This window comes from Solanum dulcamara, chromosome 11 (genome assembly GCF_947179165.1).
Source record: "Solanum dulcamara chromosome 11, daSolDulc1.2, whole genome shotgun sequence".
Lineage (NCBI taxonomy): Eukaryota > Viridiplantae > Streptophyta > Magnoliopsida > Solanales > Solanaceae > Solanum > Solanum dulcamara.
In genome coordinates, this window is record NC_077247.1 from 56193271 (window position 1) to 56337449 (window position 144179).

At 32.4% G+C, this 144179-nt stretch overlaps 12 protein-coding genes and 1 pseudogene across 17 annotated transcripts; 6 read left to right on the top strand and 7 right to left on the bottom strand.

Moving 5' to 3' along the window:
- The first annotated feature begins 8947 nt into the window (after window positions 1-8947).
- Window positions 8948-10919, top strand: LOC129874323 (probable xyloglucan endotransglucosylase/hydrolase protein 7). The gene is made up of 4 exons (XM_055949583.1): window positions 8948-9205; window positions 9485-9585; window positions 9661-9857; window positions 10252-10919. Exons 1-4 carry the CDS (start codon window positions 9007-9009, stop codon window positions 10640-10642), a joined length of 888 nt encoding a protein of 295 aa, XP_055805558.1. The 5' UTR covers window positions 8948-9006; the 3' UTR covers window positions 10643-10919.
- Window positions 10920-16037: 5118 nt separating this feature from the next.
- LOC129874488 (probable xyloglucan endotransglucosylase/hydrolase protein 6) lies at window positions 16038-18157 on the top strand (annotated as a pseudogene).
- A 12001-nt stretch (window positions 18158-30158) lies between these two features.
- Window positions 30159-31605, bottom strand: LOC129874852 (homeobox-leucine zipper protein HAT22-like). The gene is made up of 3 exons (XM_055950228.1): window positions 30952-31605; window positions 30768-30847; window positions 30159-30671 (listed from the first exon to the last, which is right to left on the bottom strand). Exons 1-3 carry the CDS (start codon window positions 31384-31386, stop codon window positions 30398-30400), a joined length of 789 nt encoding a protein of 262 aa, XP_055806203.1. The 5' UTR covers window positions 31387-31605; the 3' UTR covers window positions 30159-30397.
- An 11419-nt stretch (window positions 31606-43024) lies between these two features.
- Window positions 43025-44658, bottom strand: LOC129872104 (uncharacterized). The gene is made up of 2 exons (XM_055946977.1): window positions 43952-44658; window positions 43025-43854 (listed from the first exon to the last, which is right to left on the bottom strand). The coding sequence occupies exons 1-2, from the start codon at window positions 44279-44281 to the stop codon at window positions 43114-43116; spliced, it is 1071 nt and encodes a 356-aa protein (XP_055802952.1). The 5' UTR covers window positions 44282-44658; the 3' UTR covers window positions 43025-43113.
- Window positions 44659-44731: 73 nt separating this feature from the next.
- LOC129872103 (uncharacterized) lies at window positions 44732-51239 on the top strand. Of its 2 annotated transcripts, XM_055946975.1 has the most exons (10): window positions 44732-45289; window positions 46310-46496; window positions 46631-46764; window positions 47480-47592; window positions 47712-47835; window positions 48056-48205; window positions 48336-48491; window positions 48966-49045; window positions 49133-49182; window positions 50879-51239. In XM_055946975.1, the coding sequence occupies exons 1-10, from the start codon at window positions 44849-44851 to the stop codon at window positions 51019-51021; spliced, it is 1578 nt and encodes a 525-aa protein (XP_055802950.1). In that variant the 5' UTR covers window positions 44732-44848; the 3' UTR covers window positions 51022-51239. The 2 variants fall into 2 exon arrangements, with proteins under 2 accessions (XP_055802950.1, XP_055802951.1); XM_055946976.1 differs by lacking the exons at window positions 49133-49182; window positions 50879-51239 and having other exon boundaries at window positions 48336-48509.
- Window positions 51240-52482: 1243 nt separating this feature from the next.
- On the top strand, window positions 52483-58693 carry LOC129872102 (protein CROWDED NUCLEI 4-like). 3 transcript variants are annotated; one of them, XM_055946974.1, is made up of 9 exons: window positions 52483-52974; window positions 53502-53711; window positions 53779-54032; window positions 55019-55289; window positions 55400-55483; window positions 55566-57082; window positions 57218-57371; window positions 58037-58179; window positions 58277-58693. In XM_055946974.1, the coding sequence occupies exons 1-8, from the start codon at window positions 52774-52776 to the stop codon at window positions 58148-58150; spliced, it is 2805 nt and encodes a 934-aa protein (XP_055802949.1). In that variant the 5' UTR covers window positions 52483-52773; the 3' UTR covers window positions 58151-58179; window positions 58277-58693. The 3 variants fall into 3 exon arrangements, with proteins under 3 accessions (XP_055802949.1, XP_055802948.1, XP_055802947.1); XM_055946973.1 differs by having other exon boundaries at window positions 58037-58164; XM_055946972.1 differs by having other exon boundaries at window positions 58037-58693.
- Window positions 58694-59349: 656 nt separating this feature from the next.
- LOC129873639 (branched-chain amino acid aminotransferase 2, chloroplastic-like) lies at window positions 59350-65720 on the bottom strand. The gene is made up of 10 exons (XM_055948766.1): window positions 65495-65720; window positions 65252-65337; window positions 64312-64489; window positions 63991-64167; window positions 63775-63906; window positions 62959-63057; window positions 62325-62441; window positions 61559-61654; window positions 59989-60101; window positions 59350-59812 (listed from the first exon to the last, which is right to left on the bottom strand). Exons 1-10 carry the CDS (start codon window positions 65630-65632, stop codon window positions 59695-59697), a joined length of 1254 nt encoding a protein of 417 aa, XP_055804741.1. The 5' UTR covers window positions 65633-65720; the 3' UTR covers window positions 59350-59694.
- Window positions 65721-74202: 8482 nt separating this feature from the next.
- On the top strand, window positions 74203-75977 carry LOC129873736 (transcription factor RAX3). The gene is made up of 3 exons (XM_055948903.1): window positions 74203-74613; window positions 74827-74956; window positions 75106-75977. The coding sequence occupies exons 1-3, from the start codon at window positions 74478-74480 to the stop codon at window positions 75836-75838; spliced, it is 999 nt and encodes a 332-aa protein (XP_055804878.1). The 5' UTR covers window positions 74203-74477; the 3' UTR covers window positions 75839-75977.
- Window positions 75978-99804: 23827 nt separating this feature from the next.
- Window positions 99805-101995, bottom strand: LOC129873631 (1-aminocyclopropane-1-carboxylate synthase 3). Its single transcript, XM_055948761.1, has 4 exons — window positions 101641-101995; window positions 101392-101523; window positions 101111-101271; window positions 99805-100985 (listed from the first exon to the last, which is right to left on the bottom strand). The coding sequence occupies exons 1-4, from the start codon at window positions 101785-101787 to the stop codon at window positions 100016-100018; spliced, it is 1410 nt and encodes a 469-aa protein (XP_055804736.1). The 5' UTR covers window positions 101788-101995; the 3' UTR covers window positions 99805-100015.
- A 10532-nt stretch (window positions 101996-112527) lies between these two features.
- On the bottom strand, window positions 112528-117851 carry LOC129872815 (probable pectin methylesterase CGR2). 2 transcript variants are annotated; one of them, XM_055947699.1, is made up of 7 exons: window positions 117349-117851; window positions 116295-116449; window positions 116099-116138; window positions 115783-115818; window positions 114608-114982; window positions 113712-113767; window positions 112528-113031 (listed from the first exon to the last, which is right to left on the bottom strand). In XM_055947699.1, the coding sequence occupies exons 2-7, from the start codon at window positions 116409-116411 to the stop codon at window positions 112879-112881; spliced, it is 777 nt and encodes a 258-aa protein (XP_055803674.1). In that variant the 5' UTR covers window positions 116412-116449; window positions 117349-117851; the 3' UTR covers window positions 112528-112878. The 2 variants fall into 2 exon arrangements, with proteins under 2 accessions (XP_055803674.1, XP_055803675.1); XM_055947700.1 differs by having other exon boundaries at window positions 117410-117617.
- Window positions 117852-118397: 546 nt separating this feature from the next.
- Window positions 118398-125710, bottom strand: LOC129872814 (GTP-binding protein At3g49725, chloroplastic). Of its 2 annotated transcripts, none has more exons than XM_055947698.1 (13): window positions 125221-125710; window positions 122919-122983; window positions 122744-122806; window positions 122445-122534; window positions 122212-122324; window positions 121957-122025; window positions 121004-121148; window positions 120865-120920; window positions 120687-120737; window positions 120007-120061; window positions 119868-119924; window positions 119587-119706; window positions 118398-119478 (listed from the first exon to the last, which is right to left on the bottom strand). In XM_055947698.1, the coding sequence occupies exons 1-13, from the start codon at window positions 125657-125659 to the stop codon at window positions 118963-118965; spliced, it is 1839 nt and encodes a 612-aa protein (XP_055803673.1). In that variant the 5' UTR covers window positions 125660-125710; the 3' UTR covers window positions 118398-118962. The 2 variants fall into 2 exon arrangements, with proteins under 2 accessions (XP_055803673.1, XP_055803672.1); XM_055947697.1 differs by having other exon boundaries at window positions 122744-122809.
- A 1469-nt stretch (window positions 125711-127179) lies between these two features.
- LOC129872736 (DUF21 domain-containing protein At2g14520-like) lies at window positions 127180-130294 on the top strand. Its single transcript, XM_055947653.1, has 11 exons — window positions 127180-127364; window positions 127574-127650; window positions 127709-127812; window positions 127940-128053; window positions 128194-128280; window positions 128458-128597; window positions 128733-128820; window positions 129321-129394; window positions 129624-129751; window positions 129871-130124; window positions 130223-130294. The coding sequence occupies exons 1-11, from the start codon at window positions 127180-127182 to the stop codon at window positions 130292-130294; spliced, it is 1323 nt and encodes a 440-aa protein (XP_055803628.1).
- A 5666-nt stretch (window positions 130295-135960) lies between these two features.
- Window positions 135961-137889, bottom strand: LOC129873349 (receptor-like protein 44). Its single transcript, XM_055948426.1, has one exon. The coding sequence runs from the start codon at window positions 137171-137173 to the stop codon at window positions 136370-136372; it is 804 nt and encodes a 267-aa protein (XP_055804401.1). The 5' UTR covers window positions 137174-137889; the 3' UTR covers window positions 135961-136369.
- Between the last annotated feature and the right edge of the window lie 6290 nt (window positions 137890-144179).

Genomic DNA, 144179 nt, shown 5'->3' on the forward strand with positions numbered 1-144179 from the left:
GCTAGAGACATAAACAGCCTTGAATAATTGAATTATGGGTTTCGATAACAGGAAAGTTTATCCCTCTGATCTTAGTTGTGCCCCCCGATCAAACTAGAGCGTAAGGGTGCTTTTTTGTTTGCATGAGTCCCGGCCCCACAAGTTTGAAATTCGCTGCTGGGACAAAGTAGGCCGGACAAATTCGTTCTTCTTGGCATCTGTTATTTTCACATAAATGTGAGATTCTAAATTGCTAACCAAAAACACCATATTTAATGTGTTAAATTTTATACTTAAATAACAAGAAAATGCTACCATGATACAAGTTATATGCAACATTTAATACATGTTAATCATCTCCTAATTACATATATCTCTTCTTAACATGACTTTTTCTTTACGTTTTAACTTTCTGTTTGTTCATGTGGAACCGTGAATAATACAAGTCAACCAATGGTGTGATTTTATTTGGGAAGGCTTTTATTTAATTGGTCTTAAAAGACAATTATTTATTCAGTTTTGGTTTACGCATGATGTTTATTTGAGTCGGACAAAATTTAAATTTGTGCAGGTAAGTTCCACATTAAAAGGTAAAGTGCTTCTTAACAAAGGTGACGAATCTCACTAACAGTCTTATGCAGTCTTATGCTTTTACTGCAAAGGTGTATTATTTTGGAACGCATTTAAAAATAAATAAATTAGACTTTAGATCCAAAATGAAGTAGGTAGCATATTTTAGCGTACCATTTGACAATTTACTACTACAAAATATACCCACAATGTAAAAGATGCTCAACACCAATTCACCAAACTCCTTGAATTGTGGCGTTCTATCGCTTTCCCTGATAGATCTAATTTATGTGCTACACAAGGTTAGATTCATTCATATCCAAGCTCCAGGACCCAAATGCTGATAATAGTTTTTAGTCTATGAATTATTAATTGGGAAAATTAGATAAAATATCTATTGAATCAAAATTTCTTTACCAAAATAACTCAATTATCATTTTTTATCAAAAGTGGTCATTCAGCACATTTCAATTGCGAGCCATTCGCTGCTTTTCTTCTTCTCTTCATTTGTCAAAATTGTTTGCTCCCCTTTTCCTTTATCTTCATATTTTGCCACGTAAATAAATTATTTTCATCACCAACTATTACCTTGTTTTGCCTTTGTTTTCATCTTTTACCAGGGACAACCTTTTCCTTTACCTTGTTTTGCATTTGCTTTGATTAGCTCAATTGTTTTCATCAACAATTATTAGTCACTAATGGTTGTCCTTCTCTTTCTTTTCTAATATTTTTCCTTTTTAGGTCGTTGAACAAGATAAATTATTACAATGTATAAACAACGTATATGAATATATATATATTTCTGATATATATTATATATAAATAATATACTATTTATACAATATCAATATATATATATATACGCGGTCATTTTTGTTGCAATTTTTTGTTATTGCCTGTACAGTTACGATAAAAGCCGATTAAAAGGCCCTCTTTTTGTAGATCTCTCTAAATTTGTAGACCAAACAAATTCACACGTCTTATGTCCGAGAGAAAAGTAGCCCATCTGATCTTTTCTCTTTTATTTGCTTTCATCCCTTTCTCTACTCGTTATATGGCCCAATTTTTTTTCTTCCCTTTGGGATGTTTAACTATCCAAAAGTTTAGTAGTAGCATAAATGGATGTTCAGGTTATAGTTCTCGTATTTTTTAGGGTATTTTACTTAAATTCTACAGTGAAAAGGCTCAATTATAATTTATCATGAAAAAGACTTATATATTAAATCACGATGTATCAGCATCATTCCTATATATCAGAAGAGGATTTTTGAAATTTTTACAAATAGTAGAGAATAATTGAAAATGTAGGAATATAAGGTGTGGAATTTGATAATTTTTTCTATTTTTTAACCATATGAAATCGTCTACAACTATAATGTTTTAATGTATGTGTTCGTGAAAAGATTTTTTCAGTTTCATAAATATGTTTCGTGGCTACAACATTCATGCAATTGCTTCCTTAAGTTGCCGCCTTACATTTTTGGGTCAATTTCACGTATAACTATTGAACTTTATTCACTATAACAGTAAAGATATAAAAAAATATTTTTTTATTGCATAAAATTAACATAATTTTACCCACTATAGTAATAAAGTCAAAAAAAATCACATTAAAATAACTCAACTATAATGTGTGTGAAATTGAATTGATCAGAAAGTACATTGCAAAGAAAAGAATTAATTACACATTTACACTAGTACTGTTTACGAAAGAAAAATTATGCAATGTTTACGCCCCCCCCCCCCCCCCCCCCCCAACCCAATTCAAGAAGAGAACATTTCAAAAAAGGATATGGACATGAATTAGCAAATATTACTAGTGTATTATTTAATATAGTCTTGTCTGACTTCTTTTTCTATGCTTCTATTGAGCCGAGGGTCTTTCGGAAATAGCCGTCCTACATTGATAGGAGTCAGGTCTGCATACATTTTACCCTCCCCAGACCCCACGATGTGGAATTTCACTGGGTTGTTGTTGTTGTTGTATTATTTAATATAGTCATAGTTTTACATAATTATGAATCGCGGCTACAGTTTAATGAAATTTACTATTATATAAATCTGGGCACTCATTAGGGTTGTTCACAGTTTTGGTTAAGACCAAAACCAAACCGAAAATTTAACCAAATCGAATAAAAAAATCGACATTTGGTTTGGTTTGGTTTGGTTTGATTTTAAATTTGAATAACCGATAATATTTGGTTTGGTTATGATTATAGAAAAAAATAACCGAATAAATAACCGAACCAAATCGATAATTATATACATAAAATTTATAATTATTTATATGTATAATATTAGTTTTTCATAAATAATTAAAGATATTTTATACCTTTTAATTATTAATTTAATATTAATCTACTTATTTTTAAGGCCCAACAATCCAAGCCCAACTCTCAAGCCCAATTATAAATTCTAATAAACACTAAACAGCAGTCCAAGTCCAACAATCCAAGCCCATTAGCCCAACTCTCAAGCCCAATTCTAAATCCTCAATTCTAAATCCTAAATTTCTAATAAGCACTAAGCACTTAAGCAGCACGCAGCAACGTAAGGTAAAAGTTAAAACTTTAAAACCCTAGTATCTGTTTTCCTTTTACATTTTTGTTCCTCTCACGTTGGTTTCTCACAAAGTCACAGACTCACAGTCATAGACTAACAGTGAAGGCTCAAGAGCAACCTCAACTCCTCAACCCCAAGTACAAGATTGTCAAATTTTGAGAAGGTTTGTAAGAAATTTTTCAAATTTTAAATTGATTTTAAGTTGTTTTCTTTTTTGTTTCGAATGTTTAAGTTGTTTCCTTTTCTGTTTCGAACCTTTGTGGGCCGTGAGAAAAAAAAAACTTCGTAAGAATTTGAAGAATGTAGAGGGAGAATATTTGAATTGTTTCGGCTAGTCATAAATCGAATAACTGAACCAAACCGAACCAAATCGACAATAACCAAACCCGTGGTTATTATTTTACTTGGTTTAGTTATGGTTTTAGACATTTAATAACCGATTAAATTGGTTTGGTTATGATTTTAATCAATAATCGATCCAAACTGAACCATGAACATTCTAGCGCTCATATACAAATCTGAAAGCGAGTTTAGAGGCTCATCTACAAATTTCTAAAGTAAATGGCTATTTTCTTTTGTATATGTATATTTCGGAGCTCATGTACAAATCTGTGGTGGCTCATATACAAATCTCTAAAGGTTTGTATTTGTATACAAAGCGAATTTAGGAGCTAATATACAAATCTCTTAAGCAAATTTATATTTGTATATACAATCTCTTTGAAAGTTCAATTTGTATAATGCAGTGAGATATACAAATGGAAAACCCAATTTATATAATGCAGTGAGATATACAAACGGAAAAGCTCAATTTGTATAATGCAGTGAAATATATACAAGCAAAATTTAGTATAGCAACTAAAATTATAGCTATGGAACTTAATTAGGTAAACTTTAGTTAATAAGCCTAATTATGTTTCAGGTCTTTGTTATTTTTGAAAGTTGCTCTTTCAAAAATAATGCAGTGAGATATACAAACGGAAAAATCAATTTGTGTAATGCAGTGAGATATACAAGTAAAAATTGGTATAGCAACTAAAATTATAGTTATGGAACGTAATTAGGTAAACTGTAATTAATAAACTTTATTATATTTGAAATCTTTGTTATTTTTGAAAGTTGCTCTTTTGTGAATGGGCCATATATTTTTCCTTTTTTCGAACTAGAGACCCAACAGAAGAATGTATACGACAATACAATGGTAAAAAGGCAAAGGCTTTACGGGCCATCGTCCCACTTATTGTCCACAAATAAAGTTAGTTTATCTTGGAACATTTCATATTTTCAAGAAAAAATTATCAAATGACACACCTTATATTCCTATATTTTTAATTATTCTTTATTATTTATAAAAAATTCAAAAATTTCTCTTCTGATACATAGGAATGATGCTGATACATCGCGATTTGATACATAAGTCATTTTCAATGAGGCTGATACTAAGGGTGTACATGGACCGGGTTGGTTCGGATTTTTTACAAACCAAACCAAACCATTTGTGTCGGATTATTAAATCTATAAACCAAACCAAATCAATAAAAGTCGGTTTTTTTATATCAATTTTTCTCGGGTTTTTCGGGTTTTTTCGGGTTTCTCGGATTTTTCGGGTTTTTTCGAGTTTCTCGGATTTTTCATAGTATCTAATAAAAAGCACAGAGCAGTGCTTCTTAAAAAGAGTTATAGTACAAAATATCAACATATAAGATGGAGGCAGAACACTGTTTGAAGTTTTAACTTTATAATATACCTTTATAAGATGTTTTTTTTTGTATATTATTTAGATGGACTTCTCAAGTCCAAATCTAAATGTAAGAAATAAAAAAAAATTATGAAACTTTTTTTTTAAAATATTTATAAATTACATTTTAATAAATATTTTCATGTATAACATAATTTAAAAGTAGTATATCTATAATCGGGTCGGTTTGGGTTCGGTTTGACTTTTTTTAGTTAAAACCAAACCAACCCTATAATGGTCGGGTTTTTTTTCCAAACACCAAACCAAGTCAAACCAAACCACTAGTCGGTTTTTTTTTCCGGTTTGATTCGGTTTGTCGGTTTGGTGCGGTTTATCGGTTTGCCCTGTACAGCCCTAGCTGATACATTGCGATTTGATACATAAGTCATTTTCATGATACATCACTAGTTGATACAAACCAAACACAAAATGTAGCAGTAAAACATAAGTTTTACTGTTATTTTTGTTGTGTTCATGATATATTAGGTGTTATAAGTTGATTCATAAGTTTTATTGATATTACAATGTTTGGTTTGTATCAACTAGCGATGTATCATGAAAATGACTTATGTATCAAATCGCGATGTATCAGCGTCGTTCGCATGTATCATAAATCTGAAAAAAAAGAAGAGAAAATTCGGGTAATTATCAAAAAAGTTGGAATAAATTATAATTGGACTTTTTCACTATGGGATTTAAGTAAAATACCCTATTTTCAATCATAAAGATATTAACTGGTACAATTATGAGGAATCTCATCTACTCTCTCAATATTTATTTTTTTCGCGCATAATTAACATAAAAGAAGGAGAACAGATCCAATTGTATACCAATGCTCATTAAATCACAATGATTAATTCGAATTCATTGTGTTAGAGTTTGAAAGCTGTCTTGTCAAAATTCGGAGGCATTGAAGCCACATGGAGGTTTGGTTGTAGGAATTTGGGTTAAAATTTAAAGGCAATAATGGAGGGGCTGCAAATTGCAAGGCTCAGAAGGCAGACACAACTGCAGAAGAGTAGACCTTCAATGAGGTGAGCCTACTCAACATCCATACACTGTTGGAGATATTATTTTGAGTAAATGAGTTCATTACATATTACACGTAAACGATGTTGACAAGGTACCTGTTACTTTACCATTAATCAGAGACGAAGTTAGAATTTCAATTTTATGAATTCTGAATTTTACAATAACTATTTTAAGTGATAATAATTGAGTTCTAAATTTAATATTTATACATAATCAATGAATTTATTAATACAAATACACTATTTAAACAATATCTACTGAGTTTGATCGAACCCGCATACAAGGAACTAACTTTCGCATCTGCCAATAATACCACATATTTTGACAGTTCACACAGCTTTCCAATCGTGTGCTATCATCTTTAATTTTTCAATTTCTAAATTGATACCGTATTTATAATTTTTTGCTTATGTGGTAGGAGTGAAAGTGATAAAGGAAAAGATTGAATAACAATTTATATCATGTTGGTTTTCAGGCATATAGAAGCGGATTCATAAATTAAACTTACTGACATTTTCTACCTTATCAAGAACAAAGAAGCAAAACAAATCATATAAACATTTTAACACCATTATTATGAGGTAATAATACATATCGAAACTTTGTTAGATGGTGAAAGAAATCCTTTCTAATAAAATGTAGCAGAACAAATTTCAGTATCCTTCAGTTGTCATTTGCGACGATACCAGTGATTAAGAAATGGTATCGTTGTTAGGGCACAAAATTCTAACAAAAACATGGTTGGTTTGTGATATGTAATTTAATGATGCCAGGTGGAAGTCGAATGTTTGGTTGGTGGCAGAGCCATCTTGGGTTTAGGGGTTCATCTGAACTCACTTCGACAGAAAATTATACTATTTATATATTATTAGAATAATTTTTTTATGTCTATATAGTAAATGTCGAACGTCATTCGTTATTATCTAATTTTTCAAATTTTAAAATTTCTTAATCAAAATCCTGACCTTAAAAAAAATTCCCTACGAGATTTCCAGCTCTACAGTTCAATTTAAATAGCGACCTTGTTGTCTTATACTCTCCAATTCCAGTCATCAATTAAAGAAGGATAAATTTAGGATTGTTACTAATATAATTGGTGGTCCTATAACTACGTGTCAATATCACTTTTCTATTGGATTTCATATGGGCTTATTTGTGTGTGGTAAATACACACAAATGCCAGATAAGCGCGCTAATAGGCCGTCAAATGTCGTGGACAGCCAATGGCCGCAATAATTACTCAGCAAAAATGACACTCATTTGTTTTATGCTCGGAAATAAAAATACGTGGTAAGACATTTCTTAAAATTTAACTACGTAAATAATATATATTTTAAAAATATTATATAAAGAAAAGTTTTAAAAAAAATTTGTTTGGATATGCTTGAAATGCAAAAATATCACCCTTCCTATCGAACTTATGAGTTAAAATAAATTTTAGATTAATATTAACAGTTAGTAGACTACTCAAAATTAAAAATTTAATATATAAAAGATTATTTGATTATTTTTTTTGTGATAACATTTGTTGGTGATTATTGTAGTTCTATTTTCATTGCACGATATAACGTCCTACAAGGAGATTCAATTCAATCATAACATATGGCTCCTCCACTGGGCTAGCTTCACGGCCTCATTTTTGTGGCGCCACACATAAACGCAAACATACCCTTAAATGTTTGATACAATGTAAAATGTCTGTCATGAGAGTGTCTTAATTTGGAAATCATTTTTTATTATCATATTCCAATGTTTGCTTGAGTATCAAATTATAAGATGATATTTGGTATATGTTGTGGGGATATTTAAACTTATTGAGCTTGCCAAATATTGAGTCCTGATTGAAGCATCTATGAATTAAAAGTTAAAATGTGTGAACAGGAAAATCATTTTATTCTTAAATGAGGATATCATTTTTACAATTTCGATATAAAAATAATTTATATAATTCAATGGTATACATTTAATTAATTGAGCGAGACTTTTGTTGGAGAAAAATCGTATGCGCTACACCACTTGCTAAGTAGAAAAAGCAATAAATCCAACAATTCCACCATGTTAAGGGTGTGATTTTTTTTTTGGAGAATATTGTGCGAGCTTGATTCAAAGCAGACAATATCATACCATGTTAAGAGTATCATTTAGTTGTTTTAGCCCAATAATTAATATTTGAGTCATATCCATCTCAATTTATTGCTTATATTGTTTACGTTTCAAATGCACAATTCTAAACATATGGTGGTGTTGAATCCTATATCTATTGTGAGATTAAAGATTAAATCTCTGTATTAATAATATTGGGCAATTCTCACAAACGCATCGCCATTTTTTTTAATCTCAACAATATCAATCACACCTTTTTAGAGGTCTTCAAAAGGAGAAGGAGCTAGTAAGAATGCATAATTGGGCATCCATACATTGGGTACACCTAGCTAGGTGTTATTTGTGGCACCTAAGTTCTAATTTTCTAATAATGAAAGGTTTATTTGATGACCAAAAACTCTACCCCTTAATAAAAGTGATAGAGACACCATTCAAAGAGAGCAAATTCGGTCCATAGATTGTCCCCGACGAAAATTATAATCAACAAGCTTTTTGGACAATACTTGGTTGACGTTCAAGAAATAAATATTTTTAATCAAAAAGAAATTTAAAGTTAAAATTGTGCTTGAAAATGGATTTCAGTTGAATTTTTTAGTATGTGCAAATATTATTATTTTTTGTTGTTGTATTTGCAAAAAATGAAATTGATTGATCACGTAATTCCTGAGGCAATGAAGAAGTCAAAAAGTCATTTATAAAAAGTACTCTTAATTAGAAGGTAGATTAGATAGGACATCTGGCTTAGTTGCTACAAATTACAATGAACCTGAAAGGAAAAATATGGGGAAGCCCTTTAAATGATGATATGACAGAAGAAGTGAAGTATTCTGGATTAATTGATCGGGTAGGGTTGGGCACATAGAGAGGGTCCACTGACGGCTTGCTATTAGCTGTAATATGTAAATTCGAATTTCCTATCGTCGTTTTCTTCTATAATTACTCATATATAAACCTCACAAACTTCCACACTATCACCACAACATCCAATTGTATGATAATCATTATATACAATTAGATAAACGATGGCCACATTCACTTCCTCTTCCTTAAAAAAATCAGCTTTCGTTCTAATATTACTATATGCCTTGACCATTTTATTCTCTGTAGTGAGTGCACGACCAGCCACTTTTTTACAAGATTTTAAAGTCACTTGGTCTGACTCTCACATCAAACAACTCGATGGCGGCAGGGGAATTCAGCTTATTCTTGACCAAAATTCAGGTATCATCCTATTAACCTTTTTAAAACATTATCATTGTTGACGGAGTCATGATTTCAAATTTTAATACTTTTGGTACTGAATTTGGTGTGCATTTTATAAAATTATGGTTTAAAGTAGAACATACGTACTATTTATTGAAATTGTACAAGGTTTTTATATGTATATTTATATCTTGGTAATTAACGAAAATTATAAGTTCATAGGAACCATAGTCGCCTTTGTTTTTCATGCTCATGCATGATCCACGATAATGATGAAATATGGTTATTTTATTTTAGGATGTGGATTTGCTTCGAGAAGCAAATACCTGTTTGGACGTGTTAGTATGAAGATCAAGCTCGTTCCTGGTGACTCTGCAGGGACCGTCACTGCCTTTTATGTAAGTATATATATATATGGAGTAGTTATTAATTTGAAACTTGATATGACATTTCTTGACATTCTTTTTTTAAAGATGAATTCGGACACAGATAACGTAAGGGACGAACTTGACTTCGAATTCTTGGGAAACCGGACAGGGCAACCGTACACTGTTCAGACGAATGTTTATGTCCATGGAAAAGGTGACAAGGAACAAAGGGTCAATCTTTGGTTCGATCCATCCGCTGATTTTCACACCTATACCATTTTTTGGAACCACCATCAAGCCGTGTAAGTACACATATATATGTTACACATTTTTAAAACAAGGATAAAAATAAGGACCGTACAATTCTTTGTTCCAATTTAGGTGCCTCACTTTTTTTTTGTAGTTTGTTTTAGAAAAGAATATCACTATAATAACTCTTTTATTACACTATCTTAAATAACATGTCTAAAATCATGAGATTCAAACACCATTTTGATACATTATATGCATTTTTATTTTAAGACAAGATGATTCTATTTTTTTTTTAACTCCATACCAACTCAAACATATTAGTTACCGTTTTCACTACAATACAATTGATTAATGTCTATCCCAGAAACTTACATGTATAATTGACTAAGTATTAGTAGTAGTACTTAAATTACTAAAAAAAACCAATTGTTTGTAAATTTGAAGGTTTTCTGTGGACGGAACACCCATTAGAGTGTACAAGAACAACGAAGCAAAAGGAATCCCTTTCCCCAAATTCCAACCTATGGGTGTTTACTCAACCTTGTGGGAAGCCGACGACTGGGCCACAAGGGGTGGCTTAGAAAAAATAAATTGGAGCAAATCCCCGTTTTACGCATACTACAAGGACTTTGACATAGAGGGTTGTGCAGTGCCAGGACCAGCAAATTGTGCTCCGAATCCACGCAATTGGTGGGAAGGAGCTGCTTACCAACAACTCAGCCCAGTACAAGCAAGGCAATATCGCTGGGTTCGAATGAACCATATGATATATGATTATTGCACCGACAAATCGAGAAACCCCGTTCCCCCACCAGAATGTAGGGCCGGAATTTGAAAATTTTCCTTAATTGTGTATACATAAGGGGAGAAAATTAAATTTGTGCCCGTAGATATGGACAGTCCCGCGTATGTCCGAATGCTCCGTTGTTATATATATGTACTAAGATTATAAGGAGTGGCCAAAAGTTAATTGTCGTTTTATTGCTGTAATATATTGTTGTCTGTATGTATTGTACACGGTACGAGAGCCAATAATGTTTCTTCTTGTTTGATTGAGAAATGAGTAATCTGATGATACCTCAGAGTAGACTGTAAAGCTACTCATCAAGTGATCGTACGTATCTCGCTTTTCTTACTCTTGCTTGTTATAATATTTCTATATTAATAATACTGTTCGAATACTACGTACCTGTCATACAAAACAAATTAAACAACAAAAAAACATGAGCTACTAGGAGAATCATAAAATCTGCCACAAGATCATATTGCCTTAATCTTAAATCATGAATTATCAGAGGCCTATGTTCAAGTATGACAAATTAACGTTACGCGATTCAGCTACCTAGAGAGGAAAACTAAAAAAGAAACATATACAAAAGTTGAAAATTTGTCGAATACTTTTCTAACTTTTTTTTTTGGGCGATTATATCGAAATTCTAGTGTTCCTTATAGTGTCGGTAATACACATATATTCTTTAAATTTGTTAGATGGTCAAATCTCTCCTCTATAAGCAGTACTGGGAGGGTAATTGAACGTCAAACTACCTCCCTAAAAGTGCCACAACACCAACCTTATCTGTATTGAGGGACCGCAGGCTATCTATGAGAGTTGAATACAACAACAATCCAGTGAAATCCCACAATGTGCTCTGAAGAGGGTAAATTGTACGCAACTTGGTAGGATGACTGTTTCCGGAAGACCCTCGGCTCTATAAAGCATAAAACAAAGCATAAAAAGACGTTAGATAAGAATAAAAAATTAAGAGGTTAATAAGTTCAAAACGATATGAATCTATCAGAGTTGAATACTAACTCTATTTTAGCTTTTGTTAATCTTATTTTAGCATATTCTTCCTAGCATATTTTGATCACTTTTAACTTGTGAAACTTTAGTCGGCCTAAAGTTTGGTATTATATATTATTAGACATTTGAGGTGATTGGTTAAAGTGTACCAGACGATAAGGTTGGCATTATGCGGAAGAGCTCATATAACTCGGACTGGTAAAGTTATCATCAATCAATTACATTGTCCTGCAAGCACAAAAGCAAGAATCGAACATATTATTGGAGTATTATTATGGCGTAGCAATGTCGCCTAGAATAGTGACCAGTTAAATATTTTTTGCCAAAAAATTAAATTATATATATATATAAAAAAAAATCTGCCTTCATCTCCTAATACAAATCACGTTCGTTTCCTCTTGGGCCCACTGACCCAATAGTCATAAACTAGTCGGTCTCATTTGTAAGCCAAAACTTTACTTTTTATTATCATTGCAATCCTCCAATAATGCTTTGGCACGACAACAGTGCTTAAGGAATATGGGCCTTTTTATGTGTCCCAAATTGTACTGCGGCCTACTCTCTCATCGGCAATTGTACTGCGGCCTACTCTCTTTTAATCGCGTGAGAAGATAGAAAAATAGAAAAAATCAAATTTCAAGTGGATATTTTTAACTATTAAATGCCATATAATTAATATAATGATTTATTTGTTTCAATCGTATTTCTCTATACTTTTTATTTAATATATATTGCATATTTTATTCTGAATGTATTTTAATTCTTTTTCAGATGCAATGATTATTTGTTGATATATATTTCTTTTATTTTTCAAGGCCCAAATTTACAATATTTAGCTGAAACTTTATTTATTTTATCCATATTAAGAGAAGGTTTAGCCAAGAAAAAGAAATCAGATATTTTCTACAAAAAAAATTGTGTATTTTCTTCGTGCAAAGTTTATTTATTTCAATTGTGCATTGTTCCTTTTTTGGGTCAAATAAATAACATATTTTGTTGAATTTTTCTTTAGTTCTTTTTTAGATACAACAATTATTCTTTCTAATTGTGTATTTTTTTTTTCTGGTCTTGATTAAAATATCATTATCTTTAGTCAAATAAAAAAATATTTAGTCAAAATATCATTGTTTCAATCTTTTTTAATACAAAATTGGCGTTGAAAAAATGATTAAATAATTAATGAATTTAAAAAGGTAAAAATATAAATTTTATTCTAAAAAAAAGGCACATGGACAAAAATAATTCATGTGGCAGCGCATGTATTACACACCCATGAGTTGCCAGCATTCACGGGGGTCGTGACTATCAAATTACCAAGTTGAGAGAGGTAATTAAGCTAACACAAAATTTAGATGTACACCTAATAAAAATCAACAAATTTAAGAGGATCATGATCTATTTTGCCTTATATATTATGTATGGAGACTTAATTATATACGGTGAATGATGAATCATACTAATATGTAAGTATTGTTAATAAAGATTGTTAAACGGTGGAATACACCAAGTTTTATATGACTGATCTTATTTCAAATTTGAGTTTTCTATGTAAATTTTTTAGCATGTGTATATGAGATCTCTGTCGTAATTGTATGTATAAAATATCTATCAAATTTTTCTTTGACGGTATAAGAAAGCTTTTGATTAATGACCTGTGTATTAATTATTATAAAAACTGATCTTACATGTATCATTTTGAGATATTTGTGCGATCACTTTGTGTATCAGTGTAAATGATATAACTATAGTTTACAAAAATATTGAAAACTGATGTGTATCGTTAGAATGTATGCTTCCATCAAAATAGTAGGGACCGGGTCCCTTATCAGAAATTAGTACAGAAATTTAAGGAACTGAAAGATAAAATAGACACAAGATTTTTTACGTGGAAACTCCTTGCTCAAGGAAGAAAAACCACGACCTATTCCACATGATTTCAGCTCAAATATTCACTAGAACAACTGAGCCAAGATTCAGATTACAAGCTATTGTAACCTAGGAATTGTCTCACAATCCCTCTCCATCCTTGTAACAACTCTGTTATAGATTTGAAACAATAACTCTATGACTTTCTAAATCACTAACCTCGGAGATGATTTAGAGTTCAGGTGGTCTCCATAACTACCTCTAGTTACTTCGACAAGATGAACAAAAGAGATAACAAATGAGAGCTGATCTAACTTCCTTTAAAAATTAGAAGTAGACCTTACAAGATTAAGAACAAGAAATTACGATTCTAAAACAAGAACAAAAACACTAATAACTCTATTAGATTCTTGGTCTTCTTCAAGAGCAAATTTTCAATACTTTATGAATTTGTCAAATCATTAAAATCCAAGTGAGAAAATGTTGTAAAGAGTATATATCATCGATATACCATGTGCTGGACGATTTGTATTGGTTAGACAACTGGCCTTCTCCACAGGGATTCGGCCGCGTACACACAGGCCTGCAGATTTGGCAAGATCTGTTATGTACTATTTGTCTGCTATCGTTATCAGCAAGAAGTCCTCAAAGGGACCAAGTCCTCTACCTGTTCCCTGAGTTTGTCAAATCATTAAAATCGACTTCAAGAGCATTATCATGTTTAAATTTTTTATGAATTTTAATCTATATCAATATTGAGATATGTGTGGTCAACTGTACATGAAATGTGTATATTCCTTATATATTAGTCTTAAATATATTGAAAATGTTTCGTGTCTAAAAACATTAGTATCAATTGAGATGTATGTAATTTGTATAAATTGAGATATATACATACATATATACATAAGCAATTTTGAACTTGACTGTATAATTATGATCTTTGAAGTTTGTTTGAGCAAAAAACGGAGAAATCAAAGCAGGTGATAATATTGATTTGAATGTGAGAGAGAATTTTTTGATCCTAAATAAAATAGAAAAGAAGATTTCAGTCATAATATATGGAAGAAAATCGCTAATTTTCAGCTGTAATTGGGTGGTTCATTATTTTTATATAGATTTTATAAGAAATTTATTACTATAAGTTGTAACAGAAATCTCCTGTTATGTTATATAATTATAGATCTTATTTTGTATATATAGGAAAATCACTGATTAACAGAAAGAGGCTAGCTGCGAGAAGTGGCTTCTATATATCTTAACAAGTTATATCCTCAACAAACTTGAATTAGGTCCTGAGCCTATTTATAAGCAATAATGCATGATTGGTCATCCATCCAAACAATGGGTACATGCACCCATTATTATTTATGACAACTAATGTAACACCACTGCCTAATGAAGTTTGTTAGTTGATAATTAAATGCGCCTACTCTCAATGTAGATAGAGACCTCTTTAAAACACTAACAACAAAGGCGGAGAAAAATAAAAGCAAAAGCAAAAATATAAAAACAAAGAAGGTAAATTATCAGTGTTTTAGTGCACTTAATTTCATGATCAATTATATTACCTTCCTAGGGATCGTAAACCGTTGAATACTAATTTAACAAATCAGGACATTTAACTGCAAAAGTAAAGCTATATATTTAGAAGCTAAGATCATGATACTTTGATAGAAACATGCATATATAGAAGTATCTCTATGTCTAACGTGTATCTATATCCCTATAAAGTATAAACGTAGCCTAGGATGTGATAGGAACGATTTAAGGCCGTATCCAAAGTCAAAGTAGCGTAATAACATTAGCTCACTAAAATAAACTAGCTCAATTCATCCAAATTGATCCACCCATATAATATTAGCTCAACTCATCTAAAAATGCGGTTGATTTGGACTAAGTACGCGCGTATTAATTAGTTCGAAACAAGAGATACTTTATCAAAATATTAAAGAAAACATATAAAGAAATTGAAATGCATTGGGAATTAACTCATTGTTTAGCCCTGCTTCATCCAGCTCAACTAGTTATTTACATTGAACAATCACCAATTTATTGATTCAGCTCATTTTATTTTGCCCTACATCAGCTCAAACTGTCCATTTATCAGCCCTAATTTCTAAAAAAGAAATAAGGAGAAAGGGGTTTGGGGACAGATTATATATAGCAGAGGGAGTAGATTAGATTTATAGTACATATCGCTAACTTATTAGAGGAGTAAGAGTCCTGAAGGAAAAAATATGGGTAGTTGTTAAATGATAATATGATGATCATCAAAATTAAGTTTAGCACAGAGAGATAGGTGCAATAATAGATGGTCCATGTTATGGCCGGCTTGCAATTAGCTGTCAGGAAAGGTAATAATCCTTTTGATGGAGGCTTTCCATAATTTGAATTCACCAGTCTCCATCATCTTCCTTTCTTTCATTTCCTTCTCCTCATGTTACGCATATATAAACATCTTAGCATTAACACAATCACATAGGATTCTTCTATTTTGTATAATTCATATAATATATACACTTCTTTTAAAATAAAATTCCCTAATAGAGAAAAAACTATGGCCACATTAGCTTCCTTTACCTTAAGAAATTTAGCTATCATTTTAGTATTGCTATATGGCTTGACCTTTTCATTCCTAGTAGTGAGTGCACGACCAACCACTTTCTTACAGAACTTTAAAGTCACTTGGTCTGACTCTCACGTCAAACAACTCGATGGTGGCAGGGCAATTCAGCTTGTTCTCGACCAAAACTCAGGCAAAATTTCACCATAATTTCCCACCTATTTTATGTTAATTTACCATTCACTACAAGAAGTTAAACCTATGCCGACATTTTATAAATTTCATTAGGGGTGTCAAATGGACGGGGTGGATTGGAATTGAAAATATTAAAATGAGTTGAAATAAAAATCGGGTTGGGTCATGACCCGCCCAAGTTTACTTTGGGCTCAATTGGGGTAAAATTCGGGTTGGGTAATGACCCGCCTAATTTGACCCGCTTAATCTCAACAATTTTAACATCTTATTATTTATCTTTTATAACCACAATTTGAATTTCAACTCAAGAAAATAAAAATAAAAATCCACAAATTGATAGATTAATCCTAAAAGATATAAAATAGATAGTAATTCATACCTTTAATATGAGAATATACGTTACACCAATGCAAATAAAGAGCCTTAAAATGGGTTGAAATTGAAGATTAAGTTGGGCTCAATTGAAGATTTTTTAAAAATGGATTAAGCTTGAATGGGTTAAAATTGAACTCAATACAAATTATCTTGAGTTCAACCCATAAAAGTTTGGACGGATTGAACGAATTAGCTCATTTTGACATCCTTAAATTTCATATTAAGTGCCCTAAAATCACTTAGTGACATGTCACTTAAATAAATGTTGTCATCGTATTTCCATTTTTCTGACGGTGATCCTTGGGTTTAAACTGTGTCATGTTCATGCATGGACCAAGTAAATGAAATATCGGTGTCATTTTATTTTAGGATGTGGATTTGTTTCCAAAAGCAAATACCTATTTGGACATGTTAGCACGAAGATCAAGCTCGTTCCTGGTGACTCCGCAAGAACAGTCACAGTCTTTTACGTAAGTGTAGACTACTTAATTACTTACCACTAGATTTCATTTTTAGACTACTTAATTAGTTATCACTAGATATCATTTATTGGGTGAAAAAGAGGAATCAAAATGAAAACAAAGAAAATGTAAAATAATTTACACTATAAAGATAGTTTAATCGATTATGACAGATTATTTATTTTACTTATAGACAGTTACTTGTAGTGATGGTGTAAAAAAAAAATTATACATTGTCAACGGACAAAAGTTTAGCTTGTGGGAATAATACTATCGTTTGTCGAATTCTTAGGAAACCATTCGGGTCAGCCGTACACTGTCCAGAGGAATGTTTATGTCCATGGAAAGGGTGACAAGGGACAAAGAATCAAACTTTGGTTCGATCCATCCGCTGATTTTCACAGCTATTCCATTGTTTGGAACCACCATCACACCGTGTAAGTACACATAATAACGTAACATCATATCTCTTACATCTTTTAATTAATCTATATAAAAAAACAAAAATAATAGTGTAAATACTTTGCTGTTTGTAATTTTGAAGATTCTACGTGGACCAAGTTCCCATTAGAGTGTTCAAGAATAACGAAGCAAGAGGAATCCCATTCCCCAAATCTCAACCGATGGATGTCTTCTCAACATTGTGGGAGGCCGATGACTGGGCAACAAGGGGTGGCTTAGAGAAAATAAATTGGAGCAAATCCCTTTTTTTCGCATATTACAAGGATTTTGACATAGAGGGATGTACAGTGCCAGGACCATCAAATTGTGCCTCGAACCCACACAATTGGTGGGAAGGAGCTGCTTACCAACAACTCAATGCTGTGGAAGCAAGGTGATACCGTTGGGTTCGAATGAACCACATGATCTATGATTATTGCACTGACAATTCGCGTAATCCCGTTACACCACCCGAGTGTGCAGATGGAATTTGAAGCCTCGATCAAGTGTTTTCGTTAGGTATACATGTTAAATGTTGCATATAGTCGAATAAGTGAATAAAGTAAAAAGAAAAAGATCTAAATAGAAATCCTACATGCATGATTTCCATCGTTACTGACCCTATGTTATTTATAATTTGGTTGATATGGTCATGGGGCGCTTATATATGAAAGTTCTGTGTTGTGATGATTTGTGAACTTGAGATCTACTAGAGATCTAACGGTAAAGAGTGGGCAAAAGTCAAATATATCATTTTATTGCTTAAATTGATATTGAGCCCGTTTGGATTGGCTTTAAGTTGGTCAAAACCAACTTAAAGCCCCTTTTTAGCTTTTGGACGTGTTTGCCTAATGCGGACTTTAAGCCATAAAGTTCTTAAAGTCAGTCAGAAATGAAAAGTTAGGATTTCTAACTTTTTTTTCCAAAGTGCTTAAAGTCATTTTCTTTGACCATGAAAATTACTTTTATATCCTTTATATTTTAACTAAATTCTCAAACTACCTTTTTTTATTCTTTTAACCCTAAAATTCACATCATAAGCACTTTTATCCAAACACTCAACTGCTTATTTATAAAAATAACTTTCAGCACTTCAAAGTTCTAAAAGCACTTTATACATAAAAGTTACTTTTTTTAAGCCTATCCAAACGGGCTCATTGTCTGTATGACTATCAAATGTATGATTGAAAAATGTGCATTGGGTATTGAGATGTTTATTTTTTTCTTGGCAAAAAACTATTTTCAACCTTAAAATTAGGGCTACTTGACGTCTAATTGTGAGCGTACTCATTATTGCTCTTTCTCGATAACATCGATTGTACGTGTCTGGTTTTCTTTTGCCAACTACCAGTAGAGGCAATACAAATTAAGAAAAGTCAAGGAATAAGTAGAAAATCAGCCCACATTTTAATTTATTTACAGGCAGACTTATTTTATATATTTGACTAACGAATTTTGATCGAGTGGCAATATGTAACTTACCCTTTAATTATTTGTTCTAAAAAGGTTCAAAAATGTCATTAATGAATTAAAAATAGTTTTAAAATATTCTCCTTCCACTTAGTGAATAAAAAATGTCCATATAAAAATAGTTTACAAATGTCCTTCTTTCACCTATTGGATCAAAAATGCTCTTAACCTATTAGAAATTATTCAAATTTACCCTCCTTCTACCTAAGAGTATATTTATCAACTATTAAATACTATTTTAAATGCATGCATTTTGTGCGATCTTAATATATTTTATCAATAAATATAATATTTTTATAACATCAAAATATTTTTAAAAATTCTTTTTAGACTTCAGATTTGAATAAATTAAAACTCAACTTTTTAATTCATTTTACTTCTATTAGCATCTTAGTTATATGTCTTTTTCCATTGTCTAACAATTTTAGTCTTTTAAAACTACTGAAATTTTTGTATATAAATTAGGTTAACTAATATTGTGTATACACTCAGGAAAAAATTCAACAAAAATCATCTTTTTTATGGGCATACATAATGAAATTTCTCTTTTCCATGACTAAGACAATATTTTTATACAATATACATTCGTGTTAATTCATACATTAGTTCATATATTTTATTGAAATCAAATACTTCAATTAGGTAAGACAAACAAACAAGATTTTGTTTTAAAAAAATACAAATAAAAAAAGCTAAATAATTGTCAAAGTACTGTTAAAAAAATTATAAACATATAATTAATTAGAATTAGTAAATTTTTGAGTCATTTCTAATACATTGAGAGGATTTTTTATCTTATAGGGAAGGACAAATTTGAACCATTTCTAAATGGTTAAGGATATTTTTAATCCAATAGGTGGAAAGAGGGCATTTTTGAATAATTTTTAATATGTTAAGGATATTTTTGACCCAATATGTGAAAGTAGGATATTTCTGAATCATTTCTAATATGTTAAACGGTATTTTTGAACCTTTTCACTTATATGTTTGATCTCATCTCGAATCAATTCAAGGGATTGAGCCCAAACTGCTTTAAAGCCCAAGGGTAACCCAAGTTAGCAAGACTTAATATTCAGTCCATCTTAAAAGTAGGTGATGGTTAAGAAGTTGGGTAGGACTACTATGGACTCGAAAATCCATAAAAAGTAGATCAGGACTTTACTAGTCAAAGGCTCAAAGCTAGTTGAATACTGGGCTATTTATTTTAAAATAATGGGCTCTCAATTGGGTTATTGGGCTGGTAAGATGTTTCCTAGACATTCTTTAAGTTGCTTCTTCCTTCCGGTATAAAATTTAAATTGTTAAGCCACTCAGTTTTACAAAAATCCCATAAATTAGGTGGAATCCGGATATATCCTAAAACTTTCAGATATATTGCGTAAAGTGAGATATTCGACTGATACATCAAGTAAAGTCATATATTCTACGTCCCGATTCATCGCGTAAAGTGATGTATCCGATTGATACATCGTGTAAAGTTATATATCCGAAGTCCCGATGCATCACGTAAAGTGATGTATCTGACAGATACATTGTTTAAAGTGATTTATCCGAGAATAGGAGAGAGTAGGAATTTTTGTAATTTTTCAAATGATAGGAAATTTTAGAGAATACGGTAAATAAGTTGTGTATTTAGGTAATTTCCAAGCAAGACCTATTTTCTGTCATTTAGTTCGTTCGCACTTATGAATTGATCTTAAACTTAAATTTAAAATTGAATTCAGAAGTTGAAGTTTATGAGTTCTCGATAATCTCAAATTGTGAAAATAAAAAGTCATAATATGCGGTCAAAGGAGAATCAAACCCTCATTAAGAAGGGCAGCTAACCAAGTGATTGTTTGTTAATAGATTCCACAAATATTTCTTATATCTTTATTTGATTTTTTATTATAAATATAGGATCTGTGCAATTGCTTTCTCCAGAACACACACCAGATATCTTAGATCTGAACTTGTCACACAATATACAGGAAAAATATTAACTCTATAAAAATAGGAGTAAGATCTACGCAAATTTCACGCTACTCAAATACAACTTGTGTAACCATATTAGGTGTGGTATTGTTGTTATTTGTTATTGGAATAATTTGTACCACACTAGAACAATCATGCTTGAGAAAAGTCATATTTAGATGTCTGTATGTAGAAATAAAATATTTTGATATCAGGATGATAATGAAATTATGAAAGAGCCAAACTTACCATAAAGTTGGACAGGTGCTTTTGAACTTCTAGCAAACTAACGATGAGACAAGAAAATACAGTTTATTGTTACAACTATTAAACTACAAACGGAATTGTGAGACTGATATACGTCCGTAGCAGTTGCTTGTGAAAATGGAAGAAAACAATTGTAGCCAAATTGCGTAATACAAAAGTTATAGTATTTCCAAATCTGAACATACATTATATTAATTACGTAATGGGAAATTTTTTCCTAATGTGGGGCTGCCTTTGGATGTAAAGTGGCAAATGTTCAGTGACTCGCGAGTTGAACTGAATTTGAATCGATTAAAATACTTTTAAATAATAAAAGAACATGTTTAAAATCCAGACAAAGGTTATTAATTTGAAATGAGTTTGAGTCAAGACGAGCTATCATTGGATCATACCCCAATTCCACCTAATTTTTATTAAGTTTATTTTCTTTATTTTTTAGTTCTAGTTTATTTAAGTATCGATCAAAGGTAATAAATTATTTATTTTTATTATAACTATATAGCATATTAGCAAAAAGAAATTAAATATCTTAGTAAGGTCTCTCATGGATCAATTTGGATTGTATCAATTCAAATCGATTTAGGATAAATTGAATTGGACATGTTGAAATAAATAGATTGAGCGGATCATATTTCCGTGGGCTCTTTATGAGGTCCTATTTTGGATGTAATCAATCAATAAAGATAACGAAAGCCTCACATGCACTCGTACTTCCGAAAAAAACCTTCACATGGCATAACACTAATACAACTAATGAATGTGTAGATACTCTATCTTTTGAAGGTCAATAATACAGAGAAAGATTTTAAATCATGAAATAAATCGGTTCGATATAGCTACTTTATTGATTATTACACAGTGAACGAAATTGAGTCACGTCTATGCTTTCTTGTGAAAGGATTTCGCACTAGTACTAAAGCAGATACCCTCATATTACTACTTATGTGAAATGTTATTATTTGTTGTACACATGTGATGTTTAAGGATGTGGACTCGTCAACAAATAGTGGTGAATCATGACGCATAGTAATTAATTCTTGTAAACTTAGTGTGGATAATAAAACAGAAACAGTAACTGATTGGCCCTCTAATTTGTCTAATTAAGGCAAGAAAATAACAATTCCTTCAGAGAAAGGAAAGCGAAATCAGAATTGAATACTCCTTAACTTCAAAATTTATATGACATTATTTATTTGGGGATAAAAATTAAGAAAAAATGAATTATTGGACAAAATATCACATCATTAAGAGCTAAATAGACACTTTAAAATAAAAGTATTTTTAAATATACAGAGACGTCATTATTTTAACAATGGATTAACAAAAGAAATAATATCACATAAAATATAGAGATGAATAAATATTAAGACAATCATTTATTGAATCTATCGATGGTCGAATTAAAAATGTGGACATGTGGGAAAGCTACTGAATAAGAATCTGTTCTCATGCCTACACAAATCTTCTTCTGTTACGGCAGTTTGTGGTTTGATGGTATCTAACTTTTCTTATTTATTTATTGCAGTGGCCTATCCTCTTATCCACACCTTTTTTCTTTTAAATTTGTAAACCCCAATATTTTACTTGTCTTCTTTTTGCAGGAAGATGACAAGTAATAATAATGCAGTTAGATCCAGACAAATATGAGGAACCACCTAATGATCGAGACAACATTAATTAGCTATGATGTATGAAAAAAATTATGCAGGATTGGATTATAATCAAAGCGATTTCTAGATTGACAAAAGATCATAATTTCCCCGCCTAAGCTAAGCGTGGACATCTTAGATTGAAATAATTCTCTTAATTTGATTTTCCATTTTTTTTGAAAAAGGATTGGATTATAATCTTATTCGGAGTTAGTTTTGGCTTTAGAAAAAAATATCACTCTATAAATATGATGATTTGAGAGAATTATGCAATTGCTTATTGATAGTGTCTCTGAGAGACATTAGACACATAAAAGAGGTTTTTGAAAGAGCTTTCAACAAGAGAGAAGAGAGAAAAAAATAGTGTTTTCCGAAGCAGTTTTGTCTCTCTAGCCAGCAACTTTCAAATTGTTTGTCGATTTATTAATCGTTGGATCGAGATGAATTTTTTTTTGAGTATTCCCAACATCATAGTGTTTGATTTGAACGATGGAGATCAGATTTGGTGTTCAACAACATCCCATTTTAGATCCCGAACAGTAACTTTATTTTGGGTGGTTTTCTTCTTATTACTTTTGTTGGTATAGCTATTGATTTTCCTTGCTTGGCAATTGTTCTATAGACATTTAGGAGAAAATTTATAACCCTCTTATTATTATAGTGAAGCAATTCGAATCTCGAAGATTCCGTAGTTGAAACTTTCAATTTGAAGGGTTTTCCACATTAAATTTAATGTTATTTATTTATTTTGTTTTCGAATTTACATCCTTCTGCCATAACACTTAGGAGAAAGACATCAGCTGAAAAGATAACTTACACGACAGTGGCATATCCAAACAAAGATTTGTGAGTTTGATGGTTGAATTCATTTTATCAATTTGAAATTTCTTAAATTTAAATTTTGAATCTGTAACTAATTAAAATCAGGGATTTTCATTACTACGTTAATAGTTGGTAACTGATTGTTCATTTATTTAAAAGCCAGGTGGAAAGTCCTCATTAGCGATAGTGATGTTCCAAATTAAACAGAGGAGATCAAAATGTATATGGTCCCCTATATATAAATGTCTTTAGAAGGATTGCCTTAACTATCGATTTATTCTCTTCCTTTAGGATATTACACATCCGTCGACCTCCAATTGATTGAGTTTTGACTATCTCGAGTTATCTTTACCCCTTGCGTGATAATATTTAATTCGATATTTATTTTAATAAAAAAAATAATTTTCAAAATAATTGTCTGGCTATAAAAGATATAGAAGTTTATAATAAAATATTGTAAAAATATAAGACTATTTAATGCAACTGATAAATGAAGTTGCCACCGGGCAACACTACACATCATGACCTTATAGCAAATAAGCAACACATACTTGTCAGCGCTCAATTATTTGAGGTTTGGTTTTCTCCTTGTAGCTTTCTTAGTCAACTATGACCCTCTCCTTTAGCCTTTACAATCGATGAAAAATGCCGTGGGAGGAAATTAAATAATGAACCTTGTCTAGTTGCATTTGAAGAAATTAAATCCGATTTTAATTTACTAATTATCTAATAGTTGTTGAATAGCAGACCTACTTAGACATGCTGTTGAAATGGTACAAAGCCTGCCACTTCTCCAGCTTCTCTAATTTCAATTTATTTATCTTACTTATTTTTAATTTATTTTAAAAAAATGTCATTTTTTTTTACAATTTCTTCATTCTAACTTTTCACATTTTATGTTTTAAAATCACAAAATTAAAAAATATTTTGATTTATTTTACATATTTTGAAGTATATACAATTATTAAGGGTGTGCAAAAATCAAATCGATCAATAAATCGAATCGAAAAAAAATGTTATTGGTTTATTGCTATTGGGTTAATGGGTTCTTAATGGTTTTATAAAAAAAAAATTATCGGATTATCGATTCATTATCGATTTTTAGTATTGGTTATTGGGTAAATCGATAACCCATTACGACAATAGTATTGTACTACTTTACTCTTCATAAATATTAATTATTACTAATAATTTCACATAATAGTATGCTGGAGTCTTCAAAGTACTTCTACTTCACACTACATCGTTTTAGTCTTTACACAAAACCTAAAGATTAAATTAAGAACTAAGATTGTTCAAGACTGTCTTGTTTGATTGCTTGGTTTTAGTTTTAGTTTTACTTTGTAATTATAGGTTTTGCAAGTTCGTAAACGTATGTAATTTGATTGTCAGAAATTCCATATTTTGTTTTGGTTGTAACATGTAATTGTAGCCTTTGAATTACATATGCTCTTATTGATGCAATTTCTCATTATCTTTTTTGTTTCAGTATAACAAAGCATTTACAGGCTTACCGAAAAAATATTAGAGAAGTATGAAGTCATATATTTGAAGGGGAGCCTTTGAGTAACTGGTAAAGTTGTTGTCATGTGACCAGGAGGTCACGGGTTCAAGCCTTGGAAACAGCCTCTGGCAGAAATGCAAGGTAAGGCTGCGTACAATAGACCTTTGCGGTCAGGCCCTTCCCCGGACCCTGCGCATAGCGGGAGCCTTAGTGCACCGGGCTGCCCCCTTTTTATGAAGTCATATATTTATTTTATGAGCATTTTTTTATTGGGTAAACTAAAAATCGAACCGTTAACGATCAAAAATCGATAAATTAAAAATCAGTAAAAAATATCTTATTGGTTTAACGTATTTAAAAATCGACAAATCGATAAATCGAACCGATAATACATAAAACCGAACTGAACCGACCAATAAATTATTGTTTCTAAGAGATGATGCACGCTCGTTCAGGACACGTGTCAAAGTAATACTTGTTATTATATTAGTAAAAAGAAAATAAAATGGAATCAAAATAATGACAAGGCTTCCATAATTGGTAGTACAATCATTAAAGTAATATATCCTAATACTGCTTTTGTATGCGTAATTAGCTGTTGATTAAGGGAATAAATAAGAGAGTTTCAACTTTCATGTCATGAAGATTGAATCCACCTAATCAGTTGGTTTGGCCATGATTGATCAAACCAAATATATTTTATTTTAATACTACTAAGTCACCAAGGCCAGTATTGGCTTATTAACAATTTAGCATTACGTTACAAGGACATGACAGGCCGACAATTTTGCCTACGTTTGACGTCTGTCGACCTATTTTGGTTGTTTCTCTAATAATTTTTCTGTTTTGTACAGTTGCGTGTGCATATCTTAGCAATACATAATCTCTTATGTGTCTCAAAGAGGCATTCTTAAACACTAATTCCAAAAGAAACTATCATATGCTATTTTCACACTTTCTTCTTCTAAACATATTTAACACTTATCCAAAAAAACAAAAAACTATCATGTGCTACTTCACACGTAGCTCACTTTCTTCTTGTCCAACCTTTGTTTAATTTAATCCTCAGTCTGTCTCACTATGTCTATATGATATGGTGTTTCAATTATGATAAGGAATCATATCGCGTAATACTAATTATATTCAAAGAGGGAACCTTTTTTATCTGAATTTTTTTCATTATAAAATCTCATACACAAAAAATATAGTTAAGAATGAAGACATCTTATCCAATATTTCATTGTATTCTTGATAGTTAGAATATTATTCAAATACTAGTTGGATCAAGTAAAAAATATAATGCTAAATTTTAAATTAATGAATTCAAGTTCTTGAAATTTTTGAGAATGGTTTAAATTAAAATGATATCAAAGATTCAAGTAGTATTCGAAAAATGGAAGGGAAGTGATATAAACTACGAAGAAAACAATACTCCTACTTAATCTTCCTTTTTGTTATTAATTTATTCTAGTTAGCATTTGGCCATTGAATTTGGATTTGGATTAAATTTTAAAATTTTATCTTTAAATATTTATTTGACCATTAAATTTAATTATATTTTTAAAAATTATCTTCAAACGAGTGTCTGTTTGACCATGAAATTTGATCAGATTTTAAAAATTTATTTTCAAGATATTTTTTAAGTTTTTAGGAGAGATTTCAATTTTACTCACAAGACTTCAATTTTTTTAAAAGTAAAATATATGTCCAAACATAGCTTCAAATTCTAAAAATTACCACTTCAAAAACTCAAATTTTAATTCAAAATCTATGTTCAGGAGCTAGCTTAATCTTTTGAAAATTTTGTAGTTGAAAAACACAGATGGGACAGTGACAGCGTCGAAAAATTTGCCGCCGGAAGAAAATTGTTTTCATGCCAAAATGTGCAGGAATTAGGCAAATATAAGAAGTATTAGTTACATGATAAAAGTGTTATACTTAATTAAAATTAAAAAGTAAGAAAATAGACCCTTTTTGTCTGCAAATACATAATTAAATTAAGAATAACATATTCATGGTTATGGATGATGATTAAACCACCAAGACATTGTTATTTTTTTTTGTTTAAATGTATTATTCTGAAAAGGCTACAAACATGGACATTTCTAGAGAAACCAATAATGAAATTCAAATGTGGACCACAAAAAAAGACCCATGATAGATCTTCCCAATGATTCACCTTAGGACTTTGTCCATGACCAATCATCATTACGTGTTTCCTAATCTATTCTACCTCCACATGCTTTTGCTCCCTTGACCTTTTTGGCCCTTTAATCTTGACCCATCATCCCCTCTAATTATTTCAACTTTCTATTTTTCTTTTTGGAAATACCAGCCAAATTAATTTCATCAAATCAAAACGTGTTTTCACTTCTATGTAATTAGTAGGTGGTTGGTCTCTAAACGGTTGTGAAAATTAAACCAACTAATTCATCTTGGAATCGGAGTTTGATTATTACCAATCGTTTGGACAATATTATGAATTATGGTAATATTTCTTCTCTATTAAAATAAGTATCGTTTTAATAAAAATAATATACATTTTTTAAAAAAACAATAAATATATTACTGAACTGTCCATACTTAAAAATGTCTCTATAAAATTGAATATTATTAAGAAGATGAAATATAAGGATATAGTTGGAATAAACATACTCTCTTTGTTTACTTTTACTTGTCATAATTGAACTTGACACACCAAAATAATAATTAACATAAATATTTTGCAGCACTATCCTTATTAATTGATGATTATTACTTCCTCCGTTTAAAAAAATGATATGATTTGGCTTGACATAGAGTTTAAGAAAATAAAAAAAACTTTACAATCTTGTTATGCTAAATTAAAGTTATGTCAAATGTACCAAAATATCCTTTAATCTTATGGCCTTAAATTAAAATGTTACCAAAATAGAGGGAGTATTAGATTATTTGGGAAATAAATAATTAATGATGAAGGTAAAATATGAAATGTTAAAAGTGATAAACAAAAATTAAAATTTTATTATTTAAAATAATAAATAAATAAAAGTAAATAGAATAAGTGTTAATTTTTTGTTTTAAATTTCTAAAATCACACATATTTTGAAATGTTATTTCTCGTAGCGTCCAATAATTTAGGTGTTGAACGAAACATTATTAATTAAAGAAAAGGGTGGGATTTTAGAAGGAAGTGATTGTTAGAAAAGACACATCAAAAGAGGTTGAGTTGCGGAGTCGACCTGAATAAATCATGATACATGGAAGTCTCGTTGTTCATAATGGAAGAGTTTTATTGTTAGAAACTTGGTCCAATGAGCGTGCATTTCACGTGATGTATGACCCACTCTTCTTTCTCTCTCACACACATTATCACAAATTCATGAATCAAATATTACGTCCAAATAAACAAAGAGAATTGTAATTCGAATATTAAAATTATCACAACTTTGAATTTTCAGGTCAACCAAAACTCAGACGTTTAACCATATTCCTACTTTCATTATACTACAATTTTTGTCTCTCAAGAATAACCGGTTATTATTATATATAATTTTTAAATATCTTAAATTTAAAATTTAAAATATTAACTTGATTAAATTTAAATTAATTCTAAAGAAAATGAAAAATATCAAAGAAGAAAAAGTAGTCGATAATTTTGATGGCTCCCTTTCACCTCAAATTATTTGTCATGACTCTCTTTTCATATATTTCTAAAAAAAAAAAAAAATTAAAAGGGGGATTTACCTTTTTTTTATTCTTCATTGATATTTAAACATTCACAACATCACTTCATAATTGAAGTATTTGTGGCCTTCGAGAACAGTAACTACTTATTCCATTTTGAAATAATTGATATCTTTATCTCGGACTCAATCTCTCTACTCGATCACTTCCAGAAAATAAGAAATGTTATACCCTCTTAATCTTAATTAAATGCATTGAAGAAAGAAGTGGTTATTTAATAATGTAAAATTATTTATTTTAAAAGAAAATAAAAAAATATTATTTATTTTGAAATAAAGGTAATATATATAAGGGTGGAATGAATTTTTTTTATCTATAAACTTTTAAAATAATAAATATTTTAAGATAACAAAGTGAATCATTAATTATTTGGGCATTCCTTTCTTTCTGTACACGCCTCTTGCAGGCAGGTAGTGCCCCCCGCCCACCCCACCCCCTTGCTCTTCTCAATTCATTTAGACGCTTACTCTATCAATTAACTAACAAAACTAGACAGATACACGTGAGCTGACCCCCACACCTACATATTAATATCAACCCCTCCTTTTCTCTTTCCCTACATTACACATCATCTCATCATCATTAAACACCTCCAACTGAATTATCACTATCTCTCTTTTTGTTTCCTAAAAGATTACTTTTTCTCCGTTTTAATTTATTTATTCTATTTTAATTTGATATTAAAATTAAAAATATTTTTAAATTTTATAAACTTAACTAAAAATATATTAAAAATTAAATAGATTAAAAAAATATATAAAACGGAGGGACTACTGTATATCCTTTTAACTATTCTTTCCTTTAATTTCTTTTTCAACTCTATACATGATGGATAATGCTTCAAGCATGCACCTGTCTAATCATTTATTATCAAAACAAGTGGCGCAACAAATAATATTCATTTTTGAACTAAGAAAAAAATACATTATCATCTCCATCTTCTCTTATCCAGAATTTTTCGGTCCGTCCAGATTTAATTCCTTTCTGATAATTATACGAATCAAATATAATTCACAAAAATCGTTTGGCGATAATAATACTCGAATCATCTTCTCACTCTTTTTATATTTTCCTTTTCTTTTATAACCTTTTTACCTTTTTGGACCTCTACTTTGTTCAAATCATGAGACCCCAATAATTGAGAAGATTACGGAGAGACAATAAAAAGGAAAAAATGTACATGACGAATTAAATAGAAAACGACGAAAGTAAGAATTGAAGATCAACAGATTGTTGTACTATGTATAAATAATAATAATAATAATAATCATAATCCATCCATATGTATATATTTCCTTAATGATTTACAGACTTATAATATGGACCACAAGAAAGAAACAAATTAAAAATATTGATTAGTGACCTTAATTCTAACTCTACACATACAACTGCACTAGTTATACAAGCCCTTTAACCAAAAAAAGTGGCGGCTTTGGGAGATCTTTCTAAACATTATGGATACTACTATTATTTATATATATGACCTTTTAATTAACAAGCTGCCGAGGGATTGGTGAATGGACTGTAGAAGTGAGGCTTTTGAGCTATAGTAAAAGCATTTTTCGACGGATTTTCTCCGCCGATCCTCTCGCATGAAGGACACATGGTTAAGGTTGCCGCCGGCAACTGCATGTACAAAGGTTGTGGTATTTTTAGAGCTTTCAGTTCCTGCAATTCCTTGTGAAGTCTTCTGTTTTCTTCTGTCAGTGTGTCACAGCATTTTTTCAGGAATTCACAGTCTACCTCTGTTTGCTTCAGCTTTGTTCTGTAAAAAGAAACGATCCCATCAATTTTATTTTCTCCACAAAATCGCAGAAATAAAATAAGAAGAAGAATATCATTATTAGTCCTATATATGTACCTGGCTCTTCTGTTCTGGAACCAAACTTCAACTTGGCGAGGCCTTAAATTGAGTTCTCTGGCTAAATCCTGTTTTTGTTTCTGCATAATTAGAAATTAATTAATTGTGAGTGCAATAAACAGAGGTAGGTGGATCTAGAATTTAAATAGAATAAATAGTGATGAAAAGTAGATTTGGAACTTACAGGATTGAGAGTGCTGTGTATCTTGAAGCTTTCCTCTAAAAGAGCGGATTGCGCTTTAGTGAGCCTAAGTTTCTTCCTAGCGTTAGAGCCATCATCATCTTCATCGCTTATAACTCTGGAGGAAACTCTTTCTATTTCCGTCGTTGTCTCTTCACTACCAACATCTCTCTCCCTTTTCACACTAGCATTTGAGTAGGAAGAGGCACCAGTACTATCTTGTCTGTACAAATCAGCCGATTCGCTAATTTTAATCGGCTGTTGTTCGTAGGTACGATCACCGGAAATTAGGCTTAAAGTTAGTGAAGGTTCAAACCCAAGAGACGGACCTTTGCTTACTACTACTGGTGCTGTTATTTTCCTTGATTTCTGATCGGCCGTTGAGGAAAAGCCTAATCCTAAAACTAGGCCAGTGTTGCAAATATCATCAAACCCCATCTATGTATTAGAGCAAAAAAGAAAACAAGCTGTGTATTGTGAACTTTTGTTGTGAAGAGGAATGGTGGAAAAGAGCAAAAGGGATGGTGGGTTATATATGAGGAGAGAGTTGGGGGTTTAGCTAGTTAGGCGTAGCTTCGGTTTGTTGAAATGTATAAAGTGAGAGTCTTTCAAGGGAAACTGAGGAGTAAGACTTTTGTGTCTTAACGTGAGGTGCTGTGGTGGGTTGGGTGACTATATATCTATCTATGATTAATAATAATCAAAAGAGTGAATGAGTAATGTATAGGAATTATTAAGTCTATTTCTTTCTCTTCATAGATTGACCATTGGAACCCCACTACTATTATCTCCCCAGTATATGCAATAACCAACAATCGCGGCTCTCACCCTTTTTTCCCGAGGATACACCTTAAGAAAATTATTTATTTAAAAGAATCAAATAAAATAAATATCATTAATATCTTCTTAATTTTATAAACATTACTATAATATATTTAGAAATCAATAAAAAAATTTAAACACCACTTATTTTAAAATTAAAAAAATAGTATTCATTCAATACTTACTTTTAGGTCAGAGTGATTAATTGAAGTTAATATCGAGAAATTGCTCTTCATGATTATATATTTAAATTTTAAGTTTATAATTTATTATTAAGAATGAAATAGTAGTTACAAGGCTCTTTAAACCCAGCAAAGATGCGCTCTCCCATACCTTGAACTTTTGGAATACCAAAAGAATAAATGCATATCATGAGTACGTGGATTCACATGGAAATGTAGAATCATTCGTCTGCCCTTCGCCACCCATCACCATACCAAAATTTCTCTCTTCTTTAATTACCACCAGCATTTAATTTTTTTTCTCTTTCGTACGATTCTTTGCCAATTCTTCACTTATTAATTATTCTTTTTTTCTTACTTTATCCACTATTTACTTATATCATCACATATATTTATGATTAATTCATCGATCATTCATTTACCAACTTGTGTGACAGCAGCCATGATAATGGTTGTTAGGTATAGCTCCATAACCATCTTATAATTCACTTATAGGAACTATTATTTCTCGGAAAATTTCCAACATGTACCTTATATATGAAGCGGAACATAATAAAGTACAGTTCCCCAAGATATTTAATTTCCCTTGAAATCCTCAAAGAATAATTCTTATTATTTCCAACAAAATAACATAAAGAATTTTCCTTAAGTCCAATAATTAAAGCAAGTGTATATAGAAGGAAAGATATGCATGGTTTAATTAATCGACTGCTTAAAATACCTTCATTTATTGGTTTATCCTTTTACTAGCTACCAGATTGAATAAATTAGTTGTATGATTAATATAAAATATAATTACTTGGTACAATATGAATATTGTGCGTGAGGTGGGTATAGTAAGGTTGGTTTGAAGATGAGATAGAGATGTGCACTATGTGAAGTGTAGAGCATGATGTCTTCATTGTTTGGTGTGTGATGAAAGAGGCAGCACATAGAGGAAGAAAAGTAGGTACAAAACACACTATAAGGGAGTTTCATAAGTGTCATAATGCTGCCAGAATATGATTCATCGACAAGAATCCGGATATTTTCTTAACTAGAAAGTTGATCTACCTTGTTGCTTTCACGGAATAAAAATATTTATCATATTAATTTCGTGCTTATATCAAATCAATAAATATATTTTCTTGTGCATGTATATTTATATCTATAAATGATCGATTTGATAAAGGTTAAATGAATTTATAATTTCATTAAATATTGGTTGCAAAGAAATATTTTTGAAGTTTCTATGTATGTATATTGGGACCCCCATGCTAATTGAGCTGTATGCTTATAAACAGATAGTATAATAATGCATTGTCGGCTGAGGTGATGAGAAGTTAGGTCACCCATTAAACATGATTTGATCTAACTTTTAATATATTTCTCCTATTCTTGGTTCTGTTTAGATTATTCATTTAACAAGCTTTGCTTTGGAATTATACCCCAATAAGGCATATAGGGTCCCGCCTGACTAGTCATCACTCACCAACATGGTGTGGTGCACCCAGTTTTTTTCTACAAATCCACATGATCTTGAGTTTATCTATTTACTTTTTAGCACTTCATTATTTATTCTTTTCAATTTTTGACAAATTAATACAAAAGCAAAAAATTATGTGTTGGAGTTCTTTCCGCCACCTCTTTTGATGTCCTAATTTATACAAGTCAATTTGTTATGTCATCTTTGCATTTTACATGCAGCAGCCAGCAGGTAGACATGCCATATTCTTAAACCAACCAATTGGATCAAAATTAAAATATACTCAATCAAAGGTCTATTTTCTATATGAATTAACTGCAGCTTCTTAATTAAGCAAAATAAAATTTATAAAAGTCAAGGAAAGACATATGAAAGTGGTACCTATTTGGGGAAATAATTACTCCCTCTATTCCAAAATAACTGAATTCTTAGGATTTTATCATAATTCAAAATAAGTGAATTGTTCAAAGTTTAAGATAAATGTTTAATTTTTTTCCTTTCTTGCCCTTCATTTACATTTTACTTTAAATTATTTATACTTTCAAGAATAGTTTCACAATTACTAAAAGGAAAAAAAGTAGAAAGTGATATTCAATTAATGCCCTAAACTTTTTTTCTGAATAAGTGTGCACTGTCTCACAAAATCAGTTAATATGGAGTAGAGAGAGTATTGTGTTTACTCAGAATAATACAGTTCTTTTGTTTCATCACAAACTATTTATCCTTACATTTCTCTATTTTATTTTATGAACATTTAATTAACTAGGTAGAAGCTTAAAATGTTAAGTTGACCCGTGCCTGATGTCATATTATTATAATTGTTGAAGAAAATAATTTTTAAAAAATGTATTTGTTGTAGAATTTGACCATGGTGAGTGAATTTTGACTTAATGAATGTTTTGTTAAATAAAATCAATTTTAGATTTCGGTTGACGCCCAACTAACAGGATAATTATTAATCATTATATTTAATTAACAGGGAAGATGCAAAGCATTTTATGAAGGCATATATTTTGTTCAATGGATTGCAGATCATATTCTAAGACAATGTCAACTTACCATTAACGTTCAAAAGAGAGTGAGTGGCATGCTGTTTTGAGTTTTGACTTGTGCTAGTGCAATCATGAATGAACCACTTAGAACAAAAAAACTAATCTTGTTCTTAATGGGTTTAGCATCGATCATATAATATGATTAATTTAATGAATGAAATTAAGGTATAAAAAAGACGCTTGTTTAAATGATTGTCATCCAAACCTTTTTGTCTCTAGTGGACGAATACCAAAAGCAGCTTGCTAAGCATTTGACTTTGATATGGTTGGAGAACTTTTATATTTCTTTAATATACACCATTCATGGATGATGTTGTTTTTTTTCTTTAATCAGATATCTCAATTTTGAGTTCTGAATACGAAAAAATTCATTGTAGAGAGTTTTTCCACCCTTAAATAAGCTGAACTCCAAATTAATTAAATTTTAATATAAATATCAAAGGCTGAATAAAAAAAAATTAAATTTTTTTCTTTAATACAGGTTCTTGATATGTATATGTGCTGTCCGTCCTAACTTGAACCTTATCAAAGATGATTGGGAATAATTGGAACCCACCTAATAAAACAATCAACCAGTGGATGGGAAAATTTATAAATAAAAAGAAAGAACAAGCGATAAATAAAAGTATGCAGAGAGTGATTTAGACTTAGATTATTATTACAACCCGTAATATATTTTAGAAAAGTAATTTCCAATTTGTCATCCATGAAAGCAAATCGTGACTCTAGTGGTGGAGAACCCTTTTTTAATTTCCTAATTTGTTTTATTTTAAAAAGAATAAATTAAAAGTAATTCCTTCTTATATATCTTTTGTTAATCAAAATAAGCACGGGCGTTTCAATATTATCTCCATAGCTACTGTATCATTTCGATTTGAGAGAATAATCCATTCATTAAAGGGAGGGAAAAATATGAAAATCAAACGTGATAATCCTTTTAATAGTTTATCATATGAACAACAACTTGTACACATATATATATAATATATGATCTCAAAATCAGTATGAAAAGGAATACGTTCCTTGTCGAATTTGTGCCTAAATCCAATGCATATAGAGGATTTTCATGTACACGTAGTTGAATTTTTAAAAAATAAATAAAACTTGGAATCTATGCAAATAGTGAATACATACAGTATTATTTTAATTTTGCATAAAATTGCCCCCCCTAAGTGAAAAAGAAAATAAAAAAGAAAAAAGAGAAACATATTTTCACGTGCAAAGGAGGTGGATAGAAACAACATAGGGACCCGCCAATGATTTGGTATTATGGGTATTCGATTCCGTGGGGGATTGAGGAATTTGGAGCTTACAACTTGCCAATCAATGTTACCCTCAATTTTAGGGACCTGGATAGCGTATTTTCAACTTTTCTTTAATGAATATTATTACTCACTCACTCCTCCCTCCAATTTTATTTTTTTACTATTTCAATTTTTTATTTTCATTTTCAACATATAAATCATTTTTTTTATATTATTCTCAATATTAATTATTTATTTCATAAATTATTCTTAAACTATACATTAATTAATATAATATTATGAAAAAAAGTTTATACTAATATATTTTTTAAAAAAACTGTACAAATTCAAATTGGACAACGGGGTGAATACAATTTAATAAGTAGCTTATTTGGTCGTATTTTTAAAATTTGTTTATTTTGAACAGAAAAAGATATACCAAAATTACTTTTTGAAAAAAAATGTGTTTTTGAAGAGTGAAAGTTAATATTTGGATAATCATTTTAATTAAAATGTATTCTTATCAATATTAGACAACAATTTTATTTCACAAAAGTTCCAAAAATGATTTTACGAAAAAACTAATATTTCAACTTCTTAAAAATAACTTTTGTTACAATTAAAAGCACGTGTTTTTCAAAACAAAGATTGGCCAAACATCTCAATTTTATGAAATAAATATATTTTAAATTAAAAAATAAATATTATTAAGCAGTCTATACATCAGATATTATTTATAACAAAATTATTCTTTCATTTAATTAATAAATAATATAAATATTTTTTCATGATCCGTTAAATATTTTATCAATGAAAGTAGTTTTGCTAATATTAAAGCTGGCAAAGTATATCAAGACTTCTGGAGTTTTTTTGGGGGGAAAACTATAAGTAATTTTTATTTTTTTTAGCTTTTGATAAACAGAATTTCGCTATGTAAGATTGAAAAATATATGGTAAGAATTTGATTAAATACCTCAACTCTAAAATAAACACTTAATAACATGAATAAATACTTGTATCATTAGAAACTTGGCCAAGCGGGCTATAATGAGCATATATAATTTAGTTGTCACGATTCATTGGTTGTTGCGGTATTTACGGCCAGCCAATGGATGTTGGTTTCAGAAATTAAGCTTCATATAATTTGTATGTATTGTTGCATGCACTGTGCTCCGTTGAGATCTCATCATCTCTAGATCTATCTTTTTATTTTGTGCCGTACCTTACTTAAATTCTTGTCATCAATTTGGAATATTTACTTGTGAGAAATAATAATGCATCTTAATTAGTGAACATGAAAATATCATGTTTATAAAAGGCAGAATATCTTTTCTACTTTATAAAGATTTCGTCCCTGCTATAATCATTAAGGAAAAGAAAAATACTCTTCTATTGTTCATGATACAAAGTGATACGTTTTGAGATAAGGTGAAATGATAGAAGATTAGAATCTTTGTACTGTTATGAGAAACAAATGGAGGTCACAAATTTATTCTTCTTTCTTTAATCTTTTTTTCTTCAAAAAGAATGGTCTACAAAGGAGTTGTATAATGTAAAAGTTGTTAAAGGTATCTCATGTGTACATATTTGTCAATAAATCCCTATGTATTTAGCACATTAGTCTATATGTTGAACACTTGTTGTAATACATGATATTCATCGTTAAAAAATGAAGATATATATCAATCACAAAGTCAATTACGAAAAGTTAAATATCAATCTGAACAACTAGTTTGATGTTAATTTCAATAAAGTGTTGTGATTAGTAGACCATTTAGTTTTATGTTACTATTGGTATGAGACAATCACAAAGTGAAGCAAATATATTCTGTTAAGAAGGTAGGGAAGTTAGCACTTCTCGTCCAGAAAGCACAAAAGGAAAAAATATATAGTTGAGATTCTCCAAATTTTCTATATGGCAACTAATTTTTATTCCCTTATAGACTAAAGAGATTTGATTAATTAGGAGGAAATACATTTTCCCTGTTATTTTGAAATGTATTTTTATACTCACTCTTTAAGGGAGCATGAAAAGTTATGAGTACATGAGGAGAAAAGTACATACTATGTGCATCAGGTGTGTGATACTTTATTGATATGAAAGTACAACATAACGTGGTCAAAGAGTTGAAAAGAAGTAGCTATAACGAAAGATAATCATCTAACAAAAAGTGATTAAATTACAAATATTTTCTTTTAATATATATACATAGAAGTTGCAATTTAACTTATACCATTTTCTTTAGAGTATTAATATTGTTGTTATTCTTCTTAAATTTATAAATCTTTGCTGAAATATTAAAGAACAGAAATGGCGAATCCAATAAACATCCGCAACTTTAACGTATATTTGTAGAAAAATAAATATAAAATCTACTCTATTGTATTTAAATTTATGAATCTACTGTTCATGTTTTATTTTTCTGACGATGATATTAAAAGCATAATACTTCCCATATCTCAATTTATTTCTAATTTTGCTAGCTAAATAATTTTTATTTTAATCGTAAATTCTGAGCTGAATTTTTTTATAATTGTTTGAAATACAATTAACAAATTTAAAAATATATGAATTTCGAAATTTTGAAAGACGGCAAAGAGAGAGGGAGTATTTGATTTCATGGGATGTGGATGGCAAAATGGGAAGTATAAATAATGATGATGTGGGGGTTGTGGCCAAGCGTGAAGACAAGCGGCCAAGTAAGAAAGTAGGACTTAAGTGACTTGTCGGGGTTTCGTCTTTTTCAACAAAAGGGCAAAAGATAAAAGGAAATGAACATGATCAATATTCCACCGACTTTCACAAAAGCAAGGGACGACCTTTCTTATCTTTACCCTACTTTATTTTATTTTTATAGGATATCTATTTTTTGTATTAGAATTCGATTAAATTTAAATTATGTATTACAAAATCTATTTTTCAAGTGAACCCTTCTAAATTGTTTGTTTTTTTCAATTCTAAATAATCGAATATAACATCTCTAATTAAAGACGAAAAAATTTCAATCATCACCACGAATCAAAGTTGATATCCTTACCCCACTTATGACTTTTATTTTTTTCTAACAAAAGACATGTTTGATGGATTAGGATTTCAGTTGGGAAGCATCATTGCTTGCGTTTAAATGTTGGAAAAGGTAAAAAGTAAAACCTGTTTCTTCTCTTCCATTGTTTTCATTTTCCAATAAGGGTTCTTCGCCATGTCATAACCCCACTTTCCTGACTAACTTTCTCGTCATCCATCATGACAAAGTGGGCCTCAATTAAATAATTTGGTTACATGGATTAATCAAATAATCCTAGAATAAAAGAAAATTATTTTATTTGAGTTTGGTTGAGCTTTTGATTTCAATACAAGCAATTCTGAAGTTGGTTATACGATAATTTGTATACCGTACTTTATATGAGATGATAAGTTCCAACTAAAATCACACTACTTGTCAACAAAAAAAATACCTTTGTATTTTTCCAAAATCTTTTAACAAAGCTAAAGTTAAAATTGAAAATAAAACTTTATTCAAATTTGTCTAGAATAAAATGAAAATATTTTAATAATTAATTTGTATCTTTCAATTTCTGTCCAATAAATCAAAATATATTCACAAACAGGATGACAAAATTCAGAAACCAAAGGCAACCCCTAAGGGTGCGGACAAACTAAGTTAAAAGATGATTGCCAAATTACCATGATTGTTTGTGGGAAAAAACACAATTGAGGGTTTGCCGGCTCCAATTGTGGCACAAAGTTGTGGCAACTTGTCTCCTATCCTACTCATATTCACTCCGATGGGAATCAATATTGTGTTCTCCACGTGTGTCCATGTCATATGAAGATGCTTCTTGTATGAAAATGGATTAATTTTGGGGGGATTTTCTTAATGGATTCTTTATTTAATTACAGCTCAGTAAATATTTTGTTAATTAAATTGTTTAGCTGCTACAATTTTTCTTTAATTGCCTTTTGCATTAACCTCCCTTAAATTAGGCAATTGTCACTTACATGGGAGATATTAGCCAAGCAATTGCATTAATGAAATTAATTACCTTTAGTAGTATCGTGGTGACGTGGAGGAAACAAAGGACAGAAGATGTTTAAACTGAAATGATAGGTGATCAAACTTCAATAATTACTTGTAATATTTTCAGTGAAAAGATGCCCCCTTCAAATTATTTATCGCAATTTCTAAAAATAGTTATATCAAATTATTGGCAATATTAGAAGTTCAAGACAATTTTTTGTCCCAGATGTTCGAACTTTGAAGGTTACAAACACTGCAAGAAAATGGCACATATTTAGAGTAAATATTCAATGAAGAGAGATTATATCTCAAGATATAAATAAAGATAAGATAGTCAAAAACATCTCCTGATTAATATTTTCTTAAGAAGAGTGTAAAAAGAGAAACACGATAAATAATTTGAGACCACAAGAATATAAATCTGCAAAAAGGAAGCAAGGAATATATAATATCTAAAATACTTTACAGGTTACAGTGTTCTCCGGTGGGGACTCTCTTATGTTTGTTTGCTCTCTTCTTTCTTTTTGGATATGATGGGGAATAAATCCCTTTTGATTGATAATTATTGACGGTCTACCAAAATTGTAGCAGTAACACCGCAATATTGTTGTAGAAAAGGAATTTCAATTGCTCATTCATTTCTCTATAGATGAATTCGTTCCCATAATAATCATTGTAACAGAAGTACACGGGTAATTTTGTGGATGGACAAATGACTTTTATTTTACTGAACCGAAGTAAATTAATTATATCTTGTACCGAAAAAGTCACTCAACTTCCATAAACGCCATTCAACTTTCGACATTTTTTTTCTAATAGTACTATTGTTTTGTAAATAGATTGACCAAACGTTATGAAAATAGTAGTGTCAATAGTTTTCTTGCGGATATAGTGTGTTTCGTGACGTCGGACCAAATCAAACGTGATTTTAGGCCTAAACGAAGACAGTTGCAGCCCAGAGATCACACATATATGCTGGACAAGACAGTTCATTTACTCGAAGCCCAGCAACCTTTTGGGATTGGATCAGGTGCTTTAGCGTCACCCAATTCAGTGTTTTTCCAATTTTTGAAGAATAAATAAAGGATAATTACGCCACATGGTCATTTGACAAAAATAATCACCAAAAAATGGTCATTCACTGTATAGGCATATATAGTCAGTGTATATTTCATGTATAGTCAAGCTATATTCAGTTTTTGAGTGTATCATAATGTATATTCAGTGTATAGCTCATGTATAAATAATGTAAATAAAACATGACTATATTTGTTGTAAACTAATTAGTTTATTGTATATATTTGAAATTGTCCAAATAAGTAAACCCATATATTTACTAGTTATACGAGTAGTAATTTTTTACTTGCGAGGTCGTAATGATTTTAAGAATTTAACTTGATGTAACTAATTAAATTTGAATTTTAACTTGAAAACTAATTATTCAATTATTACTTTAATCTCCTCTACAGTCTACTGTCTCTGAAACAATTTTTAACAATATCAAATGAATATTCTTAAGATATAAGGGTTGGGTTACAAGTTTTACATCAGAAACTTTTCGTGCCAACATATAATGTTATGGGCCTATAACATCTTCATGATAGAAAAATGATCAAAGCAGAATTAATAAGTGTTAGTGGAATTATATAGAGTTAGTGCAGCAAATAACGCAAGCTGGTTTTGTAGTTTGTAGTGTCCAGTCCTTTATCTATATAGTAAAACTAGACATAGTTTAATGTGGCAACTCAAGTAGGAATGTATACAGGGTCTTGGCTAGCTAATACTTGATTAAGTTACCCTTTAATTCCAAAAACTCATTTTCGTCAACTTCAACCAAATAATGTCTAAATGGGCTTAGGCAATATAGGGAAATAATGGGTTTTACCAACTAGTTGAGAGCAGGATGCATTTCATTTTTCTTTTTTATACATGTTCAATGCATAAAATAGCTTCGATATCAATGTATGTCTCTATGTATCGTTGGGAAATAATGTCCAGAACAAGAGGCAGTCTTGTAGAGTAGAAAGATATGGACATTAATTATTGGGAGGACCTAATCACTGACAAGGAATGTGATTTGGAGAGGCAATCAGGAACACTAGCTAATCATCAGGAGTAAGAGTTGGAAAACAGGGGTACGTGTATTTGAATAAAGAGAAAGAAGTCTCCAAGCTGCTGAAAAAGAGGTAAGAGTTGCAGAGAACAGTTCTGCAGCAAGAAAGGGACTGAATCAACACAATGAAAAATGATCTTGAAAAGTCTCTGAAAATGCTGGATGAAAAAAAGAAAATACGTCGACCATGAGAAAGAAAAAGTGGAGACTATGAAAGATGAAACTCAAGAGTTGCTGATTCTGGAAACAAAGCTAAAGCAAGAGATTGATATGATTAGAGCAGAGAAGGAAGAAGTTGAAAAGGAGGCAGATCGGTTGAAAACAGAGGAAGAAAAAATTGAGACTGAATGGAAGGTAATCGATGAGAAAAGAGGAGTCGCAGAAGGAAGCTGAACGTGTGGCTGAAGAGAAATTGGTCATCTCTAAGCTTCTCACGGATAGCCGTGACAGCCTGAAAGCAGAGAAAAATGCAATTCAAGAAGAATATAAGCAAAATCTGGAGTCACTTTCTTGTGATCCTTAAACCACCTTCATGTATGAGATTGAGAGTGAACGTGCAGAATGGTTTAGCAAAATTCAGAAACAACGCGAAAACCTTTTGCTGGATGTTGAGATGCAGAAAAAGGAGCTAAAGAACCGCATTGGAAAAAAGGCACGAAGAAATAGAAACTTGACCTAAATGAAAAAAGAGAGAGCCTTTCAAGGAACACAAGAAAAGAGCTTCCGAATATTGCACCTTTCAGGAAGACTACGGAAAAGAATTGGAGCATGTTGGCTTAGAGTTGAAGAAACTAGATGCTGAGAAAAAAAGAGATCTATTTGGATCGTGAGAGAAGGGATAAAGAGTGGGCAGAGTAAAATAATACTATTGAAGAACTGAAGGTGCAAAGACTGAAATTAGAGAAACAAAGGGAATTACTTCATGCTGATAGGGAGGAGATTCTTGCTCAGATTGAGTAGTTGAAATTGGAGGATGTTAATATTATCCCAGATCGTATTGTCACACCCAAAAACTTACATTCTAGTCAACAATCCAATGAACATAAACTTTCTGCAAAGAGATTTTTGAAGAAGGGACAGAAATCAACATAATGAAAATAACGGAGGGAAGTCACGTAAGATTCTCTTTAAAGTTGTGTCTTCAAGCAATGCAAGTTCATGATGATTTGAGATCAAACGTTGAATGAGAAGACTATTTTCAAAAAAAAGAAGACAGAACACAAGAAGACTATTTTCAAAATGAATCACACACAAGTGAAATCAAACATTTAGTCATCAGTATCCATCATAGTGGCCCTAGTTCTATAACGTTTCCCAGGCTTATTCAAACTTCCAGGTCTAGCTCTGTCGGCTGCAATAGACGACTCATCTTCCTCCATGGCAGCATTATTGGATTCCATGGTAACAATGCTAAGGGGAACTGTTTTTCTCACTTGCATCTGCTCTGCCTCAACGCCCTCGTTGGTCAAGGTGCCAGGAGGCTGCTTCATTCTCAGGTTAAATGTGGGCGATTTCTGAAAATTAGTGGAGCTATCATTGTCCAGCGGTGATCCCTTCTTCACGAGACTCAAGAAGTCCATGTAGGCTTTTCTATTGGATTCTTCATCCATATCATCCGAGACATCAAGTGTATAGCAAGTATACTTGGATGGATTCCTTATATAATCTGGAATGGATGAACTAGGGAACATGTTAGAATCTTCCTTCAAGTTGAGTTTTTTAGGAGAATGTGCATCATTCTGGCCTTGTGTCTTGGACGCAGGAGGTAACATGGAACCTAAATGACCTTCTCTCAGGGCAGCCTCCGCATCTTCCCTGAGCCTGAGCTTGGCGGCCTCGTGATTAGCACGAGGATCTCTCTTAATTTCCTGGAGAGTAAGAGGAAGCTCGTGATAGGTATCTGTAGAAATTCCATAATCAGAGACCTCCCGCGTGTACAAGCGGTCACTAGGCTGCTGCTTCTCCTTTTCCCTATCGACGGCCACTTTGTCAAACTCATCTTCTTCCTCCTGGCAAGTATATAAAAAAAAAAGAGCAGTTGTAAGACCACAAAATGCACAATTTCACCTGGAAGAAACGTAGAAAAGAGGGGAAACAAGTAGTTACCTCATAGTCAAGGGTGCAATCTAAACCAATGCCGGACCGGATATCCGATTCATTATCATTATCTGGTTCTTGACCGTCGCTGAGCTGTTCCAGATCAGACTGGAGCTGTTTGGGAAAATCTAGGGTTTGAGGGGGCTTAGCGAAGTAACCGTCAATATGAGGAGGGCAGGGTTTGGAATCAAAGTCGAGTAGCTCGCGGGAGGGGGTATCTCTATTCCATTCCCTTTTCTCAATCTCATCGTCGGTTAAACACCAGAGAGAACTCAAATTGGAGGTCGCCGTCAGAGACCCGAACACTTTGTCCACACGTACTCTGAAACTGTCATCCATTGTTTGACGCTACCTTGCAAACAGTGAGCCTTGCCAATCACTCGCACTTCGCCTCTCCCTTTATAAGCGTATGTGCTTCTTTAGCAGGTAAATCGGGACTGCCGTGCCGTCGGTTGTCCTTTGTCTAGGGCCAGTCCATGGCTCGGTCTTTATTTTGAAATATTTTTTTTTGTTGGTTTTTAATTTGGTGTTTGGATTGAACGTGGCACTTCAAAAACATTTTCTCCATATGTTGGCTTAAATTTAATTTCTTATATATATATATTTAATTTCTAATTAAGTGTGGACAGTGTCGTACCATAAGCCATATTGGTGAGAGTGTATAATATTGCTCCCTCTCTTCCTTTGCAATTTATTTGTTGGTTTTTAATTTGAAAGTTTTAGGAAAGTAAAGAAATATTTTAAATTAAAATAAGTTAATATTAATATCATATATATTTGAAATATGTTGTCCTGCCGTGCCAAAACATAATGCCATGGGCCTTTAACATCATCACCTAAAAATGATCAAAGCAGAACCAACAAGTGTTAGTGGAATATAAAGTTATTGCGACAAATAACTCAAAGATGGTTTTGGAGTATGCAGTGTTTCCGAAAACAAAACCTCCAGCAAAAATGTCAACTCCTTCACCATCTCTCTACCCTATTCTCATACTGATTATCTCATTTTTATGTCAAGCATCAGCCATTCAACTGAATGGTGCTCGCTATCTTGGCAATTTCTGGAGTTCAAGCAGATCACTTCCACTTATTGCTAAAAGCAGAGCCCCAAAATACCAGTATGAGACCAAATATTTCCAACAGAAGCTCGATCACTTTAGCTTCGCTGATCTACCTTCGTTTTCACAGCGTTACCTAATCAATACCCAACACTGGGTGGGTCCCTCTCGCTTGGGCCCTATTTTCCTCTACTGTGGGAATGAAGGTGATATAGAATGGTTCGCTGCCAATACCGGTTTCGTATGGGAAATTGCCCCTCGTTTCCGCGCCATGGTTATCTTCCCCGAGGTAAATTACTTGTCATTCTTCTTATTTTTCCTCATAAAGTTTCCATCTTTGTTGTTTGCAATGAAATAGTTGCTTGAATAGCTTCAGAACAAGCCCCATAATGGTAGATTCCTTTGAACATTAGCCTAGACAAGCTTATGTTGAGTGTCGAAAAAAGTCCTATATCAGAAATTGATTAGAAATAGAAGCTAACATACTCTTAAATGACAAGGTTTTTGGGAAAAAGTGCAGGCTTTGTCCAAAAAGAATAATATCATACCATGTTAAGGGTCACTCTTGGGCTGGCTAAGCACAAAATTTGGGAGATTCTTAGGACTCCACAAGAGGAGATGCTGATAGATGAATGCCAAACCTACAGCTTGGAGGTCGTTAAGACTTCACAAGAGGAGATGTAGTTTAATGAATTAGAAAACCAATAAGAGCATTAGATGATTACAACAACAACAATAACAACATACCTGGGGAGGGTAGAGTGTACCAGACCTCACTTCTACCTTAGAGGTGAAGTAGAGAGGCTATTTCCTATAGACCCTCAGCTCAAGACAAAAACAACTTAAAAAAAGTCATAATAGAAGTACAAGAGACAATAGATAATAACAAAATAACAGATAGTAGCAGAACAATCTACAACAATAATCCTATAATTGAGCTACACGAAACAACAGATAGTAACATAAATCGAAGAGCTAGAAACTACAAGAGTAGTACTACGACTACTAGTAAGTGTAACAAGACAATACATTCCTACTTACTAGTGTAGATGCACTTCTACCAACTAACCTTCTACCTAATTTTTGCCCTCCACACCTTCCTAAGGTAATGTCCTTGGTAAGCTGCAATTGCGCCATGTCTTGTCTAATCACCCCTCCCCAATACTTCTTCAGTCTACCTCGGTAAGAGCATTAGACGATTAATGGAGAAAAAGTAGTACATTTCCCCTCAACATTGTAGACTAGTTGTAATTAGAAAATTTACTTACATTGTTATATGATTGAAAATTATTACAATTTGGTTTTGCAGCATCGATACTATGGGGAGTCAATGCCATATGGAATTAAGGAAGAAGCATATAAGAATGCTACAACTTTGTCGTATCTAACAGCTGAACAAGCACTAGCTGATTATGCTGTGTTAATCACTGAGCTTAAAAGAAATTTATCTGCACAGGCATGCCCTGTTGTGTTATTTGGTGGATCATATGGTGGAAGTAAGTAATGTAGCAGTTAGTAGGTACATCAGTAATTTTAACTCTGCTAGTATGTGTTCTGGGCACTTGTTTTTAATCAATGTTATGAGTTGTGCTTCACTCAGAGTTTTTCTATTTCCTTGTGTTTGAAACAGTGCTTGCAGCGTGGATGAGGCTCAAATATCCCCATATATCCATTGGTGCACTTGCTTCTTCTGCGCCAGTTCTTCAGTTTGAAGATCTTGTGCCACCTGAAACCTTTTATAACATTGTCTCCAATGATTTTCGGGTCTGTAAGACTCAGTTTTTATCTCTAGTGACGTCTAAATTAACTAGTGTCTATTTGGGAAACTTTCAGAGTAGGATCAGATCTTATTTGATAAGTTTTAACCAAATAAAATCTCTTATTGAGGTGGGAATCTTGTTAGGTTTGGTCTACTTCATTTCTTTGATTTGAATTTGATAAAATGAAGGCATTTAGCTAGCTTCCATTTATAGAGTGGTAGAGTAATCTTGCCGTGTGCCAATAATGGATGGCAGGCACAACTCTTACTAGTTTTTACACAACTTTTCTGCAATTGAAGACTGTTATGCTGTCAATATATGCCTAAAATTTGGAGATAAGTAGGACTTAAATTGATCCTAATTAGAAAAGTTTTCCTATGATTCAGATTTAGAGCACATTAACCTATGTAAATGTTCAATGTATAAAACTAAATTATGCATTGTAATTTATAAACCATAAAATAGATTTACAAATCACTGCAAAGTTTTACACCATCCACCTCAGGACTAATACTTAATTCATATTAATATCAATCTCAACCCCATAAATTGATTCTAGTATGGGCTTGCCTGAAAATCCAATCACATTTGACTGACTGGATCCAGATTTTTGCCTTCCCAAATTAGGACAAGGATCCTTCACTAATCTAGTTCTTGTAATTCCATTCCTAAAGCTCTAGTTTAGCATTTATGACTTCTTGCTTTATCCCCTTTTGTAGCGCGAGAGTGTGAGTTGCTTTAACACTATCAAAGAGTCTTGGGATGTGATTAACAAGGTGGGACAGATAAATGGTGGACTTGCACAACTAACGAAGACTTTCCACATTTGTAGGTAAGATGCCTCTGCCACCATCATTTGCTGTCTTACTAACTAACAGTGTCATTGACCAATAGAATATCAAAATTCAAGTTTCACGTTGAGGCAATTTGATCCGACATTATGAGTGGCAGGGAACTGGAGAGTGTTGACAGCCTGTCTAACTGGTTAGAATCTGCCTATAGTTACTTGGCAATGGCCAACTACCCCTATCCTACCGACTTCTTGATGCCTTTACCTGGAAGCCCCATAAAAGAGGTTAGCACTGGACCTTATACTCTCTGCAAAGCTACCTATATTTTCAAGATTACAATAAATCATGCAGAAGCCATCTTTATGTGGAAAAGCATTTACGTCTCAATTAATACTACGTAGCAGATAACAGCTGTCTTTTCTCTGCATGATGATCAACAAGTAGTCAATTGTGTGGAGCAATTTCTTTCCTGTGAATAACATCCTTCCAACCCCTTTGCTTCAGGTATGTAGGAAGATTGATAGTTTGCCTGATGGTGCTAGTGTGTTGCAGCGTATATTTGAAGGAATTAGTGTCTATTATAATTATACTGGAAAAGTTGACTGTTTCGATCTGGACGATGATCCTCATGGTATGAGTGGTTGGAATTGGCAGGTATCGTGATGATAAATATACACTCTCTTGCTTAGTTGTTCATAATTTGAGTTCTTAAGTCAGAAAAGGATGTGCTCCCATAGAAATTCCTCCTGACTAGGTTGCTTATATCTTTCTACAATGTCTACAGGCATGCACTGAGATGATTATGCCTATGGCAAGTAACAGGACGACTAGTATGTTTCCAGAGTTCTATTATGACCCAAAGTCGAATGAAGAGCAGTGCTTGAAAGATTTTCATGTCAAACCCAGGCCAACATGGATAACAACTGAATTTGGTGGACATGTATGACAATGTGCAAAAGTTTGTCAATGCTCTGTACATCCTTTAGAGTTCTATGGAAATTATATTTCCCATGTGTAGAGTTAAAAAATAAGAGCTTTTGAGGTCTAAATAATGTGATCAATTGGTGACTGCACTCTGTCAAAGAGCTTATGACAGATTCACATTCTTGTAGGTGTGGATTGGATATCAAGGGAGATAACTATTTTGATACTTTTTTAGTTTTATAATAAAATGAGGGTATTTTAAAAAATTTCTAAGGATTGAATAGTTCGTTTGTGTTTGTACTGCTCAGTGAATAGTAAATTTGCTTATTTGGAGGATGCATAGAATATGGATCTCAATGGTATTTCCGGTGGTTGGATGTTGTCCAGGATCTAGAGTGTAGTAATGGTTCTAAACTGCTTGGTTTCTTGATTATTATTTTCTTTCAGCTCCCTTGTTTGAGTAATTTGATCTTTCTTTCTTGTGCTGAAGGCATTCAAGAGTGTGCTAAAAGCTTTTGGGAGTAACATCATATTCTCAAATGGCCTGTTAGATCCCTGGAGTGGTGGCAGGTATGCATTTTTCTTTAGTTTCTTATGAAGACTATGGAACTGAATCCAACAGTTACAACTAAAATTATATGTCAAACATTTTTGTAGTGTTCTGGAGGATGTGTCACAAAATATAGTTGCACTAATAACTGAGAAAGGTAATTCTCTAACTGCTTTTTATATAATTCCTCATTATCATCACTCTTGGATATAAGTAACAGTGTAACAATTTGTCATCTTTTCTCTTAAGCAATCACCAATTTTATTGGATATGCTGCTGTTGTTATTTCTGTCTGCTGAGTTGATGTGTAAAGTGCCTGTGACCTCATCAGCTCATCCTCTGATTGGTTATTCAAACAATCATGATTGATGCCAATTATAACCATCTCTTCCTTTCTTCTTTTGGTTTAATTTACTAGTAAATCCTGCTAATGGCCCAGGATGGGGTAAGCACATTTCTACCATCTTAAGCCCCACAGCCAACATATTTTTCAGTAAGAATGACAATCATTTGGAACACTTGCTTTCTTCTTTTTATGGTTTCTTCTATTTTATATTTTGACCTCAACTTTGTGATGGCTTCCTTCTTTCCTCTTTTCGCCTTTATAGCTAGTGAGCTGGCAGCCATTTAGGCTCTTAGGTCTTTTTATTGAAATTCAACTTCATGAAGTTGCACATTCAGCTACTGATACTCTATTAACTTCTCCACAACATAGCAGTATAATCCCACAAGTGAGGTCTGGGGAGGGTGGTGTGTACGCAGCGTTACCCTTATCTTGTGAAGGTAGAGAAGCTGTTTCTAATAGACCCTCGGCTCAAGTAAAGCATAGTAAAATCGTGTATAGAAATGAATAAACAGTAATGTAGAAGAGACAACGCATAATACTATTAACTTCTCCGCTAGTAAATATTACGTTACCATGGGAACACATAATCTCAACTATTTATATGTAATGAAAGTTTTGACAATGAGAGTGCAGGCTTAGTAAAGTTTATGTGAGCAGGTAACAAAAATCCCCTATAGAGGGCACTCCAACTTCTGGAGGAAATCATTTGTCTTTGAGAGAAGGAACTCCATTCTGAAGTCTCTTGTCTTTTGTTTTTATCTATCCACCAATTGTATCTGTCATCTGTGTTTCTACTCTCTGTTATTATATTTGTTTACCCTGAATGTTACATCACAGAAAACATTTGCTAGTTGATGAGCCATTGATTGAACATAAGATCATGATTAACTTTATGCTGATAAAAAAAGATCATAATCACTTTTATGTCGTTCATAGTCTTTTTTTTCTGGTATGCTCTGGTGTTTGAGAAATATCCGGTAATCATGCCGCATACAGGGTCTTTTTGAGTCTATTGATTTTTCAGGTCATATCACTGCTTGTTCTATATCACTTTCAAATGATGAAATATTATTTGCACAGACAAAGTTTTGTTTAGCTTCGTCACTTCAACTTAAAATAGAGAACTTGAAGCTGAAAAATTGGTTTGAGGAGCATTTCAAGTGAAATAATGGATTTAACTCACAAATATTCAACCTTTTTTTTTCAAATGAAATTCATGTCAAAACACAAAAACCCTTTCAACTTCAAGTCCAAATACTCATTTTCTTCAACTTCAACCAAATAACGTCTAAACTGGCTTGCATGTAGGAAAGTAGTGGGTTTTACCAGCAAAACTTGAGAGCAGGATGCATTTCATTTTTCTTTATAAATGTTCCATGGATAAAATGGCTTCGACATCAATGTATATGTTTCTATGCATTGTTGGGAAATGTCTGAAAACCACAATACGAGCAGTTGAGCAGTACACTAAAACTTGTACAACTTCAATTTTTTGGTTATGTTTTAGGTGCCCATCACTTAGATCTGCGTGCTGCAACTGCTGAAGATCCTGATTGGCTTCTGGATCAAAGGTCAAGTGAGATTAAGCTGATCAGGGGATGGTTGGACGAGTACTATGATGTAAAGAAGGCAATTTCAGCGAGTAGATAATGTTTTCTTCATCAGGAAACTGTCAAATTTTACTTGGTGTTTTTGTCATTGTACATATTGCATTTAACTTTTAACGGATAAGTGACCGGTTGCAGTGCAGCATATGGAACTGTATTACCTTTTGTTTCCACCGACACATGATCACTTGTGGTATTTCTTGTACTCAACTATCTAAGGTAATTTATGGAAGTGTTAACAGACAAAACTTTATCTTTCTACTTCTAGCACCAGCTACATATGCAAGAAAAGGGTGTAGGAGTTTGAAGACTAAACGCTGTTAAGTTCCTTTTGCAGTCTAGTACTCCTTTTGCCCCTTTGTTTTATGATACCATTACCATTTTTCTGAACAATTTACTATGTAGTACCATTTGAGTCCTGCTATTCTTTTAGGACGGAGGAAGTACTGAATAGTTCATCCATCAAAACCAACTGTATTACTAGTAAGAGTTGTTTTGACTTTTGAGTGTCATTTGTCAGTCTAATGAAACTATTTAGCTCCCGTAAGGCAAACAATGCTAATTAATTAATGACCTTTTCAATAAACGTTCTGGATCAATTCTTTTTGCAAGCAGCACATGTTTGGCAGCAAATCATGCATGTTATTCTAGTTGATGCATTGATATGAATTGGAGTACATTATTATATGGTAACAGGTCAAACTATAATTTTGGTGTAATTATAAATTTCACTAACTATAAAATGTAATTGTAATTAAATGCTTATAAACTTAACGTATATTGCGATAGGTTAAAGTGGTGGTTTTGAAGTTTATTTTATTCTCAATGAAATCGCAACTCGTTATTTACTTACCTTTTCTTTTTTACAAAGATTATAGATTATAGGGTTGTAAGTTCTTAGTTTGAACTCTTAACATTAATTTGAATTTCACTTAGATTTTTCAAAATTTAAAGGTCATTGCAAACTTTTTTTCCTTTACTGCTAAAGTAAGTAATAAAAGAAAAAAAGAAAAAAAAGAGTACAAAAGAACGAGTAGAATGTAGATCGATGCAATATTCACACTTCCGTTAATCACCTCAGTTAACTTTGGTTGACTTTGGGGTGTTAGATTTTAATAATCCCTTTTGGAATAATTAAATATGGAAGTTATACACTTGATAATGGCTTTAATTTATAATATCAGACAATATAAATAAATTTTTATTTACCAAAAGATATTTATAGGTAAAATTCATTATTTTAAAATTAAGATAAATTTACCCTCACTAATCTGGATGAGGGACGTTGCCAGCTAAGGTTCCATTCTCAAACGAAAAAATTCTAAAACAATCACAGTTTTAAATTTCAAAATTAGCTGCTCATTAAGGTAAATACAATTTCCTCTTCCTTTTTTTTTAAAAAAAAACTAAGCTGTTTATTCGACCTAAAGTTTACTATAAAACGCTGCCGTTTGAAGATGGTATTTAGCTTATCACATAAGCTAAAATTCCAGTGCAATTTTCAAGAAAGTTCAAATTAATTCCAACTCGTCAAACGGTGGAGCAGCCAAGTCCACTTTACATAGAGAGAGAGAAAAAAAATCAGAGCCAACAAAGCAAAGAGTGAGTGAAAAGAGAGAGAGAAAGGCAAAAAAAGTTTGTGTGGAGTCCACCATTGGCATAGCATACCTCCATTGTTCTTGTGAAGGGATAATTAATTCAAGAAAACTCAAGAAATTGATCAATTTCTCAAGAAAAAAGTGAAATCTTGGATTTTTGTTTTTGTAGACTTGTCAGTTGTGTGGTGAAATCAAGAATGGCGAGTCCTGGGTCAGGGAGATTGGCTTTGACTCCGGTGAATCCGACCCCTATTTCTGCTTTAGGTAGGGTTTCGAAAAGCCCTTTAACAGATGAAGTCATATGGAAGCGACTCCGTGAAGCTGGATTTGATGAGGACTCTATTAAACGCAGAGACAAAGCAGCTCTTATTGCCTATATTGCCAAACTCGAAACTGAGGTCTGTTCACTTTTGGGACTCATTTATTTACATTTTGATAGGTTAATTATGTACCTTCCTTTTTTGGGGGGGTCGATTTTACTGACCTATGCGCTTATTGTTTTTGTTGAGGGATAGTTCTGTTCTGTTAGTAGACGCCAAAAGGGAAAATCCTTACCTTAGTTCATGCGGCTTTAGCGTTGTGGTGTGTTTGTTATAGCAAAATATGTTTTCCTGGAAAGTGTTTCATCGACGAAACATGTTTTCCAGTATTTGATTACCTTGAATTGTAGAAAATGAAATAAATTTTCACGGATACATTGTTTATGGAAACCATCTTCTATACTAAATGCATCTACGGTTCAATTTGCACAAGTTCCCTTCTAGTAATGTTCTTTCTGCCCCTTAAGGAATATTGATTTGACTGAACAGATGGACCAATCCTAAAAAGCTAGGGTTCTACTGTCTATTTTTGTCTTTATTGCACCTGAATGTTTTCTATTAATTTGCTAAATTGGTTCATGATTGCATCTCTATTCTGGATGTAGCTGTATGACCATCAATATCAGATGGGGCTTCTCATCCTGGAAAGGAAGGAGTGGGTTTCCAAGAATGAGCAATTTAAAGCCGCTTCTGAGTCAGTTGAACTCTTGTACAAGCGTGAACAAGCTGCACGTCTTTCTGATATGGCTGAAGCTAAGAAACTTGAAGCTAATCTGAAGAAAGCTCTTGGAATTGAGAAAGAATGTGTTGCAAACGTATGATTACTCCGCTTATTTGTTTTGCCAAGTTCTTCCATTATCTTGCTGACATGTTTGTAAACAGATTGAGAAAGCGTTGCATGAGATGCGAGCAGAATGTGCTGAAGCAAAAGTTGCCTCTGAGAATAAATTGGCTGAAGCACAAAGCATGATGGAGGATGCTCAGAAGAAGTACGCCGATGTGGAGGAAAAGTTGCGTAAAGCAGAATCTTTGGAAGCAGAAGCCGGCCTTTATCATCGTACCGCAGAAAGAAAATTACGTGAAGTTGAGTCACGAGAAGATGATCTTAGGAGGCAGACATTATTATTCAAGTCAGAGTATGTGCTTAAAGTTTATTTCGAGGATGTTCTTCTGTTTGTAGTGTGGTTTGATGGGTGCTGAGTTCATGTTTCCATAGCAGTTAGGTTGTCAAAAGACCATTCAGGTTCAACTTCTTGCATGTGTTGTATTTTGTTCTCTAAGATGCTATTCACTTTGAGCTCGTCAGGATTGTGGTTCAATGGCAAAGGTGTACGATCCGGGATGTGTGGTTGACCCGCGTCATGGATTTGAATCCTACTATCAATCAAGTCTGTTATTTAAGTGGAAAAGGGTAGAGGAACGGGCCAATTATTCTCAGATTTTGAACATTAGAAAGAGGATTTCACTATTGTCAGGAAAGAAAAAAGATGCCATCCTCTTTGATATAAGATTTTCAGGATTGACTGCATTATGAATTTTGGACAGTCTGGATAGAAGGAAATCATGGATGTTTTTTGAGAATAATAATTTACCTTTGTCTTCTGTATAATTTAGGTGTTCACGAATATGTACTTTTGATATAGAAAGACTGTTTTAAATAGTTTTAACTGTGGACTGAATTTTATAAAAGTAGGGGTAAGGTCTGCGTACATCCTACCCTCCCCAAACCCCACTTGTGGGATTATTATGGGTATGTTGTTGTTGTTGACTGGATTTCATAGATTAGTTGCTTAAATTAAGGGAATGAAATTCATATATATATTAGGTGTATTTTTTTGTATTTTGGTAATGTTACTATCTTTACCCCTCTTGGTGCTAATTTTTATTGATAGAATTTCTTATCCTAAAAAGAGGGATTATGCCTTCATGTTTATTGACACTTAGTATGTAATTATGTGAATTTTCCACACCTAAGGATCAATTTTGTTATTCCTCTCAACTAACAGAAGAATGATCATATCTTTTGATAGTGTAGGTAGGAATGAAGATATCCTCTATGGAGGCACTTGTGCTATTATTATCCTCATGCACATGATTAAGTTGCTTTCTTTTGATCTGTCAGTTGTGAAGCTAAAGAGAAAGAGATCCATCTGGAGAAACAATCTTTATCTGAAAGGCTAAAAACTCTACAGCGGTCTCAAGAAGAGTTACTTGATGCTCAGGCTTTGCTAAATAAGAGAGAAGATTTTATATTTAGCAGATCTCAAGAACTGGACAGATGTGAGAAAGACTTAGAGGATGAAAAATCAAACTTGGAAAATGGCGTCAAATCCCTAAATGAGGAAAAACGGAATCTGGAGGTGAAACTGAAGTCTCTATCAGCAAGAGAAGAAGTGAGCCTCTTTCTTTTTTTGTTTCATAATGTTGTACTTATTATGTATATGATTTTTTCCTGATGAAAGATATTGAGGAATTCATTATTCAATTTCTGTATGTATCATAGGGCATAATCAAAAGGGAACACAAACTTAACAAGAAAGAGGAAGAGCTGCTGCTATTACAGGGGAAAATGCAAAGCAAGGAGATTGTAAGTTTTGGAACAAAAGAAAACTATAATTTTTTCCACTTACTTTGATCCCTTTATCTTCTTACTATGATGTACCATACAGGATGGCATTAAGCAGGTTGTGGCTAATCAGGAGGCCACATTGGTAACTAAGATATCTTCTATCGAGGCAGAGTTGGAAACAAAACGGAAATTGGTGGAAGATGAGATCCAGACCAAGAGGCGGGCTTGGGAGTTGAAAGATATGGATATTAAGTCTCGGGAGGACCTAATTACTGACAAGGAATATGATTTGGAGAGGCAATCAAGAACACTAGCTGAGAAGGAGGAGGAGTTGGAAGACAGGGTACATGTGATTGAGGAGAAAGAAAAAAACCTCCAAGCTGCTGAAAAAGAGGTAGAGTTGCAGAGAACAGTTCTGCAGCAAGAAAAGGAAGGGGTCAGTAAAATGAGAAATGATCTTGAAAAGTCTCTGAAAATGCTGGATGAAAAAAGAAAATGCGTCGACCATGAGGAAGAAAAAGTGGAGGCTATGAAAAATGAAACTCAAGAGTTGCTGATTCTGGAAACAAGGCTAAAGCAAGAGATTGATATGATTAGAGCAGAGAAGGAAGAAGTTGAAAAAGAGGCAGATCGGTTGAAAGCAGAGAAAGCTAAATTTGAGACTGAATGGGAGGTAATTGATGAGAAAAGAGAAGAGTTGCAGAAGGAAGCTGAACGTGTGGCTGAAGAGAAATTGGCCATTTCTAAGCTTCTTAAGGATAGCCGTGACAGCCTGAAAGCAGAGAAAAATGCTATTCAAGAAGAATATAAGCAAAATCTTGAGTCACTTTCTCGTGATCGTGAAACCTTCATGTATGAGATTGAGAGTGAACGTGCAGAATGGTTTAACAAAATTGAGAAAGAACGCGAAAACTTTTTGCTGGATGTTGAGATGCAGAAAAAGGAGCTAGAGAACCGCATTGAAAAAAGGCGTGAAGAAATAGAAACTGACCTAAAGGAAAAGGAGAAAGCCTTTGAAGAACATAAGAAAAGAGAACTTCAGGATATTGCATCTCTCAGGGAGACTGTGGAAAAGGAATTGGAGCATGTTGGCTTGGAGTTGAAGACACTAGATGCTGAGAGAAAAGAGATCAATTTGGATCGTGAGAGAAGGGATAAGGAGTGGGCAGAGCTAAATAATGCTATTGAGGAACTTAAGGTGCAAAGGCTGAAATTAGAGAAACAAAGGGAATTACTTCATGCTGATAGGAAGGAGATTATTTCTCAGATTGAGCTGTTGAAGAAATTGGAGGATGTTAAGATTATACCAGATCGTATTGCCACACCCAAAAAGTTACATTCTGGTCTACCATCCAGTGAACTTAAACCTTCCGCAAAAAGATTTTCGAAGCATGCCTCAGTTCTGGATTCTGGTCTGGATGGGAATTGTAATAATGGTGTTAGAAAAGATATTTCTTCTTTCACGAAAGAGAATGAAAATTCATCTTCAGCTCTCTCTACTCCATTCTCATGGCTTAAGAGATGTGCTGATACGTTGCTTGACCGTACACCAAATAACAAAAGGCGGAGGGAAGATGGGGACTTCATATCTCAATTGACTGAGAATGGTGCCTCGAGGTATATCTCTGCTCTTAACAACTGACATGTCAAGTAGCACACACTTTTCTCTTATTTCACTTCCCATTCTGTATGTCATTAAGTAGTAATTGAACATTGGTTTGTTGACTTCATTTATTATCTGGTTCTTTCTAGTCCATTATCACCCTCACCAGATGTTGAACACCTGGAAGTACCACCTGACCAAACTCCCATTGCTGCAGAGGAAACCACTGTGTATATTGATAAAATTGTTACAGTTCATGAAGTGACGGAAATCGACGTAAAAAAAGTCATGGAAGGAAGTCCGGTAAGCTCTATTCTCTTTAAAGTTATGTGTTCAAGCAGTGCAAGTGTTGCAACACCTTCATGATGATATGAAATTATCAACTTTTGTAATTTCATTTATGGAATATTTTCTGTGTTTGCACTGCATTTATTTTCTGCATGTATCCTCACTGTCAGCATACATGTGATGTCAATTGGGAACCCTCATGGATAACAGGTCCCCACATATGTCGAGTCAATATATATATATGAAGTCCGAAGGGTTGGGAGTTTTCTTTGGGGCTTGAGAGGGCAAGCCTTATTTTGTCGTATGCACTTAAAGTAGGTGCATCCTATTTTGAGTTATCATTACTTTCTAAAAGTAAGTTGTCTTACATCACACCCCTTAGTCTGCGGCCCTTTCCCGGGCCCTTAGTCTGTGGCCATTCCCCGGAACCTGCTTAGATGAGGAATGCTTTGTGCATTGGGCTGCCTTTTATTTTTCTCTTAAATTAGGTCCACTTAAATTGGGAGGAAAGTATGGTAAATACTCTGCTTTCTTTGGTTTGAACATGCTATCCTAGTTGTATCAGGTTTTGCTGTTCAATTTAGCTTTGGAATTACCAACACCCCCCTCCCTTGTCACCCCAGCATACTTTTTTTTTTCATGTTCTATTCAACACGAATCATAAAAGCATACTTCTGCAGGAGACTCTCACTGGGGAAAGTGGTAGGAAGGTTGGGAACAATGGTAGCTTGGAATCAGATCAAAATGGAAAGCCTGAAGGCAGAACCCGAAGAACTAGGGCAACAAGAAAGTAGTGAGATTGCCATATGTAAGAAGAATAGAAGTTGAGCCACTAATTTGCTGTTTGTTTTCTTCATTTCAAACTTTCAGGCTTCCTTCAGTTGAGCCTCTAATTTGCTGTTTGTTTTCTTCATTTCAAGCTAACGACTGATCGTGACTGGTGGTATGCTATGTTTGGTGACTCGGATGTGCTTCCCAAACATGTAAATGTCTCAGGCTAACTCATACCCTTCAAGTATTTTGTAAATGGTATGAATAGGTACTCTTAAGTAGTTGTAGTCTTTATCAAAGAGCTGTGGTTGTAAGTAAAGATCATATCGAAGTGGCTTGTGTTTTGTCTGCTAATTTCTTTTGCTTATTGTGTTAAATTCAGTTAGTGCTGAACGATTTTGGGGATTATCTAGGAGTGAATTTGAGTTATTTGTGCTTTTCCCTCAGTTCTGTAAGTTTCTAGACCGAGGCATTATATTATTCTGTTGATTTATTTCATCCCCATGTTTGTAATAGCTTATGAAGTTGTTTGGGTATGCCTATATGCACTTTTTGGGTTTCAAATACTATTCTTTTTCATGATTATCATATTTTTTAAATTTCCAAACGCCTACTAAAATGTGAGATCATTAATCTTAAAACTTAGGCAAATATTCTAGTTATCATACGTTTATTGCAGAAGTCCCGGAAAACATCTCAAGTTCTTCGCTAACATTTATGGATTTACCGAAATGTTAATTAAGAGAATTTGTTGTAGTTTAATGGGTTGACTGCTTTTACTTGGTTGGTGAAGTTCAATAGCTCTGTTAATTAAGACTTCATTTGCAATTTAAAGATCGCGTCAGGCAATTCATTCTTTTTTCCTCCTATGGGGAGTTACTTGCCTCTTACCTATTTATTCTTAGCATAGTAGTTGCTAATTAAATCTTGTCTAGTTTGATGGAATCATCACCGGAGACTATAGTGTTCCAGTAAGCAACCTGCGCAAGTCAGCTTTTCAAACTTATTTGAGGACAAATTTCTCTGTTTTCCCATTGATAATTGTAATCTATCACATTTTATTGCACTGAGATTTAGTGCCTTAAAAAGTATCGGTCTTTCAAATGGAAAGGATAAGAGTATGGATTGTCATCCCGCTTATGTGTCGCGCAAATCTGAATTTTGTAGAGAATTCATAAATTCAAGTCACTGTTAAGCTGTCCTTTCATTCTACACGAGAAACTTGAGTAATCAAAATCACAACATTTTACTATGAGTAAATCACCAAATTTGGGGTGAAAACGACTATTTTATAGATGGAGGATACATATCAAACACAGATATACTTGACACGCATCATGGATGAATGATCAATGATAAACTCTAGGTCACAAGTGTCTGAAAACTTCCAAGTCAAACATTTTTTCATCAACGGAAAGTATAGATGGAGGATACATATCAAACACAGATATACTTGACACGCATCATGGATGAATGATCAAGGATAAACTCTAGGTCACAAGTGTCTGAAAACTTCCAGTCAAACATTTTTTCATCAACGGAAAGTACTACCGTTTGGTTGGACAGTTCATTTGAGCTCAACAATCCAACCCATCTTATCCTCTGAGAGTCCCATTTGTAGGCTGGTAAGTGCAGAGTATAACTGCTGCGACACAAGACCAACACCATCATTTCCATATGTTACCCTGCACGAATAACTCTCTAATAAGAACTTATATTACAGCAAAAAGATGCACCCGCAAATAAGAGAACACATATTAGATCCACGCATTCACAATCAATTACACAAGAATCATCAACTGATGCATTAGTTCATCAGTCAGCAACAGCAGGGTAAAACAAAATCACAAAATATGTATACCTTCTCCCTTGATGAGTAATGCTACCAACAGGAGATACAACCACTGCAGTTCCCGTACAGAAAACTTCATCAGCATCGAGCAATTCGTCCACAGACACCTGTCGTTCCTCAACCTACATATTGACATTCTAGCGTCAGAATAGTAGTAATGCAACACAAAAGACCTATTATGTATACCAATTACAAGGAAAAATGCAGTGGATATCACATTCTTTTCCCAAATTCAATTCTTAATAATAAGGTGAATGTTATTATGGCAGGAACCTAATCTTCCAAGTGTTCTCAGATTGAATCTCACAAGATAGAAAAAAATGACTTTTTTTTCGATAACTGAGAGATCCCCAATGGTCAACGACAAACAGTTCCAAACTCAGTGGAGAATGAGCCCATTCGCTATCCTTCTCCACTTAAATTAGAATAATCCGTCAAAGGTTTTGACGGATGAGAAAATGAAGGTAGATTTATCGATGTGATGAGAAAAACACGGCATACCAGGTGTTTACATGAGACAGTGATTCTACTGGCAAACATGGTTCTCCATGAAGGATATTCAACCATCAACACTCCATGTAGAATGTAGAGTTACTTCACTCAAATATTCAATCCTCAATATTTCTAATGCTTGTATACCATTCAACCTAACATGCTTGGGATTGAGGCGTAATTGTAATATTACTAATGCTTATCCATTTAAATCTTCCTTGATATACATTTCACTGATCTCGATTGTATTTGGTTTTGTTTATGTAAGCACAATAATGCTTCAGAGCCATCTAGACTATGGTTTATCGCAAACATAACAGAATAAGTTCTGATTCATCCTGGAATTAGAATTCTTAAATCAATAAAGGTCAAAGGCACATTGGGAAAATTGAATAGGGGAAAAGAGAAGGCATTAAAAAAGAGGAAGAAAGACCATCCCTCACCCACCCCACTGCCCCCCCACATAAAAAGGTGTGGAGGGCGTCATGAACCCCAGGAAAAAAAGACAGCGGAGACGAGAGGAATAGTGATAAGAAGGATGACGAACAGAGATTGCAAAGCAAGATGGGTAAGACGGATCAGGAGGAGAGCAGCACTGGTACAATGTAAGGAAGACACTGATGGTAAGGAAGGATTCAGGGGGGGGGGGGGGGAGGGCATGGCGACCAGATGGTAGTGGGGAAGTGGATAGCTGGAGCCTGGAGCTAAGAGGAAGAGAAATTGGAAAAAGCTACTCAATGCTAACTACAGTGAAGGATAAAATGGTACTCTTGCACCTAATTTAGAGGGAAAATAATCAGAGCAATTTACCTTTTTAATACCATCAACCAGGGGCAAAATGCTCCCAGAAATGGTGGATAACAATCCAATAGGACCAATACCATGATAATTTTTATCACAATGGCCATTTCCTAATGACTTTCAAACATCTTAATTTCTTTTATAAAGATGGTGACTGGGACAACTTGCGCAGACATTGATGTCTTAATTCTTTCATACCAAAATCACTAAATAAATAAATAAAACAACACTTAAACCAGCATTAGCATAAGCACCAAACATATTATGTTGAAGACAAACTGGGTACCTGGAATCCTTGACTAATAGCTACGTCGATTATGCTCTTTCGTGTAATTCCCGGTAGAATGGTTCCTTTAATTGCAGGAGTTACTATCAGATTACCCTGTGAACATGATATCGAGATAGTTGTTTTCATTAACGTGAAAGTCTTGCATCATTTTAAGTAAAGAAGATTCATCTACACTTTCAAAAAAAAAATTAAGAAGATTGTTCAAATAACTCATAGTATCCATGTATGACAAATGAATAAAATAATAGTAAGTCATGTGAAATCTTTAAGATATTTGAAAAATATTTTGCACACAGAAGAAATCTAAGATCATTATTTTGGGGTGATCCGTCGAGCAAATTCTTCTTTTAAGACTACCAAAAAAAATTAAATGGATTACAAATAATAGCTCCACGTATCATAAGACTTTATTTTCTTCGATACCAAGTTTATGTTATAAACGATCATATGCTCAAGAGTTAAACTTTCAAATACAAGAATCAAGATTTATGAAAAAAGATAGTGAAAATTGAAATGCTAAAAAATTACAAAAATCCATCTAAAGCATAAAAAACACATGTTCATAAGCAGTACATAAAGAATAAATATAAAAAGACATAAAAGTATTCTTTGCAAGATAAGTTTTGAAAAGAAATTCCTGTCTCATCTTCAAAAATAAAGTTCTTATGTCATCCTTCAATAAAACAAGTGTCACATTCTCATTCAGCCACCACTAGCAAAATATCTTACAATGAGGACACACAATATTTGTTTAACTTTATACCTTCACAATAAAGACATTGCAAGAGGAAACCTCTTCGAGATATCTTTTCTGAACACAGTCAAGGTACAGAACATCGGAATAGCCTTTTGCTTTAGCAACACTCTGTGCCTTCAGAACCTACATTTATAACCCAAAGATGAAACATGGAATCATTCAGGATGGCAGATTGGATAAAATATCAAATAATTAGTGAAGGGTGCAAGTAGCATTTCTTCTCATGAAACTATCTTTCATTTCTTTTTACATGTATTAGAATAATGTTCTTCACCTTGGATATATGTGAATAAATGACATAGAGTGAAAATTTAAGAAGCATGAAGGAATGAGATCGACTCCAGTTAGGTCAACTAAGTAAGTGATCAAACAATTCTAGAAAATGACTTCATAAACTTGTTCGATATATAAGTGTAAGGGAAAGCTAATTGCAAAATATTTGATCATATGTCTTGGTGAAATACAAAGGGATGATGATGACATGCAGAAGGAATAGCAAAGCTCAAGTGGGAACTCAGGGATGTTTATTCTCATCAACCTCTAAGAAGGAAATGCAACTAAGGCTCCAATTAAGGCGTCAGAAGATAAAACTTGTACTGCAACTTAAATAAACTAAAGGTTGTCCATAAGGCTAGCTTACTGCAGCATAATTTCCAATAGTCTTGACACCTCCAGTACCGCCAGGTGTTGCACGGTGCATTTCAGTCTCAACTACCAAATTTATTGGTGCCAAACCTTCCTGCGGAAAAAGAAAAAAGGGAAAAGGAAAAGAGTGATCTGAGAGAGGGACCTGCCGTACAATATGATCATCGAAAGGTCTGAAACATAGACATGAAAGTTTATAGCAAGAGACTACCATGCACACTTGAGTTTTGATGTTCAACAACAAATCGACAATCGTTCGGTACTTTCTAAATTCTGGACCATGGACACCAAACTATTTGGTGTTTTCGGTTGTGATATTGTCTTGCAGTCAACTTTTTCACATTTGCATTTCTCAAAAAGATAGTATTACTTTTGATAAGTTTCTCACCTCTTCAAACACTCTCTTCTTGGCAGTCCCTATTATATGCTAGAATCCATCATGTTAAAACTTACATACCACACTAAAGTTTCTTTTCTTTGTTTTGAAAAGTGGTACACCACACTCAAGTTCAAGATCTCAAAGCTAGTTGAAGTTATTCAAATGACTAATCTAATATATCTTCATAAAAAATAATTATTCTGATATAGTATACATTCTTACATAATAATTCTAGCTTTTCTGATGAGCCTTAGTAAAAAATTATCAAATTAATGAAGACATATTAACTACATTTCAAACTTTGAATAGTCTACACACTGTACTTCGGATATTGACATGCAGAAACTAGCAAAAGCAATCACTAAAAAGAGAAGATACAACAATAGCATTAGTAAGTATAAATTAAAAATGGCAGGGATTTAGAGAAAATACCTTAAAATAATTTCCAACAGGTGATACATAAATCAGAAATGTGTACTCAGGAGCTGGAGCAAGACCAAGGACAGCTCCACTCCCCATAAGCAGAGGTCTTATGTATAATGAACCTTTACCGGGAGGAGGAATCTGAAGTAAGCAAAGTAAATGAATCTAGTGGGCACAAGACACTCAATAACATAGTTTCTAATTAAGATTGAAGGGACATATTACCCATCTTTCATTCGCTAAAACAGTGGCTTTCACTGCTTCCAGAAACTGTTCAACAGAGGGTGAAGGCATACACATACGTTCAGCACCCATCTTCAAACGCGTTGCATTTTCCTCGGGTCGAAACAACAATATATTGCCGTCATGTTTTCGATATGCTTTTAAACCTTCAAACAATCCCTATTAATATTTCCAACCATTTTCAGTAAGTCTGACACATGAAGTAAAACTGTAATCATTCAAATGAATAGCAAACAAGAAATATATTTAAGACTAAAAAAGGTTTCTTCAGATGCCATCATAATACAAAAGGGAAAAACTAACCTGACCATAATTTAATATTCCAGCAGATGGACTCAACTCAATGTTACCGAAACGCTGTAATTCACCCTTAGAAAAGTTTTCACCTTGAGAGCATTTCATGCTATACATATAATCAGTAGGCATAAAGCCAAAGCCAAGGTTGTCCCAATCGATGTCGGCTAATTCAAATGCTACGTTGCTGTTATAAAACAGAGCTTTTATCAATTATTGGGGAAGCAATGCAAGGGATCTAGAGCCACTTCATAGTTCATAGATTATCTGTACATTAAGAACTTTACAACCCACGGAAACTGCATTTGACTTATCTAAGTCAGCAAGCTCCAACATGAAGTTGTTGTTTTCCTTTTAATTGATGTATTCTTGTGGTACTTGCATTAGAGGGAAGGTTTGCCCAGATTGGGAAACATTACATCCCTTCCTATATGTGAATACATACAGTCCATGAACGTTGTCCTTTAGAGCGTTGATTAACATGTTAAGGCATTTTTGCCCTTCAAAAAAAGTATAATCTTAGACATCTACAGTGATATAGCATATTCTGAGTCCAATCTCTCTTTCTCTCTCTCTCAAATAAATCATATCGAAGAAGGAAAAAGTGGTTGCGTCTTTGTGAAATGTAGGTTGTAGTCACTTCAATGCAGCTTGAGAACACACAATACCTACGAATTTCTATGTTTTGGCTGGTTCTTACCAATGTGGTAACTAAAAAGCATCTAGGGAACAGACATAACCCAAAAATTTATAACTGAGTATCAACAATTCGTGACATGATATTTTTCTATTTCCTAGCACTAAAATCAAATAGTCTACAATATTTTACAACAATTCACCATTAACAAAGTAGTGAACAGCATAACAATTTGGTATCTATGTTTTAGAAGCAGGGCATCTGAATCCTAAAACTAAAAGAAATAAAACTGGTCGAAGAAAAGCTAAATACCTTGCAGGAGAGGCCACACGAAATGAATTTCCACTGTTTATGGCACTATTATCAATATAAGAAGTAAAATGCGACTGCTTCTGAAGCTGCAATACAAATTCCAACACACAAAGTCAACCAAATCTACACAAAATCTAGACGCATAAAGCTAACATCATACACACAGGTAACCATAAAGAAGCATCAGTTTCAATCAAAACAAACGAGAAAATGAGATTTGAATAGCTGAAGGTAAGAAAAAACCTTGAGATGGAGCGGACAAAAATGGCTTTTATCGATGGAAAGAGGAAGAAGCTTAATAGCAGTTCGTGATGAACCAATAAGGTGGTTATGGTGACCGGGATTAGGGTAAAGGCCCGCAAACACGGCGGCGCTCTCCATTTAGCCTTTGTGTTATCTCTCTGCTCAGCCCTCCTTGCCCCGTCCGGCGTTAAAAATTGACAAATGTGTTTTGTTAACTCTTGCAAAATCCCAAGTTCCTTACTATTATATGTGCTGACTAGGCTTTTTACGGATCTATCCGCCAAAAACTTCAATCATAAAAATCAAGAAACTTATATAAATATATAATATTAAAAAAAGATTTATCATTTTTAGCAATAAAAAAATAATTTTACTGAACACTTATAATACATTTATAATACAGTTTTAATACATATTGTAGAAAACTATTTATAAAACATATATAATATAAATTTTATAAATGGATAATACATTTATCACATATTTTAATAGACTTATAATATATAATAGACTTAGTTTCTTACTACACAAACATAATATATATTTTAAAACACTTATAATACATTTATATTGTATGCATAATTCACTTTTAATACAAGTGTAGATTTATCATAATATTGTTATATATTGTTATAAATGGTAATAAATAAAAAATATCGCTAAAATCAATAATTAATTTTTAAAAAGCACTCAATTAAGTAATTTTTCCAAAAATTAATTAGTAGTATGGTTTATTAAAATCTAGTTTAAATATTTAAATGGAGACCGAGTGGATCAATTAGTCTGTTGGGGTCAATGAACCGGATCGTGATGCTTCAGCGGCCCAACTCGGGGATTGGACCTTTTACGGTCAGGGGTACACTTTAGAGGCCCAATACTATTTTGGAGTAACTCATTTTGATTATAAAAGTTCTCCGAATATATCTGGCAAACAAGGGGAGAAAAAGTACTACTACCTCCGTCAATAAAACCAAACTGAAAATCGCATTAAATCAAAAATTAATTAGTGATTTGATTTGGTATTGAAGAAAAAAATTCAATTATATTAGGTTCGTTTGGTTTTAACTTTAAAAAGTCAATTCGAGATCAAACCAATCCGATATCATATATATAATTTTTAAAAATTATTTTATACATAAATATATTTATTTTGATATAATTTATAAATATACCTTTTACTTTTTCATAGTTTTATATTTTAACAATATTATTTCAAGTTTAATTTAGAATTTTGAATAGTCCAATAAAAATTATAGATATTAGTAACTCTGATAAAGCTCAAATCAAAATAAAATCAATACTACTGTTGATATAGAAAATCAACTCAATGCAAAGAATGACAATAATTAATGTTAAATATTTTTTCTTTAATTATATACTAGTGAAATTATTTGCGCTTCGCGCGGCTATATTATATATATATATATATAATTCTTAAATGATATAAAATAGTATATAATAGTTAAATTCAGATTAATGTCGGATATATAAATAATATTGATATTTCTGTTCATCTGCGATATGATAGATTTTTTTGTCTTTTTTCAATATACAAAATAGAATATATTTTTTGCATCTTTTTAAGTGCAAACTATTCATATGTATATAGTAAAACAAAATATTTATTGTGGTAAAGTAAATGGAATAAGAGACCATATTTTGAAATAACAATATACTATTCTGCATTAAAATATTGTATTTTAATTTTCTCTATCTTTTGTAAGAGTAATTAATTCTATATACAAATTCTGATTTCGTAAAAAATTAAATTTCATCGTTGTGTCTTTATTATAACATTCGTTTATAATAATTTCTAAACATTAATTTAATATTTAAAATACTATGAAAATAAAAGACACAAAAATTATAAAAATATTTAAGAGTGGAAGTTACAAGTAATATGAAGAGATATGAATCATTAAATATATTACTAATCATGCATTGATTTTATTTGTAATAATAAATTAATGAATGTGAAAATAAGGAGATGGGGGAGTGTGGATAAAAAATGAACAAAAATAATAATAAGTGATCGGTGGATGTGTCACCTTATTATTTCAAAAACTCCAATTATATAATATATAGATGATGGATTTTTTTAGTTATGTTATTAAGACATATAAAAAATATATAAATAACTTACGCCGTTACATTGACAAAGTAATTAAAAATAAAAAATATATATAAATACATTTCAAACAAAAAAGAATAGTGATGAAAATAAATTGTAATGTACGCAAAACAAAAAAAATGAATCATAGAATTAGTATTTTATTTTATAATATATTTTTTTGTGAGCATAATAAAAATGAAACTCCTGATCATTATAGTTTTTTTTTTATTGAAATTGAATAATTATATTAATTGTGCTTCATTACAAAAAAAAAAGTAGGTTAGTAAAGACCAAATGAGTAGTATTTTCAATACATTCAGCTAAGTTATTAATACAATCCAGAGTTGAAAAAAAAATATAGCAAAAGTAATTCCTAATTAATCGTCAAAAACAGTTTTTCTTCTACCATTTTCCTTTGCAAGTATATCCATCACCATATTCTGCTCCCTAGCTATGTCAAACTCTTCATCATATGCTACAAATGGAATAAGAAATTTAAACATAGTTATGAATAAATAATATATTATACCATTAAAAAATAATCATATCAAAAGAAAGGAATCTAAACTATACAAAATATCTACAAATTATTTTTACAATTGTACTGACAATAAACAATAATCATCTCTTTGAGTCTAATAAATATTGTAAACAAACTACAGTATGTGACTATAATGTTAGTGTAGAGTGCAAACTGATTGTTAGAGAAAACAATTACTATGTTACTTGCTTGTAGGATGATAATACATAAAATAATAAAATATTAAGAAAGCATAAAAGTACATAAAGATAAAAAGAAAGACTCGAGAATAAAAATTTTCTTACCTTCACGTACTTCTTTATTGTTGTACGTGAATTAAATCACAAACCAATATATTGAATAAGAGAAAGGATAATCTTGAATGTGAATTTCCATGAAACTAGATATGAATTTATATAGGCAAAATAGAGAAAATAAAAAAAAAAAGACTTGAAAAAAAAATATTTCTTTCTTCATATAATTCTTTTTTGTTACATGTTATTCCATTCACAAATCAATATGACGAAGAGAAGAAATGATAATCTTGAATGTGAATGTTCATAAAACTCAATATGAATTTATATAGGTAAATAGAGGAATACCACAAGACACCATAAACTTACAAATTAAAGTTTGGAGGTTATGAACATGAAAATTATGGGGATTATGAATATTATTAAAAGTAAAAATTAAGGAGGTGTAAATGATGGGTAATTATTAAGAATAGAAATTAAAGATACGCGAGTTATGAATAATTACTTCTTGTAAATTGACATATGAAGAGTATCTGTTCTAAATGTTCCTTCATCAATAAAATATTTATTTGTAATAAATTAAATAATTTACTTTAACAATATAATAATTAATTTAAATAAGAAAAAAAAGCCCCAAAGAGGAGAAAAAAATAAATGCAAATGGAGGCCATATAGAGGTGCCACGTCACTTTGTCTATGTTTTTCCTTTATATTATACATAGATTGGTTTAGATAATTGAAACACATAACCTAATTTTAGTCTTCTTTAATGTTTAGTCATATAATTAATACTTATTAGACTTATTTTTGCATGATTTAGTAATTTAAAATTATAACTATTTTCATCTTGACTTATCTATTTGCAATATTTGTTTTATGTGATTACATTATTATTTTTGTTGAATATTTTTGCATCATCAATCATATTATATTTGTGCTATTTTCTTAAGAGATACATTAGATAATTGTATTTGGCAGGATTAAAGAAGTATTTGAAACACAAGTTAATTATATTTTTGTATAAATACTTTACTGGGAAAACTCAAAAAACCCGAGAAATCTGGAAAAAAAAAATCCAAAAAATTTGAGGTCAAAAAACTTAAATTTCATCAGTTTAGTTTGGTTTATGGATTTAAAATTACGAAACAAATAATTTGGTTTGGTATTTAAAAAATCCGAACTAACTCCGTCCATGTACACCCCTACTACTACGTTTGTTCCTTCCATATATTCAGCACAAGAAGGCGATTTATCAAAATCATACTCTATTTGATTCAATTTATTCGTCTGATTTCGATTTGAGATGAAGTTAAAAAAAGAAGAAGACTTTTGAACATCATGATCTTAAACCAAAGATATTTAGAATGTATCAAATATCAATTAGTCTCATGGTCATACACATGTCATGTCAAAAATTGTAAAAAGAAAAAAATATATTCTTCTTTAAACAAACTAAATAAAAAAGTAAGAAACATAAATTGAAATCTCTGGAATAATAATTTAAACGAGCTGGTGGAAGGTACAAATGGGTGTCTAAGTTTGGGTTTGGTGAGATGATTTTCCAGAGGTAATACACCAGGGAGCCCAAGGATATTGTGAATTCTTAAAATGGGACGAACCATGCAGATGGACAAGCAAATAATGCAGGGTTTGTCCTGCCTAGCAACGAGTGTGAGCCTATGTAGTTGCAGAAGACAAGTTGGATGGATTTACACACACACAGCGTTAAGAATCAAGCTGCAATTTTTTTATATGAATAAGTTATGTAGTTATTACTATATTTCTAGTCAAATACGAATTATTAAACTGGAAATTTAACTATAATGATTCTCAAAAACTAGAAATTTTTAGTACGATATTTCAATTCCAATCACTAGAAATTAGTTATTCTAACTTTTAACTTGTTTCTATGAAAGCAGATAAAGTGTCACTCGTTTCAGCAATTAAATTGAAATGATGGAAGTTAAATACTTATTATTAAGCTTTATAATTTTGAGAGGTTTTCTCTCAATCTCTTTCGACCTATCTGAACAAATCACTCTATCTATGAATTGATTTGAAAATAACACGACAGTGTAATAGTTGATGTCTCGTATTTAAAAGCTTAGCCTTTTAGCATATTCATTTGTCTGTTCCAAAAGAGTGAATCCGTAATTTCCTGTTAAGTTGTTCACTAATTGAAAACGTTGCTATTTACAAAATGAAACAAAACAGACCGAGCTCGATCCGAATTGGCGCTGTAGTCCAATATGAAGTTAATTGGGCTCTCCTTTTGGGAAGTCCACATACATTCCACCCTTAATTCTCCACCAAAAGGCCATCATATCGTTACACTATCAAACAGGTAAAATTCTCAAATAAGTGCTTGAGTTTCACTTGTAAAATTTTAAACTGTTTGAGTTTACTGTCAATGTAAAATTTCATCTATGTAATTTTATCTTTTATCTCTTCTTCATTTTTTTTCGCGTGAGCTAAAATGATCTAAAAACTTTACTATCAATGTAGATCATATTCTTCTTACTTTTTTAAAAAAAAATTGTATACACCTGGATCATTATTCCTTTCCTCATTATTTTTCTTGCTCCGTCTAGTTCATGTTTTCTTTTGTCTTTTCACCAATACAATGAGGACAAACCTACACAAATCTTCTCACTCATCTATCAGCTCCTCCTCTCGTAGATCGGTGCGATTTTACGAAACCTCCAACACAGTCCCTTAACTAATTCTGAAATCTCCGCATACAAAGTAAAATAAGAGCTTCACTCGCGTTGATCAATCAATAGGGTTGCAGCCACATAAACTTTTGCAATATTTGCGTTATTTGACACTAATATTTACTGTTTTAAAGAAGAGAAATAAAATAACGTTGGAACTTGGAAGCTTGTGAAAAGTCCACTCCAAGTCATAACAAGAGGGGGAAAAATCAAAGTCATCTTCACCAAAACCACGAGAAAACAAAATGTAGAAAAAAAAACTATACGTACAGAGACAGACTTATAAAAGGTGTATGAACACCAAATAAGACTGACTTTGGGCGATGAAATTACAACAAGTCAAAGGTGGCTTTTTATTATATCATTTACCTAGAAATGACTGTTGAATTTCACTGTTTTGAAAATATTTTATGTACAATAATCCAGTTCATAAAGTTAATGATTCGTGAAAATTAAAACATTGTTAAATAGAAGATTAAGGTTTTTCAACAAAGAAAGAAGGAAACGGTCTATGGAGTGGGCGACCACCATATATTCTCTCTCATGTTTGAGACATTCTTATCCAATGTTTATAGTATGGAAACCAATAATTATATTAATTACTTTTAGGATGGACTTTTTCTTACTCCTTACCTTTGTGTGCAGGAACCATGTACCGAACAACTTAATTTCCATTGTTTTATAGCTGCACTCCAGGTGTTACGTGACTTCTTCCCTTGATAATACACTATATTGTAGAAAGGAAGCAACTGACGTCTTGACGGAATTTAACAATTATAATAATAAATTGGACGATAAATAAATCAATATCAAAAGAAGCATAATCATTAATATGATTTGATCAATTGACCTACATACGAAAAAAATAATTTAAAAGAAAGTATAAAAACTATTGGGAGAAATATCTCCTCCTAAGCAAGATTTTATAAATGACTACACCACTTGTTTTTGTATGAAATAGAAAATTACAGTAGGATTCAGTTAAAATAGAAAATTCACGACAAACTCTAACGTTGACCTTACGCAAAAGAAATGTTGCTACTAAGCTCAGATGTTTTAAGAGACACTAAGAATTAAATTTGCAGTTTATGACATCCTTGATTAAGGAAATTACTCAAAATTGTGACTAGATAGAGGAATACTAATTATAATCAGTAGGAGTTCTAAGATTGTGGTTGATCACCTAGAACTCAAATTAAAATTGTTCTAATTGGAAAACGAAGTACAAGTCTTAAGACAACTAATACTTCTTAATTACTAATTTCCTATACATTGTTTTCATCCTCTGCTTTTGACAAAGTCGTATATTTGACTCTTCCAGAGTAGTTTTTTGTTTTGTAAAAGTTGATTTTTTTCTTCCTTTTCTTGGCTTTTGATTGATATGATTTATTGTATAAAATTTCAAACTTTTCTTTTCGTTAAGCCATTAATCTTGAGTTCAATTCAACTCCAAAAGTAAGCTAACTTAAGATATGAGGATTGCTCAAATCATATTAAAGAGACCACTCATCTTTTGAATAGCCGATGTTAGACTCTTTCACATCTCCTCAATGAAAATTGAAATAAATTCTACTCTAATACCATGTTAATCAATGAATCTTTGTACAATCTCAAAAAATGAATGTTGTTCAAACTATATGATTACTCATTTCTTGAATTGACCGATGTGGAACTCTTTCAAAAATGTGCAAATGATATTCTTCAAAACAATTTAACCAAACTCCACCTAATTATTTTTTCCCTTGTTTTAAAGTTGAAGATAAACATCTATACCGACGTACAGTACTGCGGGAAAACCAAAGATTGGTAAGCTTGAGTTCTTCATTTTATAATCTTACTTTGAAAAAAATGAATCACTTTTTATTATTGAAGTTTAAAACTTGAAAGCTGAAGACGACGTCCAAGAAATTACCACATCAACCATAGGAAAGTAGGGACAACAACGGTCAATTTCGATGACGGCAATTCTGGCATAAGATGTGTTAGTGGACAGTATTTTAATCTTAAATTCCTTTTCGATCGCCTCTTCTAAAATAAGAGGATATGGACATTCATATATACAGGATTAATTGTGATGTATCTTCCTTCCATTATCAGCTTGTCTCAGATTATTATTGTTCCTAAATTAGAGGCCTAGACAGAGCATCATGCAATTGTTTCTTTATGTCTTTACATGTACCATATGTTCTGAGACAAAAGTTTCGCAGTTCAATAGGAGGTAAATATTCAATTGGATGATGAGTGGAAAACACTGTATTACTACTAGCTTATTAGACTTGTCTTTAAAGCTTGAGATTCAACTGTTTATCCTAGGAACATCGGGTGTATATATGTGTTACGTTGTGTCGTATCATATGTCTAAGTCCCTTTATATGGATAACTAGCAAGGTGTGAGGTATCAGAGGAAATAGATGTACCTCAAATATTCATGATAGGGACAAAAAAGGACTTTGCAAACAGTAGCCCCCCATCGAAATGTTCCTACTAGAGTTTGAAGCGAACGGGACTAAACGACCTCATGTTGGAGAGAATTCAACATATTACTATTTGGCCCCTTAAGATATTCTCGAATATAATTAGTACTCAGGGGAAAGTCTGCATGAAAATCACAGCTAATTATGACTTAAATAATAGTAGAGGTAAGTAATATAACAATAAGAAAGTTATATAACATACATACCTTACTACTCCGCTACTCGGCCTTAATTTTAGATAAAATTGAAATCATAACTTTTTGAGATAATATTAATTTTTCTTTCTATCTTTACTTTTCAACAATAATTAATAGAATACAAGAGTTAAATAAATTACCATCTTAAATTTCCACACACAGCTAGGATGACATTCATTTTTAGATCATTATATGCATACACTACTAAGTTCATATATACTATGTACTCCATTGATCGGAACCGTATATGTCCAAGTATTATATACACACCAAATTAAAAAATAAACGTTCAGGATCTAACTTTACATTGACACCGTACCAGTGTGTGTGTGTGTGTGAACAATAGGGGGATCATGAATTGCATGATGGTATATATATATATAAATATATGTATAGATTCGTATAAACTAAGTAAGACAATGAGAAAACATTTGATACTACTCTTCTGGCATTCAAATTGCGTTATTATTTTAATCTCAAATAAAGACTACTCTCTTTTTCCATTTCCACTTTATTGAAAAAGCCGGTAATCATTCCCATCCCCATGTCTCTCCTTCTCCAGCTATTATAGTCTCTCAATATATCTTTTCCCTCTTTCATCTATCTTGCTACCTTCTATATATATATATATATATATATATATATATATATATATATATATAAAGAGATTAACTAATATTCAGAGAAAAGAGTCAGCAACTAGAGATCAAAATGGGTAGAGCTCCCTGCTGTGACAAAGCCAATGTCAAGAGAGGACCATGGTCACCTGAAGAAGATTCCAAACTCAAGGCCTATATTGAGCAACATGGAACTGGTGGTAATTGGATTACCCTTCCCCAAAAAGTCGGTGAGTAACAACGAAATTATGTGATCAAATTCATCTAAAAGCTTAAAATGACAAGATAATATACACTAGTTTTATTTTACTTAATTTTATTATCATAGTCGTAAGTCCTACTAGCTACCATTCGAACATTAATTTCTATATGATCATGCTTCTATTTGAACAAATTGAGGTTTAATTTATAATTCATATTGTTTTTATTTGATTTATAATTAGGTCTCAAGAGATGCGGGAAGAGTTGTCGGCTTAGATGGTTGAATTATCTCCGGCCAAACATCAAGCACGGAGAGTTCACCGATGAGGAAGACAACATAATCTGCACTCTCTACATGAGTATTGGCAGTAGGTAATATCTATGCATCACTTATTTTTCAATTCCAAGGCTACCCTCAGTCAAGGCTATTGTATAAGTAATTTATTCTCTTTCTATAAGGTAATTAAAGCATCTTGATCGATAATTCATTAACATGTTACTACAATTTTTCAATATCAAAGATGGTCAATTATTGCTGCACAATTACCTGGGCGAACGGATAATGACATCAAGAACTACTGGAACACAAGGCTGAAGAAAAAACTACTACTATGCAATAAGCAGCGAAAGGATCATCGGCCACGGACTGGATACATTAATCATAATAAGCTAGAGATGATGAAGGAACACGACAATTTCTTTGCTACTCATCAAATTATCAATAATGCATATACTTGGCCTTCACAACAAATACTCTTCTCTACACTAATTGCACCACAAAATCATGACCTGGCAGAAAGCAGCAGTGCAAACAGCCACAACTTTCAATATTCCAGTACTGATCAGGTTTATTTCTCCCAAGATCAATTGTGTCAAATTAGGTCCAACAATCAGCTTGCATCAATGAATCTCGTAAATGGCAATACTTGTAATTCTTCAGTGATGATAAGCAATGGCTGTTACCCTAGTAACGGAGATATCAACAACGGTTTGCCAGAGTATAGTAATTACAATATTTCCGTTGGGCTGGATCATGACGCACTCAACAGTACTAGTACTACTCATTCTCAGCAAGTAGATAAAAGTGTATTGGAAATGGTCAATAGTAGCACTATTAGCACCACATCACAAGATCAAAGTACAAGCTGGGAAGAATTGAGTCCTCTTGTTAATTACCCTCCGTCAGTATTCGAAACCGTATCACCCTATTATGTATTTGAAGAGCCAAGGTACCAGGGGTTGTTGAAACAGTAAAACATTAATTTTAGCCATATATATATTATGTAACTTTCCTAGTTTCAGTCAACTTTTCAGTATGGTGCATATTCACTGAAACTTAGAGATATGTTTGGTTACTTTCTACTATCACTTTCATATGACTTGATTACTACTACAGTGTTAAAATTCTTTGTATTTCCTCGATATATGTGCACATATTTTTTTGTTGTACGTGTTATGCTTTATTAGATTTCTTTTGCACTAGCTCATATTGCTCATATGGTTGTTGTGAGTATGGTATATATCCTATAGATAGAGACCTGCAGTGCTAGTTTAATTTATAGGGATCATCCGAAGCAAAGTTAGGATCTGAAGCTTTATGAATTCTAAATTCTAATATTTTTATGTTATTGAGTTTTAAAATTATAATTTATATATGTTACATTGATTTTTAAGATAAATAAAAATTTTAAATCAAAATAGATTCGATCAAATTCGTGACACTTAAGCTCCTCGAATCGTGCATCCACTAGGTCCTCCTTTCCAGTTTTCTATAGTGATTTTTGGACATAAGAGTTAAATATATGATAAATTAATTAAGTGATCATGATTCAGTTTAATACATATGGTCCATAGAGTTTGAAGTGTATGTACGACAAAAGCATTTTGAGATAATCCCCATTGGAAAAGGCAAATGGCAATGAAAGTTGGAAAGGTACTTTGAAGTTTTGGACAAGACCTGATTGGCTTTAGCATGTAGGGTATCAAATAAATGGCAGTTTCTTCTTAGTATTATGTTGAGTTCAATTAATACAAATAACAACAAGCCGAGGAAGAGCTTATTATAAGGTCCGTGTCATGTTCGTTCCACCAGGAACAGGAAAGACTGAAATGTCGGATATTGATTCTTCAGTTTTCATATATATATATATATATATATATACATGTCAAATTAATGTCATATTAATTAGCAGCCCTTAGTTAAACTATATAGTATATCGTTTTCCAATATTTCAATGTCACCGTATCACAAGTGGTGCCTTTCAACATGAACATTATTGTACTACTTGTTTGTCCTCTTTTAAAAACTGCAATATTCTTAAGTAATAAATACAAGAGGTTTTTAGCACGACAAACACAAAAATATTTTATTACTCAGTCCATTCACCAATTTTAGTATTTTGGGAATGGAGCTTAAGATATAAATGAAGACTTTTGAATCTTATCGCCGTAAATTAAAAATGGGTGTAGTCTTTATTTTAAATTTTCTGATCTTAAACTTGTCAGATTGGATGTTAGAGTTAAAAAATCTTATCAAATATAGAAATATACATTGTTTTGAGGACAAACTAAAAAAAAATAAGACTTAAATTGTGACCAACTATTAATTATTTAGTGGTCCTTATTCTTTAATAAGTTGAGATGATTTGAACAAATAATATGCTTTACATAGAAAGAGCCCCCTAATTCTGAATTCCCGGTTCAAATTAGCTTTCCATGTGAATTTGGCAATCTTCAAACTTGTGTTTATTTGTTCAGTTATTTTCTTAAACAGAATAAGCAGTCCCACGTAGCAAAATAAAGTTGGAAAGAAGCCTCTTTTGCATGAGCATACTGACCCATTGCCCATTATTTGATTAGAATTAAAGTGCTAGTCACACTGCACTTTTTCTTACGTACTCCTGTTTTTTTTATTTGAGTTTTTAGCTTTTAACACACCTATTAAAAAAGATATTCGGAACATTAATTTAGAATTGTTATTGACTATATTAACCTTTATTTCTTCTCAAATTAATTCTTGGGAAATAGTAAAGAAATTTTAAAAAATTATCAAATCGTTTGTTAACAAAAGTAGTTTTTGAAAACAAAATTAATACTTTGATTTCCTGATTGCTCAAATACAACACTTACGTTAGACTAAACAATAAAAAGAGCTAGAATATCATTTAAAAAGGAAAGGAGAAGTACTTGATAAAAACTGCACCTATGTTTCGATCCAAAAGATATTCGGTTTTAAAAGAATCAAAAGTTGTAATAAATTTCTAGTTGTTTAAGCAAAAATAATTGATGTGGAATCTTATTAGTAGTAATAAATAAATCTGGATAGAGTAGAATGTTTTATAGTCCAAACTCACGTGATTTAAAATTGTACTTGTCAAAGATTTTCACTAGCCAAAAAATCTTCTACTTTTTTTTGTCTGCTTCAAAATAAAGGTTTTATTTATTTTTAAATAACTCGTTAATTTTAATTTTTTACATGATTTATTTAAGTATATAAAAATTAAAAAATATTTTAATATATTCAATATATATTTTATTTAAGATCACAAAATTTAATTTTTAAAAATTTCATGTCAAGTCTAACAAACAAATTGAAACTGAGAAAAGAAGAAGCTTGCTTAAAGCAGATGAACAGGAGTGGGCCACACAAAAACACCAAAAAGATTGACCTGGTGTTACTAGTATATTTCTTTTTAGTTGATTCAACTTGCAATAAGTAGTAGTGTCAACCAGAGTTAAACTGTTATTTCCTTTATGAATAACCTTTCTACTATCAACTTCAACAAGGAAAGAGTGACATATTCTTATACATAAATTTCTTCAAGAATAACATCCATTTCTCATTTTGATGTGGATTGTTACCAAACTGTTCACTTTATATATATTTTTTTTACCTGGTCAGCAGAAAATTTGTATAGTACGTATTTATTTTACTCCTTTTTTTCCATTTTATTTTTATTTTAGATAATCACCCCAATCCAATATCATCTTGGTAGGTGAAGTACTTTTGAACTCCATCTCAAATTATTTATTATGATTTTTAAATATACTTATCTCATATTATTTATTTTTTTAGAAGCTCAAGATAAAATTAATTATTTTTCATCAATTTATCTTTAGTAATTATTGTTCTTCAAGATTACAAATATCTCAATTATGAATGATATTTTAATTGTTCGAATATCAATCAAAGGTGATAAAACCAAAAAATCCTCCTACGTAAATGTTTCAAAGATGTGTAAAAGAGAATCTTATTAGAGAAGAACTCTTATTCGAGATGGAACTTGCTCAATACTATTTCATCCTCCACTTTTATTTTTACACGTTTCTTAAGAAGTGTATTTTTACTAATTTACTCTAAAACTTTTTTGAATACACTCTATTTATGTGTTTTATTCAGAAATACCAAGATTAACAATTGAAGAACTTTTTTGGAATTTTAAGATATTTATACTTTCAAAAAGAACTAATTTTAAAGGCAAAATGAGAAAAAAAACAATTAATTTTATCTTGATTTTATAAATTGACAAGTAATTTCGTACAATAGACCCTTGTGGTCGGGCCCTTCCTCGGACCCTGCGCATAGCGGGAGCTTTAGTGCACTGGGCTGCCCTTTTTTTTTACAAGTAATTTAGAACATATATCTATATATATTATAAAGGAGAGTAGTTTGCAATGTGGTTAAGCCAAGTGGCAAAATATTTTTTTTTTTTTTGAACGAAAACCACCAAAACAGATTTGGCAGTGATTTATTAGAACAAAATGATCCGTACAATACATTCTCAAAAGATAAAGAAAAGCATAAAATTAAAGGGATGATTTACAGCCAACCAAACAAGTATAATTATCTGCTGCGACCTCCAGCCTTACCTCAATACCATTTCAGACACCAACAAGCTCTCACCAGGTGCTATGGTTCAAAGTCAAAAGAATACTAATTCATGCTTGAAAGTTGTAGTAGAAATTGTCGTTCACTCAGTTGTAACTGTAATTATGTTGAAGATGCGAATACTTGTCATCGAATCAGCTTTGAAGTTCTTATTTTTCTTCCGACTTGATGTGTTGCCTAATTATTTGATGCAGCTCTCCTGGTAGTTGTTAATCTCCGGGTATGTGGTGATCTTTAGCTCTCCTAATCCTCAGATATGGTATTTGGAACTTTTCTGTGTTTAGCATCTTCCTTGCTGTGACAGGAAGTGAACAAAAATTATCAAAGTGATGGTTACCTGCAAAATCAAGAGCATAGTTTGTTAAGAAATCAGCCAACCCATTTCCTTCCCTCAAGACATGTTCCACCCTCACTTCCTTATCCCTCCTCAGTCTGTAGATATCATTTGTGATCATTGATATGCTCCATGGGGTCTCCCACTGTCCAGTCAAAATCATTTTCATTGTCATTGAGTCTGTTTCCAACACCACTGGTAGGAGTTTGTGTGTAACACAGTGCTGAAGTCCCTCATGTAATGCCCTCGCTTCTGCTATCAAATTTGATCCATCTGGTATCCTTCTTGCTGCTGCATACTGAAGGTCTCCTACTGCATTTCTAATACAAAAGGCAACTGAGCTTGGTCCAGGGTTTCCCCTAGAAGCTCCATCAGAATTACATTTGTACCATCCCTGTTCAGGAAACTCCCATTTCACTATTCTGGTTACAAGTTTTGGCCTGTATGTTTCAAATTTTTTCAGTATTTGAGGTATGCATCTTGGTAAGTTTTCCTGCCCTTTGTAGCTCATTCGAGTCAATTGATATGTAATCATGTTTATCTCATAAATCACTTTGTTGATGGACATCTTCCCTCCATGTAGCACTGTATTCCTCCATTTCCAAATTTGCCACATTGTGACCATTGGTATAGCTTTGAAGCTATTTTTTAACTTTGATGGAAACTCTAAATTCCACCATAGTTGAACTAGTTGCCTTAATTGCTGAAAATGTGTTGTGATGCCAACAGCTGCTTTAAGATATTTCCATACTGCTGTAGCCAATTTTTCTGTAACAAACAAGTGTTCCACTGATTCATGTTGTGGTGGATCACAGCAGTAGCATGTTGTCTCAGTTTCTATCCCCAAGCTTCTTAATATATCTCCAAGTGGTATTTTGTTTTTCCACAATCTCCAGAAAAAGAAGGATATCTTAAAAGGGACCCCTGATATCCATATATTGTTGTAAACATCTGATCTGACTGCTTTGCTCCTCAGTAATTCCCATGCTGTGCCTACTGTAAACTTACCTGATGCTGTCATCATCCATCTTGGTATATCCCATTCTTCTTTTTGTTCATGAAAGTGTAAGTCTTCTTGGATATGTGCTACAATATCCCCAGGGAGCAGCTGCTGTAGTTTTGTTAAGTTCCAACCTTCATGCATCATTATTTCTTTTACTTCTTGAACACCTTCATCTATTTGGAAATCTTCTGGTATGATGTGATATAGGGCTCCTAGTTTTGTCCAGTTGTCAAACCATAAATTTACAGTTCCACTCCTTGGTTCCCACCATATTTCTTGCTCAATCTTATCTCTTGCCTCTAACATAGTTTTCCATACTTGAGAACCTCCCTTCCACTGCACTGTCTGAGGATTGTGCCTTTTACAGTACTTGATCCACATGTAATTTGCCCATATGGTATTTGTTGTTCTGAATTTCCACCATAATTTTGCACTTAATGCTTGTGATACATCAAATAAAGATCTAATTCCTATACCTCCTTCTTCTTTTGGCTTGCAGAGATTTAACCATGAAGACCAGTGTCTTCTTCTACCTTCTTCACAATTATTCCAGAAGAAAGCTGAGAATATTTTGTGCATATCATTGATAACACATTTTGGAGGTTTAATAGCTGACAGGAGATGGATAGGCATACTCATTAGTACATTATTGATCAGCACAGCTTTCCCTCCAACTGATAGCAATCTTCCTTTCCAAGTCTGCAACCTATTCTTCACTTTCTTGATTAGATCATTATAATCTACTTTTCTTTTCCTTGAATGTGTGATAGGGCAACCCAGATATGTGAAAGGAAAATTACCTCTATTAAAACCAGTAATAGTTTCCACCTGTTGTATTAAGTTAGCAGAAACCTTATTGTATACATAGAAAACACTCTTCTCTTTGTTTATAAGTTGTCCAGAGACCTGCTCATATGCTTGTAGTACCTTCATAATTAGCTCCAAAGATGTTGAATCTGCTGATGCAAATATTATTGTGTCATCTGCATATGCTAGGTGATTCATATTTGCTCTCCATTTGGGTATACCATAACTTCTAAAGTCTTTATTGTAGAATAAAGAATTCAATGCTCTTGATAGAACTTCTGCAGATAAAATGAATAAGGAAGGAGAAAGAGGATCTCCTTGTTTTACTCCCCTGGTGGAATGAAAAAATCCATGTGCTTGACCATTAAGAAGAATGGAATACCAGTTATTTGCTATCAGCCTCCAAACCATATCTATGAAACTTTCTGCAAAACCCATCTTCCTTAAAACACTGATCAAGAAAAACCATGATACTCTGTCATATGCTTTTGCCATGTCTAGTTTAAGTATCACATTAGCTGGTTTTCCTCTTAGTCTGATGTCAGTCACTACTTCTTGAGTGAGTAGGACATTTTCAATGATGCTTCTTCCTCTAACAAAGCCAGACTGATTAGGAGATATTAGAGAAGGTAGGATGCCTTCCAACTTCTCCTGAACCACTCTAGAGATCACCTTGTTGATGAAATTGCTGAGACTGATTGGTCTCATATCAGCAAAGGTTTCTATGTTGTTTTTCTTTGGTATCAGTACAAGGTTGGTATGTGTGACTGCCTTTGGAAGAGTTTGTCCAAGAAAGAAAGCTTTCACCAAATTATGTACACTAACACCAACAATATCCCAACATGTCTGATAAAAGATTCCACTCATCCCATCTGGTCCAGCAGCACTCTCTGCAGTCAATGCAAAAACAGCCCTCTGTAATGTTGGTATTCTTATCAGTTGATCATTTGTATCCTGGTCCACCATATGGGGAACTTGATGTAGCATTTGGTAATCTAGAGCTGGAATTTGTTGAGAGAACTGTTGTTGATAGAAAATACAAGCTTCTTCTGCCAGCTGTGTGTCCCCTTCTAGCCAATGTCCTTGTTGATTTTGAATTCTTCTGATCTGCAATCTCTTCCTCCTACCATTAACAATACTATGAAAGAACCTTGTATTTCTATCACCTTCAGCAAAACTGGTCATATGTGTCTTTTGTCTCCAGAATTCTTCCTCATAATGAACATATTTTTTCAGAGCTGCTTGTGCTTGTTGCAGTACCATTCTATTCACAGGAGTTGGATTTTCTTCAAAGCATTGCTCCTTTATTTTCACTACCTCTTCCCTTACTATTAGTTGTTTAAAAATATCACCAAAAGTGGTCTTACTCCAAACAGTCAAGACAGATTTCACATTTTTTAATTTCAGCTTGAATTTGATAAACTCATCTCCTTCAAAGTCAGTGATCCATGCTTGTTTAACCACCTCCATAAATGATTCATGTTCTGTCCAGAAATTAAGGAATCTAAAAGGCTTTCTTATGTGATGTGAAGTTTCACAACAAGAAAGTAATAAAGGAGCATGATCTGAGCCTGTTCTGGATAAGTGTTGAATCTCCATTTGTGGGAACCATTCTTGCATTTTTGAGTTTGCAATCATTCTATCCAGTCTCTTGAAAATACAGTCACTTCCTGTCCTCCCATTCCACCAAGTAAACAGACTCCCTTTGTAGTTTATTTCATACAGCTCACATGAATTGATACAGAAGGCAAAATCCTCATATTCTGTAGGGAGAACAGGTAAGCTACCAATCTTCTCATCTTCATTCATAATGACATTGAAGTCACCTCCTACCAACCAAGGAATTTCCATTTGATCAGCCAAACCATACAGGTTATCCCATAAACTCATTCTTTCTAGATGGTCACACTTTGCATAGACCATGGATACCATAAGAGACTTGTCCCATTCTTGGAAGGAAAGCTTTATGGTAATTTGTTGTTCTTGATCTTGCAGTATCTCCACATCTACATGATCTTGTACAAAGAACCATATTTTACCATTACAGTTGTAATGGGCATATGCCATGCCTAATCTCCTCCTATATGCCTGAATCTTCCTGTAGTGTTGAAAAGGCTCCATTAAAGCTATAATGGAGAATTTGTGATGTTTGTGCATCATTTGTACTCTGTGAAAAGCTTTTTGTGTGTTCACAGATCTGATATTCCAGAAGAGTGTCTTCATCATCATTTAAAAATAGGCTTACAACCTCTCCTTGGTACCACTCTTACAGGAATAGAAACTGTATTTACTTGTTTCTTTCTTTTCTTGTAGATTTGCTGCTTTGATCTTGGTGAGATGTCTGCTTCTTTGACCACATTATTCCAAACCTGTTCCATAGAGGCCTCCTCTTCACATTCATTGAATTTGTTCTTACCCTCCTCATTTTGCTCCTCAGCTATCTCATCAATGTTATGAGAGATCACATCATGCAGTTCCTTCAAAGGAGATTGTTTTCTCTGATGTATTTGTGTCTGTGCTCTGTCCATTTCTATTTGTGTCTCTGATAACTTCTTAATCTCTTCCCTCTGAGGAGGAAATGAACCAATCCCTTTGTCATTAATAGAGATGCTCAACAGTCCCTCGTTCATTGTATTTTTAGAGCTGGATTCCTGTACATGATCTAGTGATGGAGGATGTGATGTCTGAAGTAGGTGATCTGTTGTTGAGATATCTGACTCCTTCTGGATTTCAGTCTCCAAATCCTTTTTGTGTGATGTGCAGCTCCTACTTCGTGGATCATGTTCATAGTTTGAAAGAGTGTACTCCTCAGCTACATTGATTCCCTTTTTAATCACATATTCAGCATTTGCAGTTGTGTCTTGCCTCACCTTTTCAGGATTATCATCTTTATCTGTTGTCAAGCTGTCATCCCCCTTCTGCATTTTAAACTCCATTTCCCTTTTGTGTGTTGTCAAGCTAGTAGATCCTGAGTCTTGGTCATAGTTAGTGATAGTGTCCTCCTCAGCTTCACTGGCACTTGCACCCTGAATAATTAGGGTCTTGTTAGGTTGTGATTCATCAACAGCAGAGGGACATTCTTCAATCCTATCTTTCTCTCTTTCATGCACTTGTGTCTTAGTTTCCTTTGTTAGCTCCTTGTCTTTATCATCTGTTCCCTTGTCTTTGTCACTTTCTCCTTCTGTGAGGTTCCCTAATACATCAAAATGATCATGAGTAGGGGCTGCAATATTGTGGTTTTTCCCTGTATCAAAAGAGGTCTTATTGTTATTTCTTATATGTGGATAAGTAACAATCTTCCCACTTGATAGTACTTTAGGGATATATGTTTGGACATATCTCCTTCCCTGCATCCTTCTTATTTTTCCTACAGCATATGTTGTATCCCTCTTTGATAAATCTCCCTTCTCTTGTTCCTTCTCCTCTTTCTTTGCATCCTCTGTTCTGTTTGCCTCCAAATCAGGGTGCATTACTCGACAGTCTTCATTTGCATGGCCTTGTAACCTACATTATGTGCAATACTTGGGGAGGTGATCATATTGTATACGTACCTTTTCTTTCCTTATCTCCTTAATATTCTCATCTTCAATTTCCATCAGCACAAAATTAGGTAGATCTGATAGCAAATCTACTTGAACCTTAACCCTTGCGCAGTTAGGTCTTGTTTTATTTATGGTGGCCATGTCCAATCCTAAGGGCTTCCCAACTGCAGAAGCCAGGGTAAATAAGGATTCTTTCACAAAATACGTTGGTAGTAGATTTGGGAAGGAAATCCAAGCCATGGCTATCGAAGTTTCTTCCTCGACCTTAAAGGTAGAGTTGTAAATTAATGGCCTCATTTGGTACGCATGACCATCCTTCGATTTCAGCCAAAAGGAAAACTTTGAAGAAATATTGATGAAATCTTCCATCAGAGAAAATCTTAGCAACAAATGTCTGTCCCTCAGTAGACCGATATCGCACTTTCCTTTCACTCCACACTGTTGAGGGATGATGCTTCTTAATTCTTGCAACTCTGGCCACCCATAAGCAAACTTACCAACAATGGCATGTTGTAGATTTTCAATTTGCTCCATTCTTTTTACTTCCGCATTTGTCCAACGCACCACCGGAATACCTTCAAAATACGACACTTCCTTCATTGGGAGGGGATGATATTTTGGTTTGAGAGCTCCATTCTCAAGGATCTGGGCATAGCTTGCTGTAGAAGAAGCATTAGAAGCTTGATTAAACTCATGGGTCAGATGGGGGTTTTGTAGCGAGTTAGTCGATGATGAGGATAGAGGTAGTAGATTTTGTGTGGGTAGGGCATCCGCCGTTGACGGCCGGCCGGGAGCCTTGGCGGCCATGGTTAAGCAGCCATGGCTAGGGTATTAGCAAGAGGAGAGAGAATTCTCAGACTTAGTGGCAAAATATGGAAAAGCCGCTTGACAATTTTAAGACAAAGTTAATAAATATTGTAATAAAAGTTTTTAATTGAAAAAAATAAAAATATTTAAATTTAAAAATATTAAACTTTCAGAAAAAATAAAAGATTTCCGATTAGCTTAAAAGTAGAAACATATGGTTGAAGAGTTCTAAATGAACTCTTACTATTTAATAAACTTATCATTTTTAGATATTATAAAGTAAATTTAAATACATTTAATTTAAATATTAAATTAAAAGATAAAATAATATTAATAATAATAATAATAATAGCAAGAGTAATAATAATAATAATAGTAGTAATAGAAATAATAATAATAATAATAATAATTTAAAAAAAAAAAGGAAAAAGAAAGAAGATAAATGAAAAAACGTGTGTGTGTGTGTGTGTGGGGGGGTTAATCTTATTTTAGAAAAATAGCAAATAAAAGAAAGAAAGAAAAAAAAAAGATAAATGAGAAAAAACGTAGGGGAGTGGGAGGGAATATCTTATTGATTCCAAATATTTCTCTCAATTTAAATATTTAATTTATAAGAAAAATATTATTGTATTTAATAAATTAAGGATAAGAAAGAGTAACAAAAAGATCTTCTTTTAAAAAATGGATATTATATTTGAATTCAAATTTAAATGAAATTTGAATTGTAATAGAGTCCTAACTTTATATATATATATATATATATATATATATGTGTGTGCGCGCTTTATTACAATGTATTAAAATACTTATAAATTTTAAAATATTTCTCTCAATTTAAATATATAGCTTATAAGAAAAATATCATTATATTTAGAAAATCAAGGATAAGGAAGAATAAAAAAAATATCTTCATTCAAAAAAATTGATATGATATTTAAATTCAAACTTTAAATGAAAGATTTTTTTTTAATTAGCATAAAAATAGAAATCAATAGGAAGAAGAATTCTAAATGAACTCTTACTATTTCACGAACTTATCAATTTCAAATATTGTAAAATAAATTTAAATATATTTGATTTAAATATTAAATTAAAAAATAAAATAAAAAATACTAATAATGACGATAATAATAATAATTATAATAATTAGAAATAGCAATAATAATAGTAGCAAGAGTGATATTATTATTAATAATAACAATGATAATAATAGTAACGGCAAAATAAAAATAAAAATACAACAACAACAAACAATAACAACAATAGATGTAGTAAAATAATAATTAAAAAAACTAACAAACATAAGAAATAAGGAGAGAAAAGAAGGAAAATTGAGGGAAAAAAGAAAACATGGGAAAAAGAGAAACCGCAGAAGGTGGAAATATCTTATTTATTTCAAATATTTTTCTCAATTCATGAATTCCGCGAATTTCCTCTAAATAAAATTCAGATTATATTTTTTTAAAATTAAGGATAAGGAAGAGTAATAATCTATTTTTTTTAACAAATTGATAGAATATTTGAATTTGAATGAAATTTGAGTTGGAATGAAGTTCTAACTTATTAATCTCACTTATATATACTCATGCATTAATATTCGATGTCAAGCTTCATTCTCCTCGCTTCTTTTTTTTCCCGTTATTATTGTTTCTATTGATAGTTTTATTAGCCTTATCTGACCTCTTTTTATGCTTCTTTTGAATCCCGAAAACAGTCGTCCTACCTTGATAAGAGTAAGGTCTGGGTACACTTTATCCTCCCCAGACCCACGTTGTGGGATTTCACTGGGTTATTGTTGTTGTCGTTGATAGCTTTATTAGTGAATTATTTACTGTATTCTTCATATGTTTTCTTTTCTAAAAATTTCTTTTTAATAGTTTTATTTTTATACGCAGATGAGTGATAGTCGTATTATAAGCTATTTTTTTCATGCAATATTAAGGCCTGAATTCAAGTAATATTTTTCATTCTAATTAATTCGTTTGATTATTGATAAAAATAAATACATTCGATTACATAAAATAAAAATAAAAAATCAACATATGAAGGTAGCATCTTCAACAATTATTCTCTTTATTTTTCTATTGTGTCGTGATTGGGTGAGACGGATAAAAGACAACATCTTTAACAAATAATAATTGTTATCGCATTGATTTCTAATATTTATCTCAGTTCAAATATATAGATTATAAGATATATAGATATTATATATGAAAATAGTAAAAGTAAAGAATAATAATAAACTAATGTCTTTTAACAAATTAATATAATAATATTTGCATTTGAATATGAAAAGATTAGAAAAATGAGAATGTAAAAATATTAGAAATTAGAAAAAAAAATATTAGAAATTAGAAAAAAAGATTTCGATTCTCTCTTCTTTTTTTTTAAAAGGGAGGGGGGAGGGGGGGGGGGGGGTTGAAATAGCTTTGATTTTCTTTCATTATTAAATGTGTAAGCAAATTTTTATTTTTTCAACTAAAATATTATTGTGCGCAATTATTTCATCTTTCTAATGTTATGTGTGTTTGAAAATTATTTACTCATATTTATTTAATAAATAAAATATTTTTTTTGATAAATATAGATAAGTCCATCATATATATTAAAAGAGAAAAATATTATAGAAAATCATATCTAAATACTTTAATTGATATGAGAAGTAGTAGTACAATATTATAATAATAACAGTGTAAAAAATAATTATCATTATCACATTATTTTTAAATATTATCTTGATTCAAATATATAGATTATAAGATAAACACATTATATTCGGAAAAAAGCAAGGCTAAGGAAGAATAACAAACTAATCCTTTTTAACAACTTAATATGATAACTTTTTAATTTAAATTTAAATTTATATTTAAATAGAATTTGAATTGTTAAAGACTAAATAAAATAGTTTTAAAAGTATATGCGAGTAAGCCGTAATACTGAATATTAAATCATAGTCTAAAAATGTAACTTGGATTATGATGTAACTTAAAAGTATAATTAAATACAACGTGCACAAGTTATATATTAAAGTTTTTTATTCATGACTTTACTTTTTTTCTTTAAAATTCATATTGGAATCTTACGTAAATTATGAAATTTTCTTTTAATTCTTAGGAAAAGTTAATAATTTTATGAATCTGAGTAGATTTTTTTAAAAAATAAAATATAAGACAGTTTTATTATTATATTTTATAAAGTGTTTAGCTTGAATTTTAAATTATAAACATTTCTAATATATTGGATTATTTTGAAATTTTCTTCTAATCTATATTTATTTAGTTTATTATGCATAACAAGATTATCTATTTTATTTCTATATTTTGATATAAGAGAAAAGAAAAATCAACTGCTTATTCTTTGAACACAAAAAAATAATTAAATTCAAAGTCAAGAGAAAAGCAAAGTAAAAAATTGTAAACGGGGGATTGGGGGTGGGGGATTTGAACTATTTTTTTAAGAATATAATGAAGTAATTAGATAATGCACATATTATTATTTATAAATTTTAAACGGAAGAGATGAGAGGAAAGTAAAATAAAAAATTAAATTATTTTTGATAATAAAAAATCTTTTATATTGTAAACAATATAATAATAAAAAATATGAAACGCAATTTTTTTTTTGTAATTGCATAATTATTTTCACTCATATAGATTTTGATTAGAGGTAAGGAAAGGGGAGAGGGGGAGGAGGAGGGCAGATAGATATTAACAATCTAATATCTTTAGATTGTGAATAATATAATAAAAATTATGAAGAATAAAGGTCTTTTTTTACAATAACGTAAATATTTTTTTCGTATAATTTAATTAGAGGTAGGGATATTAGGGTCATGGGGTTGTGGGGGTGGAGATGTGGGGAGAGTAGAATAATTTTTACAATAAAAATAAAAATGAGGGGGTGGAGTGGGGTGGGGTGGGGGGTAGACATTCTTTTTTGTATTTTATTGAGAAATAATATGATAGTTGAATTTTTTTTCAAGGTTATATAATTTTAACATGCTCAAAAGACATTTCAATATGAAATAATTAAAAATATTAGTTTAAAAAAAGCTGTGCATCGCGCAGATACGTATATTAGTTTTTAATAATGTGGACAAGTAATATGAGACGAATAAAGTATTATAATATGTTTTTTGACAAACGATACCTGAATTTTGTCAAGATATATCTATCACTTTAATTTCTCGATAACAATCCGTGAAATTTCCCGATAGGTGACTTCCATTTTATTCAAAGTAACAACTTTATGCCTATGTATTAAAGACTTAAATTTCTATATTTCCTTTTAATTTCTCTCTTGTAATTTTTCTTATATATGATCACTCTATGATTACATATTTATTGCATCAAAGAGTTGATTAAAAAAGTAGTTACGGCATCTTACTTCAACTTACAATATCAACTTAAAATCCAATTCGTAATTATTATTTTCAAAAGTAGGCTTAAAAAGTGAAAACGACAGTACAATTCAAGAAGCTCCTTATTCTTCTTATTTTTTAATTACAAAATCATGGAAGTGCCGCCAGATTTTATTTTTCTTTTCAAAATTACATAAGGGGGTTAGAAAAGGAGAAGAAGAACGAGATGGGAAGAATTCAATTAAAATTTTTGGGTGTCACACTGCTTTGAATATTGATTCATAGCAAAAACTCCAGCCTCATAGGAGGGCTCGAACTTGCATCCGTAAAGTAGTAAATCTAATTTTTAACCACTTGCATCACAACACTAACTGTTTCTATAGGTGTGACGTTTAATATTTATACATTTCCTTATAAATATATATATATACACATATACATAAATATATATATAAAATTTTAATCAAAACCACTCGGTGGTGTAGCTCTCCTCTGATCTACATAAAGCCGCCCCTGATAATAACATATTCAAGATAATAACTGAATGTTCGTAAAGAAAATATTAAAATGACAACAAGTGTATACTTCGATAACTTTTGTGCCAGGGGTTCAAAGGGAATTCTGAAGCCTCAGGAGGAACAACGATAACTTTCAAAAAGCAACTAATAAAATAATGGTAGTCTCAGTTTTATTATCTCAAATGATTAAACAACAAATTAAATGAATCCGTGATTATTGCACTAAATTCGCCTAAGCCGTGACAACCACTCCACCATCACCGTTTCCTCCCAACTTGCTATCTCCATTTTATTTTATTCTAAACCAATCTTTGCTTATTAAATATCCATAATTCATCCACGCGTTATTACCATGAAACTTTGTTTACAAAATAATATTATAAAAAACCAAGCCCTCTACAAAATTATTCAACAAGAGGAATATATTGTAATTTCATTAAAAAAAAATTGCATCTTGCTATTTGGTCCGTCAATAAAGGTCCTAACTAAATATAACACAAATTACCATCTGATTAATTATATTAGTTGAATCGATCCATTATGCAATCAATTGCAATTATAATTTTATCGAAAAAATAAAAGCTTTCTTGTTTGTTTTTCTTGAGATTTTTGTAATGTTTAGAAAACAATAGCCGACATATGTATATTATTTATGTATATATACATATATTTTATATATAACTAGTGTATACTTTTTTTAATAAATGACTAGTGGTTGTGTTTGGTTTTGTGTTTATGATGAAAGCCTAGAAGGACATCTCCATTTCTCATAAGCCCAACTTGTTCCAACAAGGCCACTTGGTAATCATCATTAATCCAGAATCTAGAGGTCAAATGGGCTATTAAGTCCAAGCCCATCACATGGCAGTAACAGAAGTTACGGGCTTACTCCGGCAGGCTTAAATATTGGGCTTGTTATATTGAAGGACAGGACTTTCTCACTGGCCTAAAAACTGTTAGTCCTAAGATTTTTGTTGTAAAGCGAACGGGTGGAGGCTTATGTTCCATGGTTCTTGAATTTAGGATTTAGGAAATATAATTTTATAATCCATCTGTCCATTTTTACTTATTTAATATATTAAAAAAAAATGTTGATTTTTATTTATTATTTTAGAAATCAAGAGATAACTTATTAAATATGGTCATTTCAATGTATTTTCCAAAGTATTCAATTTATTACTCTCTCCATTCATTTTTACTTGTCTACTTTAAACTTTGCACACCACTTAAAAATAATGATTGATATGAGTAATTTTTCCAAAATAATTATATTAATTGATATTTAGTCTTAAATTTTTAAAAAATAATTTAGAAAATAAATTATTAAAGTTGAGGGTAAAACATGAGAAGATACATGTTTTTCTGATATACTAAAAATGAAAAATAAAAATAAAAATATACTATAATATACCGGACAGCTAAAAGTGAAATGAAGTATATTCAAAAGTGATATATTAAATCTATTATATTATCTTACAAAATAATATAGGAAAGGGCGGTGTCTCAAGGCTTCACATTCCAATGCCATTGTTAAGGCCAATTAATCTCTATAAACACATCTCTTGGGGATCTGATAGCAGGAAAGATTGAATGGAACTGAATGTGTGGTGGTCCATAAAATATATTTTTACTCTTGTTTTTTCATTAGGAATAATTAATTAACCTTTCAATGTTCCAGGAATCTATCAATTGAGGTGCTCCAAGAAATTGGCAATCTTATTTGCCTCATGCCACTTTCAGGTCAGACTAGAATAATGTTTTTCGTCGTAGTTTGTGGAAAAAGCCATCATATAGAAAAAATATATATTTGTATAGAATAGCAAAATTAGTCCATAAAAATATTTCTCGACAAACTTAATCATACTCGATTGCCTTACTCATGATTTATTAACGCATTTTATTTTGATGCTTATTTGACACCCTTATTTTTAGTTGTGGCATATAATTAAAAAGGGATTAGATGTTTTCACACACAAGAAATATTTGACTTAACAAAAGGGTTTCTCGATTATAATTAATCTTGCATTCTAATCACACCGTAAATATTATGAATAAAAGCTCAGTACATGGAATTAATTTTGAAAGTTCATCGGTATTTAAGGGGTTCTTTTTTTTTTCATGGCCTTTTTGATTAATTAAAATGATCTTCTTCTCAAATCCTTATGTACTTGTTTTAGTTGTTATACTTCAATTCGATCTTAGTTTTCTCCATTCTGATTATATAAAAAGAAAATAAATTTAAAGTTGTTAGCTGTGAAACACCTGCATAAACTTTAAAACATGGTGTTGCATGATTTGAGTTGGGTTGAATTTGAAAATGTCAAAATAGATCGAGTTAATGACGCTCAAATGTCATTTGGGGTGAAGCAAATTGAGTTTAAATGAACTAAAAACTGGGTCATAACTAACCAAATTCATCAAATTCTTAATTAATTTTAAATTCAAAATATGCAAAATATGTTTTCTTTTAATTTGTTTGAATATCTAATAAAATTCTCCCCCCCCCCTTATACTATGACGATAAAAAACATATCAAATAAAAAAAAATCTCTTTAAAAATATTTAAACAAATTTTTCATGGGTCTACATATCAGCATAATTTTAAATGGCCCAAACTAAGCAAATATAAAAAATGAACCCAATTAATAAAATAAGTGAATTAAACAGATCATGATTTTATGGGCGGATTTTGACACTCCACATTACTCTTGATACTGCGCGCAACTAAGAGGAATAATCAACCTCCGATCCTCCATAAAGTTTCAGATCGAATGCCAACAGTTTTCAATAAATTATAATGAGCCACAGCAGAAGGGGTGTGTGAATCTATATATATTGTAATCAAGTTTGGTAAAACTTACACAATATTTCCTCAATGATTGCAACAAATAAAACAAAAAGTAGAGGAGAAATCATTGTTGACCGTTATTTAGCGCACCTATAGCTAACTACCATGTAGTTACTCCATTAATCATGTTGCTTTACTAATTAAACACAGCTTCCATCCAAATAAATTGTTTCTTTGCACAAGTACTATAGAAGGTATGGGAAGGGGGACCGGTTGAGAGGTATAATTAATTAGGTGAGACAAAGTGTCATGTTCATTAGAGTGAATAGGCCAACAGCGAAGGGCGAGAAGGCTTGTTGAATGAAGCACGAGTAAAACTCTAATGCCCGACCTGTATAGAGAGATTATATTGTGCAGGTTTTTTCTGTTCTTTTGCATGTGCTTGCATGGGCTTCTTCATGTGAAATCCACGTGACTCTCCATACCACTCAATCAATTTTTGTCCTCTTGCCTGTTATATAGTTACTACTTTATAATAAACTGAAATTACAAGGAGACTTCAAGAGTCCCACAATTGAAGTATAATGTAAAACTAATCAACTCTTTTAGGTTGTTTGATAAGTAGGGGAGATGGATAAAATTATCTCATTATTTTAGAAATTTTTTGACATTAGTAATTCCATTATATATATATGTGAGATAACATATAGTAATTATTATAATATAAATAATGAGATAAATAGTCCTGAAACTAACTAATATCTCCATCTAAATGCTTTGATATCATTATCTTATATCCCTCTTACCAAACGACCACTAAACATTATCGAACATTGGAAATCTAAACGAACAGTCTCAATTTTTTTGGTCAAAACTTACAATTTGAATCTAATTTTTGTTGTCGTTCTTTAAATAAGCTCGTTATTTTATTTTAAACCAGATAATTCAAGATAACTGATACTCATATTGATTTTAGTTGAGAAAAGTGTTATTTGTTATAACCAGAAGTAAGTAATTATCACTCTTTTAAAAAAATAGTTTCTATTTTAATTTTTTTTATCTTACTTTTCTTTTTAATTAGTCTATTTTATAAAGAATATGTCCTTTTACATGATATGTTTAAGACCATAAAACTAAAGAATATTTTGATACATTCTACATATTTTTAATTTAAGGCCACAATTTAAAAGTTTTTTTTTCTTAAACTACATGTCAAGTCTTATTAGATTTTTCTAAATTCATTCTGAGAATTTATAACTTTGCCTCTTTCTAAACTCCTAATTCCAATATTTAATTACTAAAGCAAATAATCAAATTCTTTAATTTGGTTTGTATATATGGAGTAGCTTTCAATTATAGCTAGTTAAGTACGATTAATATAGCCTTATAGGATTAGCTTTTCTGTCTTTCTGTCCTGAGAAATGACCCCTTAATTTTTATAGTTTTGTACGGTTTGTCAGACTAATTTGATTACTGTCTACATCTAATGTTAGATATTACAACATATTAACAATAAACAATTCCATTAATCAAAGGAATTCTTGTCTAGGATGTTTGAACATGTCTCCACTCAAAGCCATTTTATTAGCAGCATGCTTTTGACTAATTACTTTGCTTTAGGCTTTAATGTCTCCGCTAAGTTATAAACTTTCCAATACAAAGGTTAATACTGGGAAATTTCGTTGTTGGAACTTTTCACCCTTTTCTCCTGCTTTGTAGCTCCTTTTCTAGGACACATATTATTATAATATTATAGTCCACTAGCTAGAAAATGACAAGTTTTCTTCTAATATAAAAATGTATATATGTTATGTTTGTTAATTTATGATTTTTTAACAACAAAAGCACCAACCACAAATCCAATGTAGTCTAATAAGCGGGTTCCGTAGAAAATAGCATGTACTGTTTTTGAAAGACTTTTGATTTGAATAACACATATTAAAGTAGCTAAAAAATATGAAATTTAAGAGGACATGAAAAACAATAGAAAAAACATAACATAGCATTAAAAAACAAGGAGTACTAACAATTTTATTGTGATAATTAAAGCATAATAAAAAACTAGCTAGGAATAACAAAAATTGCAAAGACATACAGACTACGAAAAAAATGATACTACTGCTGATATAATTTTTAAGACCGTCCAAAATCTCATAATTTGTTTTGTTTCAAATCTCATGTAGTTGCTGGATGAATCAGTGTGTATAGAACCGTATTACCTACTCGATGATTATCATGATTTCGTTAGAAAATAATACAAGAGCAGATCATCAAATAATACTGTATATAATACTGCTCCATAGTTAGCATTTTTTTTTTGGGCACATGCAAATAGTCAACAAGACAAAGATGGAAATAGTCCAAAAATCCTACTTGCTTTATTTAAATTTTTTTCAATCTTTTATTCCGGTGCCACCAACCTCATCATAGTCAGAAATATCCGGACCAAGATAGACTTTTAGCTGCATGCATTGATGGAGAAATCTACAAAAACATAATTTTAAAATTATAAAGATCGATCCCATTTTTATAATTTTGTTTGTTTAAGTATGTATCATTATTTTATACTATAGTGATGTAAACTTCAATTGTTTGCCGCAAATCAGGTCTGCTTTCTTCGTATTCTTAATGGCTTTGGGGATCATCATGATTCATTTTGAAGAACATTTCCTAATCTCGGATTATAAATATAGTCAAGCTTTTTAAAAAAAATTATTTGGTGCTTATGGCTCGTTATTGACACGGAATAATTGAACTAACTTTTGAAACGATATATATAAAGTAAAATCTTTTGAATTATTTACGCGCTAGCATTCTATATAAATAAATGATTATAAATTTTTCTATTTAGAATTTATACCTATGCATACATTGCCACATAATCAGAAAAGGTGTTAGATTATATATACTTAGATCAGATATCATTGGCTATCATAAAAATATTCTCACCCAATGAAACTGAGGAAGCCAATATAGGAATTCTTGCTAACTCAGTTGGTTAGTTGATTGATTATTTGAACTTTTAAATTGGTGAGGATTCATTCAATCATCCATTTTGTAATTTTCTCTCCCATTTTTCATTCACCTAACCACTATGTAATAATAATAATAAAAAAATATTTTTAAAAATTTATGGAAGCCTATATATGTGTGTTTTTCTTGTTTGGTACTTTAATTTTTCATGTACGTTTTTTTTCCTGCTTAATATTTAAAAGTAAATTGTTATGCTATGACTTTGAAGCCCAATGTAAATTAATAAATGTCCCTTCATTGATGTTTTTAGTTTTTAAATGAATAACTTAAAGTTTTAGATAAAATTGACACGACACAATCTTATAATTTTAAACTTAATTAGTTCCTTTTTCTTCGAGTGTGCGATTATCCTTTTCCTTCTGATTGTTAAATAAAGAAACATAAGGTGAAAGAACATTTTACGACAAATCGAAAGCTACAGTTTTGCCACTATTAAATTAGGGCCACAAATTTAAATTAGGTGTGTTTCCTTTAAAAAGAGATGTCACCAATTGATGTTGAGTTAATTTCTTTTACTTAATTTGTTATATTTTCTTTAGATTGTTGGAATCAAATCAAAGTAAACAACACTATATATTCCTAATTTTATGAAAGTTGGACATCTCTCCAACAGGCAACTTTCAAGCTATCACATCAAAAACTTTTGCACATTACATTATTGAAGACGTCCCAACAGGGTATATCTCGAAAATATTTAGCTGAACTGCCAAAACTTAATAAGTCCAAAGAACTTCCGTTTAATTTCTGTCTTTTACACAATAACTAAATAACCATCTGGAAAGTGTATAGTTCAGAAAAAAAATTAGGGGCTAATTATAGTGCTACACCTGCAACCTTAATATAGATTACAGACCTACTTCTTTCAGTCATAATTTGTATCAACCAGTTCTACTTCTACCTTCCTCAAAATTCTTGAAAATAGTCAACACAAAAGATATATAAAAAAAATATTAGGAGAAGAAACTACTTTGTTAAGAAATATTTGGAATCTTGTATTTTTTTTATTCAACCACTATATTTTACTCCTCTATATTAATATCATCAAATTTGAATTTCTATATATTTATATATACACAAACAAAAATTTGGTCAAGCGTAACATGATTTCAAATAACGTGGTGGGTGAGAAAAATATCATATCAATTAGGATTGAATATAAAAAGGAAAAATAAACTCCCTGTGGTCCAGTTCAAAAGTTCAAATTTCAGTCAGTACATTTATAAATTAACCGGAAGAGTTAAAAAAAATAAAATATGCCAAGTAAAATTTTGATCATTTATATGTTTAACTTTGCTGTTTTTAGAAAATAAATTAAAATAGAAAAATTATTGTATTTAAGTATAAAATAAGTCTCATGTAGCTTGTCAAAATTTTGTTAAAGAAAAGTGGATATCAAACAATAATCATTTTCCTAACAATAATAAAAAAAGGAATGGTATTTAGCTTATATACACAAGGTATACAAACGGATACGTAAAGAATATTTAGACTATTAACCAAAAACCTTCTAATTTGAGGACTATTACTAGTTTTTATGTATGATACTTATTACAGATATTTTTATGTGACTAGTGGAAAAGAAAACGAGAATAAATACATTTAAATTATATAATTAACAGTGTATAATTTTTTTTCCACGTAAAGCTGTACAGGAAATTTCTTCTCATTTTTGTAAGGTTCTTGGTGTATTTGAATATAGAACTACTTTATTGTTTTGTCATATCTTCTCTAAGTATTTATGAAATTTTTACTACTTTTTTCTTACACATCAATGCATAACTTCTCGTACTCGAAAGACTAGTGTAATAAAAATATTTTTATACTACTATTTATGAATTTTAATCAACATTAGCATATTAGTTATTATTTTCATGAAATTACTATTTTAATATTTAGTATCAAAAAGTTTACTTACAATTTTTTAATAACTCTATTTCTTAATAAATTTTACCCATTTTCGGGGCATCAGTGTTATATTAATTATATTTTTTAATAAATAAATGTTTTTACATAAACTAAACTCAAAAAGTATATGAAGGCCGCAACATAAGCTAAGTTGTGCTCAACTAAACACGTGAAGATCCCAATACCCATTAATCAAAAAGAGTACAATTGTTTCTTGACTAAAATGATGCTCCCGCACAAGTTTAACACATATTCCAAAAACATCTTTGTGAACCACCATTTGACAGCAAGAAGAAAACTAATGTCCGCGCAGATTTGGAAGTGCTCACTTTAGCTGTCAAGGTTATTAAAAATAATTATTATTTTATAAAATTAAGATGTAATTAATTATTAAATTTTATTTTTATTCAATAAATATAGAAAAAAAATATGTGATAAAAAATTAATAATAAATTAAAATAAAACTATTTTTTTAATCGAATTATCTTTTTAGTTAATGTATTTTTAAAGGCGTGCAAAAAAAAAAACATAATTACAGTGAAAATAGACCGGTGGGTGTAGTCATTAACAACAACACTCAAACCTACAAAAAAGTAGTACTAGTAGAAAATTACAAAAGCGTAGAAACTTTGCAATTACTTGCAAGCAATCTGTTTCCTCACTTTTCATTTTTTCAACTCTTTCTCTTTCGTTTCTTTTTATCTTTTTTGTCCAAGAATTCAGACGAGTTTAGTGTTATCTTATTGCAACCCCCATAAAAAGAAGGTTTTAGAAACCTCAAAGGAGGAAAATAAAAGGCACGTTTGTCTTCTGACTATTATTTTTGTATACGTTGTACCCACCCAATCATGTATAATGTAATTTTCCGGAGAAGATGATTCAAATGAACCCTCTTGCCCTTACTAACTCCGCCCCTGAACAAAGTAGAATTTTTTCTTCCTACATATATTTTTCAACAGGAAAAAAAGTCGGTTGATGAATAAAATATTACTCGCAAGTTAAGAAACCGGCCAACGTCCAACGTTCGGCATGATAGGACACGTTGTTTTCCCGTTAATTCCGCCTCTACCATAAATTTGTGTATTATCATAACATGAGGAATCTACAGAAAATGTAATATAATGTATCAAAAATTGCATGTTAAAATATCAATATACTCATTATCAGCATCATGTGATGAAAATAATTAACATACCAAGAAAGATTTATGACATAATGTGTAGTAGTTTGAACAGTTCAAGAAGATTTGGTGCAGATATTCAATCTTCGAGATGTTAATTACACAAAATTATGAAAAACCACTGCTCGTCCATCAAATGGACAGAGTGCACCCTCTAACATAAAAAAAAAGTATTTTAATCATACAAAAAAATATTTGGTGAACTCAATATCTGAATATTGAGTAAAAATAATCATCTGGACGAGGTAATGTTCACACTTGCAGGACTATCGTTCTCTTTGACGGTCATTGAATGATAGTCGAAAAACCCACTTGGAGAATGTCTTCTTCTTTGAATTCGCGTTAGATTGTTGCTGATTCTGGTGATTAATAGTGTTGGGAGCAGTGGACTCGACAAAAGCCTTCATACGTCCCATGGCTAAGTTTAACGTATCTTCGGACATGTTAGCGAAACATGCACGGAACCAGCCCGGTTCGGTACAATGGCATGATGATCCAGGAGAGATGTTTAGGCCAACATCGTACACTATTTTCTTCCATAAGTCCATTTCAGCGTCAAAATTATTGGACTGCAGTAGATGCCTCATGTCTACCCAACAAAACAGACCGGCATTGCTTTCAAGGCAGTTAATACCGGCGTTTTTAAGACCTTTTACAAGCATTGCATGTCGTTTCTTTAGCCTCTTTTGATTTTCAGAGATGTATTTCTTCGTGAATTTTTTATTGGACAGCATGCATGAAAGAAGGTACTGAGTTTGCGAAGAGACTAATCCGAAACTGGACATTTTTGTGGCTGCGGAGACAACCATTTCATCGTTTGAGTAAATTGCACCAATGCGAAAGCCGGGGAGACCGAGATCTTTTGAGAGACTGTAAACAATGTGAACTCGCTCCCAAACTTCGGTTTTCATGTAGTTCTTTTCAATTAGAACTTCCATGACACTAACGAAGCCTGGCGAGTTAAAAACAGTCCCCGAATAGATCTCGTCACTGATGAGGTGGATGCCTTTTGTGTCGATGAAAGCAAGGAGGAGTTCAAGCTCATTTCGGGTAAGTGTTGTACCCAATGGATTTGAAGGGTTGGTCACTAGAACACCTTTCACTTTAAGGTTGCGCTTTTTAGCGTCTAGATAAGCTTCTTCAAGAGCGGATTCTGTAATTCTGAAGCCGTTTGAACTTGAGCAGTGTATTGGCACAATCTCTGCCCCAGTTCTCCATTTGAGGTCTCTATCGAATCTGCATTGTATAATGCAAAAGGACCATCAGTAAAGAGAAAATATAGACGACACTAATTATTTGAAATTTTTTAACTTCAAAATTATACAGTCAAATAGTATTACATAAATTAGATTAGAACGTACCCAGGATAGTATGGGGTAGGAAGGAGAAAAACGTCGCCTTGGTTAGCCAGGCAAAACATAAGTGTCTCATTAGCGGAAGTTGCACCGGCTGTAAGAACGAGCTTGTTGGAATCAAAGCTTACTTTGTTTCCTCTTATTTCTGACATGAATTTTGTCATTGCCTGCATTATAAAATAAACACAGCAACGTAAGATAATGATGTCACACCTACGTATTATTTAATATATATTCATAATACATTAGAATAATTATTTCAAAAGTCTGTGGGAGTTGATACGTACATTCTTGAAAGCAGGAAGGCCATGGTAATCTTGAAACAGAGCAAGTTCCCTGAATATTGATTCTCCATTTCTCTTAAACCCAGCTGCATCAGGATTTTGTGCTAGCCATGACTCTAATAAATCAAAAGAAAGCTGCGGAAGGAAAAAAAGTTTTAATGTTAAAACAAAGAATGTGAAAGCCGCCAATCGGAGATGGGAGTTCGTAAAAGCAAAACAGAATTGGTTTAATTTAGTGTTTTTTCTAATTACCTGATTCTCTGCTAGACCCATCTGAATGATTCCTTTAGGATTCTGAATTTCATCGTATGGGTTCTTCTCGTACTCCTGCCATCCTAAAAAGTAGGAAGAATCTTGTCCGTGAGAGTTACACGTGGCTTTCTCTGACAATAGCTTCATCTTTTCTGGTGTTATGAGCTTCTGGTTGTGTATATTTTGAGAAATAAATTGAGTCACAAAGCTATTGATCGACTGGAATGTGCCAGCAAGAAAGAGTTGGACGTAACAAGTAATTGATCACTTTGGATGGTTTTTTTTTTTTGTTGAAAAGAAGAGTTTGATTTGGAAAGAACGATCAAATTGGAGATTGTAGTTTATAGAAAGTATGAGATGGAGATGTTGTTGCCATTTGCTGGCATATCCTATGGCTATATATAGGAGTTTTGTCAATCAAAGAAATACACGGCAGCCAAACTACCCATAATACTCTTTGACTCTTAAGATTTTAAATTCCTTTTTAATTAAGCAAATAATTCTTTTTAAGTAAATGTCTAATTTAACGCGCTTAGCACCGTTGAATTTCAGTGTTTAACGTATAGTAATTTAAGGACAATTAAAGTTCCGTGTTACCTAAGCGCACTAAAAACACGTACTTGGGATTTCAGCCTAGCACTAATGTCTACACTCTCCATCTAAATTTAGTTTTTGTAATGTACCTTAAAGAAATTATAAACCAAAAGATTTATTTAATGAAATTGTTTTTATTTATTATTGAGATAATTGTCAAATACACATCAAAACTATTCTTTTTTTTTGAGTTTCATACATAAACTATTGGAAGTGTGAGTTTCATACCTAAACTATCATTTATTAATTTGAGAAACACAAACACATCAGTGGTGTGTGTTATACACTTTCTCTACTTTCTCTATTTTTTTTGCAAAAACCTTCACACATGACATTCCACATAAATAAAATATTCTATCCCCGAAAAAGGAAATTATTTTTAAAAAGTAAAATTTAAAATATTTTTTTCTCACCCACTCCACCACCTCCCCTCCTCCCCCGACAAGTCCCGTCCTTTTTATTTTTTAAAATTTCTTATATAAAATATTTTTTTAAAGAAATTCATGCTTCACTCCCTCTCCCCTCCTTCCTAAAAAAATATTATATTTTTACTTTTTTATAAAAATAAAATTATATCCGCCCATCTAACCCTCTACTCTTAATTTGTTATTATTATTTTTTTTTTTTACATTTTTCTCGTTTTGAGTTAGTATGTACATAAATTTTTGGAAAAATATTTTTTTCTACTTGCGTACCAAATATAAGAGAAATAAAAATTATATTTTTAGAAAAGTCTTGCAGCAAGTAAAAATATTTTCCTAAAATCATAAGTATATCTCTAATATAAAATGAGAATTTGTTTGGGAAGCGAAGGGTTGGGTGGGGCGGAGTAGAATTTTATTTTTTATTTTTAAAATAATTTATAAATTATTATTTGAAGAGGGGGACGGGGATGGAGTAAGAATTTTTTTAAAAAACTTTTATAAAAAAAATTTAAAATTTAAAATAAAACTAAAAAATTGGGGGGTGGGGGAGGGGTTATGGTGAGAGAAAGTGATGGAGTATGATAATAAAAATATTTTATATTTTATTTTATAATAATTATTTTTTTGGAAGAGAGAATGGTAATACTTTAATCTTTAATATTAACTTATACTAATAATTTATTTAATTTTTTTTCAAAGTAGAATATTTTGTACATGTGGAGTGCGCTGTGACAATTTTTTTTAATTGATAGAGAGAGTGTAGTATACACATCATGATGCGAATAGAATAAAAGAAAGATGTGTGTTTCTCAAACTAATAAGTGATGGTTTAGGTATGAAGTTCACACTCCCAATAATTTAGGTATGACACTCAAAAAAAGAGATAGTTTAGGTGTGTTTCTGACACTTATCTCTTTATTATTTGATCTCAATTTAATATCACACTTCTTTTAATACATTAATTTCTCTTCACATTTAGTAAGACTAAAAATAAAAGTAAATAATTAATTATATCTTGATTCTATAAAATGAGAACTATCCACGGTAATTAAAATGAAGTGGAGGGAGTAATTTTTAAAACTGTGAAATCATAAGTAGTACTTTGTATTTTCTACCTCTTTAAATTAGCATATGATTATGGTGAAATTAATATACTGGAATCAGTTGGGGAAGGGGAATGCATATAGAAGAAGAAAAATCTCAAAGACAACAATGGGTAGAAGTAGAAATAAGCTCATCCGAAAATTGGACCGACGATGACCGTGCCATGGTCCATTTGCTCCCTGCTACTGGCCCATCTCTTACTGTGTGTCGGCCACTTATCTCGCCGTCCCCGGTCTCCCCTCTCAAGTGGGGCTACAAAACCCAAAACTTGTTTTCCTAATTCTACATAAATAGTTTTACTACGTAACATTAAATATTCTTCTAATTATAATTATTATTATTATTATTATGCTTCAAGTATAAAGTTTAATTCCCATCAATTTTTTTAAAAATAAACTTTCCTGCCTCAGAACACAAGGAAAGACTAAATGACTTGTTAGTAGTAATTTTCCAGTGTCAAGCATGATAGCACGTGACATTCAAGAATTAAAGTCAACCTGAGCGGACGTCAAATAGCTGCCTACTGTGAGATGCGCTGTCAAGGTAAAGAAAAGAAATCTTACGCTAGTCACGCACAGCTGTATGCAATAGTTCAATTTGGCTCTGCACACATCAAGCATTCACACTGCTTAATGCGTTTAGAACAAAATTGATAACTGATATTCACTTTTTTTAAAAAAATATAAATGGCTCAATTATACTTTACTATTGAATTGATAGAATTCGTATTCAATTCTTTTTACATGTGATAAATTTTAAAAAAATGTGGAATTGACGTGGTTTCTAACAGTCCGAAAGTTGATTGTAATAAACTAGTAGGGCGGTAGAGTTATCGATCTTCAATATGGTATGTACGTATAAATGTCCCAACAAAATCTTTGTTTTGCTATGGCAATGCAGAATAATGTAAGTAGTGAATGATCAGGAAATTGAAATTTGGGGTGTCAACCACTAATCTTGCACGGTAAATAAATGAATTCCGCCACTAGTATTAGCCAACTGTTTGTTTCAAAATGACCAAGGTGATATGCGAATATCAAGAAAGGTGATGAGAGATTATTGAAAGAGCTTTGCACATCTTTCTACTTAATTTTGGAGTTTCAACTACCACTAATAAAGATCAGAATTTTTTTTGCAAATGGTAAACAAATATAATCCGCCAGTAGTATTAGCCAACTGATTTACTAACTAAAAAGAATGTCCTAGTCAATATTTGGTGTTTGCATCATAATTACACATGGACGGGGTATTTTGTGAAGTAAATAGTACGTAGTAATAAACTAGTTGAGTGAACATATAGAGGTATATCAGGGTTGGTATGCTAGCTACCGAAAGGGCGCTACCAGATTTGGATATCTTTTTGTCTCCTAATTACTAGTTTGAAAAATCTAGAAAAGTGAAAGACAACTCATGATCCTTGCTGTAGCAATTTCCGATTATTTGCTTTATAGGACCACTAGACTATGGAGAAATATATTTGTGCTTCCGGTCGATATTTTGATCAAAGTAGAGGCAACACATGTACACTAGTGACACAGATTCTATACATTATTATTATTTTTTGACAAAGCAATGTTAGTGATTAATTCATAATACGGTTCTCAACCACTTTCTAGGAGTATTAAGAAGTTACTCTCAAGTGACCTTGGCACTCTAGAATATTATCCACAAAACAGAAAAAAATAATGAAATGCTATACTAAAGTGTAAAATTGCTAAATTAACGAAGAAGTCCATCTATTTTAAGGGACAAAAGAAATACAAAAAAATTCAAATTAATCCTTGCCGTGTAAAAGAAGGAAGGTTGTGAACGTTAATTAATTATTACTATAGCTGTGGAAACGGGTAGAATTTGTAACAAGTCCTCTAAAGTTTGTTCCGATTAAATTATACCTACGGAACCTTATTGGCCTGCATTAAGTCAACGGCTGACTTTTACCAAAAGTATATGACACTAAAATAATTAATTAGGCAATGAGAAGTTGACATAATTGATGACACTATTTTTACATTATCAACTAATCACATACAAAATTAAACTCAGATTGATGAGTTGAATAATATGGTTGTAGATTACCTTGTTATAACATGTTAAAATATGGTGTGAAAAAAATTGGAAAAATGATATGAATTAACAAATATATACTAGTTAATTAATATACATAGCTATAGTTTAAGTTAATTTCCACTCGCGGTAAATCTTTTCCAGTGATTAATATACATAGCTATAGTTATTTAGAATTTGTATATGCTTACCCTACCATGTATATATTTAGAATATTAATACATTTAATTTGTATAAGTTTTGAAAAATTCCCAAAATGTATAAATACAAAATTTGTATATACTTATTTCGTTTCCAACGAATTATCGAAACGGATTTGTATATTCGTAACGAATTATACAAACAACTGCTATAATTATAATTACGGAATGTTATTACTTAAACTATAGCTATTTCGGCCTATTAAAATTTTTATAATAACTATTTGTGAATTTTTCACAAAAAAATAAATTACATTGTCATAGTTAAATCCATAATTGATTTGATGGGCTGATTACAGATGCCCAATTCCTATTTAGTAAGTTTAAATCTGAGTAAATTGACCTAACTCAAGACTGAGGCATACTAATTGGTCTTACAAATGGTAGACTTGATTGATTGACTCAACATCTGGATAAGCTTAATCAAGGGACAAGAAATGACACCATGCCCAGCTCTAAAAATGGCGTAGATTTTGTTTCCTAGGATTGACTGAAATTGTTTCGTTATGGATACAATCTTGGTATATATTTCACCGAAACAGCGCATCATGTCGAAATTTTCTCATCATTTGTTTTGATTCTGACGAAAGAGTTTCATGTTTAATGAGGTAGCTCACATGCATCATTGCTATAAGATTTGATACATATTTGTGAGTTGGAAATCTTAGTGGTCTGTTAGCTGCTAGCTAGTCTGAAGCATAATGTACGAGTCTTCACTTCTTGTATATGAAATTATATATATGTACATTTCAACTATTTTTTAAGAGTTTAAAAAATGTATATTGTCACTGTAAGAATTTATTTACATTATCAAGTTATCTAACGGATATTCATATGTAATTTTTTTAAAATAAGAAATTAATAATCTTAAAAATATGACTCGTACATTAAACTGGTATTTTAATGTTGAATATAATTGTAGCACTGGTGAATATTTGCTAAATGCTCAAAAACACACACGGATTATAAAATTTTCTTTTGTGCATGCACCCTTAATATTTGGACGTTCATGTACTATTTTTCATTGTAATTTATAATTATAAAATCAGCTTCAAATTAATTATTATAATTAGTTTCACGACTTCATCTTTTATTTTACTAGAGTTTAAATTTGTTTTGTTTAAAGAGAGATGAATATTTTGGCGAGTGAAAATGAATTAAAGAGGGGAGCATGAGATGATTGAATGAGGAAACATGTGGTTTGTTACAAAGGAAGGGTGATTAGGGCATGTGAAAACCCTGTTTAATTGCCCCCACAGATGTTAGAATATGTACATAAGAAATACGTGCGGGGTCCATTGACCATTGGAATAAGCCTAAAATGTAACTATCCCATATATAGCCCAATAAGCTGCTCTGTGTGACAAGTAACATGACAAATCACATTTAGGTCCACCCCTCCCATTCCTTAGCGGACTTCCTAGGAGACATTACCCATACGTGGACCATTTGTTTCCTGTCTTAAGTAACGATAGGGACCCCCTGCACCATTCCCCACACCCCCAGGGCCTATTTTCTGTCAAAACTAATATTTGCGACATACCTATTATATCTCTATTCCTTATAACCAAAGTTAAAGTACTTAAAGTCAACTATTCCGGCAGTGAATTACCAAATTCATTGGCTACGTAGTTGAAGAAAGAATTTAACTTCTATTTAGTCATTTTACTATTAATGCATTTTGACCTATATTATATCAAGTTACTTTATTTTTCAGCATACGATTATAATCATTTGTATGAATGATTACATTATCATGGTATTAAGATTAAATTCCAATTTAACGAAATGTTCTGCTATGTACATAGTCAGAGAGTCAACATTAATCATGGGTTTCTTCATGAGTAACACGAATCAAATTGTTTCAAGTAGCTAGCAAGCGCTGACTTGCTAATTAATTAGTCGTGCAAGTAATGTGTTTTAATTTCTTCGTCTTCATCAGTTCCACGTCCGACTAAGTCATCCTATTAATTATCCATCATACTAACTGTGTTTGTTCTTCTAGATTTGTCTGATATTTTTGTTGAGAAAGTGTCCGGAATTTTTTGTACTATCCACTACAAATATATTGACCAATCAGCAAGGGCGGATCCAGTACTAGAGTACTGTGTATGGATTCCAAGGAACTCAGTAATTTTTGTGTAAAAATTGTATTTATATTGAGAATTTTATTTAATATATAAGACATAACAAAGTAGTCAACTGGTAAGGGGTAGCTAGTTTTCTTTTTTAATATGAAATTATTAGGAACTCATAAATTTTAAATTCTGAATTCGTTTCTGGACCGTTGTTGTTGCAAGTTACGTGTAGGCAGAAATTTATTTATTAGAGCTTAATCAGTCAGAAAATTTGAAGTTATATATGCTTTAACTCCTTCTATAGGAAAACCTCATAAGATCTACGTTTACAAATTATATATGCTCTTTTTCCCTAACATTAGCAAATGTTATTTACAAATGTTGACAGGAAAAAATAGTTGTTATTTGTAGGTTGCGGAATCATATCCGTGTGATCATGTTCAAATGAAATTCTAACAGTTGGACTTGAGTGTTACGATAACATTGCATATGTGATAACATGGTACAAATGTGATATAAAATTCACACGCACGAAAGAAAATTTGGACTATTTTTGGTTGAACATGCTACAATTTAAAACTCAAGTAAGTTCACATTTCATCACCGTGTACATGTAGTTTATTATTTGTTAGATTTTCCCATGATTAATATTTTAGAGAACGATGCATGGGTCCATTATGAAATATGGAGAGGTATGGGAAGCCATAATCTGAAAACAACCGTTGTTTTGGGGGCGGCTGGGGAAAAATAAAATATCAACTGTCTATGATATTGCATTATGTGCATATCTCATTTCTTGTAAATTGGACAGTCCGATCGATTTTACGAGAAATTATGGGAGCTCATAAATATATGAGTCCTTAAAGTTTTTTTTTTGGGGGGGTGGGGGTGGGGGTGGGGGGAGGAATTAATGACCAGTTCAGATATTAGCTTAAGCCATTTGATCGATCCAACTTAATCCATCTAAAAGTTGAGTTATTTTGGGCAAAGTAACGCACTCATTAGAAATAATCTTATCAAAATATTTAATGAAAGACTTTTTTTCTTTCATCTAATAAACACCTATTATATATTGAAGAAGTTAGGCGATGACTTATTATTGAGCTCATCTTGAACATCTCCAATCTAGAGGGTTAACAACCCGCCTATATATTAATTCAATTTGTATTTACTTGTCTAAATTCAGCTCAATCGGCCGATATGTCTGAGGAGGAATGTTGATCTGGTAACATATTCTATAAGTGGTACTTGGGAAGACTATGCAATTGATATTTGGTTACGCAATGCCTAAAATTGTTGCCGTGTCACATTTTCATTCCTTTGGAGACTTTACAACTTGTTCGTGCTTTGATTAGGCACGCAGCTTTGACAATTTTGATAGTCAAATAAACGAGACTTAGACAGAACATAACATATAATTAAGATCCTAATTTTACCTACTGTATACTACCTACAAACTTGGACTACATATTAATGCTTGTCGTACAATATTTGAAAAACCCATGCTATCTGGACTTAATTAAGCATTGACCCCACTAGCTAGATAGCTTAAGTTGACGCAGAGTAACAGCACAGCAGCCTGATTTTTAACGACAGTGACTCCAACCATTATATAGACTATCGTCTAAGACATTGTTATCCTTAGTATTTACTACTGATAAATTATCCATATCTACAATGTATATTTGTTCATATGACGTGTATTTAGAGCATGGCACAAAACCATATAGTTATACGTACATTATTCGTCTAAACGATAATTACATGAAATCCATCCATAAAATGTGAGATTATCAATTTGAAAATGAAACGAGTTATCTGCTACAATAAATGAAAACATATTGATACAAAAAAACTATTATACATTGTCAACATATCATCAACTAAATCTAATCAATTAAGAAGGTTCAAGTAGTTGTGTATTTAAGGTGTCATGACCCATGACTACAACGTTTCTTTCATGCATTCTTTCTCCTTTCCATTTCATTTTACTTTTAAGATGATAGTTTGACTTGTTATTTTTATTAGTGGTAATGACTAATGAGAAAATTATTATAGTGTTTTTTAAAATCATATTTTTATTATAATTTTATCAGAAAATAATCTTATAAATTAGAACGGAATGAATAACAATTTTATTTTCATCAAGTAGAAAATTAATAAACTCACACGACAAAGTTTCTTAGCAGAATTGCCAAAAAAAGGAAAAATTGATGCAGTGAAATTAAGCAGTAGGCCCAGCCCAGCTATGCAGCATTGGGCCGTTGGCTTAAATCCAGAATTCACACTGCTCAGTTGGGAGAATTGGGGACTATTCCAGCTGAGCCTGAAAGCGATGAGCTTTTTGTTGGAATTCACTTCAATGCTGAGTTTGTCTTTGTTAATATCAACATCTTGACCTTGTTGTATTAATTCTCTAGGCCTAATTGCTGCCTATCTCCATACGCCTTAATTCGAGCTTAATATTGACTTCCTTGAGAGTAACCTTATGGACCATTTTTTGAAGAGTTCGTAAATCAGCACTAAATGACACTGATTGAGGTTGTCAACTTGACAAATTGGTCTCTCACAAATCAAGATGGTATATAAAAATGTTATTATTAGTGGCAAGGCAAGGCAAGGCTGCAAAAAACTAAGTTCAAAAATGTTCTAAGAGACTTGTGGATAAAAATGTTTTCAACCATTTGCATTTGGTTTGGTCTTAAGTTTTAAAAATGTTATTTTTTGTGGTTGGAAATGTAAGGGGATATGGTTTGAGTTTGGTAACCAACTTATCATGGGACACTAAAATTGTTGGTGGAATAACAGGAGAAAATGGTCAAAATAACGGGCCCAGGGGCCAAAATAGGACCAAACCCAATGTAATGATTAGAAAATCTAATAAAACCATGTGTCCAGAGGTGCCGCATCATGGGAGGCACGTTGCTGACTTGCTGTTCTCAGCTTGGTAGGCTACCCTGTTGGAAATGTCCATTGGGCTAACATGCTGGCTAGTGACAACTAAACTTACCTTGTAGGATTTGAACTAACAGGGCCCAATTTTTAATATTCCAAGCCCAGAACTTGTCTAATAAATGGTTCGATGCCCATGTTCATATGCCTCCTTTTAGTCCCTTGAAAGAGCCATAGGTAAGATCTTCACAACCAGCTCTGTACTGTGACCATATATAATTAATTGGTTCTATCAAGTAGTAATTCCTTTCAAAGTTTGGACCTTTAGTTGAATCTATACAAAAGTTATCATTGGATCCCTTTGTGTTAGGCAGCCATTGTGCTAAGACTTGGAGGGTGTCTCTTGGATTGAACATTGGCAATGTTGGGAGCATTATTTGGATCCCTATATAGATAACATTATGTTGTGAATTAGACAAGAAATTTTTTTAACCTAAGATACATGACAATTGACAAGTAATCCATCTTGTCGGAAATTTGTTGAGGGGATTGGAGCATAAAGACTGTTTGCATAAGAAATTTAATATGTAAACCACAAAAGATCGTCATTGGCTACATTTGTGGTAGATAGGAGTTAGGAACCATCGAAATTCAATCCATAAAAAGATCATTAATTAAACTATTGCGATGTACATCTATCACCATTTATCTTGAAAGTGATAGAAGCAAATATCTACGCAAGTGTAATCTACAAAACTTTTAACACATTCCAATAAAATGAGATCATCAAAGTTGGAAACCTATATTTTAAATTTTAGCATCAAACTTGGGTGTCCACATAGTTGCAATTTCAAGACCTTATCGTTCAATAACATCTCCTTTTCCCAACAATAGAGGTTTCCTTTTCCAATTCAAGGTTAGAAGAAAAAGAAATGTGTATTTCTTTCCCTTTTAAAGAGAGTAAATTAAGCAAGAGCCAAAATTTGAAAGTGAATTAATTCTTTCGTGATGGACGAGGGAGGTTCAAGATTAGAGCCATCAACATGGGCTAGTACAGCTCACAGACACATAGGGTAGGGCTTGGCCGATCATTTTAAGGCCTGGAAAACCTTTTACAAACCAAATATTTCTCCTACCATCTAATGCAATAGGCCTATACTGGCAAAGGCCTAAATATCCTACATATTATTGAATAACATCTCAATAACTGCATCAAATGAAGCCATAGAGCATTCAACTTGAGATGCAGGGAATGAATGGACTTTCCTCCTTTTTTTCCCTATTAATTCGTTTTTCTGCAAATCCTAATTAACACGAGTCTCTGAAGAAATTTCTAACCTAAGAATTGTAGAGACAGCGGACATGTATTCAGTTCTGCCATGCTGAATTAGTCCTAAGAATCAGCCAGACTCCAATTCATTTACTGTTATGTCATGTTCTTACAGCTCAGTAGTAGCATTTACCTTTTGAAAGATTGTAGAATTGACAGGGATAGAAATCTGGGTCAAGGGATTTTGATAAGGACAGAAATGTTAAACAGATTTACCATACAGAGAAATTTAATGCTAGGTACAGCAATATCCTGATAATAAAGATGTAGGCAACAAATAATACAGATGACAATTCATACCAAATACTAAGTCTGTTAACTACATGATGTGTTGGCTGTATGAAATTCATGGTAACCAAAGTTTTCAACTTTCAATTAATCTGCTTGTACATATTGAATACTCAAAATGATGCAGGATATTTGACTTCATTCCTGCTTCTTCTTTTTCCCCTTTTGCTGTGGGAGGTGCAAAAATGAAATTTATAAAGACCTGCTAAAAAATCACCGACAATGAAGAGATTGGTCTCTTGGATCGTGAGATGGTTGATGCGTCAATGAAATGATTTAACATGGAAAATCTGACATCTAGACTTGTATCCATCGCTAGCTGCAGCCTGCTCAAACTTTTTGATTGAAGCATCGTTCTCTTGTAGGCTGGTCTGCACAAAGAAGCGTGCCCACCAAGAAGGGCTTCGCATTTTTGCCTTTACATGGAAAGCCAAATTCTTTTAGTTATCATTTCAGAGAAGAATGAAAACGGGGAAAAAGTGATATAGAAACCATGTATTCATAAGTTCAGAGAATCTATTTCCTCAAAACACACTACCAATTTCACAATTTTGAAATTATCAAGTGATCATAAGCCTGGTGTTGTAGATAGTACTGCATATTGCAACATCAGTTCTATACTTTAGTTTTATTATCTTACCACTTAATCTTTCTTAGTTCTTTGCTTAATGGTATAAAGTATCATAACAGAAAGCTCTCTGTAACCACAGAATGCATTTCAACTAATAAGTATTTAACCTATCTTCGTCACTCAGAACATCAAGAGAGATGTACGAGGAATCCTCATACTATTGATTACTTTTTCCACTATCAATCACCGAAAAAAGCAACACATGACCTACTTTTATGTAGAAGTGTGGAACTAACCAGAAAAATTCCAGTCCACTTGTGAACTCAACTTCATTAATATACAACAAGTATAAATCTTATGTTGGTACCTATATACATTAAATTGGGGTAATCTACTCTAGTAGGACAAGGAGTACCACCATAGGCAGAAGCTCAAAGTGCATTTAACAGCCAGTCACAATCAAATCAACTGACAACAATTACCAGCCCAAACAAGTGATAACTAAATGAAGAGACTGCAACTTACAGGACGTCCAAACTTGGATAGCTCAGCGACTTTAGCTCTGGAGTGACCAGGGTAACCTGATAATTTAGAATAATAGAAAAAAATTAACATTTGAGCAAGTAAAATGAACCACGAAGTGCTTTCAATAACAATAGATATTCCCCTCACGGTACTTTGGAGGGAAAGATAGTTGTCTCTCAAACGCAACTATACAATTAATCATGTGCTATGTACGGCAGTGACAGAGGTAGGGGCATATTTAACTTACCTGGGAACTGTCTTACAGATTTCTCTTTTTCCTTTTTTACTTTTCCATTTGGGTGCCCTCACGTGTGTTTGAATATACAAATGGGTAGAGACGGTTATAAGATACGAACTTTGGAAGGCAGATGCTATCAACACCGCATACCCAAACAAAAGAAGGCACAATCCATTGTTGGCTTTATTAGACCATTTATTTTCTTATAAGCAGAATAACTATATCTAATAAGGATGTTCTGAGCTCCATATATAGACATATCGAACAAATTCTAAAACAAGGAGCCTTTTCCTCTCGTTCTTTTTTTTTTGATTGGTAAACCGCACCCCTCTAAATCCCATTTAGGAGTCAAAAGGGAGCCCTTTCCCACTTCGCTCCTTGACTGTTTTGAACTCCCAACCTCCTGGTTGGAAGTGGAGTCCTCTTGCCACTGGAGCAACCTCACTTGTTAATTCTAAAAACCAGGCTATTGTGAAGCAGTAGTATAATAAAATGAATTCAATTTGTATTTAATCCAACTGTTCACCACAAGAGGTATCTTTAATGAGTAATTATGAGAGAGTTGAATGTCAAGCATTTGTTAGCAGTCTGCCCCACATGAAGCAAGTTTAACAGCTAAGAACTTTTCAGGCAATGTACCTAAAGTTTCAATAGTTACCTGTAACAATGATTAGACCATCAGCTGACACCCTTGCTAACTCTGGAATAGTCTTGTTTAGGTATCTAGGAGATAAGTAATCCACTGCATCCGACACGATAACAAGAGCAAATGATTTTGGCCTGTAGGGTAATGGGAATTTGATATCTGCCACACGTACTATTCCTCTGCGGATAAGATTCTTGCAGTTCACATCAACATCCTCAACATCATAAGGTTCAACACCCCATGCTTCAGTTTCTTCCTCCTTTAATAGTTTGGACACCACAGAACAAGTATCAGGTCCCACGTGCAAAACTTTGCCCATGCTGTCACCATATGCCTTCTTTAAATAAGGTATAGCCTGCTGAACCTCCGAAGTGCAGGTAAATTCACCTACAACCATTGAAAGACAAGCAAGCTCTATGTTCAATGAGTTGCTCTTTTTGAACAAACTGAATTCGCAAATACCGTACAAACTCATAGTGGAACATTGCACCCTGAAATAAGATATGCACTCTCAACTTTGTTTATTCTGAAAAGAAATGCCATCAGACATGCTTTCACAGTCTTTCCATGTATGAATCGTTTCAAGACGGAAGAAAGAATCTTTGTAGTTCATGATGAAGGCAACCTATTTGATGATGTACGAATATATGATTGACTAAGCTTTGACATATCCTTCTGCAGGTTAGAATTACGCAAGAAATAGACACTTGTCCCCTATGCTAAAGACTATGACTCCTTGCCTGATCTTCTATGACATATTGATCAGCTATATGAAATAAAGAATGTGAATACCAAGACAACAGATCTTACTAAATTTGGAAAGATGCCAACGGTTTTAGCATGCAAAAAATGTGAGACTCGTCCCCACATAGGATCCTGAAAAAGCTAACTGGTTTATAGATTAAGTCTCCCTACTATGGGCATCTGAATTAGTGGTGAAACCTGAGAAATTCTTTCTGCTGTTAATGGTTGGTATTAAGTCCAAGGTAAGAAGCTTTCAAGATTCAAGGGCTTTAACATTGATCACTTGTTTATTTGTTCGAAACCCTGACCTCCTGTATCCCCTAGCAATTCATCTTAAATTATCCTCCTTAAACAGCAAAAGTATTATCATAATTGTTAAATATTGCAAAGACAGATAATTTAATGGCATGATGCGACGGAGACTACCAATACATAAGGCTTACCTTCAACCCTGCTGAGTGCTGAACTTCCAGATGTACCTATTAGGGAAAGATAATCAATCAGCCAAAATATAGAAAGCCAAGTACTATAAAGCATACAATACAATTGGCAATCAGGATCTTGCTACCACTGAGTAAAAATGAGACAATTTGAAGTATGAGTGGAAAGGATAAGAACAAAAGCCAATAACAATTTATGATTGGTGTAGGAAAGAAAAATATATCATCACTGATGCAACCGGTGATCCCATAGAATTAGGAAGCAAACAATATTTTGAAATAACTGCTTATTTTAGATCCCCAAAAACTAAAAAAATACCTGAGCCTCGATAGAAATAGCCAACAACAAGGACAGCACCCTGAAATCAGTAGATAAAAAAGCTAAGTGCATTAAATTGGAAACACATCCCAAATTAGGAAAGCAGATATTAAAACAAAGTGAATATATATTGCTAGAATGAATTATACTTGATCACCAGTTATAATGCCATCAGATAAGTAGTTATGGAACTTACAAGAATGAGAAGGACTGTAGGTAATAAAGGAGTAGGGCGCGATTTCGGATGAAAAAGGCCTCCGAGGCTTCCACCACCAGCAAAGCGCCGTGTGGGGTTTCCGGGCCTTCTAGACATAATTGCTTTAGTAGAGTGTTGAGCCCAGAATACTACACCTGGAACCAAATTAGAAAAGGAAATTTTTAACCAATGCTCCTCACTCCAGCAATAGATGTGAACATGTAGAAACAAAGTATTAATAAGAGAGGCATACAAGTTCAAAGTTCTTGCTGTTATTGACTGCTCACCTGATTTATGAAGTTGACAATTGTTAACACAACCCAGGGCGGATCCACAATACGATATGTGGGTTCACAGGAAATCGGTAACTTTTGTTTAGACTATGTATATGTATTAAGAAATCTATTAAATATTTATAAATATTTAAATGTGAATCCAATCATTATTGTATATTAACTTGAGGTTATGGTAAGAACCTATAAACTTCAAAATTCTGAATCCCCTAATGAACATGATCATGTTGGTTTCTTACCATCTTTGGGTCACACACACAAGTATTAAGAACCAGTATGTTGATCAAGGATCCTCAAGATAAATATACCAAACGATCTTTAACTAAATACCGATGTGCAAAGTAACAAAGAAATGGAAAGCCACCGACTTTCTTAATATTTAAGATATGGATTGCCAAAATACGAAACTATAGTCACTCTAATTTCAACAGAACACAGAACTTCAGTATCCGAAAATAACCACAGGAAAGTTTCTTAATCTTGAATGAGTTACCAATTATGGTTTTATGTTTCAACTATAGACATTGAATCCAGTGACTAATACGCAATTCTTGAAGAAAACAAATGAGCGCCCAAAAGGGACAATGTGGATCTGCTAAAGAAACAACATCGCTAGCAATTTCGGGTTAACAGCAAAATCAAGATTCAAGATTTGGACGAAGTAGGGAATCGGGTTAACAGCAAAATCAAGAAAAAGCCCAGAGCACAAAATATGAATATCAGAAACAGGGCACAAATTAAAAAAGGCAAGCGAAACCAACCAAATCACGACGAGGGAAGCTTTAGAGGAACAGAATTGGCAATTAAGGAAGAGAGTGGCACCTCGGATGGAAGTAGTGTATTATTGAATCTAATCTTCAAAGGTTGTTTGTTGGTAGATTTGGATCTGTTGTTGTGTTTTACACAGAAACATATGCATGCTAAGCTCGGATCCAACGCGTGTTTTCTTGGGTGTAAGTAAGTGAAAACCAACCAAAAACTAGCCTAGCGGGTGGGGGACCCTGAAAGACAGCAAATGTCAAACACGTAGGAATTTGAAAATGCCCATCCATTATTTATTATTATAGAGAGCGACTTAAAGTTAATACTGCTATATTGTTTTGTCTGCTCATCCATGTTGCCCTCGACCGTCGGTGATCCTACTATATTAATCATAATCATACATACTCATTACACTTAACATCAACTAATTAAGGAAAATGACTAAGTTTTACTTCGTTTCACTGATATAATATTACAATTAGCTCCCTTGTTTTAACTTTTTTGTAACAACTATTTTATTTTCTATTCATTAATAATAAAAAATATATATCTTTACTGATTTGTCCTCCCTAAGATCATATTTAATTAATTAATTGCATCACAAGTTCTAAAGATATTTTGGTACGTTAACTTCCCCTCCGTAAAAAATGAATTGACGATGTCATTATCCCCGGTGCGTATGAGCAAGTAAAGTTTACCCTTCTTCCGTTTTTGGTGGAAACTTGAATGTTTTTAACTGAATAAGTAAAACCACCACTACAAGCTTCATCATCTACAATAATGATTAGTAGTACAATTTTAAGTAGGTTTGGTTTTTGTACTCTGTACAACGTCCAACAGGAATTGCTTGTGAAAATGATAAGGCTGACAGTTCACAGAAATGGACAGATGAATCTTCTGCTACGTACTTGGTTTTATCAGATTTCCCAAAGTGTGTCGGCAGCGTACTGGATGACAAAGAATTTGGTGAAAAATCACTTTCCAGAACTGAGAAATTTAGAACCTCAAGCTGCTAGTTGGCCCTATTAAGAATCATTTGACTAGAGACTGCATCGCAACATAAAGCTTTAGATTCAACTTGAACCATTCAATTTGTACAATGCAGCACAAACATACTATTCTTCGTCTTCCTTGAACACAATTCACTGAATTAAGTTTCAAATATTCTCATGGTCTCACGGCATTTAAACCTCCTACAACATATAATATGACACGGCTCACGGAGTTATTCAAAGTACATGATGTAATATGAAGGAGATACACACAGCATCTACAGACTACAGGCTGTGTGCTGAAAATGGGTGTGAAAGCCAGAAGCATGTAAGAGCCTGTGAACCAGTTACAATAGGCATTCGTACTTTGATAAGCAACTCTTGATATTCAGAGAATAGAAATACCAGATATAGGATAACCTTATTAGCATTCACAGTGGGAGTGAAGTCATTCCAAATAACTGATGGCCAAAGTCTAAAGGCAGCTCCAATCCATGTTTGAATTTCCATGTCAAGGAGACGCATGTAAATAGTTGTTAGTCACGAGTCCACTCCTCCTAACTGTGTTAAAGCTTCCACAGCTGCCTTGATATGGAAGCTTTCTCTTTTTCTTTATAAATACTATTGTTCCACCGCTATTCTGCTATCTTCTGCGCGTGGTGGTCTCCATTTGCGGTCAAATATATCCTTCTCTATGGCTTTCTGGGGCTTCAATTTTTCATCAAGAAGCTCCAGCAACTCTTGCAACCCAACACCTGTTAAGGCAGACGTCTTGACATGTGGAGCAGACTCAGATCCGAACTGAGTTTTACGTCTAACAACCTCCCACTTGTTAGAGGGGTCATTTTGCTGTACCTCTGCACTCCCACAGCCCACCGAGGAACCATTACCGTCAACCCAGGAATCTTGTTCATCACCTGAGACCAACCATTCATCAGAGAAGTTACCTTGTTGATCATCTATGACCTCTCCAAGCTTGCCTGATTGCTCAAAGTCCTCATTTTCATTATCATCATAGTCAAGGAGGTCCTCTTCACACAATTTATTGGATGCAACATCATTGTTTTCTTCTGACCCGCTAGGAACTTCATCCTCATTGCAATAACCATCTCCAACAAAATCCTCGTGAAGATCAATCTACATAAATTTCGAAATATTGAAGCAATACATCTGGATCCATGTTTCAGAATTTTTGAATATCTCTGTCAATTTTTAAAATTTAGGAATGGTAGTTATTTTACCTACCTTATTCCAAACTTCAATCATATTCTGGAGCTTCTGCTCAGAGACTCCTATCTGCCCGAGAATTTGCAACACTGCTTCCCGCTGCTCATTTAGGTTTGGTGCACTTGAGTCCAGAACATGCTGCAAGAATATGTAATATGTCAGAACAGAAACTTTATAGTTGAAGCAGCTTTTCTTCAGCTAACAGATTTGCAATTCTGAGTTGAACGACATTTTGGTGGAGCTTGTCAGCACAGAAATATGTTAACAACATTGAAGATGTAATTAGAGAAAGAAGATACCACAAGGAGGTCAGCTTCAACAACCTCTTCCAATGTTGCATGAAAGGCTTCTACTAGCTGCAAAAAAAAACATTTTAAAAAATCAAGTTCAAGTGATTGTTAAGGTCTCTGATGCCAAGGTGGGGACACTATTTCTCACCTGTATAGGCAATTCTGATATGAATCCCACAGTATCACTGAGCAGCACTTTCCTTCTGAATATTAAGTATTTAATCCAATGACAAAAAAAAGTGGTGAGCCATCATCCTCGGGAAAAGGCATAAATCAAATTAGCTACTTCAATATTTTGTAAACCCAGGTACTTAGATATCCCATCTATGTAAGAAAAACTTAATGGACCTCCATTCCACTTTGAGAAATATCAACAACTTCCCTGTATAACAGTAGCAGTCTATTGAATAGCCCGACCAAAATAGCCTCATTTTTCAAATTGATTGCTTAGGGAACTTCACCGACCTTTTTTGTTAACAAAAAAGTTAAATGGAAGTAAGCAAACTGCATTAAAAAATCAATAAACTGAAGTCCATCAGCAATTCACTTCAGTAATAAGGTACAAAATAGAAAAAAATTGTTGGATGTCTCTTTCTTATTTCTCCTCCTATAGATGTTAGGTAAGACATTAATATTGTATGCACATATTGAAACAAAAACTTTAATTTATTACGACATCATAGCTTATAAGAGTGCTGACAAACTGCAGCAGAAGTATATGTAATGAAACATGTAACTTTTCTGATATTTCTCAAACTAAAGGGGAGGTCCGTCTAGTTTCGCTTCACTAGATGGAAGGTCTAATGAATTCACCCAATTTCATATTACCCTGACGGGAGAATGACCCTTCTTAACTTGGGGTCCACTGTGGCAAACAATCTGCACAATTAAGAGCACAAATGTTGGATAGTGTCATATAACTCAACTTGTCAGAATTTTAAGCTTAATTGACATCCAGCATCAGAGTCAAAGTACAGACTACCGACTAGCAAGTGGTTTACCATACCGATCATCGCAGTAGAGATAGCTCTCTGACACTGCACTAACCAAAGTAGATTTCCCCTGTTAAGGAAACAATTTAATCAATAATAAGAGATTGCATTAATATCACATTAAAGGGATTCATGTGTTTCTGATCAACCTACAGCATTTGTGTAACCAACAAGAGCAACTGTAGGCATTTCTTGACCATCTGGTCCTCCATGCCTCTTACGAGCAGCACGCTGCAATGCTCGCGTACGACGAACCTCTTTAATCTCAGATAACAATTGATTCCTCCGTTCTAAAATTCTGAAACCAAAAGCAGTAGATTTAGAAATATATCATATGTATACAGTGAGCGAGTGAAACAATATTGGATCATTAACCACCAAGTGGTAACAGTAAAGTAGGGAATGTATTCAGTATATAGAAAACCTCTACCATTGACTGAAAATAATTCACTAATCAAAAATACGAATAATCCAAAAGGACAATAAATATTTCTGTAGACAAACATTTCATGGTTAAACCATATATTATCACACACTATTCTTCAAGTTACTATTCATTTTCATTTTTCTTCTGGTAGTCCTGGAGAACACGCACTTGATCACTAAAAATATAATGATATTGTAGCCCTTGAAAGCAGTAGTACCGCTACACATGATTGAGGTACATTCACCCACTCAGCTTCATTTTGCACCTAAATCTCTAATAAAGTGAGGTTCATATTCCTTTGACTCTCAAATATTTTTTTTCTTTAAAAATGAGATCCCTGGCATAAATTGACTCATAAACAGAGCTGTGTATGCATAACATGCACAATCAATTATTAGCTGACTTGACAAAAAGCTTGTTTTCCCGCTTTCCCTAGAAAAATAAGAAGAAGAACAACTATGCCTCAACGGCAAGCTAGTTGGGCTGGGCGTTAGATAAATGCATCATCAATGTCCATTTCGCTCGATTTGACCAGTTTCATTCCTACAATCAATAATTTAGAGTTCTCTAGCATTAGAGATTCTCTACATGTTCACCTGACAGACTGAAACCTTTCCAGCTTTATCTATCCACAAAAAATGTTTAACAAAACAATAGTACATCAGGGTCAGTAACAAACCTTCGCCGCTGAAGCTGCAATTCTGTCTCTCCAGCACCACTAATGAAACCACGTCCACCACTTCCCCTCCTGCAAGTGAAAATGGCATACTTCAGAAACTCTAGCTGCAGCAACTGGGATTTCTTAAACTCCAGCAATCATCTTAGTTACAGTAAACATATAATTGAAAAGTGGACAACTCTGCTGAGAAATCAATTCTTTGAACTTCCAAATGCATCCTTTAGTAGAGATCAAGCCAGTAAGCAATAAAATTACCCTCTGGCACTAACTACTTCAGCTTCTCCACCTATTCCAAAACCATAACGTCCACCAGGACCGCGCACACGAACAAGACGACTTTTTTTGTACATAAGTGCGGCCAACTCAGCCTGTAAGTTAATGGAAAGTCAGAGAGACTGTGAAGGTCAAAGTATTCTTTCTTCTATAGGCACAAAAACTATCATCTAAGAATACATTGAACACCATAGCGAGAGAGAGAAGCAGGTCACCTGTATCTTAGCTTCTTTCGTCTGAGCATGTGCATTGAAAATATCTATTATCAGGCCTACACGGTCCAGAACAGGTTTACCCCAAGAGCGCTGCAGTGGAAGAACAAATCATAAAAAGAAAAGGTTAAGGGAAATACATTGAAACCTTGGCTGATGGATAATTGTAGCTGTGAGATTAATTAATGTTTGCCTTTAGAATATGAATATAACTAACAAGTACAGCAAGTCACAACTTTTCCAATGGCTCAATTAGTTATTTTACACCAGAAAATTAATAAACAACAAGTGCAATGACTTACCTCTAAATTTCGCTGCTGTATGCCAGTAAGAATTGCATTTACAAAAATGGCATCTATTCCTTCCTGCTAACAAAATGGCAGTGACCAATATCAGCCTTATTAACTGTAAACAGTTCCATAATGCTAGGAGAATTAATGAATTTATTAAATTACATTCATATATTAAATCGTCTACCTGAGTATCCAAAGAATTTACATGGCATTTCACTGTATCTACAGTTCCAGGTCCAAAAAATGTATCTGTCATATCATAGCAAGCACAATGCACAAATCATTTCAAGAACAGGCCACAGATCAAAAAATTACCAATAATTGGCTATCCTTTCTACCAATAACTTCAGGAAGATTCCCACTATCCCCCTTGAACAACAATTCAGCTCTTATATAAGTAGAACGTTCGACCATATTCTATAAGGAAGAACCCCAGCGCATGGGCAGAGGTCTGTCTGTTTTCTACACACAACTTTCGCATAGATCAAGGGGGAAATGTAAGCACAAATATTCAGTTCCAAAAAATAACTCTTCTTCTTCTTTCTATATCCCCTCTATAGAGAACACAGTGAACTTTGTTTAGAACTAAGGTGATGGGGGGAGAGAGAGAGAATGTGGTATGGAAATTTTTCTTTCCCTTAAGGGAGTGGTGTCTGCAACTCTGCATAATCATTTACTGATCTGAATTCTGTACTCTCACCAGCATGATAGTTTCATTTACCTGTAGTTACAGAAATGCACCACAAACACCGTAACAACATAAAGGCAATTAAACTTTAACACACATTTTCAAAGAAACAAAAATGAAACTTGATGAGGAAGTATTAGGATATGTTGAAATGACAGTGCATGAAGCACTTAAAGTTGTTGAATCTCGAGCCCTTAGTTTGTGCCTTTGTTGCTTTATTAATTAGCACTATAACTGTTCGAGCCCATAGTTTGTTTCCTCTATTAAGTAGCACTTTAATTGTTCAAGGCAATGGGGGCATAAAAAAAGAGTTCCTTCATATAGATAAATTTTACATAAATTACCATTTTACTGTATTTCTCCGTTTCAGATACTCTTTTACTAACTACATTCAATGTGACAGCCATTACTCTAAGTTGACTATCTTTCCCTGGAGAAATGAACCACCATAATGGAGAACCTTCTTGCTTTTTTCACAGCTATTGATAAGACAAAGCAATAAAAACAATAGAGTAGCGATATTATACTACATGTTAATGCATTTGACTTGATGGGAAAGGGATCATAACCAGCTAAAATGCTTGAAAAAAGGTTAAGGAATTGTGTTCAATACATTTATGAAATCTCAAATTTCATACAGGTAAGGAAACCATGTGGCATATGAGAAAACCAGCACTTGGTAGCCTTATTCTATGTAACTTTTACGGATGAGACCCCGGCTGTAACGCAAAATGTATCATTAAGTTCAAGATAATAATTACTTCAGTTGAGCAAGCTTTTTAAAATCTTACAAGAGTAAGACTGGCTTTACATGTACAGCTTTATCTCAACATGAAGATATCCGCCCACTAAATACACGTGAAGGAATGTTAAGAAAAATATATCATTCTGGCTGATGCATTGCTTAGATTCAGACGAACTACTTTCCTTGATTTTTTCCTTAAGATAGGATGAGATTAGATTAAGCATTTTAGAGTAGAAAATGTATTTTGCTTCACAACATACTCAAAGGTCAGATATAACATATTTCTGAGGTTAATTTTGACAAATCCCAAAGGGACTCATCCCATGAAGATAATAAGTTCTCCATATCTTTTAATAGGTTGAAAGAGAATCTGGCATATTGTTCACAATAAATGGTGGTTACTCACTTACCTGAAAAGAGAGAGGCAAAAACATTAGGGGGAAAAAAAGCGGCAAAAACACTAGAAAAAAAAAAGAACTCTAACATTAAAGCGAATGATTTGGTTTCAGCAGTGATCTGAAAAAGTTGATCACACAGTTCATAAAAGAGCTTAAACCAGGGCCTGTGATTTGATCTTGGAGGTCCTAGTTCTTGTTGTTAGTAGCTACAAATGAGCTAACTCTTGACAGACTGACCATATGTTACGGTTTCCGTTCCCTACAGATTTAATACAAACATTGCTTGGATTCCTATAGAGAATTCATATCCTACCTCCGACCCAATTTATGTGAGGGTTCAAACAACTTTTTCGTTGACTATAATTTTCTCAAGCTTCTTGAAAATATTTTAAATCATTAGCTATGTTGTTTTGTACTTATCGTGTAGTTTTTAAATATGGAAATTAAATTTGTAAGATATTTGATGAATCTATACCGGAATTCATTATCAAAATTAAGTGTTTTGACACTCATACTCCGAATAGAAACAAATGGAGTAGCTGACTTCAACTAGTTTAGAATTGAAACAAAGCAGTAGAAGCTCGGATTTAGCTAAAACGCAAAGAATCATTAAACATTACGAGACAAGAGGGGGTAAATGGTACGGAAAACGCACCAGCCCGAGTTGATCGGGAAGCTGGATTTTGGACGACAAGATGAGGGGGCGTTTGTTTATCAAGAAACTCAGTATCGTAGAACCCATCTCTTTCTTCAAGGGAATTAGCCAGGTTCAGTGCCTCATCAAGCTTAGGCTTGAGAACCGAATCAGGCCGAAACCGAGGCTGAACAACAAATAGCCTTGGAGGACTTTTAGGGTCCGTGTTGAAGTCATCTCCTGACCCATCTTGATGCTTCTGTAGAAGAAGAGAGCTACAAGGCGATGACAGAGAATGGAATGAAGATAATGGAGTCGGTGATGGATTAACGGGGAAGTGGGTTGATTGAGTTGGAGTAGGCGGTAGATAGATGGAGAATTGAGAGAAGTGACGTAGGGCTTGAGGAAGGGAAAATTTGGGGGTTAAAGAAGATCGCAAGTGAGAGATTGTTCTGAACATCGGAGGCGACGGTGTTCCTTAGGCGTTTCCGGCCGGTGACAACTGACATTTTACGGCATATATATACGAGGTTACACTCATGTTGGGTTAGCCCAAAACCGACATCTTTAAAAATTGGATGGCCCAACCCTTATTGACAGGCCCAAAATTGGGAAGTAAATGTACACGACTCTAATTTCTGAGTATCATTTTTCATTCTAAAAATAAAAATTACTTTTTTGAAAGTTCATAATTCTCATTGTCAAGCACCTACTAATGCTATGATACATGTTCTTGCACTCTAGACACTGAATAAAATAAAATAGTCAAGGTGAAAAAATAAAAAGACTCAATCCATTTGATCATAAATTTTGAAGGCACCTTTTAAGAAATAAATTTGGCAAAATCTATTCGGCCATAAAATTTATTTACTTTTGGGGAAAATTTGAAAATCAAATTTCAAAATCCGCTAAAAACTTGTTTGAGGCTAATATATAACTATCTTTTAAAAAAAAAATCCATCCAGTGTTTGGTACCTCCATTAAAGTCCAACTATTTTGGATTCACACTACATCAGTGCAGCTCAAGTAAAATGGTAGACTAAAGTCAAAATCGAATTGAGGGCCTTAAACTTTTTTTAAAAAAATTATGAAGTCCATTATTCTAGTTATCTGAAATGCGAAGTTATAAAAAAAAATTATAATCGATTTCCTCTAATAATTTATTTTTAATCAATCATATAGTCAATTCACTTAATCTCCGAATACGTCAAACTTTTCTTCTAATAAGTTGTTTCTCTTATATAAAAAAGTACATTTTCTACAAATAATACTTCATATTTATTTTTTTTAAAATACCTATAATCTATTATTGCTAAAGAAAAAAATGAGGCCCCTTTTTTTTAAGGCTTTAGAGCCGCCCCTACACGGTATAGGGTCTCATTCGGGACAAGCGTTTTCTAATCCAAGAATTTTTAATATCGAATTTGAATCCGATACTTCTAACTAAGGGTGGAGCAGCCCCATCCAACTTTAAGCTATACTTGGCAACTAGTTTAATTATAGCAAGCATCGGATTGCTAGTCCAGAGCGCGGCCGACCTTTCGCCGATTCCAATTTCAAGTTTGGCCAATTCGTCGTATCCAATTATGTTTACAATCGTTGTTTCGGATATTTTAATTCAATAGCCGTGGAGTACTATTACCTCCATTTTTTGTGACTTAAGATTCGAAGTCAATTTTTCAAAATTTTATATATTTACAAATAAAGCTCGATCTGATCTTGTTCTTCAGTCCACTTCTCAGTCATTTTCTTATAAAAGAATCAAATGAAAATGACAACATGGCCTTGTTTGGAATCCGGATATATATTATTATTCCTTGCATGCAGGCCAAAAGATATTCCACTGATTGTTCATGGGATTTCTCGCCCAAAACTAGCTTATTCTCATTTTTTTTTAATCCTTAAAGCATAGTCACAAAGAGAATTGCATTTCATTAAGAAGACACACTAAAGGAGAAAATTAGGAAGGAAGAAACTAACATGGGACACACGAACTTGAAATGTTGCAATACAGAGTTCTTCATCTATATTGTAGCAGTTGTGTTTCTAGTCTTGTGTGCTGGTCTCATGTCTGGGCTCACGTTAGGCCTCATGTCTATGAGCGTCATTGATCTTGAGGTTCTTACAAAATCTGGAACTCCCAAAGACCGTCTCCATGCTTGTATGTAATCTCCACATATATGTATTTCTTTCTTCATTATATATGCATGAGAAATCTCTTGTCATTCTATGCCTTCCCAGGCAACAAAGATAAATTTTAAATTTCTATATCAAAATTTCTTGAAGAATTGCTATTGTAACAAGTGGTTACATGTTGATTTTTTCAATTGCGAATTATCAACATGTTTGACTACTACTTTTCTGGTAACTTCAGCAAAGATCTTGCCCATTGTGAAGCAACAACATCTATTGCTATGTACGCTGCTGATCAGCAATGCTGCTGCTATGGAGGTAAGCACTGTTGTTATAAAAGAAGCCGTAACAGTTATCATTCAATTGTAATTGATAGGGAATACTTTGATTTCTCAGGCACTTCCTGTTTTTCTCGACGAATTAGTACCAGATTGGGGAGCAATTCTTCTTTCAGTAACATTGATACTCCTCTTTGGTGAGGTTAGTTCTTAATATTGCAAATTCATCGCCTTAGCAAGTTCAAAAAGGGATTTTAGATGTTTTTTCTGCCTCTGGTTTCATTTTTCTATTGTGAAGTATAAAGTTCCAATAAACATTTGGTATGCAGATTATACCACAATCTCTCTGTACAAGATATGGGTTAGCCATTGGTGCAACTGTTGCTCCACTTGTTCGAGTTCTTATTTGGTTTTGGTTTCCAATAGCCTATCCGATAAGCAAGGTGTGAATACTTCCATCTGCATTTATGAGAAATGCAGCTTATTGTGTATTTCCGGAAAGATAAAGAAAAGAGTATATGTGAATTTACTTATCACAAAAGAATAGTATGTGTAATTGCTTGCTTATATTCTTAATCACCAGATCTTAGACTACCTGTTGGGGAAAGGACATAAGGCTTTATTCCGGCGAGCTGAATTGAGGACACTAGTTTACATGCACGGTAATAAGGTATTTACCAATCACTCTCTGCTGAAAGACTCTTGTTCTGTCCCTCTAGTTTCCAAGGATGAAGAATGTTTGATGTTTCCTGAATTAAAGGCAGATCCAAAATTAAGACACTGTGTGTTCTGAATTGAGGACACTACTTGCTAATTCTGCTAACTTCTTACTGTTGATGCTAATCAGGCAGGAAAAGGAGGAGATTTATCGCTTCATGAGACAAATATAATTGCAGGAGCACTTGAGCTCACTGAGAAGACTGCAAGGGATGCCATGACTCCTATATCTGAAACTTTTGCTATTGATGTCAATGCCAATCTTGACAGGTACATTTACTTTCACATGAGTTTACATGACCATTTACCAAAAAAGATAGAAATTGATAATGTCTTACTATAAATTATTATGCTTACCTAAGATGCAATATGAGTAAGATAGGAATATATGATGCCTTTGAGCAGGGTTCTGATAAATTTAATCTTGGAGAAGGGACATAGCAGGGTTCCAGTGTACCACGAACATCGAACAAACATAATTGGACTTGTCCTGGTAATTATTTCCTACTGGCTTAGTAATGTACATGAGAATGTATCTGTTGAAAATACAATTAAAATAATAAAAGTGTGTTCTCTTGTTAAATCATAAAGTATAAATTACAAACTACTTAGCAAGCACCAAGGATGTGAGAAAGTGGTTTTGCAAACTTTATCCAACCTAAAACAGTAAGCAATCTATTTTAGTTTTACCTACTCGAGATTAAGACAGGAACAAGAGCTTTTATAAATCCAAATTGACTGAATCTTTATTGATTCAAACTGGATCATGATTCAGAATCAAGCTTTTCTTTGAGTTATAATCTATGTTGCTCCGACTCTTCAAAAATGTCAACGGATGCATGTTGAATTCTCCAAAAGCAGTGTATTTTGGAGAATCCGACACGGATGCGGCGTCAAAAGTAAAGATTCTTATGCAACTTAGGTTAAAATAGCTATCTCATATAGATGCCTGACTCTGTTAATGTATGCTTAATTACTAATTATGATAAACAGGTGAAGAATTTGGTGACAATTAATCCAAGTGATAAGGTGCCCGTGAAGAATGTAACAATACGGCGTATCCCAAGGTAGTTTAGCAGGAAATGAAATGTCCAGATTGCTTTCACATCATTGCATGTTCTTGCTTTGAGAAAGATATCTTGGATGTTATGAGTCACTACAACAAATTCCAATTTCTTATTTGACTATCAGTTCTAACGCCTAACGAACTGCTGTATTTTCTTAGCTTAATGAATCATACCATTGATATAGCACATTGTTAAATAGTCCCCTGACATCGTTTGCACAACATGCTAGAGTTTCAGCGACAATGCCATTGTATGACATACTAAATGAATTCCAGAAAGGTCTCAGTCACATGGCTGCTGTGGTGAAAAAGGCAGATGGCACAATCGAGAAAGAAAGCGCCAATCTGTCCACTGGTGGTGAGGAAGACTTACAGTTCTATATATTTTCTTGGCATTTTCCTGTAATTTAGCTTATCTATTCCTCTGTCTCCGTCTGACTTGCCCTACCTGATTTCTACATGTGAATGCCACATTAGTAAGAGAAGTGAGATTGAGCATTCCTGGAGAAATCCTTTATCAAAGGAAAAGCTCGAGGGCCAGACGATCACTGAGGAAGTCAAAGAGATTCAGTGCAAGTATTTCGCGAAGGGAGTTGTCGAAAAGCAGAAGGTGGTCAGAGGAATTTCATCCTGAGATCCTGCCAATTAAGGAAAAATCACTTTCAGCACCTTCTTCAGAAGAAGTAATTGGGATCATTACCATGGAAGATGTCATTGAGGAACTTCTAAAAGTAAACAATGTTTCCTACTGAAAGTTTTTTTTTTCTATCACCTAAAATTTTTATTTTTTTTTCTATCACCTAAAATTGGTACTAATTTCTTGGTGTAGGAGGAGATCTATGATGAGGCAGATCATGTTCGTGCCAATTCCATGGCTAGACTCTGCCGTGCATTAGCATAGACAAGTGACACGGGTGTACTCATGGTGCATAAAATTCAACATTATTGATGTCAATTGAACAGCGTGACGGAAGAAGCAAATATGCTTGAAATTGTATTAGTCAATAACCCCTAAGATTATAAATGGATTGATATGCACAAATTATTTCTTCCTCATCTATGCAACATGTCAATTTGACTCCTAGCAAAATTATACTATCAGTTATTACTCCTCTGCATCTGACTTCCGACAGGAACATGTTTGGAAAGGGTACAAGGCTTAAAGAAATAATAGGAAATTTCGCAAATAACTACTATAATAAATTTAATTAGGCTCTTTAGTTATAATTTACATATTTACGAGTTGTAGATGTAATTTAAGCTACATCCTTTGTATAATTCGCAGATAATTGAGCTACTTTTGTATAAACTTGAAATAACGAATTTATACAAACACAAACATCCGAACTTTAAACAGTTATACAAATTATATTATATAAAATTATATTATACAAAATTCAAATTATACAGACTCAAACCGTAATTAACGTTAAATGTTAGTGGTGAATTGAAAATTAACTAAACTATAGCTATGTTAACTAATTAACTAGTATATATTTGCTTATTCGCGTAATTTTTTCAAAAAATAAGTGGGCATATTGTTGTTATTAATCGTTAACAACATACTCACTCAATATAATTTCACAAGTGGGGTCTAAGAGAATAGATATAAGCATAATCATACATTGTGGGTTAGAGAGATTGTTTACATAGACCCTAGGCTCAAAAAAAAATATTTTTTAAGAACAGTTTTGAAAAAAATGACAAAGTAGAAAGCTATGATAAAAATAATGAAGAAACAAAAATACCAACAATAAAAATAGTAAAATAACCAAGGTCCTCTGGATACTTTCTTCATGGACCAGAAATCATTTATTAAATCAATACTGTGTTTTTCTTCTTCGGGAAATCAGCATGACATGAAAAGTAAATTACCAAAAACAATAGATCGATGAAGAAATATACCCACCCACCTATGGTATTAAGATTTTGAATTCTTAAAAAATGGATTGCAGTATCTCGTATGTACATTTGAAGCTCTAGGCCTGTCCACTAGCCCATGGGATTGGTCCATCTGGCAAGCGTGTGAGTCCATTATATTTATTTTTAAAAACTACAATTTAAAAAAAAAAAAAATTAACAACAACTTGAAGTGTTTGGTAGGCACGATTTAATCACTTATGCATCTAATCTTAAATTTTAATGCGTGATTGTAACTTATTTGAGTTCGTAGGTTTAATACTTATTAATTAGCGAGGGATGGCTTTGGATAATGGATCAATAGAATACTAACATGTAGCTTACCTAATTGATTCAGATTTCAAACCAAGTACATTAGAATATTAGAACAAACGAACTTAGATTAATGGAAAATTAGGATAAGCAAGAAAATAATGTGTTCTAATAGTCAAGATAGTTGTGCTGTTGTGACAATAGATGTTGAAGGTAATCCACCATTAGTTATTTTGGAAGAATAATTTTAACGCAAAGGTTGCAAAATAAGCTTGATAGAGAAAATCACATTAAAATTTAAAATTCGTAATTCAAATTCTTAAGAGTTGCTAAGGGTATACGAAAATGAAATGGTGTCAATTAATTAGTAATGCAATTTAAGAATCAATTTAATAAAGACATAATACATGTACAATTTAACTTTGATTTTAACCGACAGACTACATTGTCCAGATGAGTTTTAGTAATCAAATTAAGCTATGACTATTAATGTATTATGTATTTAATAAATTATATTTGGTATTTTAAATGGGATAATTATTGTTATATCTAAAAAAATATTTATTATTGAATATTTATTACTTTCATACCCCTTGTTTTTTAATTATCTCGCGCATTTGATACCATGAAAGTCTATAATATACTCTGATGGTATCAAACAATTTTACTAAAGCACTGTCTCTTCTTTCTTGATACCATCAGAGTATACATATACTCTCATGGTATCAGAGAGGAACAAGGGAAGGAGCACTAGCGTAAATAAACGTTTGCTATCATGAAAGTATAATATACTCTAATGGTATCAAGAAGGAAGAAATAGTGTTTCAACGAAACTTCTTAATACCATGAGAGCATATTATATGCTGATGATATAAAGAAGAAACTATTTGATACCATCAGGGTATATTATACTTTGATGGTATCAAAGAGGAGCAGTGATGCTGACATCAGCATGATATCATGCACGAAATTAAAAGGGAAAAAATGAAGGTAAAAAAATAAATAGTTTGAATTTAATTTAATTTGAATAAATAATTTCAGAATTCGTTTATTATATTTAATTTTTCCTTTTCAAATATAGCATGGATCCCACCAAACGTTGTATGCGCCTACGTGGAAGCGTCCCCCTGATTCCAGAATCGGGAGCAGGAAGCAGGGGTGGGGGGGCCATTGATATTATGACGCATGTCATTCTCCGATGGCCCATTAATGAGAAGGGTCAATGTTCACTTTGACCACCCTACTTCAATTTCTTTTTTCCTTTTTTTCCACAATATTTTACGTTTTTTTTCTTTCTTTTTTGTGGTTTTAAATTTTAATCTGATGTTACTTTCGGTGGGGGACTTGAATATTTGTTTTCAGGGGCCCATTCAATCTGCTTGAATGTTTTTATTCTTCGATAAGACGAAAAGGCACACCATTCATTCGGTTTTAGTGTTCCATTATTAACTTCAAATTTAAATCACTTTACATTTGAAAACAACGTAAATATTTCTTCACTATTTCGATATTTAAAATCCAGGAGAATTTTTTTTAAGTATCTTAGATCAATAATTTAAGTAAATTGTGAGATTTATCATGATGTTGCACATCATATTAAAGCGAAATGAATGAAATGAAAGCTCGTATTCAATATTTTATATGATAAAAATATGTCACAAAGACTTAAAGATAAATTTTATAAAATAATTGTTAGACCAACTTTGTCGCATGGGGCAGAGTATTGTTGGCTAGTCAATAATTCACACGTTCAAGAATATAAAGGAGGCTAGGATGCTTAAATTGATGTGTGAATACATTCGTAGAGATAAGATTAGGAACAAAAATATTGTGACTAGGTTGGAGTCATCTAAGTGGTAAAAAAATGTGGTAGCAAAACTGGATGATTTGAACAAGTAAATAGGAGGAACATAAATGCCTTAATTATGAAGAAGTGTGATAGGTCAACAGTGATTGGTCTAAGGAGAGGTAAGGTAGATTGCAAAGAAGAATTAGAAAGAGAGATTAAACACGATATGACATATTTTCAGCTCAATGAGAACCTGACTTTAGATTAAAAAATATATATGGAGGTCAAAAATTAAGATAGAGGAGTAAGTAGGTAGTCGAGCAATTTCTCTCTTTCATTTTAAAGAGGATGGTTCTAGCCTTATTATTATTATTATTATTATTATTTTTATTGTGGTTGTTATTGTTATTATTTTTACTTTGAGTTATTTTTACAATTTTTGTTGATGATACTTTTTTTTTCTATACAATATTTTCAACATAACTTTTTGTATATGTCAAACTTGTTTTTTGAAAATGTTTTTCTTGAGTCGGAGATATGTTGGAGCCACCTAGGTATATTGTTGTTGTTGATGATTAAAACATTAATCTGATACAAAAGTATTACATAACGTTTAAAATTGAAATATTTTAATAAATTAAGTGAGAAATAAAATTGTATATATCAAATATTTGGGGAAGTCTCACAATAGGAAAAATGTCAATTCATAATCGGTGGATACAGTACTACGCATATAGAAATTGCAACAATCTCCATATTCAAAATATTTCACAATATCGTGGTCAACGATTGAAAAAATTAGAAAGAGAATATGCTTTAACTTTTTAAGGTAGATGAAATTCTTCTCTAGTTACAGAAGTGGGATCAAATCAACAATAATAAGCCGCATCATGCGTTTTAAAAGAGACTTTTAGTCACGCTTTGAGACAGGGCAGAGACAGAGGAACTTAGAAGTCCGATTGATCCCCATTCATTAAAAAATTATATTATATTAATAAAATAAAACATTTTTTATGCATATATTAAGTAGAAATATTTAATAAAACTATTTAAAATCTGTAAGAAAAGAAGAAAAAGCAGCAGCAGCATCATTTCGCTGACAGACAGGCTAGATCAAAGTAAATAATGATGTCAACCACTTTAATCCACTACAGTCAATTAAACCACAAATAGCTGAAATTTGAACTTCAACCAAGCTTTTAATTATGCACATTCAAAAAAAATAGTAATGTGATATCCACTAAACAATGCCGTTTTTGAATCGTTGGTATTTGACTCTGTGTTTCAGAAAAAAGTATTTTACTGTTGATAGAAAGATTGAAAACAGCTCATCCATACTGACTTTCTTTTTTATATCGAATCAAATAATTTAATTTAAAGCAGCATAAATATTTAAATACATAACACAGGTCTATTTTAAGTAAATTGATTTGGTAAATATTCAAGGCTGCAAGTAACGAAAATTTTTAATACACTTTCTATTTTAATTTATGTGATATAATTTGAATTGATACAAAAAATATGAAGATCGATAATTATGATATTTTTAATCACGTCATTCCATATGCGTGCCTATAAAGACTTTTGTTTACCAGTGAAATACGAAGCGTAAAGTTCTAAATTTAATAATATAATATATTTTTTTAAAACAGACTAAAAGACGTAGGAACAGAAGAAGTAGACCAAATGATTAAGAAAATAAAAATGGAAATCTTACCATTTCATATTTTACAAATTGCGTGGAAGTGGATTTTTATTTGTCCATTTGCATATCAAGAGAAAAATATTATTTTTTCTCTGTTTAATCCTTAATTTTTACTATTTATTTCAAATTATTTTTTAAGCTAATAAAAATCATACACTAATTAATATAAATATTATGATAAAATATTTACTTCACTTATTATTTCTTAAAGAGTGCTAAATCCATTGTGAATTAAGCAGAAGCAAAGGGATGGAGTAGAAATTAAGTAGCTGTTTTAAGTAGAGACCTAAAATCAGGGGCAATAACAAGAAAATAAAGGAAATTTCGTAGAGTTTCGATTCAAATCAAACTGTTTACAAATTCAAACGCCACAAGAAGTGTATCGTAACAGACATTGTTGGTCGAATCCATATTCCGACTTTGCTATTTTTTGTTGTGCAAAATTTTATAGAACAGTACTCCCTCATTAAAACAACGCGTAAACAAACATGATTGTACCAAACATTTAGGCGCCACAAATATCTTCTAGTTATATGTTGGCACCAACCAAACATTTGAATTATGTATTTTAATGGTCGTGCCTAATTATACTTGTGTAGAAATTCCTGAATTCGACGCTACTAAAGACGAGCACCATCAATTTGGATGCATATTCAAAGACTAGTAATTGATTTTTTAAGAAAGACAAATTATAGTTTATTGAGTAGTAAAAGTGAAAAAGTAAAACCCATGGCGACCAAACAAGATTTTAAAAGTTGGTAGTAACAAAACAAATCCTGGGTGTTTCTGTGATTGTTCCAAAAACAAAAAACTAAACTACAAACAACAAGTCGCGGTGATGGAACAAAGCTGGAAATGAGCTACATTTTTTCTATGATTTACTACTAAAATATATGCACGATTTGCCTTATTTGTTTAATACGAATTAGGACAAGTACTATCCACGTATAAGTTGTACAACCTGGAGTGGACACAAGCCAACCCACTTCCCAGGCATCAAATTTTAGAGTACAGATTAATGCTGTACTGCTAAAATAATTATGTATTACAAACTTAATTCCAAATTTCTTCAATTCTTTACATATTGAGGGTCAAATGTTAGAAAACGAAGCTAAACAAAATAATCAAAAAGAAAAATAATGACCTAAAAAAAGAGAAGCCCAAAACTAGGAAAAGGGTAAAATTAATTCGTCTTCTTCTCCGAAGAAAAAGAAAATTTAAACCCAACTAAAAAAAAAAAGGGCAAAACAAACCAGCCTCAAAAAACAAAAAATTAACATACCTGTAATCCAAAAAGTATGATTTTTTGTTCAATAATCAGGCATAAGTTGACTGATTTTTCCTTCTTCAGCATCCAATTTTTGCTCAGTAACTCTCAACCATATGCAAACAGCAGTAAAACTTAGCACCAAACTCAAGAACCCACTTCCTAATCCGATCCCTACAATTGCCAAAACCGATAACCCATTACTCTTTTTGGGTGGCAATGGGTACCCGTAAAGATCCTTATTCCCATCAAACGAACTGGCATTGAATCGGGGCAAGTTTCCGCTCCGGTTACCCAGTGACGCTGGTATTGGACCCGATAATCTATTGTTCGATACGTCGAAAACAGATAGCCTCACAAGAAGGCCCAGTTGCTGCGGGATAAGCCCATTAAGCTGATTGTCATGAAGATCGATGACATTGAGGTAAGCGCAAATGGCGAGCTGTTCAGGAATTGGGCCTGAAAGTCGATTAGCTGATAGGTTGAGGACAGCTAGATTGACTAGGAACTGGAGTTCTAGAGGTATTGGGCCGGAGATTGCGTTGGAGGAGAGGTCAAGGGCTTGGAGATTGGTGCAATTAGAGAGATAAGGAGAAATGGTACCCTTCAGGGAGAGATTGGGAAGAGAGAGTTTGTAGATGCGGCCATTGTTACAAGTTGCCCCTTGTAGATATGAAGTGAATCCATCGCAAGGTTTAGCGAAGGAAGATTTAGTCCAGTTTTGAAGATTCTTCAAAGGGTCTTGTAAAGATTGACTGAGATGAGTCAAGCACATCTCATCGTTTGGATCTGGTGTACAAAAAGGGAAAATAAGAAGGAGCACAAGTAGGTTGCTCCAAATACCCATTTAGCTGCGTGTGAGCTAAACTGGAAAATGAGAAACGAGAAAAAACTGTTGCCCAAGAGTGGAGAGAGTCAGAAATAGAGAGAGAAAATCAAGAATTTTGTGGGAGGTGATGGCTCTCTTTTTTTAGTCTTTCTGAAATTTGTGTAGTGTTGTCAGCAAACAACGTTAGCAGCGGCAGAAGCAGAGCCGCAGAAAGAGAGAAAGAGGGGGAAAAAGAGAGAGGCTTGTGTTCACTCTTTTTTTTTTTGTTTTGTTTAATAGTAAAACTTTGTGGAACAAGTGGGGAATGAAGATCCTTTTCTTTTGGGAGAATAGTTGAAAAAAAGGAGAGAAGAAGCAACAACAAAAAATCAAGAGGCAGTTCCTGTTATTCCATTCTACGAAGACGGTACCAATTATATAATTTATAGAGAATTAATAAAAAGTGTCGTGTTGGTTTTGGCTGTTGGTGTGCTGCTGAGGAGGAGAGAATAAGTTATTTCATTCATTTATTTATGTCATACTTTATGTAATGGTTTCAGGCCAAATAAGAGAGAGAGAGAGAGAGATGTGATTTTGGGGCCAGGCAGCAGAGCACTCATTCTACAATGGCAAATCACCAAAGAAATTAAAGAATTGGAAGAGTGTTAGGTGAAAGTGAAAGGAGAAAGGGAAAATAGAGGCACGAGACAGAGTGGGCATTGAGTTATTCATCTTTTGTGTTGTGGAGCACACTTGAAGGACTATTGAAACGACTATTCCATTTCTTGTCGTATAAACCCTTGAGAGTACATAACTTCTTTTTTTTATTATTTTTTATGTGTGTGTTTCTACAAATTTAACCCGGCGTTTAACTCTAATTTGTAGAAGTTTTGAGTAAATAGACCTGATTGACATAACTTTCATCTTCGCGTACAAATACGCACAAAGCAATTACGAGCTTTCAAGTAATAATAACCTTGTTGTTAATAGGAAGAACAAGGTAAAAAGACGAGAGTGCAGTGGCATTGAGTTAAATTTACTCTCAATTCTTCGGACAAGTGATCCTAAATGGATGCAAACGACAGTATAGCAATATGGGCGTACATTGTTTTGGTTTGAATAAAGACCCTGAATGCTTCAATTCATTTAAGAACAATTAAGCAAACTGAAAAGTGTGCCAAATGAAGACAATAATAAATCTCGTAATATGGCATAATTTGTGAACAATTAAATAATATAAATTAAACTTGTCAATCTAGTGAAATTTGTGAACAATTTATTGTAAAAAATAATGAAGATTATACCTAAAGTCATGCTCTGTCCACTATAAGAAAAACACAATATTGTGATGAAATATTTGTAAGCAAAAACATTTCTATAATAGCGGCGGGCGAAATGAAAGTAGCCTAAATATTTATTTATTTTCTCTTAGAAGTAGTTTTTCAGTAAACAATTGCTTCAACTTGGTCACTGCAATTCCCTTTTAAGACGGGCAAGTTCATCACAATTTTATGACAGATTTGTAACAATTTTACAATAGAATTTATCAATATGAATAAAATTGTGACGTATATATTTGTTTAGTCCATCACTATTTGTGACAGATGTGACCTCAAACACATCAAACATTTTGTGACGGATAAACAAAATTCATCTCTAATTGAGACAGACATTCCATTTCAAATCTTTCACAAGAATTTATGATGGAGTCATTATTCCATTACAACTTTTTTCAAGACAAGTGAATATGTGACGGTCCAGAATTTGTCACAAATTCGTCAATTTTTTTCTTGTAGTTGTCCAGTATGACTCACCGAGCAGCCAAATTTATAAGTTTGACATGATTTGTAAACAATTAAAACAATAGAAAATATAAATATTATATTTTAAAGTCATGATCCGCCCAACATAACTTATAAACCAGGCAAATCTATCAATTTAGCATGACTTGTAATCAATTTAGAGATAAAAAGGAATAAAGATCATACTTAAATTCATTGACCTACCCGACATAACTTGTAAAAACATAATTTTTATTCTTTTGGACGCGTGATAGTGATTCTGGTAGATCTAAAGAAGAAGCCATATAAATAAATAGTACTTAATTTAAACTCATGATTATAATTCATTCACATGGTTAAATTAGTACTTAGTAGTGATAATTGCATATCTAAAGAAAAACCATATAAAGAACAAGAAAAAAAGGCGGAAGCATATAAAAGCATACATGCACTCGGTGATTAAGTCACGTCTAGCATATAAATATTTATGTATCGATTAAACATAATTAAATGATATGAATTATAAAAAGAAAGGTCAATTTTTTGCTCAATGTAAATACGACTGAATAAATATTTCCCAAAAAAAGGAAAATGGTGCCCAAAAACAGAAAGGGCGAAGTTATAACTGAATTATCTCGGACCATACCTTTTTTTTTTAATGCTTTAATGCATTTTTTGTGGATCCATTGTTAAATTAATGATGTCTTTTTCTTTTGAAGAGTCTTCTTTTCCAATTTCTTAGTTCCTTCAGAAAAATATTTGGTAGAAATTAAATTAATTTTGTTTACCCTATACCCTACAAATTGCTTCAATGTTCAGCCGTTGTCTATGTAGGCATGTAGCTCTCACACGTATTGCATGTGAGATGTGACTATAGTTAAATAGCAGTAATTAATTAGAATGATTTAAGAAAAATAAAATGAAGCAAGCCAAAAAAGAAAAAAGAATAAAAGCTTCTGACATTGTTCCTTCCTGCCGTACTCCTAGCAAATATTTCAATGGAATTGTTCCTAACATTAAGCTAATCCAAATTATTTACGTGTGTTACTCTCTCACAAAATAATGGGTTCAATTTTCACTGTCTTCATTTTCTCATTCGGAATTTTTAAGTAATATTTTTATTTTTATTAAAGAAGTAACGTTTATTTCTATTTTTCTCCTTTCCTTCTGGAATCTTATGTTTAATTCTTCATTTATTTTAGTTGGAATTTCATTTCTAAAAATTGTCTGTGTTTCCTAGTATGAAACTCTATGCAGGTTTTTTTTTTGAGGTGAAAGGAATTAGGATACGAGACATTCAACCCTTCATAGCCCAATCCAGTTAGCCCATCTGGCAATCCATTCACGTAATCAGCCCACACAGTTATAACCCAATTACCAGTCCTTAAGAAAAAAGTAAACTTTACCTAAATTCCATAATGAAAAAGTCTAATTACTATACATCCCTCATCGTACCAAAATTATCCGATTTCCCCTTCTTTTCAGTCTTGCTAATACATTAGTTATCTATCTGATACATTAACTTTAGCTGTAGAATAGTTAATGCAGATCATCTATTTATGGATAGTATCTTAATATAAGGTATGATTGGTTCTTTAAATGGATTACTGATCTAATTAATGGGATTAATTTGTTAAAAAAAGCAACGATTATGTTCATGAAGAGTCAAGCCAAAAAATAGAGCATCATCTCGAATGGAAAAAACAGAGCATCAATTCAAACAAAAAGTCGATTTCGACTTTTTTTCCAGCTTTGCTGATACATAAGTTATGTATCTGATACATCAAGGGGTGGGACGAGATCTTTTTGATGACATACTTCATTCCCTGTATTGACATGAAAAATGGTTAAATACAACTTGAACTTTATACATAAATACGATATATCAGACGCATTAAAATATTTGATACATGAGAATCTGATACATACAGAAGATGTATCAAAAGCAGTAAGACTTCATAAATTATAACTGATACATAAATGTAGATGTATCAGAATCATTGAAACTTGATACAATAGAAACTGACACTTAAACACGATGTATCAAAAGTAGTAAATCTCCATAAAAAATGACATTTTAAAAAAAACACTAAATATCAGAAGCGTGAACTCTTGATACATGAGAATCTGATACATAAACAATATGTATCAGAATAAAAAAAACCTTCATAAAAACGGCATTAAAAAAAAACTTAATTGAACTCATACCTTTGGGAGATTAGGGCGTGTTGTAACCCTTTCAATCTTGTTGTCTAGTTCTTTGGGTGCATGTTTAACTGGAGCTTTCGACTTCAATTTCTCACGTAGCTTATCCATCACTGTTGGATCGTTACGATGTTTGGATGTAACCTCGTTGTAACCTTCCCAAGATGAATCAGAACCAGGTGAAACAAGAATTTCTTGATTTTTATTCAACTGTGTGAGACCATGAACGGATTCCATGTGTATCATTGAAGATATGAGTTAAAAAAACAGAAAGATTTATAGAAGAAAGCAAAGGATACCAATTTTAGAAGATTTTTTTAAAGATTTACAGAAGAAATCAAACGATACAAATTTTAGGAGAAATCAGATTGAATGAAGATGAAGTGAGATTCCAGATAAGGAAAAACTTAAATATACCTTGGTTAGAACCTTGAAATTGAGTAACAGATGTACTCAGAAATTCAAAATATCAAAAACTGATGAAGAGGAGCGAATTTAGACGAGGATTTAGGGAGGAAGAGTGATGTATCAGGGAGAGAGAGCTAAAGGAAAAAGAGGAATTTTGGATATTTTTTGGTATAATAGAGAATACAAGTAAATATGATATTAGAATATGCGTAAAAGAGTAATTTTTTCAAGAAAAAATTACATAAAATACTGTTAAGTTAATGAGGTCCAGATCATTTAACTATTATTTTTTAAAAAATAATTTAGGGTACTGTGAAAGAATAAATAACCAATAGACATTGTAAATGCTTTGAGCAAGAGGCAATTTGCTTTTCCTTGTATAAATATAGCCTGAAAATCACAAAATACCGAAAACATATATATATAGAGAGAGGAAAAAATAAAATGAAAAAGAAGTGAAGTAAAGGTCAAAAACTATATGTCATCTGATGTTGCAAGAATCCAGCATGAGTTTCTACAAAGAAACACATTGTTGGGGTCTGGGTCGAAACTTAAAAAATGATGGATCAAAATTCATGGGTCAACTAGGCCAGCCTGAAAAAGTTTAGGGACCTACCATTCATGGACGAGGATTAAATTAGATATTGTCGTTTTTTCAAAATTTCACATCAAATTATATGAAATTCCGGAAGAAGTTGGTTTATCAAGTTTGTTTAAAGTCCTTTCCTTTAGCTGTTTTTTATATTTTATTTTTGTTTTTCTTGAATACTCTTACTAAATATACAAGGTCCCTTACCGTGGAAGATCCCAAACTCAAACTTAACGGGTTTAACCTTAATAGTTTTATGAAAAACTATCTAATTATAAAATTTATTTTACCATATTCTCTAAAAAAAAATTACCATTTGATAAAATTACAAAAATCTCTACTCTCTCCTATTCTCAGATACATCACTTTACATGATGTATCGGGACGTTGGATACATCACTTTACGCGATGTATCGATCAGATACATCACTTTACGCGATGTATCAGAACATTTTGGGATGTATCCGAATTCCACCAAATTTAAGAGATTTTTATAATTTAAAAAAGAATAAGAATAAGATGTAATTAACTCTTAATACTATGAGATTTATATAATTCTTCCTAGTTTTATTACTGAACTCATTGTAATTCCAAAATCAGGGGTTCGAAGTTTAATATTGGGTTCGATTGAATATGTCACCAACACACTCTATCTATACCTTTGAAACAAGGGAAGACATAAATTTTGAATATATTAATTTTAAGCAAAAACTACCTTATTAGACATACATTCATACCATATATATTCATTTTGAATAATTTAATTTTAAGGGAGAACTATCTTGTTTGACATACATTCATACCATATTACAAATAATTGCGTAGATGAGAGTTTCCTATCATATATTGAAAAAGATACATCTAGATACATGTATTTTTGCTACTAGATACACTAAAATAGTGAGAGAGGAGAGCGAGATGGGAGGGAGGCGAGGTAGGCGAGCGTTATCTATGTATATATCCCAGATACATGCGAATCAACTTGGATATATTATATATAGAACAAATTACACCTAATTTTGACTCTGTTTATATTCTGAAATACATATATTTGGATGCACCAAAATTTGATAAAACTTATAATATTGTATATTAAAGTGTCTTGAAGTAATTAGCTCCTAAACTAATAAATTATTTATAAGTTTTTCTAATTTTAAAGAATTAAAATTTAGAACACATAAATTTTAAATTTTAAATTTGTTTTTGCTCAGATAGATACCTACTATTCATGGAAGAGCCCCATGGAATATTTTGTGGGCGTAAAGTGTGGGCCTATATGCCTCCTCCGAATTTCTTAAGGCCCTTGCTTTTATTGTCACGTGGACTCTCCAATAAATCAACAAAGTGCAGTAGTACTATCCTCCAGCCACCTGGTCCCTCAGACAACAAATATCCATTTCCTTGGTCAATAACATCTTGCTCCTGTCTTTGTCACTTCACTTACTCCCAGCTTACCAAGTTTTCTTGGAAGATGCTAGACAATGTCATTTTTTGTGCATGCATGAGTGAAAGAGATTGAATATTACCCGTGTTCTTTGTCTGTAGAAATAGAAACATTGCTAATAGATCTCTTGAATATTTCTACATTTCTTGAATTCATTGACACCATGAATTAGCCCATTGTCATACGTAGCGAATTGAGGATTTAGAGTCAATAAGTTCTGTATTTTTGTATAAAAATCAGATTTTTTTATAATAATATTTCACTATAACAATTAAGATTTTTTTTGCAACCGATTTTCACATTCTGTTATTTTATGTCCTCTATAACAATAAATAATGTTGTTATAAAGAGGTTGGATCTTACATGAATTTTTTTTGAGATCCACCTGTGACTTTGATCAAGTGACTGAGGATGCGTGTGAAGAAGAGTACAAAGGTGAGTGTAACTTAACATATAGCAAAGGTAGGTACATACATGTGCTCTCGGTAAAATTGGTCAGCTGGAGAAGAAATTCATTCAATATCGTACGTACCAAGTAACAGGGCTTATATATATATATATATATGGAGCACCATTGATAACGACATTCATGGTGGAGCTAGCTCTAGGTGTAATAAG

Bases quoted from the DNA above. Each gene is read 5' to 3' on its own strand.
- LOC129874323 (XM_055949583.1), top strand. From the start codon at position 9,007: ATGGCCACATTCACTTCCTCTTCCTTAAAAAAATCAGCTTTCGTTCTA. The intron at 9,206-9,484 runs GTATCATCCTAT...ATTTTATTTTAG, and splicing joins TATTCTTGACCAAAATTCAG to GATGTGGATTTGCTTCGAGA. The intron at 9,858-10,251 runs GTAAGTACACAT...GTAAATTTGAAG, and splicing joins TGGAACCACCATCAAGCCGT to GTTTTCTGTGGACGGAACAC.
- LOC129874852 (XM_055950228.1), bottom strand. From the start codon at position 31,386: ATGGGGTTTGATGATATTTGCAACACTGGCCTAGTTTTAGGATTAGGC. The intron at 30,848-30,951 runs GTAAGTTCCAAA...CTAATTATGCAG, and splicing joins TACACAGCACTCTCAATCCT to AAACAAAAACAGGATTTAGC. The intron at 30,672-30,767 runs GTACATATATAG...TTCTTTTTACAG, and splicing joins TTCCAGAACAGAAGAGCCAG to AACAAAGCTGAAGCAAACAG.
- LOC129872104 (XM_055946977.1), bottom strand. From the start codon at position 44,281: ATGGATGACAGTTTCAGAGTACGTGTGGACAAAGTGTTCGGGTCTCTG. The intron at 43,855-43,951 runs GTAACTACTTGT...TATACTTGCCAG, and splicing joins ATTGCACCCTTGACTATGAG to GAGGAAGAAGATGAGTTTGA.
- LOC129872103 (XM_055946975.1), top strand. From the start codon at position 44,849: ATGGTTTTGGAGTATGCAGTGTTTCCGAAAACAAAACCTCCAGCAAAA. The intron at 46,497-46,630 runs GTAAGTAATGTA...TGTTTGAAACAG, and splicing joins TGGTGGATCATATGGTGGAA to TGCTTGCAGCGTGGATGAGG. The intron at 47,593-47,711 runs GTAAGATGCCTC...TATGAGTGGCAG, and splicing joins AAGACTTTCCACATTTGTAG to GGAACTGGAGAGTGTTGACA.
- LOC129872102 (XM_055946972.1), top strand. From the start codon at position 52,774: ATGGCGAGTCCTGGGTCAGGGAGATTGGCTTTGACTCCGGTGAATCCG. The intron at 52,975-53,501 runs GTCTGTTCACTT...TTCTGGATGTAG, and splicing joins TTGCCAAACTCGAAACTGAG to CTGTATGACCATCAATATCA. The intron at 57,083-57,217 runs GTATATCTCTGC...GGTTCTTTCTAG, and splicing joins ACTGAGAATGGTGCCTCGAG to TCCATTATCACCCTCACCAG.
- LOC129873639 (XM_055948766.1), bottom strand. From the start codon at position 65,632: ATGGAGAGCGCCGCCGTGTTTGCGGGCCTTTACCCTAATCCCGGTCAC. The intron at 64,168-64,311 runs GTTAGTTTTTCC...AAATATTAATAG, and splicing joins GAATATTAAATTATGGTCAG to GGATTGTTTGAAGGTTTAAA. The intron at 61,655-62,324 runs GTATAAAGTTAA...TCATGTTCACAG, and splicing joins GCAATGTCTTTATTGTGAAG to GGTAATCTGATAGTAACTCC.
- LOC129873736 (XM_055948903.1), top strand. From the start codon at position 74,478: ATGGGTAGAGCTCCCTGCTGTGACAAAGCCAATGTCAAGAGAGGACCA. The intron at 74,614-74,826 runs GTGAGTAACAAC...ATTTATAATTAG, and splicing joins TACCCTTCCCCAAAAAGTCG to GTCTCAAGAGATGCGGGAAG. The intron at 74,957-75,105 runs GTAATATCTATG...TCAATATCAAAG, and splicing joins TACATGAGTATTGGCAGTAG to ATGGTCAATTATTGCTGCAC.
- LOC129873631 (XM_055948761.1), bottom strand. From the start codon at position 101,787: ATGAAGCTATTGTCAGAGAAAGCCACGTGTAACTCTCACGGACAAGAT. The intron at 101,524-101,640 runs GTAATTAGAAAA...TTCCTTCCGCAG, and splicing joins TGGGTCTAGCAGAGAATCAG to CTTTCTTTTGATTTATTAGA. The intron at 100,986-101,110 runs GTACGTTCTAAT...TATACAATGCAG, and splicing joins CCTACCCCATACTATCCTGG to ATTCGATAGAGACCTCAAAT.
- LOC129872815 (XM_055947699.1), bottom strand. From the start codon at position 116,411: ATGTCTAGAAGGCCCGGAAACCCCACACGGCGCTTTGCTGGTGGTGGA. The intron at 114,983-115,782 runs GTAAGCCTTATG...CAATGGTTGTAG, and splicing joins AGCACTCAGCAGGGTTGAAG to GTGAATTTACCTGCACTTCG. The intron at 113,768-114,607 runs GTAACTATTGAA...CTAAATTATCAG, and splicing joins TGGTCTAATCATTGTTACAG to GTTACCCTGGTCACTCCAGA.
- LOC129872814 (XM_055947697.1), bottom strand. From the start codon at position 125,659: ATGTTCAGAACAATCTCTCACTTGCGATCTTCTTTAACCCCCAAATTT. The intron at 122,535-122,743 runs GTAAGTCATTGC...CTTCCACTGCAG, and splicing joins TACAGCAGCGAAATTTAGAG to CGCTCTTGGGGTAAACCTGT. The intron at 119,479-119,586 runs GTAGGTAAAATA...AAATTTATGTAG, and splicing joins TGATTGAAGTTTGGAATAAG to ATTGATCTTCACGAGGATTT.
- LOC129872736 (XM_055947653.1), top strand. From the start codon at position 127,180: ATGGGACACACGAACTTGAAATGTTGCAATACAGAGTTCTTCATCTAT. The intron at 128,054-128,193 runs GTGTGAATACTT...CTTAATCACCAG, and splicing joins TAGCCTATCCGATAAGCAAG to ATCTTAGACTACCTGTTGGG. The intron at 129,395-129,623 runs GTAGTTTAGCAG...ACAACATGCTAG, and splicing joins ACAATACGGCGTATCCCAAG to AGTTTCAGCGACAATGCCAT.
- LOC129873349 (XM_055948426.1), bottom strand. From the start codon at position 137,173: ATGGGTATTTGGAGCAACCTACTTGTGCTCCTTCTTATTTTCCCTTTT.